At 35.3% G+C, this 139,962-nt stretch overlaps 9 protein-coding genes across 11 annotated transcripts; 4 read left to right on the forward strand and 5 right to left on the reverse strand.

Moving 5' to 3' along the window:
- Window positions 1–6,888: 6,888 nt before the first annotated feature.
- LOC100372523 (uncharacterized) lies at window positions 6,889–24,838 on the reverse strand. The gene is made up of 8 exons (XM_006817611.3): window positions 24,275–24,838; window positions 13,761–15,573; window positions 13,093–13,420; window positions 11,520–11,702; window positions 10,870–11,273; window positions 9,104–9,677; window positions 8,437–8,494; window positions 6,889–7,786 (listed from the first exon to the last, which is right to left on the reverse strand). The coding sequence occupies exons 1-8, from the start codon at window positions 24,579–24,581 to the stop codon at window positions 7,488–7,490; spliced, it is 3,966 nt and encodes a 1,321-aa protein (XP_006817674.3). The 5' UTR covers window positions 24,582–24,838; the 3' UTR covers window positions 6,889–7,487.
- A 2,719-nt stretch (window positions 24,839–27,557) lies between these two features.
- LOC100370711 (uncharacterized) lies at window positions 27,558–33,144 on the forward strand. The gene is made up of 3 exons (XM_002735615.4): window positions 27,558–27,700; window positions 28,640–28,703; window positions 32,496–33,144. The coding sequence occupies exons 2-3, from the start codon at window positions 28,644–28,646 to the stop codon at window positions 32,928–32,930; spliced, it is 495 nt and encodes a 164-aa protein (XP_002735661.1). The 5' UTR covers window positions 27,558–27,700; window positions 28,640–28,643; the 3' UTR covers window positions 32,931–33,144.
- A 4,461-nt stretch (window positions 33,145–37,605) lies between these two features.
- Window positions 37,606–46,415, reverse strand: LOC100372671 (Golgi to ER traffic protein 4 homolog). The gene is made up of 8 exons (XM_002735627.3): window positions 46,292–46,415; window positions 42,132–42,210; window positions 41,431–41,512; window positions 41,141–41,296; window positions 39,962–40,100; window positions 38,901–39,041; window positions 38,649–38,803; window positions 37,606–38,147 (listed from the first exon to the last, which is right to left on the reverse strand). Exons 1-8 carry the CDS (start codon window positions 46,405–46,407, stop codon window positions 38,077–38,079), a joined length of 939 nt encoding a protein of 312 aa, XP_002735673.1. The 5' UTR covers window positions 46,408–46,415; the 3' UTR covers window positions 37,606–38,076.
- A 193-nt stretch (window positions 46,416–46,608) lies between these two features.
- On the forward strand, window positions 46,609–55,874 carry LOC102803537 (diphthine methyltransferase-like). The gene is made up of 9 exons (XM_006817623.3): window positions 46,609–46,945; window positions 48,426–48,604; window positions 49,039–49,117; window positions 49,418–49,503; window positions 50,222–50,379; window positions 51,501–51,573; window positions 52,126–52,191; window positions 52,986–53,152; window positions 53,908–55,874. Exons 1-9 carry the CDS (start codon window positions 46,742–46,744, stop codon window positions 54,063–54,065), a joined length of 1,170 nt encoding a protein of 389 aa, XP_006817686.1. The 5' UTR covers window positions 46,609–46,741; the 3' UTR covers window positions 54,066–55,874.
- Window positions 55,875–56,177: 303 nt separating this feature from the next.
- On the reverse strand, window positions 56,178–103,085 carry LOC100372822 (protein flightless-1 homolog). Of its 2 annotated transcripts, XM_085502461.1 has the most exons (31): window positions 102,821–103,085; window positions 100,848–100,955; window positions 99,761–99,913; window positions 99,249–99,334; window positions 98,761–98,837; window positions 98,271–98,355; window positions 97,927–98,147; window positions 96,895–97,111; window positions 96,398–96,479; window positions 95,227–95,383; window positions 92,951–93,039; window positions 92,067–92,143; window positions 90,661–90,794; window positions 89,539–89,585; window positions 87,927–87,992; window positions 86,920–87,159; window positions 86,287–86,402; window positions 85,491–85,620; window positions 84,807–84,888; window positions 84,586–84,673; window positions 83,330–83,443; window positions 80,975–81,085; window positions 74,188–74,305; window positions 73,502–73,579; window positions 72,916–73,012; window positions 72,248–72,498; window positions 71,162–71,355; window positions 67,206–67,326; window positions 66,264–66,443; window positions 57,333–57,446; window positions 56,178–56,437 (listed from the first exon to the last, which is right to left on the reverse strand). In XM_085502461.1, exons 1-31 carry the CDS (start codon window positions 102,881–102,883, stop codon window positions 56,303–56,305), a joined length of 3,831 nt encoding a protein of 1,276 aa, XP_085358587.1. In that variant the 5' UTR covers window positions 102,884–103,085; the 3' UTR covers window positions 56,178–56,302. The 2 variants fall into 2 exon arrangements, with proteins under 2 accessions (XP_085358587.1, XP_085358588.1); XM_085502462.1 differs by lacking the exon at window positions 80,975–81,085.
- Window positions 103,086–105,883: 2,798 nt separating this feature from the next.
- Window positions 105,884–112,495, reverse strand: LOC100372974 (cytosolic Fe-S cluster assembly factor NUBP2 homolog). The gene is made up of 7 exons (XM_002735629.4): window positions 112,458–112,495; window positions 111,476–111,686; window positions 110,876–110,985; window positions 109,798–109,952; window positions 108,302–108,412; window positions 107,213–107,282; window positions 105,884–107,056 (listed from the first exon to the last, which is right to left on the reverse strand). The coding sequence occupies exons 1-7, from the start codon at window positions 112,474–112,476 to the stop codon at window positions 106,914–106,916; spliced, it is 819 nt and encodes a 272-aa protein (XP_002735675.3). The 5' UTR covers window positions 112,477–112,495; the 3' UTR covers window positions 105,884–106,913.
- A 2,135-nt stretch (window positions 112,496–114,630) lies between these two features.
- Window positions 114,631–117,714, reverse strand: LOC100370852 (small ribosomal subunit protein uS5). Of its 2 annotated transcripts, none has more exons than XM_006817613.3 (6): window positions 117,694–117,714; window positions 117,204–117,433; window positions 116,298–116,405; window positions 115,760–115,933; window positions 115,256–115,415; window positions 114,631–114,871 (listed from the first exon to the last, which is right to left on the reverse strand). In XM_006817613.3, the coding sequence occupies exons 2-6, from the start codon at window positions 117,429–117,431 to the stop codon at window positions 114,705–114,707; spliced, it is 837 nt and encodes a 278-aa protein (XP_006817676.1). In that variant the 5' UTR covers window positions 117,432–117,433; window positions 117,694–117,714; the 3' UTR covers window positions 114,631–114,704. The 2 variants fall into 2 exon arrangements, with proteins under 2 accessions (XP_006817676.1, XP_006817677.1); XM_006817614.2 differs by lacking the exon at window positions 117,694–117,714 and adding an exon at window positions 117,574–117,682.
- Window positions 117,715–117,941: 227 nt separating this feature from the next.
- LOC100373118 (uncharacterized) lies at window positions 117,942–119,231 on the forward strand. The gene has a single exon (XM_085502463.1). It carries the CDS (start codon window positions 117,998–118,000, stop codon window positions 118,931–118,933), a length of 936 nt encoding a protein of 311 aa, XP_085358589.1. The 5' UTR covers window positions 117,942–117,997; the 3' UTR covers window positions 118,934–119,231.
- Window positions 119,232–121,915: 2,684 nt separating this feature from the next.
- LOC100371005 (guanine nucleotide-binding protein subunit alpha-12-like) lies at window positions 121,916–138,695 on the forward strand. The gene is made up of 3 exons (XM_002735617.4): window positions 121,916–122,441; window positions 133,552–133,602; window positions 134,638–138,695. Exons 1-3 carry the CDS (start codon window positions 121,980–121,982, stop codon window positions 135,205–135,207), a joined length of 1,083 nt encoding a protein of 360 aa, XP_002735663.3. The 5' UTR covers window positions 121,916–121,979; the 3' UTR covers window positions 135,208–138,695.
- The last annotated feature ends 1,267 nt before the right edge of the window (window positions 138,696–139,962 follow it).

The raw sequence follows: 139,962 nt of genomic DNA on the forward strand, positions 1-139,962 counted from the left end.
AAAAACAAGCTATAAGCAAATATACATCAAAATGACAAGGCAACAAAATAAAATTAAAGATAATTATACAGTACAGATTTAAAACTATGTAAAGATGAAAAAATATCAATATTACATTTAAATGAAATGTCATTAATTAATGTCATACACCTTAAAAGTGATGAATGCTTCCTGCAGTTGACTGATCCACAGTCAGGTTTAAAAAATGGTTTGCGTCTCGGACACATATTTGGAACATAAAAGTAAATATTGACAAGAATAACAGAGCAGTCATAAGAAGAATTAATAATTTTTATTTAAAAAGAGAAGATCAAGAATAGTTCTCCTGTTAGATAAAAGAAGAATGTTAAAAAAAAGTTTGCAATAAATAGGGTAACATGAAATACTACAATGCACACGTAACTTTCTACATAAATATTTATATACAGAATGAGCTATCACGTGAAATTTAAGTCATAAGACACGAACACAACGGAATTGCTTCAACTCCAGAGTTCAACATGAGCACCGTTCAACATATTGTATTGGTTGATCGGCAGTAACATTAGTTATACAGATTTTGTTGAAAAAGGATGCCCTCTATATAGAATAGAAGTTCCAGCACTCGAAATTAGTCTATAGATAAATGAAAAGTCAAGAAATCTAAAATAGAAGTTGCGATTTCTAATATCTAGTATCATGAATTCGTGCAAGTACAAGTTTTACCTAGTAAACCGTCAAACACAGGCTGGATTGTATAAGTTCGAGCACATCAACCATATCGCCCTCAACGTACTATTTGAGTTCCCGTTCGTTTTCAGAGCCTACGTCGATTGTTTGTTTTTAAAAAAAAACAAATCCTGGCAATAAAAAAATGCCTTTCCCAACCCGTGAGCGGACGGTTACCCTCATTATATAACTTTTTTATGTGGGTTGTATTGATTTACAGTTTGTATTGTAAAAAAATAAATTATCCGGGCGTCTATCATTTTTTTAAATTGTCATTTGGCCTTACAATTGCGCCCTCATAGACACCAATGACGCATGTAGTTGGTTTTAAGTGGTTTTGATCGAAGCATCTTTACAATATATTCCTAAAATGTAGTTATAAACAGCTGAAATATTTGAGTCACAAGACTGCATGGCAGTCAAAAAATTTCCAGTTTCGCAGAATAAACGTCATACCTAGGGCTGGCTAACTGTTACACAACAATTACTGTAAGTTTGTTTATTACTAACCTAGCGGATTAAGATTACCGCCGAGATCTCGATTTGATCACATTCAATTCTCCTCCGTTATCACGTGACCACTGTTCACCTGCTTTTAATTGTTGGCTAAACTTGTTGTCCAATCAGACTCGAGGATTTGCAGTGCGTTATAAGCCGTATTCACTCATTTGGGAGAAAGTGAGAATCGTATAATTAGCATGCAACAATTTACGAATTAGTTTGTTATCATCAAAACAGTCATAATATGCAATTATAGTTAATTAATTATAAATTTAGACGGGTGCTACTAAAACGCAGAAGGAGTGGATGAACGAGATCCTAAATGTGACGCGTGACTATAAATGCATATATTTTCAACATGGATATGGGTGAAGGAGGGTGTTTTCAGTATATATGGGCGAGCGAGAATATTTTAATTACAAATATGGGCAAAGGGGAGTATTGTCAATATAAATATGCTTATATTTTCAATACGATTATGAGAAAATGGGAGTATTTGCAGTATAAATATGGGCGAAGGAGATGTATCATCAAATTGCCCAATTACTGCAAATTACACTTGCAAAACTGCTTACTGATTAGCTAAGTTGATTTCCAATCTAACGCGCCCGACTCGAATCACTTGCGACACGATCATTTTCAAAGCAGTGTTCAGTAAACCGAAAACACGTTCCACGGATTCGCCCACAGTCGATAGTTCCGACACTTTCCACGTCTCGATACTTGTCTGTGCGCCGAAGACTCAGGAGATGCCGCAGGTTTAACAAGTTTGAACTTTATGCGAGATACCGGAAAGTTTCGTAAGTTACTCTTTGGATAATTTGTTAACCTGTACAGAAAATAATATGAAACGGTTCTTGCTCATTATCGAAAGCTTAATTCTATTTGATTAGGAGTTGAATTGTCATTCATTAGGTGTTAGTCGCTTTAACTTTGGAGCGAGTGGACAATGGTCAACCCCAGTGGACAATGGTCAATCCCAGTGGACAATGGTCAATCCCAGGGTCAATCAGCTGGACACCGTATATCAGTGGTAGGTTCAAAATATTAAGTGTTCTTAACACATGGAAATCGGTTTAATATTTTTATTCGAAAATTACAATTTTAGACCTGAATTGAAAAGAGATTAACAATTTGAAATGAAAGTTTACAAGTGAGCTAAGGTGACACAACCCTATCGTTAATAGAGTCACCAGACATTTTGTCTTTATTGTACGTATCTTTAGTGAACTTGTTGCTGCAAACATAGACCTTAAAAAAACAAGACCTTAAAAAAGGTCTAAGCTGCAAATCAACTTGGCTAATCAGTAAATAGTTTTACGAGGTGACTTGTCCCAGTTTCACATGTGCTGACTGTAAACATTCGGTCACGGATTCCTACGGGTTTTGACTCTTCAAAAGCGATGCGGACGTAGCTAGTGTAAACAAAGCGCGCCAATGAAACAAATTGTGCTCCACTATCAAAACGAAGGAAAGGAATGCTCATCATTTCTGTAAAAAATACAATCCCGACCGTATTCTTCTTGCTTACGCGGTAGACAATTTAAGGCAACACATCCTATTAGGTTTCGCACTCAACTTCGAATTGAAAATACTCTCTTTCGCCCATACTGGTGTTGAACATATTCTCCTTCGTCAAAAATTGTACTCTATACGTCGCCCATAATTGTACTGAATATACTCTCCTTCCTTTGCCCAAAATTTTACTGAATACTGTCTTTTTCGCGAGCATATTTTTTTGCTAATGACTTCATTATAAATTCAAAATGGCGGCCAAACAACGTCTTTTTCTCCACATACACATTTGGTAAACAACACAGAACAAACTTGACAGTTTTTCTTTGTTTCTATGGAGATGATAACTGCGCATTTGTTTTGGCAGGCGACAGACAAGTATTGTGAAAACAGGAAATCAACAAAGACAATAGATATTCGCTAAATCAACATTTCGCTATTACGTCATTTTACCACAATTCTCTAAAATAGTAAGTCGCTTTTTCAACATGTTTTACAGTATTCTCTAATTCGCCTATAATTGTATCGTAAAAACTCTCCTTATATATTATAGTGAATATATGCTCAATAAATCTATTTCCTTCCCCAATAATTGTACATACATTTTTCACCGAAGTATTAATATACTTCCGCATTTTATAGTCACGCGTCCTATTTAAAAACACGTTCCTTCACTCTTTCGCTCTCCGTCGTTTAAGTAGCACCCCGTTTAGACTCTTCATTTGGTTTGGAAGACTGGACTGAAGACCTTGGTTGGAGATCACTGAGTTGAAAAAGGCACACGCTGTAACTGGCGTACGGTGGTCGCGTAGAACTCATTGCACAGCACGTAACATTGCCGATATAATGTATCATCTTAAAAAATTAAATGTTCGTTTTGCGAACGCATTTCAAAACGTGCATCGCGATGGCAACACTGCATGAGTCTAAATGATAAATTAAGGTTCTACAAATATTTGTAGAATGTAAATAATTTACAAAATTATGCCATAGTGCACATTCTCTCAGAATTGAGAGTGCTTGTTATGTGACCCCAAAGATAGATATTGTATACACTATACTTTGAATGCAGTAAAGGGGGAAAGCTTAGCTTAACATTCAATGTACAGTTATAAACAATGGACTTACAACAGGATATATTACAGTCGAACGAGGCGTCAGAAAGGGGGATCCCCTTTCACCGGCACTATTTATACTTGCACTGGAAATATTTCTTTTGTCGATAAGGTCAGATCCAGATGTTGAAGGAATACGGTTAGATAAAGATATAGATGTGAAATTTAGCATGCACTTTTAAATTCTGGAAACAAAGAAATCTTACTCTCATTGGAAAATCTCAAATTATTAAATCGCTAGCAATCTCCAAAATAATTTATCTTATGCGCATGACCAATACACCTGATACAATTTTTTCTCAAGTGAACACACTTTGTTTTATTTTTTTATGGGGCGGAACAGATAAAATCGCAAGGAACACGATGTTGTCGGATATAAAGAATGGAGGTCTTAATATCTCAGACGTATTTGTCTTGAGGAATTCATTTCGAATCCAAACAATTAAGAAATATTTGGACCCGACATTCCATCACCCATGGAAATATTTCTTCACACATATACTACAACCTGTAGGCAGCTCATTTCTATTTAACTGTGACTCCAGCATCGAATCTCTTCCTATAAATTTATCACAAAGAAGCTCTTACGGCATGGAGCAAACTTCTACACCTGACTGGAAATAACCAACGGTGGCATGGCATATATCAACGATCTTTTTACCAACGGTACGATAAAAACAGCAGCTGTATTTTGGGAAGCTTATAATTTATCAAGTGTTGATTACGTTCAAGTCCTGGGTATTATTCATTCTACCACCCCCACCGCCCTGGCTGAAGTACAGTCATACACGTACAGCCAATAGGAAACATTCACCATGTATTTATATTGACAAAAAGTTTGTTCTAATCAGTGTTGTTTCTAAATATACAATTACAGTAAACAACAATTTGGAAAATCGAAATACCAAAGGCCGACAAGCACTAACAAATTTATGAATGATTTTGATATTCCATTTTCAAGTTTGAGAAAGTTGTATATTTTACCATTTTATGTCACGATTGACACTAAATCACGAGAGTTTTAATTTAAAATTATACACAATATATTGTACTTTAATTCAGATCTCTTTTAATTTAATTCTCCACTGGTTGTATGCTTTTTGTAAAGCTGAAAATGAAACAATGTATCATTCATTTTATCATTGTATCTTCTCCCGTAATTTCTGAACAAAATTCTCGAGGTGGTTCCCAGAATGCATTCCAACAGATGGTCTCCCCTGTGTTCTGAATATAATACTTGGTTCAACGGAATTGTCCCAACTCACAAATCATCTTCTCATTCTTGGTAAAATACACTTGTATAAATGCAAACTAATCATTCCAAATTTTAATATTTACATAACCATGGTAAAATATATAAAAGAGATTGAGGAATATATTGCAACGAAGAATAGTAAACTTAAGATACATAACAAAAAGTGGACTATCATACAGGACAGACTCATATCTTGAAATCATATCTTGAGATTAAGCCTTCTGTAATGTAATGTATATTTTGTTTGTCCATGTCTGTTATATACATAAAAGTAAATGAATAATAAAAAAGGAACGGGAAATCTACTCAATTGACAAATTCAAAACTGTTTTTGTCATGGGACTGATTACAATTTGATATTTCTGATGTCTATAATTATAGTGACAGTGACACTGATAGATTTGTCTCTGATTTAAAAGACAGTGATCTTGTAGCTATAGGCAACTGATATTTATTTATTTGTCTTCTGTTTTTGCAGTGTCCTCGTGTTGTGTAAATAAATAAAGGGTATTTCATCGAGATTATTAACGTGAGGCCGCCCTAAACCAAATAACACGGTCATAACCGCATTCTTCGATTTGTCTACCCTGTTTTTCGGCCATGTTTACAATCAGATGAACATTTCTCCAATGTCAGATATACACGAACGCAAACTTGAACACGCTGCAAAAGATAGTTACATGTAATTGTTTGCAAAATAATCACGTTGTGTGATAAGTTAAACAATGACCGAGTTTGGTAGATTATGTATGTGTCAGTCATCGGAGCTTCGTCCCCTCGTTTTATGACGCAGAGTCTACTGAAATTGGGTAGAATTGGACATTATTATAAGGACAAGAGCGAATCACTGACTAGTGTCTTTGTTTAGACCCAGTGGGCATTGACGTCTAAGGACACTTGTCTCGGACTGTCATATTTCGCATTGAAGCATAAAAATGAACTGGATAATTCCCGCCCTTCTCCAGTCCTGGCACATCGAAGATATGATAGCAGATTGTTTTCCGCATCTGTATATGTTATGCTCTAGTAGCTCAGGGCCAATATGATGAAGTGATCGTTGTTGCCTATTGGGGTCTAAGTCTGAATAAATCTGAACGTTATATCAGAGAAAGAGTCCCTAGCAGACTACCATATAAGGAAAAAGAGTCGGTTAAACAATCGATATTAACGTCGATTTCCCTGGATTTAACATGTTCAAACCCACAATTTAATACTTATTCACAAACCAGAGATTCTGAATTAGATGTTTTGTAAGATGCAAATGACGAGATTTGGCGACATACTGCCAGACATTGTCCTAATTAAAGAACTGATCTAACTGATCCTCCAGCTCCTCTCTAGCTGCCCAGAGGAAATTGAAAATCTTATATGTTTTGCGAATAATACATTTGTGTACATATAACGGTTGTGATTGTATGCTTCCCGTGTAGTTGAGATGGCGTATATCTGATTGACTCAGTATGTGGTCAATTAACCGTGGAAGTAATGTGAAGGACTCCTGGGAATGGTATCTCAAACATTTTCCATTTTGCACAGAAACACGCCCTCAACAGTCAAGCAGCATCGCTTCTATTTGTTAGCCGACATGGTGGCGTGTTTATTAGCATTTAAATATGCACGCTTCATCCTGTTGACGTCTTAAAATGAAATGTTAATTTACATAATTTTTATTTGCATACATATGAGCAATGTGGTGTGATTAATTACATTAATTAAAGTACATGATGGGTGATAATAAACAGCATATACCTGTTTGCAAGATCACTATGGCAACAAAGTGACGGGGCCACATAATGATATATGTAAGTTGTTTATTGGTTTAGCATTACGTAACAATATACAGATTAGTAATTACATTTTTACATAGTTTTAAACAGAATAAATGCCGGTCGTGTTAGGATTTCTGTCTTCTTTCAACAAATAAACACACTATAAAAATATAGAGCTTAGTGGTTGCACATAGACTAATTACATGTGCCAACCTGTAAAAATGGATCACTGTACATCCTAGCAATCAGCTGAAAATATATAATATGATGACACAGACACATTATGCTGTTAAATACATACATATTGGTTAGTGTCGATTTAGTCCACGAACTAGCTGACGTAAACTAGGTCACAGTTAGCAAATTGCACTATTTTAAAATACTCTGCCCTGTCTGTATTTAGGTAACAGCTGATTCACTTACATAACATAGTTTTGATGAGATACACAAAGTGTATGGGGAAAACTAGATTGATTGCTAGCGAGGATTTATCGATAAAAGATTGCATAAGAAAAAAAAAAGTACGGCCAGCGTGTGTACATTTCGCAGGTAGTTTATTCAAAGCACCCCAAGCCCTGCTCGCTACAACCCCGACCCAGATCTGAACTACCATTGCTACAAGAATCATTCTGCCTCGGCGTCTATTTCCGCTGGATTTTCTTTTGCTTTAACGTCCTCGCTTAGATCATATCTGCCACATCGAACTAAATTTTCACAGAGAATATCGATTTTATACATTGAACGCGGCAAGTTGTTTCTCCACGATATCAACATGTCAAATATCTGATCCTCCATACTATTTGGGTTGTCACGTTTTATTCTTTGTATCTGCGGTTGTGAGTATCCAAGGTAACGAGCTAGTGACTCCCATTCATTGGTTAGTTCTCTTGACAAATCACGAATACCTTCTTCGCTAAGTGGACCTACAGAAAAATACAAATACACAGATTGCCAAAAGTTAATCTCTGTCTACATTGCCGCCCTCAACGTCAAGATATTTAAAATATTGAGTATCGAGGAGTAGCCGCGGTTGTGATATATACAAGTACTTGAACAAACCCTATACTATGCTAGAAAGACTAACATTACAATGCATGATAGATACTGTGAACGTTATAAAGTTTTACAAATGTACTATTTCTTAAATTTAAAATGACAAGTCGAGCAATTCAGCAGCATAACGAGTATGGGGAGTCTTCACCTGCGCATGCGCCATATGATGATAGCGTGTCATTGTTTACAAACACGCGCCTTAGCGTGTGTTGTTATCATAGCTTGGGACTCAATTCCCTCGCGTGCGCAGGTGATGGCTCTCCCGATTTAACATTAACGAGTTAGTACAACCGTTACGTCATTTAATCAGTAAACGCCAATTTGAATAAATTGATTGAAGGCATGTGAGCGCGACATGCGTGTAGACAATGTTGAGAACTGGAGTCAAGTATATTTCTTTATTTGAATAATAACTGAGGGCCTGTATTTACAAATATTTATAAAAGCTTTTATAAACTAAGATAGAAGTTTCACCGTGTGTCAGGAAATACAAAGGCTGAGAAATAAGAGTGAACTTTACCTTGTACTTTGACAGCCTGCTTGTATACCTGCTTCGGTTGAGGCGGCGGACGTTCAACCTACAAAATAAAATAATAATAAAAATAACAACAACAAACACACATCTGGCGTGTCATGACCATAAATGTATGGTTATCTAACTTTGTTTATGTGTACATTTTTAGTATTCAGTAACTATAGACACAACAAACCTATTCTCTTAATTTTCGTAAATTTTTCAGGTTTCTGTTGGCTGATGGGATACCATTGGAACTTTTTCAATTGATGTTTTTACGCACTGCGCTCTCGATTGACTGGTTGATTTCACCCGCCATTGAAAGTTATAAATATTTATAAATATGAGGGCAATGGTTTTGCTGCATCGTGAGAAAAGCTAATTAAATCACGTTTGTCGGGATTATTGCCATGTTTTCGCTACGAAAAATTATACCACTGTTACTTACGATGAACAATAAAGAACCTTGGAACAAAGACTATGTGCGTCCTGTCCTGTGAGTGTATATTTAGACTCTAAATGTAAGAGCGATGGCGGACAGTTCACACACCTATGCACATACCATTGTCTGCGGGTTTAAATAGTTTACAGATGGCTGGCCGCCCAAAAGTTATGAATATAATTTGCAAATTTTGCACAGCCCAATTCGTCGCACCAAAAAACGCAATTTTACCTTTGGAACAGATACAGGTAGTTCAGCAAGAAACGTCCACCCTTCATAGGGGTCCTTCTTCTTGTGTCCTTTAACGTTCTGTTGTTGATCTTCCTCCTCTTCTCCAATCTCTCCGTTCTCTACTGTTTCCGGTTCGTCGGGAGGGTGCGCACGTCCGTAAAACCTAGCGTGACCTTTATCGTGATCTGAGGCAAAGTTTCGGAATTGATCAATGGCCTCCAGGTAGAGCTCTAATCGGTTCACTTTTTCCGAATTATATATCAGTTTCAACTCTTTGTCTTCCGTTGGACGGAGGTTTCCATCAAACACTACCATGACCTGTTCGCCCTCAACCATTTCAATTTCAGGGCTTGGGTCAGGTGGACCTTCAAAGCCTTCGTTAATCATCTTGTCTTCAATATCATCTATTTTACTGTACGGCGATAGCTGTACCATGACGTGGCTTCTGTCTTCCACATGCTGGTGTACAATAATGCTGACTATCTTGACTTTGATCCAGTCCTCTACCATATTAGCCAAATGAACCATTGCACTATTTGAATCCGGTTTGGCAGAGGTGCGTATCAACACAACCCTATTGAGAAAGATGTTAGATATGTAAAATACTGTACTTGTTTGCCTGTTTTGTTCACTTTGTTACTGTGCTCTACTCACGTTATATACATATCCCTGATGTACACACTGTCGACACAATTTACCCGAATACACATCGCACTGGGTGAGGCAAAAGACCGCCCCCCCCCCACACACACACATAACACTGTGTGGGCAAAACAACGACAAATCACGCTGTGAAGAGCAAACAACCACACATAGCACTGCGTGGAACAAGCAGCCACAAATCACACTGTGCAGGGAAACACAACCACACAACACACTGTGTGGAGCAAACAGCCACAAATCACACTGTGTGGAGCCAAAAAATCAACACATCACACTGTGTGGGGGGAAACAGCCACAAATCACACTGGGGGGGGGTAAAAACCATAATCACACTGTGTGGAGCAAAAAATCGACACATCACACTGTGTGGGAGACAACGGGCACAAATCACACTGTGGGGGAAGGGGAATAAAAACCATAATCACACTGTGTGGAGCAAACAAACACAAATTACACTGTGTTGGGAAAGAAACACAACAAGCACTTAAGGAGAAAATAATCACATATCCCACAACCTCAACAACCACACATTACATAGTATGGAGAAAAATACCATAGTATTTTGACAAAGAAAACAAATATATTTACGAAGAGCGTAATAAGAACATTAGACCCAGGCATAGTGGAGGAAGAGGCACGCGATACACAGAATGTAGAAATCTGACAAGCAATACATGCAGTAAGCAGTATTACGAAAGTAGTTATAATCACTTGTTATTCCTTCTGATCTCGTGTTGCTTTCAAATTGTCCGATATTGTTGTTGTGTAAAATAAAACATTGCGTGATAGTTGTCATTCGTTTCGACAAATTTTCTGGCACATGCACAGCACAATAATTTTGTTTTAAAAGGAAAACACAATCACGTCACAGTATATAGTGAAAGCAAACTCGCAACACATTGCAGTTATGTGGAGGGAAAAACAGGTACATAGAAGTTTGAGATATCTGGCGTGCAGTGTGGAGAAAATCTACATATCATGTATAACAGACGCATAGTAAACGTATGGAGAAAGCAGACACACGGATCAGTACGGGCACTGTAAATAAAACACACGTAACAAATATTATCTATGTTTGAAATCCATTTTATACTTTTACTCACCTATGCACAGGACTGTTCAATTCGAATGATACAACATCATTTTTACAGTATGATAAACGTACACTCTTCATCTCATGCCAGGCTGTATTATTATTTCTGACTAAGACATGGAGTGTCTCCAACTCTTCTGCTATCTCAGCTTCATGGTGATGACTGACAGCCTGTGCAGCCGAAACACCTTTGCTTTTCAACGCCGATAAAGTGAACGCCGATGGTCGAAGATCTTTGTTGTCTCTCTTGGCCGGGTTTGGTGGTAATGGTAGATTGATTGTGATTGGTTTCTTGAATTCCTTTGGTGTTGGGGAATGGGTTATGCGTACTATTGGGCTTGATGCGGCCAATAACTCGCATTTCTCACGTCTCTTTTTCAACAAATTCACGGTGTTGTTGTCAAATGCATGGACCTTGAATGAATAGAGAAAAACTTTGTTGAGCATACCATGTACACTATATCATAGTAAAGCATTTGTCACACACAACCATGAAACAAAATGTTTTCATTCGTGGGCCAAACACGGAAATCAGAAATTCATACGTGAAGGCAGTAAGCTAGAGCATGGTTGTACTAGTTATAACTCCAGTATTGTATAATGAAATAATTACAAAAAGTCAAGAAGAATTGTTCTACCTAATATAAACTTAAAACTGACCTCCAAAGATATATCGTTTGGTCTACTTATACATCCGTGTGGATAGGTAACGAACACTCTTCTGTCACCTGATGACGCCAATGTGCCACCCTTTTTGTCGACCGTATGTCTGTCACGAAGTAAACGAGATATAACAACATATGTTGCAAATTCTTTCACTTTCATTTCAGCAAACATTTGTCCCTGTAGAATGAAATAATGATTATTAGTTGAGTTTACTGTAGCTGGATATAATTGATTGACGGTAGAGCTCTACACAAAGGTAAAAATATTGTCATTTTTCTATAGTTTTATGGGTTTGATATATCATGTTACAAGGATAAGAAATAAATGAAAAGGTAGGTCACCCCGTACTCAGTTCAAAGAAATCGATATTTAAAATACAGTGAATATAACATGTTTTGTCTAGGGCATTTCTACCATTGTTTCCTGTGGTGAGGATATATTTCAATTTCGCAATTTTTTTTTGCTCGGCGATATATAGTGGGGAAAAGATATATATTTTCTTACAAGTTGATTGTTGATGTTCAGAAGTTTAAACAAATATGTTTAGTAGGTTTTTAAAGAGGAAATGTGTTTTCATTGTAGTCTATGGAAACCGCTGCTAGAATGGCATTTAATTCTTATTATTTTACCGTTTTTCTCAACAATCAGATTGACAGTGAACCAACAAATTCACATACAATTGACTAAAACTAAAACGAATAATTGTAGACAGATTTTGACAACAAATATTACTACTGCTGCTGAATTCGCTAAAATATGTGCACATGAAAAAACGCGTGAGTAGCAGTGTTGCATAGATCCATAAATAATTCATATAATAAGTGATAATTGTAAGCTGTATTAATACATACTAATATAGCCAAGCACAACTACTATTAACTACTAATATAACAAGCTCCTTTTAGACCCAATGAATTCCTTGCTATTTTCAACCATAGATTCAATGTACGACACATATGCATGTCTTAGGTAATCAGGTTTTATATAAAAATGCTGCTAAACACGTAATATATAGTACAAACAAGTAGCTCTCGGCTGAGATAGCTCCGTAATTTCAATTAGAGAATTGTCATCACAAAATCAACAAATCTGAGAGAGGTCTACCAGATGTACCCATATGTATGATCTCAAAGCAATCGGACTTGCGGTTTTCAGCAAGAAGTCCGAAATATTACTTTTTACCAAAAATTACAAAAAATACTCATTAAAATTAGGGAATTGAAGTTATCATCACGAAATTGAACACTTGTGTGAGAAGTCCACCTATAGTACTTATATATATAATATCAAAATATAACTTTTTCTTTTTGAAAAGCCCCACCATAAATATCATCAAAATTCATCATTAACCTTATCAGTTGTTTGGCAATGAATAATCATTGGAAAATTGCAATGGGATTTAAATCTCTCCCGGACTCTAACTAATTGTCCAATCACGTAATCAACTCTTGCCCCATTATTACTGATACTGTTATTCACACTTCCAATCCCTTGGCTATAATATTACAGCCCTAACATAGATTTATTAAATAAATGTCAAAGGATATTGAAGCAAGATTTGTATTACCTTATAATTTTCAAAAACTCTCTCAATTGAAGTCGTTGAAATTACTTTCCAATCCCTGCCATTCTTGGTTGATTTGACAACGACCTCTCTGCCATGTATAGAGCGTGCCCGGCCAGCGTAAGGTATAGAAACCAGAGCTGGTTTGCTGAGTTTGATATCCTGGGGTTCAACACAGACAACAGCACTCAGTACATCCTCATTCTCTCCCATAGCTTTATGTGCCCATACATTCATTGGTTTGTAGCTGACACTTATACCATCAAATGTTCCAGGCGGTCCACGGACCAGACAATTAAGTTTGCTATCTTCTTCATCATCCAATGGAAACCTAATACGTGAGTGGAATAATCAAATAGATGTATAGTAAATGAACATGATCTGTCTCAAAAATTAATCTATAAATTTTGATTTAACATCTAGTTCCAGTTTACTATTTAGAACTACGCCATGTGCAATGCCAACACGTCTCTGAGGGCATATGCTGATAAAAAAGTTTTGAAGTAGATTTGGTCGTGCTTTCATATTCCGTCACGCTAAGTTTTGATTCGGGAAAAATCATTGCATTATCAGACAGCATGCATATCATGACCAGTAGAAGCAAGACCAGTTAAGACATAATCAAATAACAATCGACATTATAAATAAATTAATGATTTGTGTGTACTCACGGATTGATATCCCAGCTTTTTGGATCATTCCTTTGCACATCTTCAAGTGAATCCTCAGCTTCTCTGGCAGCTGCTTTACATTTTTGCATGTCTCTTTTAATTTCAGTTATATCTTTGTTCAGCTGCTTCTGCATTCCACGTATTCTGTCCATTGGCATATCTCCTCTCTTTGCATAATCTAATAATTTGGTGGCTGCTTTTTCCAAAGATTCAATTGATTGTTTCAAATCAGTTGAAAATTTCACTGCTTTTTGAATGCTATTACTTGCCATATTGGTTGCAAATCTAGATTCTTCAGTGTCTTTGCCACTTTCCTCTACTATTTTGCTTGTTGATTCTGCTGTGGCGTCTGTCTCCTCGGCAACCTGTTTTGCTTCTTCGGCAACATCTTTACCTTCACTTGCAGTTAATTCTGCAGCTTTAAGAATTTTTATTTTTTCCAGCACTTTCTTGGCATCATCAGCAATTTCTGTTGTCTTTTCTGAATCCTTCATTGCTTGTTCTAGTTTTTCTTTGGCAATATCCATTTTTGCTTTAACGTCATCCATGGCAATACTGACTTCTTCAGCCATTCCATCATCAACCTTGCTTGCACCTTCATCCACCACAGGTGCATCAGCATCTTTATCTTCTGGTTTCTCAACATCTGCATTGTCTTCCTCTTCTTTTGGCTTCTCTTCTTCATCTTTTGGCTCCTTCTCCCCTTCATCCTTTGGCTCCTCCTCTTCTGTGGATTTTTCTTCATCTTCACTTTTCTTGTCTTCCTCTGGTTTTTCATCATCAGCTTGCTTTTCCTCTTCACCAGCTTCCTCTTCTTTTTCTGGTTCAGCTTCTTCTCCATCAGGTTTCTCTGCTTCTTTTGGTTTATCTTGCAATCTCTTGTCTTTCAGTATTTCTGCTGCTTCCTCAACATCTTCCCCAGCCTTTTGGGCCTCCTCAGCAGACAACTGTGCTTTTTGTCCAGCCTCATTCAAAGCCTCAACTTGGGCCTTTATTTCATCAGACTCCTCATCACCTAATTCCTCAGCTACTTTTCCAGCATCTGTTGCTATTTCCGCTGCTAGTTTAGCTTGTCTTTTCACCTCTTTTGCATACTCTCTTGCTTCATCCACAACTTTTAATGCTTCATCCATGGCTCTTTTTTCTTTCAATTTACTTGTAACATATTTTGATGCAGTTCTACTCTTTTGAATCAAAGCATTTGCCACCTCTGCATGTTTTTGTGCATCTTCCGCATTTTCTTCCGTCTCTTGTGCTTTTTGTTTCACGTCTTCCAGTGTTGATTCCATGTCTTTTGATATTCTTTCTGTTTCTTCTGCAGTTGTTTCAGTAGTACTGATTGACTTGTTTGTCTCATCAATTGGTTCTTCAGTACTTTCAATATCTTTTCTTGCTTCTTCTAACTTAAGTTTTAGTTCTTCTTCAAAAGCTTGATCTTCCTCTGAGTATTTTATTGCTTCTTCGAGGGCTTTTTTGGCTTCCTCTAGTGCTTCACTAACCTCAGTCCCAAGCCGTTTAGCTTTTTCTGCAATGCTTTTAGTTTCCATCCCGATTTTTTCTTTTTCCTGTTTGCTTTCTTTTGCTTCCTTCTCTCTTTCAACTGATTTTCTAATGTTTTCTGCAGTTTTGATTTCACTAATTGCTTTTTCCAATTCTGATTCAGTCATCTTGGACCGTGAAGATGCTTTCTGTGCTACTTCTGATGTCTGAGTGGCAAGTTTCTCGGCTTCTTTAGCAAGTAAAACAAGTTCATCCAGCGCTTTTGATTGGTTCAGCAATCGCATCAACAATGAATCTTGGACCTTTTTCTGATCTGTGTATCAAAACAAAACCAAAAAGGAAATAAATCATTTAGGCGTTTTTTCACAATGTAAAACAATCAGTCATCAACACTGAATGAATGAGCATACAAAAAATAAGGTTAATAAAATGTCAAACAAATGTGCATGACAATACTTCCTACCTAGCACATGCATTAGCATAATGTAGTACAGAGCCTTATCAAAAACATACAATGTGTTGGACAGACAAAGCCATAAAACAGTGGGCAATGCTTACTAAAAATGTCAATATACTCAATATATTTCTGACAATTAAGCTTTCCAATCAAGGTGAAGTAAAATTACACAATTATATTTATTTTATACAATTTACCAGAAACATAGGTCTTGATTTTTATGAAACAAATATTAAGCTAATGAATAATCATTAATCTTATGAGATCAGTCAATGATGACGCAGTGTGTGAGTCACTGATAATGTCAGAATTTTTTTCAATAACCATTTCCCGAAGACACTGGGAGCCATTGATTGATAATATCATTTATCACCATGTGAAATACTAGTATGTTATGTATAGAGTTTGTTTATTAAACTGATATACGACAAGCTTGTAAGTATTATTTCCAGTGTCTCAAATACTAAATTGGTTGTGTGATGTCCACTTCACTATAAATTGTAATACTCAAAAGATGTTGCTAACATGAACAAATAATATATATATATAGTTAGTGATTGGAATACTGACTATACACATTGCTGAGACACGAAAATATATGCACTCTGTTTCTGTTTACAATTATAATATTGAGCAATAAACGTAGTTGCTAAGGGAAATATTGGCTCTCAGTTTATGAATATTATATAGGATAATAAACATAGCAGCTAAGGACACTCAATTTACCTTTATAATACTGGGTAGTAAACATGACAGTCAAGGACAATATATGCATTCAGCTAACGAATATAATACTGAGCAATAAACATAGTTTATAACCTTGGTTTATAAATATATATATATATATATATATATATATATATATATATATATATATATATATATATATATATATATATATATATATATATATATATATATATATATATATATATATATATATATATATATATATATTCACTCAGTTTACAATTCATTGAATACGTTCAACCTGTGGCTGATACTATTTTTAGCACGCAATGAGGCTTTGTTATAATGTAACTAGGCAACGGCAATTATATTTGCTAGTGAATCGTCTGATAAACAGCCTCGAATGCATAGTGAGAGATGTGATCTGTCAGGTTGTGTTCTATTCAACAAACGTGAGAAATAAGACGTAATATGTGTATTCTATGGACTAAAATATAACACATGCGAACAATGCCATGTCCTAATATAACCCTTAATTAAGTATGTTAGCAGTGGAACACCCCCTTCAGTTTCTGGAGAGGGAGTTATACTATCCAGTAAATGTACAATATTTTGTGTTGCTAGAGAAGGTTATATACATATATGATATATGTACTGTATTTTGCATTCCTGAAAATGGGAGAGTTATAAGAGGACAAGTACTGCACCATTTAGTGTTGTTGAAGATGGGGTTATACTGGGACACATAGTGCAGTACTTTGTGTTGTTGAAGATGGGGTTATACTGGGACACATAGTGTAGTACTTTGTGTTGTTGAAGATGGGGTTATACTGGGACACATAGTGTAGTACTTTGTGTTGTTGAAGATGGGGTTATACTGGGACACATAGTGTAGTACTTTGTGTTGTTGAAGATGGGGTTATACTGAGACACATAGTGCAGTACTTTGTGTTGTTGAAGATGAGGTTATACTGGGACAGATAGTGCAGTACTTTGTGTTGTTGAAGATAAGGTTATACTGGGACACGTAGTACAATACTTAAATTGTGTTGTTGAAGATGGGGTTATATTGGGACACGTAGTGCAGTACTTTGTGTTGTTGAAGATGTAGTTATACTGGGACACATAGTGCAGTACTTTGTTTTGTTGAAGAATGGGTTATAATGGGACACATGGTGTAGTACATTGTGTTGTTGAAGATGAGGTTATACTGGGACACATAGTGCAGTACTTTGTGTTGTTGAAGATGGGGTTATACTGAGACACATAGTGCAGTACTTTGTTTTGTTGAAGATGGGGTTATACTGGGACACTTGGTGCAGTACTTTGTGTTGTTGAAAATGAGGTTATACTGGGACACATAGTGCAGTATTTTGTGTTGTTGAAGATGGGGTTATACTGGGACACATAGTGCAGTACTTTGTGTTGCGAAAGATGGGGTTATACTGGGACACATAGTGCAGTACTTTGTTTTGTTGAAGATGGGGTTATACTGGGACACTTGGTGCAGTACTTTGTGTTGTTGAAAATGAGGTTATACTGGAACACATAGTGCAGTACGTTGTGTTGTTGAAGATGGGGTTATACTGGGACACATAGTGCAGTACTTTGTGTTGTGGAAGATGGGGTTATACTGGGACACATAGTGCAGTACTTTGTTTTGTTGAAGCTGGGGTTATACTGGGACACTTGGTGCAGTACTTTGTGTTGTTGAAAATGAGGTTATACTGTTACACATAGTGCAGTACTTTGTGTTGTTGAAAATGGGGTTATACTGGGACACATAGTGCAGTACTTTGTGTTGTTGAAGATGGGGTTATACTGGGACACATAGTGCAGTACTTTGTTTAGTTGAAGATGAGGTTGTACTGGGAAACGTAGTGCAGTACTTTGTGCTGTTGAAAATGAGGTTATACTGGGACACATAGTGCAGTACTTTGTGTTGTTGAAGATGGGGTTATACTGGGACACATAGTGCAGCACTTTGTGTTGTTGAAGATTGGGTTATAATGGGACACATATTGCAGTACTTTGTGTTGTTGAAGATGGGGTTATACTGGGACACATAGTGCAGTACATTGTGTTGTTGAAGATGAGGTTATACTGGGACACATAGTGCAGTACTTTGTGTTGTTGAAGATGGGGTTATACTGAGACACATAGTGCAGTACTTTGTTTTGTTGAAGATGGGGTTATACTGGGACACTTGGTGCAGTACTTTGTGTTGTTGAAAATGAGGTTATACTGGGACACATAGTGCAGTATTTTGTGTTGTTGAAGATGGGGTTATACTGGGACACATAGTGCAGTACTTTGTTTTGTTGAAAATGAGGTTATACTGGGACACATTGTGCAGTACTTTGTGTTGTTGAAGATGGGGTTATACTGGGACACTTGGTGCAGTACTTTGTGTTGTTGAAAATGAGGTTATACTGGAACACATAGTGCAGTATGTTGTGTTGTTGAAGATGGGGTTATACTGGGACACATAGTGCAGTACTTTGTGTTGTGGAAGATGGGGTTATACTGGGACACATAGTGCAGTACTTTGTTTTGTTGAAGCTGGGGTTATACTGGGACACTTGGTGCAGTACTTTGTGTTGTTGAAAATGAGGTTATACTGTTACACATAGTGCAGTACTTTGTGTTGTTGAAAATGGGGTTATACTGGGACACATAGTGCAGTACTTTGTGTTGTTGAAGATGGGGTTATACTGGGACACATAGTGCAGTACTTTGTTTAGTTGAAGATGAGGTTGTACTGGGAAACGTGGTGCAGTACTTTGTGCTGTGAAAATGAGGTTATACTGGGACACATAGTGCAGTACTTTGTGTTGTTGAAGATGGGGTTATACTGGGACACATAGTGCAGCACTTTGTGTTGTTGAAGATTGGGTTATAATGGGACACATATTGCAGTACTTTGTGTTGTTGAAGATGGGGTTATACTGGGACACATAGTGCAGTACTTTGTGTTGTTGAAGATGAGGTTATACTGGGACACATAGTGCAGTACTTTGTTTTGTTGAAGATGGGGTTGTACTGAGAATCATAGTGCAGTACTTTGTGTTGTTGAAAATGAGGTTATACTGGTACACATTGTGCAGTATGTTGTGTTGTTGAAAATGGGGTTATACTAGGACACATAGTGCAGTACTTTGTGTTGTTGAAGTTGGGGTTATACTGGGACACATAGTGCAGTACTTTGTGTTGTTGAAGATGAGGTTATACTGGGACACATTGTGCAGTACTTTGTGTTGTTGAAGATGGGGTTATACTGGGACACATAGTGCAGTACTTTGTTTTGTTGAAGATGGGGTTATACTGGGACACATAGTGCAGTACTTTGTGTTGTTGAAAATGAGGTTATACTGGGACACATAGTGCAGTACTTTGTTTTGTTGAAGATGGGGTTATACTGGGACACATAGTGCAGTACTTTGTGTTGTTGAAAATGAGGTTATACTGGGACACATAGTGCAGTACCCTGTTTTGTTGATGATGAGGGTTATACTGGGACACATGGTGCAGTACTTGTTGTTGTTGAAAATGGGGTTATACTGGGACACGTAGTGCAGTACTTTGTGTTGTTGAAGATGGGGTTATACTGGGACACATAGTGCAATATGTTTTGTTGAAGATGGGGTTATACTGGGACACATAGTGAAGTACTTTGTGTTGTTGAAAATGGGGTTATACTGGGACGCCAAGTGCAGTATTTTGTGTTGTTGAAAATGGGGTTATACTGGGACACATAGTGCAATACTTTGTTTTGTTGAAGGTGGGGTTATACTGGGACACATAGTGCAGTACTTTGTGTTGTTGAAAATGAGGTTATACTGGGACACATAGTGCAGTACCCTGTTTTGTTGATGATGAGGGTTATACTGGGACACATGGTGCAGTACTTGTTGTTGTTGAAAATGGGGTTATACTGGGACACGTAGTGCAGTACTTTGTGTTGTTGAAGATGGGGTTATACTGGGACACATAGTGCAATATGTTTTGTTGAAGATGGGGTTATACTGGGACACATAGTGAAGTACTTTGTGTTGTTGAAAATGGGGTTATACTGGGACGCCAAGTGCAGTATTTTGTGTTGTTGAAAATGGGGTTATACTAGAACACATAGTGCAGTACTTTGTGTTGTTGAAAATGAGGTTATACTGGGACACATAGTGCAGTACCCTGTTTTGTTGATGATGAGGGTTATACTGGGACACATGGTGCAGTACTTGTTGTTGTTGAAAATGGGGTTATACTGGGACACGTAGTGCAGTACTTTGTGTTGTTGAAGATGGGGTTATACTGGGACACATAGTGCAATATGTTTTGTTGAAGATGGGGTTATACTGGGACACATAGTGAAGTACTTTGTGTTGTTGAAAATGGGGTTATACTGGGACGCCAAGTGCAGTATTTTGTGTTGTTGAAAATGGGGTTATACTGGGACACATAGTGCAATACTTTGTTTTGTTGAAGGTGGGGTTATACTGGGACACATAGTGCAATACTTTGTTTTGTTGAAGATGGGGTTATACTGGGACACATAGTGAAGTACTTTGTGTTGTTGAAAATGGGGTTATACTAGAACACATAGTGCAGTACTTTGTGTTGTTGAAGATGGGGTTATACTGGGACACATAGTGCAGTACTTTGTGTTGTTGAAAATGAGGTTATACTGGGACACATTGTGCAGTACTTTGTGTTGTTGAAGATGGGGTTATACTGGGACACATAGTGCAGTACTTTGTGTTGTTGAAGATGGGGTTATACCGGGACACATAGTGCAGTACTTTGTGTTGTTGAAGATGGGGTTATACTGGGACACTTGGTGCAGTACTTTGTGTTGTTGAAGATGGGGTTATACTGGGACACTTGGTGCAGTACTTTGTGTTGTTGAAGATGGGGTTATACTGGGACACATAGTGCAGTCCTTTGTTTTGTTAAAGAAGGGGGTTATACTCGGACATATAGTTTAGTATTTTGGGTTGTTGAAGATGGGGTTATACTGGAAAACATTCTGCAGTATTTTGTGTTGTTGAAGATGGGGTTATATTGGGACACGTAGTGCAGTACTTTGTGTTGTTGAAGATGTAGTTATACTGGGACACATAGTGCAGTACTTTGTTTTGTTGAAGAATGGGTTATAATGGGATACATGGTGTAGTACATTGTGTTGTTGAAGATGAGGTTATACTGGGACACATAGTGCAGTACTTTGTGTTGTTGAAGATGGGGTTATACTGAGACACATAGTGCAGTACTTTGTTTTGTTGAAGATGGGGTTATACTGGGACACTTGGTGCAGTACTTTGTGTTGTTGAAATTGAGGTTATACTGGGACACATAGTGCAGTATTTTGTGTTGTTGAAGATGGGGTTATACTGGGACACATAGTGCAGTACTTTGTTTTGTTGAAGATGGGGTTATACTGGGACACTTGGTGCAGTACTTTGTGTTGTTGAAAATGAGGTTATACTGGAACACATAGTGCAGTATGTTGTGTTGTTGAAGATGGGGTTATACTGGGACACATAGTGCAGTACTTTGTGTTGTGGAAGATGGGGTTATACTGGGACACATAGTGCAGTACTTTGTTTTGTTGAAGCTGGGGTTATACTGGGACACTTGGTGCAGTACTTTGTGTTGTTGAAAATGAGGTTATACTGTTACACATAGTGCAGTACGTTGTGTTTTTGAAAATGGGGTTATACTGGGACACATAGTGCAGTACTTTGTGTTGTTGAAGATGGGGTTATACTGGGACACATAGTGCAGTACTTTGTTTAGTTGAAGATGAGGTTGTACTGGGAAACGTAGTGCAGTACTTTGTGCTGTTGAAAATGAGGTTATACTGGGACACATAGTGCAGTACTTTGTGTTGTTGAAGATGGGGTTATACTGGGACACATAGTGCAGCACTTTGTGTTGTTGAAGATTGGGTTATAATGGGACACATATCGCAGTACTTTGTGTTGTTGAAGATGGGGTTATACTGGGACACATAGTGCAGTACTTTGTGTTGTTGAAGATGGGGTTATACTGGGACACATAGTGCAGTACTTTGTTTTGTTGAAGATGGGGTTATACTAGAACACATAGTGCAGTACTTTGTGTTGTTGAAAATGAGGTTATACTGGGACACATAGTGCAGTACCCTGTTTTGTTGATGATGAGGGTTATACTGGGACACATGGTGCAGTACTTTGTGTTGTTGAAAATGGGGTTATACTGGGACACGTAGTGCAGTACTTTGTGTTGTTGAAGATGGGGTTATACTGGGACACATAGTGCAATATGTTTTGTTGAAGATGGGGTTATACTGGGACACATAGTGAAGTACTTTGTGTTGTTGAAAATGGGGTTATACTGGGACGCCTAGTGCAGTACTTTGTGTTGTTGAAAATGGGGTTATACTGGGACACATAGTGCAATACTTTGTTTTGTTGAAGGTGGGGTTATACTGGGACACATAGTGCAATACTTTGTTTTGTTGAAGATGGGGTTATACTGGGACACATAGTGAAGTACTTTGTGTTGTTGAAAATGGGGTTATACTAGAACACATAGTGCAGTACTTTGTGTTGTTGAAAATGAGGCTATACTGGAACACGTAGTGCAGTACTTTGTTTTGTTAAAGATGGGGGGTTATACTCGGACATTTATTGCATTAGTTTGTGTTGCTGAAGATGGGGGTTATACTAGGACAATTGGTTCAGTTGCTTGTGTTGCTGAAACCGGGAGTTATTTTTGGATAATCGGTGTAATAGTTTGTGTTGATGAATTTGAGGTTATATTAGAACCATTAATGCATTGTTTTGTGTTGCTAGAGCATTATACTATGTGTGTGTGTCTGTGATGTGCTGGATATGGGGTTATAAGACTGTTATTATAATGTTACGTTTATGATCGCATACTTGCATAAAATACAGAATTTGTTTACACTATGTGTTATGTGTGTAAGATGAGCCAATGTGCCATCTGGTGATGCAATTACACTTCAAACGGTGTCTACCATTCATCCAAACTGTAGATGTATTACCCTGACATTGCTGTGTATGCTTCACACCAACGGCTAAATTGAACGCACACTGGCAGAATGTCTGTTTATCCTATCTCGTATCCGCAAGCCATGATAAATACCGAGCGACGTAATATGTCTACGTTGCCAAGGGCGGAATGACCTCTGCAGTTGATGTCACAGAAACAGCATGACGGGAACATGGCGGTGTCATGGCGGAATTTGTATCTTATATTTAAAAAAAACAAACTATTCAATATTGCCATTGTACAGAGTGTTTTCCACTCATTTCAATTCAACATATAATAAAATGGCCCTACAGGTTATTGGCAATTTCATTGTTGCTGCAATTAACATTTTATAAAGTAGCTTATTTACATTGCCACAGACGGTCTTTATTGTCGGCCTCATTAATTCTCATCCGCTGTACACAAACACCGTAACTCCATGTGGCACAGAAACAAATTACTTAGTAACGATATGCGCGGGTAAAGTGATTAACCCCCGTATCCAAGGAGTGGTCTTTTATCGGTAGGAATTCTACTTATAAAAAAAATCGAAGATTATAGTTTAATCGGTCCGTTATAATGAATGGAACCTCGTGAGCATATCTCGCGATTTGAGAGGCGCAACCATATACGATTGTTTTAACAGACCCATACCGTGTGACGTGTACATTGTTTTAGGGTGTGTATAAACTGTCGCTGTCGCTATGTTGTTGAAGGGCTATTTATTATCCCCCTTGATGAGGTATTGTTAGTGGTAAATCAATGTTATGGTCGTGTGAATGTGGCGATGTATACGAGTGAATGACAGTCATGTATACTAGTACTATATACTTACCAGGAAGATCGGAATAGTCTACGGACTTCAATTTTTCCCGTATTGTACTCGTTGTTTTCAACATTCCTTCCATTAATTCTCGAATTCCCGGAGCCATGACCGCACACATTTGACTTACGGTTTCCAAGGCAGCGCGTGACTCTCCCACAGTTTGGTGTAGCTGATCATCGCTGTAGTCGTCGAGTATATCCTCGGCATCGGTGATTTTACTGCTTTCGTTAGCAAGCGACTGGGTATTTTTTGTCAGTTTTTTCGTACATGCCAGATTATCTGGTTTTGAATCGTCTTCGTCGAATAGATGCGACATTTTGGTGGATAAACTGTAAGAAAGGAAGCGCGGAGTCGCCCAGTAAACAGTTATGTACACTAGAATGCCTCTGTTGCACTCAACGAGTCGCCGTTGCTACAAACGAAAGCGGACTATTGAACAAAGCCATCTCCTATGTGATGTCAATATCTGCCGAGAGCGGATGACCCTTTTCTCCCATTGAAATCCACAGCTCTTTAAACTGCTTTGTCCAATCTCCTTGGCGAGGCTATCATTTGCATACTCAAACGTTAAATTATGCGGTGACCAATTTCTAACGCCCCTTTTGACCGAGTCAGTGGAACAGACAGAGTGGGTACTGCATTTGCCGAAGTGATTACGGCTCGTCACTGTACTGTCAGCCGTTGCGTTATGTCGGGCTTGAACTAGACGTTACTTGAAATCACCCAACAGACAGCGTACAGTTAGTAAATGGAAGGGGAATCGTAAGCAACTGTCGTAAATATACGTTTATGTACGCCAAACTAGACCACTGTCGGACTGCAATGTTGCTAAGCAACCGGGAAACTATAGAAAACATTACAGAGAACTCAAAGAAAAACACGGAGCTCTTGAATTGATGACGTCACTAGCGAGTGCATAAGATAGTACGAAAGTACGTGCTGGGCTTATTCCTTAGTCCTTGTAAGAGGTGTTTGTTCATAGTTGTGGAGGCTATTTAGACAAACAGTGTGCTATGGTATTTGTTTTACATGTGAATGCGTTCAGGGCCTTACTTGTATCATCTATATTGGGTCCTTTGTTGACAGAATGTCACCCCTAGCAAACGATGTCTACCCGATATAGTATCCACCTAAATATAACGACGATTATATCATTACAACATTTGCATATTGAATCGCGAGGAGAACATGAACATGTATGTGCGTATTTTAGAATAGAATAGAATAGAATAGAATAGAATAGAATAGAATAGAATAGAATAGAATAGAATAGAATAGAATAGAATAGAGATATAAGGCTAAAAATAAACAAATGAACAATATGTCTGCCAGTGTCTGTATGTACGTATTTCTGTTCTATTAATATGTCATTAAATAAATAACCATGCAGAAAGCATCATTTTAGGCCCTGTTGAACTGAACAACCAGTATCAACGATCTCATCTCATATAGAGGGCGGCCGGTCACAATCGTATACGACATGGTTCTCATGCGACCGTGACATGTGCAATTTCCGAAGGCCGCTGCGTGTTGGAATGTGTCTTTAAAAGCAATAAGGCTAGTTGGAGAATAGCGCCCTCAAGGCATTCGATACTGCTACAAATGAAAGTCAGCTTCTGAAGTTTTACTTCTGTCATAAGTACACTGTAGGTGCTAACTACACGTGCGGTTGTTTTCTTGCGGCCATTTCAGAGCAACGCTCAGTATTCGACGGACGATTTAAAGGCGAACGATTCGGCCTTGGGTGCTTGGGTGTTTAGATTGATTTTCACGAATAATATATTCTTGAGCGTGTTCAACAAAACTGTCACGGTGAAGCCAGATTTAACATGAACGGCTCTTTTAACTCACGTTGCGTCAAAAAGATTTAAAATTGTATTTTTTAATTCGCGCTTCATTTCGGTATGCACAATACCGTCATGGGCATTATTTTTATCCAGAGAATTGAGAAATAATTAAAAATGTGTTATAAAACTCGACATACAGTGATACGTGTTACAAAATTGTCATCCATATACAATACAAATAATATAAATATGCCGTGCTTGTATAAACCTATCCTATACTGCGACTAATATGTGAAGTATCTTTGATTCAAAATTCGAATTTCCGCTGCACGACGTACTTGAATGAGGGCGCTTTATATACCATATTGAAGTGTACGTTGCCGAGTGTTCCGGGTCGTCTAATATAGTGATTACACATTTAAGGGGATATTGCTGCAATAGTACTGGCTCAAGTGCGTTCGGGATACTTGAAACTACCTTTTTAATGAAACATGCATAACTAGATTCCCATAATGCATCTCACCTGTTACACTGTTACGTAGTCATTATGTGTTACCATGGAATTAGTGTTACTAGTATATGTGATCAGGAAGTCAACTTCATAATTCTCCACATAATTTTACGGTTAAACCATACTATAACGTCTGAGATGATTACATTTACTGTACAAGCGGTAAAAGCTAGTTTTGCTTGACTTTTTGCAGAAAATGTTCCTCCAGTTTATACATATCAAATAACACACCCTTTACGTTTTTGAGTGTTCTGGGTGTTATCAATACAAGTACGAATACCCTCAATTTGTTCCCTTTCACATACTGAACTAGTACACTGTAGAATACTTTTTTTTCGCTTGAAATTCATTTTCGCTATTTTCGCTGAAGGAATAATTCAGTGAAAATAAAATCCAGCAAATATACTTTTTTTCCTATATTTTACATTGAACTTGTCAAAAATTAGTGAAAATAAATTCCATACACAACACAGTTAAAATGTCTTCTCATGTTACGGGTTCAGAATAGGTCAAGGTTCAAGTATCTTCGGGGGCGGAGCTACGTCACAGACGTTCCACGTTGCTAAGACGCGCACCACTGTACCACGTGGAGCCGGTGAAAATTCGAGAAAACAACACAAACTCAACTTTGAAGCAATCCTGAACAACCAAATTCTCATATGTTACATACGTAGGGCTAATCTTGTTACACTGTTCAGGGGACTCTCAACAACCATCTCAAAGTACCGTTTTCTGCGAGTTTTTGGTCTTTGTTTTCACCGCGAGGGTTGCCAGGCGGTAGAAAATGCCCGTCCGCCCAAAAGAAAATGATGACTTGAGAGTGCTATAGTCCTGATCACCCTTTGACCTGTGACTGGTATGATTGGAGACTATTTTTATAATGCTATATTGAATGAAAGAAAAACGTAGATGTTATGGTTCAAGTGTCACAAAGAGGGCGTTTTCATGGGGCGTTATGCGTTGTTTCGTCGTAGAGGGCGCAATGCAACAATCTATTTATAGATTTCGACGACAGTGGGGATTTCCAGAGCGATGCATTTCGCGGAAATACCACGTAATCGTTTATTTCAGCGATTTCACTTTCAGCCGAAGTTGAACTGAACACACTGTGAAAACTCGGTTACGTCTCGGGATAAGGTAATGCTATTTGTATTAAGTGTTTGTGTGTATGTACTGTGTTAGCTTGCAATTTTAGCAATTTTATCCTAGGTTTTGCTGGAGTTCGTTTTTTTATTTAAATCGCCGGTAGGTTTGCTTCGTCTGTCGTCGTTGCGAAACAGTCATTTCACGACAGACGAGTCACTCTCAATTATACCGAAAGATGGGGTAGCCCATGGAACTACAAACCCCAGAGTCAGCTGGCGTGTGCGTCCGGGTGTAGATAGCCCCGAGTACAGTCCCCTCCATGAGTGGGGCCGAGTGATCAGCGGAAGAAGGCCAACCTACAGGACTGTACTCAGGGCTAGGGTGTAGAAAGAAACGTCACATCCCAGCTGACTATTCTGTGAATGTAGTCTCTTTACCACGAACTTCCACCTATGCACTGAAAATTAAGTGTTGAGCTGCCTCTTAACACGTTAATAGAGTTGAATATCACGAGTATTCTCACCAACATTGTGTAATTTGCACATTTTGTGTATTTCATGTTTTATAGTTTCTTTGCTAATACAGTAAATGGCACAAAACTGTGCGTTATAAATAAATAATTCAAAGTAGATGTTAGAATTCAAATTGACCAATTTGAAAGTAATATCCCGACATCTACTTAATATTTCTACTTAATATTAATGAGTTAGTTCAACATTTTCAAATCAACAAGTGCCTCATTTTGAATATGTGGGCGGTCACAGTTGCTATGTCACGTGAAGGCATGTGCGTGCATTATGGGTATGGGTGAAAAAAATGTTTAACCTCGATATATTTGAATGAAATCTGATGATCTGCTTTTACAAATTTTTATAAATACATTCATAAGTGAAGCTCTAGCTTTGTGCCTTTCATTGTATTAATGCAGGTGTATTTTAACGGTAGCAAAACTAATCTTTGTCGCTAAACGTGTTGTTCTTTCCTCTGTAGAATCATGGGAGCCGAACAAAGCAAAGGCAGTACAGGTGAATCAGATTATCCCATAGAGCATGAGGTGAGCAGTACATATATAGCTAAATGAAATATACAGAGAATATTTAAAGGGCGGTAGTTGTCGCACCACGCATGCATGCGCAAGATATATGGGTCTCACATAAACAAAGATGGCTACTTTGATTGTTGCACAGATCAATGAGTACAAACTGAGACGTTACCAAGCTTTAATTAGGTATTTTTAGGTGATTAAAAGGTGTTGAAGGAGTCGTACAGAGTACGTCACATCCAGGTCAAACCTCATACTTGTGATTTCCATTAGAAGAGCGCATTGGACTGTGGGAAAAATCAATGCTCATCAACACAAATGTTGCACATGCGCAGGGCAACGACTGCTGCCCTTTAATGAGTTAACCGTGATATTAAATTTATTACATGTTGAATATATTTGATATCATATGGGTCAGGAATTTGATCATCAGAATTGTTATTTATGTGGATTATTAATTCCATTCATTTTTTTTTATTGAAGAACATTTTGGGTATGCTGAAAACTGTGGGTAATGTTGGCTTGTTTCAATTGCCAATATCACATTGATTAATGGTTTTTTAATTTGATTTCTGACACCTCTGTTGTGGCAAATTTGTTCAAATACATACTGCGTGTAGTTGATCCTGTGATGATGCTACTCCCTTCAACTTAAAGGGGAACTAAATAGAGTCTATTTTGGTGTTTGTATTTATCAAGTTATGTATATTGATTATAAATTTGAAAAAAAAATTAAAAAAAATGATTATCTTCAGAGTTATGATGATTTAAATATGAGAAACCATAAACCTGCGAAGGACTTCCAATTGTGCCATCTTGCCATAAAAAACGCCCTCATGAGGTATAAACAGGTAAGGTAACAAAGCATGATGACGAAATAGTATCTGATTAAATATAAGCAACTTAGGGAGCCATAGTTGGCTGGACTGGTGAATTGACTTCTAGTTTAGGTTGTTTCGACTTTTACGTTAATGTTATTTACAAGCATATCAACATACAAACATTATGGATGTGCGATTGATCGAGACAGGCATTATGTTTTGTTTTTTGTCTAACTGTCTAATAAATGCTGTTTCCAGTACTGCATTGTGCGGCGTGCAAATTATTCAAAGTATAGATGCTGGAGTATGCAATCTTGAGTTCGTAGGGTGGTGGTGGAAACATTTTCGTCCATGTATTCACGGGGCTGCACTGGCAAATCATGGGACAAGCGTCACAGGAACACCAAGCAGATTGTAATTTGAAATAAAACTATCATCCCAACAAGGGGCATCGTCGACGATATACTCTCATCACTCACACTGGACTGATCTGAATTTTCCACCATGAGGTTTTTCAGCACAATTTGACCTGGAACAACTTCCTTTGACATAACAGGTCATGTCATTTATTAACCAATCAAAATGATGTGTCGTAATGATGAAATTTTCCGATTATTGACGATGATTTTTTAACGCAATGCGGAAGTGAATTGCCGCAATGTTAAAATGCGATCTGTAGCACTGATTGCAACGAAAAACGATGATTTTTTCCTTAAAAACTGGCGATTCGCAATTTCCGAAATATAAATGACGGTTAATAGTAACCGTGGGTAAACTGAGTGTGGAGTAAGAATTTTAACACCTTTCTCGGTCGCCAACATGTCTCATCGTTCAAACCCTAGGCCTTTCATGATAGTCTCAAAGTAAACCATGCTCAATAACCAGGTACACGACTTAACGATCACATTTTTGGCTTTTCGAAAGCTACTACTCAAAGAAATAGGGATTACTCCAGAATTGCAACATCGGGGTTCATCCTGAGTAAATGACAGAATAGAAAGGGTGCGAACCACGTTGTGTACGTTCGCCATGCACTCTGAAATTAATGCCAGTTTTCTCATAAAACTAAAATCATGAACCAAACTACCATGCCAATCACGATTATTTTGAAATGAAACACACCTTTTACACGCATATTATAATCGTGAATGCTCTCAACTCGATAAATATCAAGTAAAAATATAGGGATGGGCTTCATACTTGAGAGGGACTTACGATCGGGGAAGTACGGTACTTTAACGCAATTGGGCTTTCACTCTCAGCATACTGTGGTTCAAACGCATGAGGCTCTAACCCAAATTTTAAAAAGCACATTGTGCATATAAAAGTTGAGTTTATACTAATAGTACACAATGTTTGGCAGCATGAACGGCTATGTACAGTGGCGTATACGAATGCGATCAGATACTAAAACGTCATAGCTTTGAAAAGTACCCGGATGTTAAATATGTTCGTTCGTTATTTATTCCCCTCCATGAATGGCCTCCATGGTGTTTAATTGCAAGCACTTCAAATGCCTATCCAAGCTACAGTTATAATTAAAACAAAATTAAACCACTGCAATAGTATTTCGAATACAGTTTAGAATATACACAACTATAAATTAAGGCCGCATTTAGGTTCGCTTTAAAGGGTGGTGGTCATTGCATTGCGCCGTGTCATATTCGATATGTGTTCAATAGCGCTGTATACAACATGTGCAAAATATGTTGTTGATAAAAAAATTGATCACATTTCACAGCGACCATCTTTTAAACTATTTTGAAGCAATGCAGAAATACGTTGTTATGTTGGCATCTACATGTACTAGTCTTTTTGGGGTCAATGCACTTGATTGTGTGGGGTATGCATATGTCAGTCTTCAAGAGCTCTTTGTCCTGCTAAAGCTTGGACCCTCCTGACCCCATAAGTTTTTTGTTGAACATTACCATATTTGCTGTATGTGTAAGTGCAGAAGCGTCATTAGAAGTGCATGTGAACTAATAGTTGCATGTATTGTATACTTGATTACCGGTAATAAAATATTTCATCCAGCGAATACAGTATATGTTTGTTTCATGCAATATACATTATTATATGAAGTAATATATGCCCATTATGATGCAGTAACTGTTCACTGGTCAGGACTATACTGTAAAATACTTTATTTTCGCTTGGAATTAATTTTCGCTGAAGGGATGATTCAGTGAAAATAAAATCCAGCGAATATACCTTTTTTCTATATTTTACATTACATTTTACTTGTCAAAAATCAGTGAAAATAAATTCTATACAAAACACCCAAAATTTCTTTTCAGCAAAAATTAATTCCAGCTGAAATAAAGTACAGTACATGTATTTCTGAAAATCAGAATATCAAATTTAGTCGAAAATCACAAAATATTCATTTTATCTGTGATAAAATTAGTTCCTTGTATCGAAAACTTTGTCTCAGTTGTAGATTGGTTTTGATACGAGTTCTAATATCGTTGCAATTTCTGAAAACATTTACAGAGTTTCCAATGAGAAATTTGTCCATTGTAATGAATGGTAATTTTTACCCACAATGCAATATACATACAATGTATACCCAATAATGTTAAAGTTGATTTTACTCATACATGCACATCTAATTACATTTATTGAGCAGCATCTCCTCAATTATGTGGCAAGATATGATTAAATAATGTCAAAACGATATACTGTAAAAGGCACACCCCTAATAGAAGTGACACCCATTCTTTTTGAACAATTGAGAACAAAAAATTCATTATTTTTTATATGCGCAGATGCTCTCATAGAAGCCACATCTCCTCAATTAATGCAGATTTTACAGTCATAACAATTATATTCTTATATATCTATTTTTTCTTTTCCGGTCCTAAGGCTAGTTATAATTTTTTTTTTAATCTGAGATTATATCAATATACCATGCTTTCAATATTTGCTTCAAATCATTTTCAATACACAGCTTCTCTAAAGCTTTCTCTGACCTTGTTTGTAGCATACATGTGATGAAATCAACAAAAGATCCATTGGTAAATTTATCATCAAATGCTGTGGACATGAAGGAATAGTGGATGAACAGGACAATAGATTGAGACCCCTTCTACAAGGGGCTATTACGCACTTGGATAAAGAAAAAGAGCATGTTTGGAAGAATGCGGAATTAACGTTTTACGACAAGTACGCCAACTGTTTCATCATGAAAGCTGGAGAAGGTCAGAACAAATTCTTGGTACATCTGGATGGTAAAGATGAAATTGAGGTAATTTGTACAGAAAGAGAACCAAGCCGAGTTGGTAAATTCTTCTCGGAAAGTTGGCTGAATCCTTATAAATGGGTTCCTCGTAGTCAAGATCCAGCACTGCCGCCTAACGATAATAAATCTTCAGCTTCATCCAAGTCAGCCACGAACAAGGAAGGTACAAATGTATGAAATTAGTAATATTTCCAGAGAGCAATATATATATATATATCATACAAATTAAAATGATTGCTTTCCATCATATAAAAAGCATCATAATTGTAGTCTAATTTTTGGTCAATTGATTGAACACACAACAATAGTTTCAATGAGTATGAACTGATTTGCATATTGATGAAGGAATGCCTGTTATGTTGCTGCGAAATAAACGTTTTATTTATACTTACGATGACATGTTCTCATACACTAAGTTTCACTTAGACATGAATGGTTTTCACGGAAATTTTAAAACATTTGCTCCGTTAGTAGCAATAAGTAAGAAAAAAACAATGAAAAGCTAATGTTTATCTACATGTAAACTGATTTTTGTTACAAAGCAAAAAAACTGTTATTTTATTAAAAGTAGGTGGTCACTTTGCACTTAGTTAATTGACAGAGGCATGTCAATGGTCAACTTATGTGATGTTTTAGCAATCCAGAATACATGTTATTTTTGTTTGTTTTTTGGACTTGTATTTAGATTTGCATATAATAGATCAAATATGGTGTTAAACATTTACCGGTATCCTTGAATTACATTCAAATCAGCAGAAGAATTTTCATTGGCTAGCATTTTGGTGAAACCTGTCACCCATAAGTCTCCGCATCTTTCCCTCAATCATACATGAACCATAGATAGACCCAACCAAATTGTATTCAATGCTTCAAACAGATTGTTTGTAGATATCCATTTTAAAAATAACAAGTAGCATTACCACTACAGTTGCGAACCACACCACATATGAATTGTAAAACACATTCATTTTCCGATAGCAGAGAAATTGTCGCAATGAGTTAAAGGACACACTGACCATTGCGGAAGTCTAAATAGCTTTGTGATTAGTAAAATTATTTAAATTTTAAGAATCATTTGAAATTTTAGCGAAGGTTTGAAAATGTTCCTATGCCTAAGTGAAACTCAGTGTAGTACAAGTCATAACACATTTTTATAATCCTTTTTTTTTTTAAGTTTTTAAAAATATTTTTGTACATTTCCTGGTTTGACAACTGACTAACCAAGTTTTATTATGGCCAAGTTTAAATATAAAATCAAGTATTTATTAGAAATAAACATGTCAACCTTACAATTATGTGTAAACTTTGTTAATCCATCAGTTCCTAATTTTAAGATGAGCTAGTTGAAAGGGTATGCATGTAATGCTCCTTAAAAATCGAGATGTAAATTTTTTTTTTTTTTAAATATTTTTGTGCCAGGCGACAGTTCTAGACATTGAATGTCACCGTTGTCTCTCCTGACTTTTTTTTCGTATGTGCAAATTGCAAGAGATGTAAAGTTTGCTGCAACTGGAAGTAGTGTTCATGCCACATGTGAAATTAGCATTGTAATTAATTCAAAATGGAACTTATTCTGTCACAGATGTAATAAAATATATTTCAATACCTCATGTATATTGTTTTAATTAATAATACTCGTTCAGATGAGACTGGGACTACACCAACTCATTCTCAGCCTGGTTACCATCTTTTTTATCTGCAATTTACTCAGCTAGGATTGTCCTTATAATCTGTGTGTGTATATGTCTGTGTTGTCTACATGTTTCATTCAAACTTGGCAGGCAGGTCACACCTTCACTTTATTCAGGTGGTAAAATCTGAATAAATTCGTGGCCCACAATTACTGTTTTTTCATTGCCAAGAAATTTGAATGGGAATGGCTTTTTCAACTTTTCAGTGCTAGTCTAAATTGTTATTTACACTTGACTTTAATTGGTTAAAACAGCAGGTATAAATAAATCAACTGCTGACTAGATGACATGGCTTTTTGTCAATGATTGGTAAATTTCTGCGAAGATCACAACAGATCATGAAATTGTATTGATCAGTTTTATTTACCAGCTATGTACATAGATCACCCGTTCACAAATTTCTATTCCGATCATAAAACCATGCATTACTTAACCACTACTGATGTCATCATTCATTGAGTTTTAATAACCAGATAACCATACTACTGGGGTACCAGAGTACACCTGGCCTCTTGTGGACATTACCGGTATCATTGCACAATATTTCAAAATTTAGTTCAGCAAATGTTCTAGTCCATTAAGTGTTAAACTCCAACAAATAAAGTACATTCCTGAAGTTGATTCTAAGGCAAGTATTGTCAGCTTCAGTACATAGCCTTTTCAGCCAACCAGCTTGTTTGCATGTAAAAAAAATGTTGGCAACATATGGGATTAGCTTTGCCTTACTGTGTCTTGTAATTGGCCTATATGTGTGTTGGTATAACTCTAAATGTAAACGTATCATGAATTATTTTGTAATCACAGACGATAATCGTGATAAATCGGTGTCCAAGGAAAAGCATTCCTGTATGCAAGTGACACAGGACATTCTAGATTAGTGCACACACTAAGATTGTGATTTCTCTTGAGGTTTTAGCTGCAGAACAGATACATGCGATAGTAGAATATTACAATTTGTAACTTACTGTAGAATACTTTATTTTCGCTATTTTCACTGAATGGGTGATTCCGTGAAAACAAGTCATTGAAAATGACACAGTTCTCGTTAAATTTTTGAAAGTTCTCTTTGTCATATTAAAGCGGAGGGGTTGTTGCGAGCGTGTCCTTGAAACTTGAGTTCCAAGTGGCGTATACAACAGATTGTTTATTTACATCAAAACACATGTTCCGTGTAGTAGTAATATGGCCAAAAATAAAACAGCCGTTATTCGGCCATCTTTGATCTGATTATGAAACACACTGATATGTATGATGTATGTGCCAATACCAATGAAAATGGTACATAAATTGTGGAAATATAGAAGTAAGGCCAAAAAGTCAGAAGGCTGTCAATCGGCCATCCTTGACCAAATTTTGAAACAAATTGTCATGGACATGCATCCTAACATGTATAAAGTACATGTATGTGCCAAATTTGAATGAAAACTGACAAAGCACGTCCAAGATACTGCATAAAAAACAAGATGCCTGCCAGTCTACTATTTTTGATCCAATTGCAAAATGAATCGTCATGAACATGTATCCTACGGTAACATGTACCGGTATATTCTATGTACCAAGTTTGAATGACAACTGACAAAGCATGTGCAAAATACAACATTTTCAAAAAACAAGATGGCTGCCAGTCGGCCATTTTGAATCGAATCGCTAAACCACTGCATGTGCATATGTCCCACATAATGTACTAGGCACATGCAAAGAATGAACAGAATCGGTCCAAGGGATTCTGAGATGCGACTCCGGACAGATTGACGCAGGGACGGACGGACGGACAGACACAGGAACTCACGGACGGTCGGGACATGTATCCTAACATGTATAATCTATGTACTAAATTTGAATGAAAACTGACAAAGCATGTCCAAAATACAACATTTTCAAAAAACAAGATGGCTGCCAGTCGGCCATCTTTGATCCAATTGTGAAATAAATCGTCATGCACATGTATAATCTATGTACCAAGTTTGAATGACGGACGGACGCACAGAGACCGAATTACAAGTCCGAATGGGGACTAATAAAATCCAGTGAATATACTTTTTTTTTCTATATGTCACATTAAACTCATCAATAATCAGTGAAAATAAATTTCATACTAGCCTTCTCAGTATTCCACAGTATATCAGATTTATTATTATATTATATATTAAACTTGTACAACCATCAACTCAGAATGTATGAAAATCATGTTTGATAAATCTGATTTAATGGGTCTCTCGACTGATACCCTCTTTTTATTTGAACCACAATTTCTCATTTTCGGAAGAGAATTCATCAGTTTTTTGAATCACACGATTTTCATTTATCCTCAGGCCAACATGATAGGAATAGTTAGGAATAACATTTTGCAGTTTTATAAGCTCTGAAGCAGAAATGTTGTAAATCTGAACAAAATGTACCTGGTACCCTACCTGTGAGAATATACACACACGCATGCATACACATGTCTACATAGTGATGACATACCATTAACATGTTAAATTATATTTGATTAAATTTAGATATAGTTTGATTAAAAATGCAATTCTGCATTTTAATTGGAGTTCAGTTAAATAAAAAAGAAAAAAATGTGAGGCTTGTCACTTGATAGGTCTGTTATTGAATGAAAGCCGTCACAATGCTGATTCCACCCACACACACACACAAATAACACACCAATAAACGTTAAGATGAAAAATGTTTAATTATACAATGTCATCAACCATATCATTAATTTAATCTGATATACATATATATGTATGGCAAGTCTGCAAAGCTAAAAAACAAACTAAAATCACACTAAACTGCAAAAGCTAACAAATTACCAAGGAGTGATAACTTGGTTGTCATCCAGTCACAATAAGGCCCATGTAGGGGATTATGGTTGATTCTAACCTTGTCACCCAAATACACCGAGGTCATCAATCTGCATTCTTAGGTCAGTAATATAGTTGAACCAACTCTGATTATGAATATGCAAAATAATAATAAATTATGAATTCTATATGGTAACAAAATTCCGAGATGAGAGTGCTATTGACATTGCAATGTGAAAATACTTTAATCCAATTCAAGTGGTAGATTCCAAGATGAGAGTGCTATCGACATTGCAATGTGAAAATACTTTAATCCAATTCAAGTGGTAGATTCCGAGATGAGAGTGCTATCGACATTGCAATGTGAAAGTACTTTAATCCAATTCAAGTGGTAGATTCCGAGATGAGAGTGCTATCGACATTGCAATGTGAAAGTACTTTAATCCAATTCAAGTGGTAGATTCCGAGATGAGAGTGCTATCGACATTGCAATGTGAAAGTACTTTAATCCAATTCAAGTGGTAGATTCCGAGATGATAGTGCTATCGACATTGCAATGTGAAAGTACTTTAATCCAATTCAAGTGGTAGATTCCGAGATGATAGTGCTATCAACATTGCAATGTGAAAGTACTTTAATCCAATTCAAGTGGTAGATTCCGAGATGATAGTGCTATCGACATTGCAATGTGAAAGTACTTTTAATAATCCAATTCAAGTGGTAGATTTCGAGATGATAGTGCTATCGACATTGCAATGTGAAAGTACTTTTAATAATCCAATTCAAGTGGTAGATTCTGAGATGAGATTGATATTAAAATTGCAATGTTAAAGTATTTTAATCCAAATCAAGTGGTTGATTCACTTCCACGTCTTCATCTTCTGTAAATAGACTTTGGAGAATATTACCTGTAAAAGAATAAGTCACAAATTGAAAGAGTGAGTTCCGGACTAATATCGAAAAGTCGCAAATGTTCAAGATCATGTGCAAGGAAACACTAAACACACATTAATACTGTAAAATGACAAATTTTCACTGGGTTTAAATTTCGCTGTTTAACCATTTCAGGCATATTCAGTGGGTTTTAAATTCACGGTTTTATCATTTATATAATGTGTCCTATGCTAAATTTTACATACTCACTGGGTTTTAATTTTCTGCATTTTCCAGTCAAGGAAATAAGCAAAATCAAAACCCAGTGAATAATTAAGCCTTTTACAGTACATCTAGACCCTTCTTCGAAACCAATATGATGCTGTGTAGTACTCATTGTTTCTATAAATCGCCACCATTTCAATGAATTTACTTGCTAATAGAGGTTTATATTAGTGCTAAAGCTATGACATTATGAAAACCTCTAATTTTGATAGTGGTGATATATAAGAAGAGTTTGTGTATATTTAACATACCAAATACACCTCCTGGCTGCATAGACTCTTCGGCCAATGGGGGCATTCCAAAAAACAAATGCCCAATGCGACTCAGATAATCAACATAACTTGGATCTCTTTTGATTGCTGGTTCGTATTTGTCACATAATACTGAAAATATAGTTGTTTTTCCACTAAAAAACAAAACAGAGAGACTTGAATAGGCCTGGTTCCCTGATAAAATTATTTGCAAATCATTAAGACTGTTAGACATCAGGATCATTAACTTACCCTGGAAGTGCTAAAAGTAAAAACCAAATGAAGTTCAACAATGGTTGCATGAATGGCGGACTCTCTTGTATATCAGGATGTTTTTCTGTGTATGTATAAAATACAACTGAAGCTGTCTCCTCATTTTTCAAACATAGATACCTACAAGAGATTGGACATTTTGTAAACACAATGCTGTTGTAACAAAAATACTGTAAACCCATTAATTATTCACTGGTTTTGAATTTGTTATTTTCACTGATAAGTAAAATTCACTAAAATAAATCAATGTGAACATGTAAAATAACAATAGACCTCATTGTTTCCCTGCCAAGTTCTCAAACTTAAAACCCAATGAAATTGCTCAATACATCAAAATAGTGAAATTAAATGTCAGTGAAAATAAATGGGTTTTTATTTATAATTTTGAAAATAACATACACAGTGCTTAGTTGGTAATCTTTGTCTGAAATAACTATTCAAAATAGTTAAACGTTTCCGCAATGGTCCTTTTTTGGTAAAATATAATGTTGCTGTGGGAATGGCACCAATCAATTTTGTGGGAAGTTTTCACAAATGTTTGCTAACTTTAAACATTGATCTTAGCTACATATATTATTAACATATTCTTGATATTCTTTAAACATTATTTTCATTTTTAAAACCAAAAATTGACTAATATATTGGTCAATATTGAGCCAATTATTTTACCGTCTACCAGAACAACTAACATCAGGTCTTGGTTGTGTAAACATCCCGTGTCATTACAATAATACCTATGTTCGACCAAAGATTTCATTTGCAATTGCTCAATTAGAGCATTGTTGAATTGTTGTGTACTACTATATTATTGGGCAGGTTCAATATTATTATTTTATTATTATTTAATAAAGAAAAAGATTTCATTTAGCGAAATATTCACCTGTCAAGAATAGTTTACATTCTAGTTACAAGGACTGAGATTCAAAACTAGTCGATAATAAGTTGTTTAAGTTAATATGAAATATGTTTCCCTCAATCCATAACAAGGCAAGGTAGGAATAGAACGGTATACAACGTCATAAAAGGTAACTTCTACTCACTGTAATACTATCTGTGCAACAAACATATCATATTCACTGCGTAAACCTTGTCTTAAAGAGTATTCAATTAACATGGTTGCACAGGATTGACCATCGAATGAATGGAGAAAATGATATCTGGCTTCGTAGTATGATTTCTCTAAAATGAAACATAATAAAGCAAATTAAAAAAGGATTTATCACCAGAGAACACTTAACAGCATAGAAATCTGGTGTTACGTGTAGTCTACTATCATAAACATAGATAATAAACACAATTATCGTATTTGCTCTATTAGTAGCACTTACGTAAATGACAGAAATGTGTTCATGGTCAAAATCAGTGAGCCCTCTGTGCTGATCCAACTAGTTATGCACATTCCCAGGCTCCTCTTTGACTCAATAGAAAAGAATTTTAGAAACGATATAGTCGTGAAAACGAAAGAAATCATTTTTTTTTGCACATTTTTGCAGTTGACGACTCCTCTGTTTTAGTGATCCAGTATACTGTAAAAGCAATTTAGAGTAATTATTAAATTAAACAAAAAAGCCAAACTATCGGTCCACTTTTATTACACAGTTAAATTTTTTGATTTGAACAAGTGAGTTAAGATAGAATGCTACTTGTGAGTTTTTTTTTTTACATGTACACGCATTTTAAAGCATATAACAGTTGATAATATAAATTGACATTTTATCAACAGTTTACAAAAACCATGATAAAAACCCACAAAAATTTGTAATACTTCTAGACATCAAAAAGTAGTTTGTAAGACACTATATATACATGTATATCTTTTCCCACCCACATGGCACAGAGAAATATTGTGAGATTTTGACGATGGTTAAATGCCCTAAAAAAGAGTGGACTGTTATTTTCACTGTATTTCATGTATTTTCACATGTATACCCCATATTTTTAATTAATTTTCTTCATCCTTGCAACATATATCAATATGTAAAAATAAAACAATAACAATATTTTTACTCTTGTGTAGCGTTCTACTTTAAAGGAGATGCATCTCAGATATGGGGAAAAACTTTGTCTTGAAGCCTCATGTGAAGCTCTTGAGTTTTCTTGGAGAGTTCCATTTTGGAGGTGGGTAATTGGAGGGGGAAGGGAAGAGGGAAGGGGAGGGGGACAAAGACAATGGGCAATATTGCAGGCTTTTAATTTTAATCAGATTGTGTCTCTCTTACCTTTCCAGAGAATTAACGCTAACAGTGTATGAAGCTCGGGATGACCTGATTTATGCGAAGGGTCATTTTTACAAGACCACTTCAATGCTGCATTTTTATAAAGTGGTCTTTCTGTTGAGTCCGGACCTAGTTGTGTGAACAGACTGGAAACTTTATCTGAACAAGACACACACAAAAAAACACAAATTATTTTCAATGCAAAACATAGAACATATTTGCTTATATTTGGTAATGTCAGACAAAATGACAATATTCTAGCATGAGATTTATTGTTAATTATTATTATTTACCTAAGTTATCTGCAGCAGGTGCTGTATTACTAGTATTGAGGACTTCTATCAATAACATACATAAATCAGTACCACTGCCATGCTATAAGAGATATTAAAACACATATACATAATGCACAGTCTGGATGCTTTATTGCACTATACTGTAAATTTCTTTATTTTTGCTTGGGAATTAATTTTCGCTATTTTCAATGAAGGAATGATTCAGTGAAAATAAAATTCAGCGAATATACCTTTTATTCTTATATTTTACATTCAACCAGTCAAAAATCAGTGAAAATAAATTCCATACAAAACACCTAAAAAGTATTTTTGGTGAAAATTAATTCCAGCTAAAATAAAGTACATGTGCCCAGCTGGCCTTGCTTGGATGTGGCATTGCATTTATGTTAATTATAAAATCAGCAATTTTTTACAATCTCGTTTCACATGACAGCATTTAAAAGAACCAAACCATCATTAGTTACAAATACAGATCCAGCAGAAATTCAATGTGAACCGTGTGAACATACATAAACATGGATAACAAATTTCACTAGATCTAGGACCAGTTTTCTTACAGTGTAATTCACACAATGCAATGTCAATCATTCCCCATCAACAGATAAAATATTGAACCAGCAAGTATTATTTTTGTATCACACAAATCACAATTATGCACTTGTTTGATGGATTCGTAATAATAAATTATTGTTGTTTACCTGGTTATGTGTTAACAACACATTTGCACCTGAATAAATCAGTTCTATTGCTTCAGCATGTTTTTTTTGTGCCATGTATCTAAAATAAAGCAAAATATCATTCACTGAAAATAGGTAACTAAGAGTTGGATTACATCAAACAATAACATCTGTTGTGTATTGAAAAAAAAAGTTAGACAAAAAAAACGGGTTTGGGATGATTTTGGGGTTTAATTTTTAATTTTATTTTATTTTTGTATTGAGATTATTCAATACCACAAAAAGATATATGCTTTCGAACACATATTGTCGGCCCCATGTATTTTTGCATTGACTTGACCAGATAAGGGATAGAGGTTGTATTGGATCGACAAAACAAACGTAAAGTGTATGACGCACTCACCCGACCGGTACCGGTACATGAATTGCAAAAACTCACTACATTACATGTAACTTGTGTAAGTTATCAAGTTTAAGAAATAACTCAACTTTGAACATGATCAGTCAAGGCATGTCATGTCATGTCAGAGATGTGTCAGACATCAAGGTCCCACTACGATATGTCTGAACAAAATATGTCTATACAAAGACACAAAATATGTCTATACAAAGACACAAAATATGGTCATAAATCAAAAAATACAGAATTCTCATATGGGCTAAACACGATTGAAAAAACAAACCAATTCACATATCTAGGGGTAACATTTAATACAAATGGGGCAATGAACATGACCATTGAAAGATTGGTAGATAAAGCAAAAAAAGCTGATGCAGCAATCAAACCAGTATTAACATCAAACAAGTTAAACATGCTTTTACAATTGAAATTATTTGAGGGCATCCAGACACCAATTTTAACTTATGCTGCAGAAATTTGGGGAATCAATAGCAGACCAGAGTACTGGGACAAAACGTGTAAAGAAAAACACCATTTAATGTTCTGTAGACGATTATTAAATGTTAATAACAGAACAAGTAACATTGGTAGTAGAATGGAAATTGGACGACTACCATTACTAGCAAAAATACAACTGAATGCAATTATATACTACCAAAATATTATTAAGAATGACCCAATCAGTCTAGTATATGATGCAATAAAAGATCAACAACAAAACAAATATAATGACACATGGTTAATGAATCTGCATAAAATACAACAGCTGTATGATATTAAGAATTTAAAAACAATTAAAAAAGACCAGTTTAAACAAAAAGTGAATGAATATTACAATTATAAATGGAACCAAGATAATCAAAGACCAGATTCAAAACTAAGAACTTATACATTACTGAAGAAAAATATAAATACTGAATCATACATTAAAACCCTTGATAATAAAGAAAACATTGGTCTATTAGCAAAATTGAGACTAAGTGCCCATAAACTAAACATCGAGATGGGAAGGCACAAAAGACCAAAAATAAAAACAGAAGACAGAAAATGTACTAAATGCAACCTACTTGAGGATGAAATTCATTACATCACAAAATGTGAACTTTACACAGATGAAAGAGAGTTGTTATATTCACATTTTTCAAAGAAAATTAACAATTTTCAACACTGTACAAACAAAGAAAAATTCATTCATATATTGAATACAAACAACAAATATTTACTAACAGAGCTTATCAAATTTATAAAAACAGCAAATACCATTAGAGAAAACCACCTAATGGGTCATTGATATTTTTTTTTTTTTTACATTATTTCATGTAACTGTATTGTAGTAGATTTTAGATATCTAACTTGTTATGTTTATTTTAACACCTTTATTACATTTCATAAACCAAAATAGATATGTAATTCATTCTATAAGGTTGTAATAAAGAATTATCTTATCTTATCTTATCTTATACATGAATTGCAAAAATACTTGAATGGCTATGTGTGGCCATCTTGAATTCGATTGCAAGTTTTAATGTGATCAATGTAGACACGTCTGGGATACAGGTATAAACATACACACATGGCGGTCCTCATTTTTATTTATGCAGGCAATGATTGGAAGCAAAAACCTTTTTTTTAAAGTATATGAACAATATAAATCATGAAATTTCAATTATTATTTTAGTTACATGTAGTTCAAGAGACAACCAACCAAGATATTCCAGGTAAGGATATATGTATCTGAGATGGCTGTTCAAAACGTTTGGAAAATGTAATCACTTGCACAAGATACATGTACAAGGATAAGTCATTAGTACCAAAAGTAGTTTCAATATAAACTACATGTACCGTATATTCATAAGATTCATAAGTTGATGCTATGCAAGTGTGTGATTTGTTATGCAAATAGACTTGTTTGGTTCCTAAAGTCCCCTGGTTGCTTAGCTACTCTGGCATGAACATACAAGCATGTACCGGTATATTCAACACACAAAAAGCTGATGCAAACAGGCTCACTGACTACAGGTTGTAAAACGAATCAATCCCCCTTTTATTGTCAGCATGTTCCGTAACAAGGCCAACCATAGAACACACTGGGAACTCAAATTTTGTCTATTAAAGACATCGCACTAATTGCAAATAATCACTAAATTATAAAACAAACCGACATTTGTAAAAATTCTTCTGTGAAAAAATTCATTTCAGGTAGGTGGTTTCGCTTGGCTTGCCCAAATTTTCGGCTTCACTACATGATTTTGTGTGTGAACACATAGCTAAATATTTAAGACTAAAATAAATAAGTCACGCATGGGTGCCCTAATTTTAATCTCCAAGTTAGGCTTGGCTAACTACAGTATGAACAAGCGGAAAATTAGGTAATCACCACTCTCCTCGACTAAATATGCAAATTAGTTTCAGGGCCTTTGTTGTGCAGCCTAAAAATCTTTACACAATTGTAACAATGATGACTGTGAGGGAGTTGATTAGACTGCAGGGGGAAAAAATTATTGATTGCTACCTGGGTATATGAAAGAAAGGCTTCTGGTCAACTCAACCTCAGTCAACTCGACCCCTATATTAATGTAGATATTGGCAGTATGTTCCACTACTCACAATGCTGTGAAATTTTAATTAACATTATCGATCCAGCCAAGACTGAGTAAGAAAAAGCAAAAAAAAAAAATTCACTCTTAGTGCCCACGAACCTGCATCTATACCTTAAGATATCCTCTATGCGCTATGGTTAATGGCTAGTACATTGTTGATTTCACTAACTTATGTACACTAAAGCAAGCAAACCAACATTGGGTGGATAAGTGTATCAATAAGTAGTTTCATGCCACTTACTTTACTTGACTAAACAATGGTGGCGCCAGAGATTTGTTACTTTGTTTCTAATATCTATTTGGTCGTGGGCGGCTTTTTTTAGTCCTAATTTTGCGAGCAGTGTAGTATCTTATGTATGTTATTTCATCGCTGAATAGAGATCCATTGACAATAGATCTGCTTCATATCTATTCTGGAAAACCTTCAAATGTTTTTGTGGGACAGTGCACAGGAGTCGGTGAAATTTCACCGACACCGACATATGGAAAATACCTACACTTATATGGGGGTCGAGTTGACTTGGGGTCGAGTTGACCTGCTACCTGGAAGAAATACCAAATTCAAGAAAGTTGTATGCCCTTATTTCATAACTCTTTGATGATATCATAGACCCTAGCCAAAGGTCCATGATAACAATATATTCTGTGATTCTACAGAATATATATAACATAATAAATCAATAGTTCTGGCCAATTGCCAAATTGTTTGTGAATGACCCATATAGCCATATTGGAGAAGACGAATCTTTTCGACATAGTAAAGGAGCCACAGTTAAGCAAACTATCGTTCATAGATTCTAATCCCGAAACCAATATAACACTATTGCGAGTTTTACAGTGTGCGGGGGTAGAAGTCCACAGCCTGGGAACAATCAATTCCGGCTGCCATATACATGTATGATGTCGTAGCCGTTGATATTCGAGCTCCACTATATTTAATTTACAAAAAAAAAAACGTAAACACGTGCATTAACACAGTTTCTTGCTTTTTAATTATGTTTTTGTGACAAAAAAATAAAATACAATTGGTACAATGGATATCGTGTTGGGCACAGATTGACGATGATGAACTCGCCGTAGGTTGTAAAATATAGGTCGTAAATTATATCATGATCGCCAGAGGCGGGGAAAAACAGTTTCCTGCGTAATTAAATTATTTAACAACATGCAGTGTAATCTACCTGAAATATAGCGTTCTGTACATTTGATGAGCTTCATAATAACTTCCTGCTTCGACACTTGCTTTCAGTTTCTTTAGAACTCTCTCAACGCCGCCTCTGTTGCGATTAGCCGCCATCTTGGAAGTAATTGGTGCATTGCTAGACTGCACATACGCCTGCAAATATTCGAGTAAATGTATATTGATATACATATATTTCATGGTTATATTTAATTAAATATAATTATTAAAATTGCGTGTATTGTATGTGTATAATTTATGACGATTATTAACAGAATTTAAGCATGTAGAAAAATATGGTTGAGGTCATATCCGTGACCTCAGCTTCCGGAAGTAGATTACACGTGTTTCTCGATTCTACTGTGTTTTATTTTTCTAATATAATTTTTTGGACCAATTTATTTCTATTTTAAGCACTTTAAGTTTGTAAAATCTGTTTGTAAAGTGGTTAATGTCTACGCCTGGAAAAAACGCGTCGGCGGAGTTCGATGACAAGATCGAAACCGAAAGTGACGTAAATGTATTGTGCAAAATAGACAGTGAGTACAGCGCAGACGCCGTGGAATGGTGTCCAATCGATGGTTTTACAAATACTCTGGTTTGCGGTACGTACCAGTTACAAGATCCTGAAAATAAAGTTAATAAAGAAGAAGAGGTAATTACGCTTTAAGAAAAATTCAACTTGAAAAAAAAAATGAGCTCAAATGGCTGCAGTATAAAAGAAAATTCTTCACAACATAATGTATCTGTACCTCTATATTTATATATACTAATACCGTTCGCATATACACTGCCAAATCATCCAACCCCCCCCCCCCAAATGTCTATTGGCTAAGTCCATAGGTAATGCCCATTACCCATGATTCCCTGTGTTTTTCTAGTGATCATGTTACACAGAAAATAACACATCTCTGGTTAAAGAAAAATATGGGAATTCCCTTTGAATGTAGATATTTAAAAATAAATATAATAAAGTTTGATCCCAGGTGACAAATATGCAACAAATAATTAAACAACATTGATAAATCAATAAATAATCAGACGTTGTCATAAGAACAGTGATAAATGAAAAAAAAAATACTCCTGCCCCATACACTATATAATTTAATGTAAATTACAGTTTTCAAGATAACTGGAAAATTTGTGAGTAATTAGATTCAGAACCTTTAATTAAACATAATTTAGCAATTGAAAAAGAAAAATAAAATAGAAAAAATTTAATTTATTTAAAGTGGGAGTTATCACCAGCGCATGCGTCAGATGGCCATAGCATGTCATTGTTTATAAATAATTTCCGCATGTGCGCAGGTGATTTTAGACATAATTCTTTCATTTTAAGAAATGAACATTCTCTTGATTTGTAATCTTGACTTTTTTATCTGCAATTATAATATTTATTTATGTAAATTTATGTATAAACCAAAACAAAAAAGTTGTATTTCTAAAGATGCAATAATCACTAAAGATATTGCTATTAGTTGATTTATTGCTGTGCAATGTGCATGTCAAATTAATTAAAATTAATTATTGTAATTTGTATACAAGTAGTTTAGGAAACAGTTACAAAATTTGAAACTCGATGTCTGTAACTCGAACAATTCAGCATCTTAATTTCCATTCAGATTCAAATATTTAATAATGTTTGGTTCAAGAGCTCAAAATTGTCTATGCCCATAATGTATGCACAAAAGAAAAAAACATGCATTCCTGTATCTTGGCGAATCTGGCTGCCACCTTATTCCAAGCATGTGCTGATTAGATGATATTATGTTGAACTACCTCATTAAAGACTGGTAGTCGTCGCGCAGTGTGTGTTCAAATTTCAAATCAAACAATTTATTTTACATGCATTGTATATGTTAGAATTCACAATGATGTTACAATAGTATTTCTGGATTGGTCAATTTGAAGCCATTTTGAAGCCAATTATATTTATAAAAACTTTTATAATGTCCCCAAGTTTCTGCTTTACACTGTTTTCACATTATTTATTCTGTAATTTAATAATGCATTTTCACTTTTGTTCAAAATTATGACACCTGTATTTAAAGTGTAATCTCAGTAACCATACAGTATATAACAGGGACTATGGCATTTATATGGATTCATTGTAATATGCGTTTTTCCACACACAGATTGATACGCCGGAAGAAAATCTTGAATTTCAGAAAGCTGCAAAAACAAGAAAGGGAAGGTTATTGGGTTATAGGTTGACTGAGGATAATGACGCTGCTGATTCAGCTCAACACCAAGATGACAGTATTTTGAATGAAGTCTACAGAGAAGAGTGTGATGCCATTTTGGATTTGAAATGGTAACAAGGATTTGTTTGTCTTGTTTTGTCTGTGAGTCTCACATTCTATTACATGGAAAATGGTACAAAGTGCAGACTGTGAGCTTTGATACTTGTAACACACTCCCTCTATCACAGGACTGTGCTAGTAATAAGAATTATGTTTGTAACCTTCAACTTTTTCATAGAATAAAACCCCAGGATATTTTGTGGCTAGATCTTCTGGGATATAAAGTCCAACCCACAATGAAGATTTTGAGTCAAAACTTGTTATGCAGAGAGGACTTTAAATGGTGGATAAGTACCTGCAAATGAAGTGCATCATCTGACATAAAATCTGCCACCCCTTTAGACCATTTATGCAATTGTATCTATATTGGAGGTGCACTTCTAATAGAACAAATACTGTAGCTGTTGGAACACTTTCATTTACTGTGTCAATTTTTATGATTTAGGTGTCATAATGTTCTGGATGGTACACCAGTTCTCGCTGTGGTGACTGCAAGTGCTGACATTGTCCTTTATAAACTTAAGGTAGAGTTTTCAATTTCCTAATGTGATTAATCTGTGCACATGTAGTTTGTACTCTCCCAATGTGTGCTGAAGACAGTTAGAGACAGTCTGAATTCATTCTGAGTGTACGTGTCTGATATATAAATTGCCAATGGAACATGGTATGTACAGTAAATAATTTATAGAGCATATCTTTGGGATGTTTCAGTTTTAATTGGTGCCGCAAATCCTGTCTGATTTTAATTTGAATAACGCAGCAGTTCATTACCATATTTAATTCCTATATATAATGAAATGTTTTTATTTACTCCCAAAAAACAGGATGAGATAGAACAAAGTGATAGATTTAAAATAGGAGAAAACAGACTTGCCTTATCCTTGGATTGGTCAACTGGTAAATACAGCAGGTAACAAAATCACTGAAGCAGTTCAACAGTTGAGAGCGCACTGTCCATTATACTAAATCATGATGATATGTTGCATTTAATAAAATATACCCGGTAGATGTGTTACCTGTATTATATAGGAAGGAAATATTTTCGTCCTCTTTGTTGTTTTCTCCATACTAATTTGTTTCCCTTGTGATTACACTAACACAATTATAATCTGATCATATTTAAATGTGGGTATTATATTAATTAAAATAAGTTTGTTATGTCCTATATTCGGTTATTGCTGTACACTACTTTTATGGAAGAACCGTGATCATGATACAAAGTCCCAATTATAGACAGTATGCATTTCTCATTTTGTTTGTATTTATTTAATTATTTGTTCGGTGCTTATTCAGTTATCCTTATTCATTATTCAATGCCTTAGCATTGGCAACATTAAAAGTGTTAATTTTAATATGGTGTATTTCGATAATTCACAGAATAGTCCTATTTATATTCTTTCCTTCAAAAGATTGGAACAAAAATAGCTACATTTTTTTAAGTAAAAACTGAAAATTGACTCAAATTTTGTCTGTTGGCTCTCATGATAATAGGGTTCATTTCCATATTGAAGAATATAAGTAAAAAGTGCAGACAAATTTGGGCAACAAAGTCTAGTAGTAAAAATGTTATAAGTGTTAGTTATGGTATATTTCTATAATTTACATTCGCCATGTTTTCCTATTCACAGTGGCAATCCTAACATAGTAGTAAGTGATTCAGCTGGTGAAGTGACACTATGTAACTACACTGACTCAGGTGTTACATCTATATTGCAATGGTCAGCTCATCAATATGAAGCATGGATAGCGGCATTTGATTATTGGCAGCCATGCGTAGTGTATTCAGGTATATATAACAGATATAGTGAGATTGTCATGTTCCATAATGCCATGGTTCGCTCCGTGTATGATGTAACAGTTATTGTTAATTTTAACTATGAAAGCTAATAATAATACACAAAAATTATAAAATTACAAACATATTTTGGCTGGAGAATGATTTGCAATTTTATGCTGTTTTGGTTTTTAGTCCCCGTTCGGACACAGTCAGAAAACGGGGACTTATGTTTTGACCTCTGTGCGTCCGTCTGTGCGTCCATCCGGACCTGTATCTTAGAAATGCCTGGACCAATCACAATCAAACTTCACACATACATCATACATGATAGTATACATATGCACGTCAATTTGTTTCATGATCTGATTCAAGATGGCCGAATGGTGACCATTTTTGTGCTAAAATCATCAAAAACAAGCATTTCTCTGCTGTTTACAGATGGATTTTGTTCACACTTGGTATATACATTAGACATTATGGGACCTTGATGCAAATAATTTTGTTTTTCGGATAAGATTCAAAATGGCCAACTGGCGGTCATTTTGACTTGCTTTCACTGATTATGTTCAAATTTTAAATATTCATTATACATCACGTCATAGATAGACAGATATATTGGTTTGACGATCCTATTCAAAATGGCCAAATGGTGGCCATTTTTGTGCTAAAAAATCATCAAATATCAAGCATTTATGGATGGATTTCGTTCAAACTTGGTACATATGTTAGATATTACAGGTTCCTGATGCACATCATTTATTTTTCAGATCGGATTCGAAATGGCTGTCTGGCGGCCATTTTGTTGTAATGATTGGGCTTCTAGAGCCATATCTCTTAAATGCTTTGACTGATTATATTCAAATTTTATAAATTCGTTATACATCATGTTATATATATACATGTATTCAAAATGGTTGATTTTGAATGTTGTTCCAGTACTTTTTTGACGATCAGATACAAATGTCAATCATTTTAATGTTAAAAAATCATATTCCTGACATAGTTATATTCCAGCTATATTACTATAAATCTAAAACTAAAACAAAACTATATATCTTAAATATGATAACTAACGGGGACTGTGCCATGCATGGCTTGTTTCTCATACATCTGTGTGTTTCATCTTCTAGGTGGTGACGATTGTAAACTAAAATGTTGGGATACAAGAACAGCATGTGATGCAGCTGTTCTAGTCAGTAAAAGGTACTCATTGTACACTTTGTGTTCAGTATTTCATGAATACTGCATCATGTTCAGAATAGTTGTTTTTGCATAACTAATGAGGTCACATAACAGATCATGTTTCGATAAAATCACAACCAATATTTGTGATCTTATTTTTATGCCTGAGTTATATCATGTATGCATAATTAATTAGGTCATGTGACCTTTAGTGGTCCTCTGTCAGTTTGTTAGACATATTGATGAAAGTTGTCTTCATTTCTATTTAATTTATGCACATCTGACCTCATTAATATACATTAATATGACTACAGTCAAACTCGTATAAAGATGGCTGTGCTACCACCAATTGAATACAGCCATCAATAGTTAGAGAAGTTAAATAGGTATGTCCTTAGTGATTAGAACTATAGCAATAGCAAACTTTTCACTAGCAAATGTTGTTTTCTTTTGTCAGGTGTTGACCTCCCAACAAAAATTGAATGTTGAATGTCTTCCTGTTCAGTTGTCGTTTCAATAATTTATCTATGCTATTTTTTGCTATGTTCATTTCAAACTTGTGGTCCCTTCTAGGCATGAAATGGGAGTATGCAGTATCCATAGCAACAGATGCAGGGAGAATATCTTATCAACAGGAAGGTAAAATACATCAAATAAAAAAGTATAAAGATTTACAGATAAAGAAGATAAAGCAAACCCTGGTGAATGCACCATATCTAGTGACATTGATACAATTGTGTCAAGCTTTGTTGGAGGTTTGATTTCATTGCATCTACAGCTAAGTGACAATCTTGATACTTGAGAACTTCCATGAGTGTAATTGGTACAGAACAGTGTTCTTAGATCAGCTCAGATTTACGAGTGAGATCTATTATTTACAACCGGCAATCGTTATCTCTGTGCAATACACTTTTTCTTGATTTAATGCATGCTATTTCGTATACTGCCACATTCTATAGCTAAGTAGGTCTGAGCTATCTATGTTTGTAGTTAGACGGGTTACCATGTATGTTACCATAGGAATGCAAATTCTTTCTATTCAAAGGATTCATTGCTAGCAACCAAACTAGTTAGAAATAGAAACCATGTTGTAGACAGTGTTGTGCATCACTTCCTCTATACCAGGCTAATATACAATGAGTTCATGTTAGTCCCTGCTTGTATCGCACTGGTACATGCATTCCACACACTTGTGTTGCGTTTTTGATATGTGTGTGCGTGTGTGAAATATAGCAGTATACAAATTATTATTAAGTAATAATGGTATCGCTAGCAGTAATTAGTGCAAGTGGTACCGAGGGCAAAACTCATTAGAAAAGTGCTTTGGATTGTGTGAAATGCAATGTTTATCAACACAGATGTCGCGCATGAGCAGCGCAACAACTACTGTACCAACCTTTAAAGATGACACCTGGAATCGCTACTTTTTTCAGCTATGATGAACACATACTGTTATGGGATACCCGTCAAATGAGACATCCAATGTCAAGTACACTTATTGGGGGTGGTGTATGGAGATTAAAATGGCACCCAGTGAATGGAGTCTGGTTATTGGCTGCATGTATGCATAATGGTTATCACATACTGGATTGTAATGATGGTAAGTCATGTATTGAAATGTTTATACTAAATATTAACCTTCATTGTTAGAGATTTCCTGGTGACCCCTACTTATTTAATTAAAAAGTACTTGCACTTCTACTTCCTCTTCACATATTTCGGATCAACGCTGTCTTGAATCATCCATTTTTAAATTGTTATGCTTGATGGTTGTAAACCTATAGTTATGGCATGGTAGTTCAATTCAATTCAAAATATGCTTAAGTTTCATTACAAACCTCAAACAGTGTTTGAAACTATGGATTATCATTTTATGACAACGTTTAATGATTAATTAAGCATTTATATGTACGTCCCATCTGGTTTATTATACTTGAGTAACTGTAAATGAACAAGAAAAAAGAATAAACAAGCACACTTATTTTACTCAACTTTTGCTTACTTACTTTTTAGTTATTCATTATTAACTTTATTACATTTTAAACGCTAAATTAGAAATGTCAAATTTTCTACACAGTTGTAATATTTTCATGATTCAGTGTACAACAAATGCAATTTTTGGTTTATGTGCACAGAAGAAAAATACAGAAATACACCCGCTATGGCTTGACTCACTTGCATACTTTGACTATAGAGGGCGCTACATCCAGTTGTAGGTTTTGGCAAGCTGAACTCTGAGACATGAGTGACAGTTCTCATATGACAAAAACCAAGATTAGGCAATCTTTTTCTGTTGATTATAATGCCCTATACATGTGCAGATTGATTGTGACTCTAGGTTTATTTTTTTGCCAGATTCCAACGTATCAATAATGAAGTCCTACCATGGTCACAACTCATTAGCATATGGCGTTGACTGGTATCAAAAAGTCGGCTCATCATCGTATCCCAATAATATTGTATCATCTTGCTCATTTTATGATCATTCACTCCAAGTATGGGGATGGAATTAAAACAACGAATGTGTATACAAGAGATATTTTGATTTGAATATCACCATTTGTATGCTGGCCACGTTTTCTTGGAACAGCCTTGCGGCTAACCACTGTTGTTCAGATCATCTCACTTGAGATAGCTATAAGAAAAAAACTTTGAGGACCGTGCATTCTGGGTGATGTAAGGAACAGATGTACCGTTATATTGATTCACTTTCTTCCATCAAATGTGTTGATTCAAAAAAATGAAAAAACCTGCCTGGGCACAAGGCTGTACATAACATTGGTTTAGAGATACTTGCAATAGTTGGGTCTCAGGTGGCAATTGAACACACCTAACTTGTCTATAGTTTACTAACACCATGAATTTCTATTCACACTCCTGTGTTACCGGGTATGCTAATTTTATGACCCCCCCCCCATTAGTGGGGAAACTGTGCAAATGTTAGTAAAGACTCAGATCCCAGCAGCATTTATGAATGAAGTAATCAAATTCTGTTTTATGTGAAAAGTACTTCAACCTGGATATACAATGCAATTTCTAAGGACTTCAAGATCATACTACAGACTTAGAGCAACAGTCTTATTTCTCTATCATTTTTTTATTTCAGTGTATAAAAAAAAATTAAAATATAGCCATAAAACAGAATAACTTTAAAAAGTATAATTATAGTAGAAATATAACATTCCATATTACATAATGTATACATTTCAAGCACTATTAAATCTATAAATATTGCATGTGGACATTACTGCTGTACTTGTACATTATTAATAGTTGTGGCAAAAACGCAGTAATTTCTAAAAATGTTGGAACATATTCCCTGTGACAGGTTATTTGAAAGTGTAGGGAGGATTGAAATATCTTGGGGTAACTGATCTAATTTTTGAATAAACTTAAAAAGAATATAAATCGTCAGGTTATGTTACTTCTAACACACAACTCCAATATTCAGACTTAAAAACCTGTACTTTCAATTCACCACATTGTATTACAGATTAGGTTTATCTGGTCAGTTAGTTATCAATGGCTTATTCTTCGGTTAAATACTTGCTGTATATAAACAACATTCAAAAATCGCCTCAATTAAAAAAAAGTTTTGCTTCTCGTCTTGGAGAAAAATGATCAGTTTTAATTTTTTTGTTTGTATTAAGACTATTTAATACCACAAGATGTATGTTCAAAATTCATCATTTATTTCTTTTGTTCTATCTATTTGAGTTGTAAGTTTGAAACTGACATGCATAAGACGAGAAGCAAGACCTTTTCTTTTAGCCATAGACAAACTATCTTTACTCAAGTCTTTACATATATGTACATGTAAATATCAAATTTCAATAATGTAAACGAGACAAATCTAGTTACAAGATATTGTCCTTGCTTTCATGATGTAATACATGTGTTTGTAGTTGATTTACTATTTACCATGTGATCTTGCATAATGTGTGAAAGACATTGTTCAAACTTTTGCTACAAAAATCAAATGATTGTCTTTTGAACTTGAATTTCCCTTTTTCTATAGTTCAATGTCAAACAAAGAGAAATACGCCTTTGAGATTTCTTTACGACATCAAAATTGCTCAACATCAAATGTGTATTTAAGTGACGCTTTGTCCTGTTTTACCTTCATTTTCACCATAATGCATCCTCACAGTGAACAGAAAATGGTCTAATAGTGTACTATATTCATAATGCATGTGCTTTAAATGACAAAGACGACACGCAAGTCATGTAATAACTGCATTTTTTTGTTAGAGTATTTCTATCAGAGTACATACAGAACATATGCTTGGATATGATAATGAATAAATTATTAATAATCATCAGTATTATAAGTTTCTGCTAACAATAAATAATTCAGTGTACATAAATTGGCAACATACCATGTGAAAGATGGACAATTGTTAGCTGACAATGTGAAAGATACGTAAATATTGATATTAATAAGTAGACTCGGCCATTGACTAGTTAATATTTAATATTATTTTTGAATGGAAAACCAAAATAAAATACTACTGTAACACTAAAATATAATTGGGGAAGTATATGGAACCAATAAGTAACCCCCCCCCCCCCTCTTCCGAAAAATACAGATCAGCCTGAAACAGTGCAGTGCATTTTTTCCTTCATTTTTATAATATTCCATTGTCATCCCCATCCATCTAATAAAGGTATGAAAAGCAACTTTCAAACTTAAGTGCACGCTGATCTTTTTTTCCCCGTCTAATGCATGGTGAACACTACAAACTTTTATTTATTTTGGTGCTTGACGATAAAGTCCCCATCCATGGAAGCATCGAACAAATTTCCAGGATTCCTTACTTTTCCGGACCATAAATAACTTGCGTGGATGATCAGGATCTTTGTTCCTCAAATGCTGGATATAAACCTGGAAGATAGATAAATTATTCAGCCTTGATAGTAAGTGAAAACAAGATATGGAATTGGTGTAGATCAAAGATGGTGTACCCAGTTATTTTGAATCTTATGCTGGTAAATAATTATTTTAAAAATTTTCCAAACTCCAAACCATTCCTATAAACTTAACCAAAACTTGTACACTATACAAACCCTAACCCCCAACACTGTACAATCCTAAAGTACTGTGTCTAGTGCACTTGTGTCTAGTGCAATTAAAATGGAATTCCTATAACACACACTTGTACTACTAGCACACTAATGCCAAATATATTGACAGTCACAATGCGTGATAAATATGGAATATTTGAAAAAAAAAATGCACATTGATAGAGCGATCTCAAAATAGTGTACTAGAATTTAGTTGACTCTAAATACATTTACTTCTCACATAGACACAACTATTGAATGCTATCATGTATTGACCTCAGAGACTGGGATATACTTAGCGCATGTGTGGGCATCAGAAAACTGAATCAGGTGTTTCTGGTAAAACAAGAACTATCAGTAGCTTGCAGACTAATGGTTGGAAATTGACAATTGCACAGACTGAACAGCAGTCATTTAGAAGGTTGATATGACATGCATGTGCAATTTCGAAATAATTATAATCAAATTTTACTCAGTTTGTCAAAAAACTAGACAGGTTTCATACTTGTAAATTTTAGCATTTCCATCAAATCAAAATTTGCATGTGGTAGGCAAAATATTGCAATTTATGTATTTTCACACTTCATAGTGCCTGGAAACGTGAACATAACTTCCTACTTTGTTCGGTAAATTTGTTTGAAGCAACCATTTTGGAGTTGACATTCAGTCAGTCTGTTACACAGCAGCTGCAAATCTATAAGTATAAAGAGACTAACCTGAGCACTCTTGAAAGCTAACTTAATTTCAATATCACTACCAGTAGGTCCCACCCACAGAAATACTTCTTTACCAGTGTCCAGTATCATGATATCATCATCAGCTAAATCGTCCTGCAATAGAAATCCGAGTATCGCAATTTACTTCACAAAAATAAATATTACAAGTCATTGTCAATGACACGTCCCCGTTCCGTTCATATTTGAGTGACATATACATTCAAAGCAGATCATGACCGAAATGCACCTGCATATGTACAACACATTGTTCTAAATCTGAACAAAATCCATCCATGCATGACTGAGATCAGGTTCCGGAATTGTGAAAATATGTGATTTTGATGCATTTTCAGCCTTAAAATGGCCATCATTCAGCTATTGTTAAGCGGATCATGAAACAAATGCACATATCTATTTGTGACACGATGTACCATGTGTGTGTGAAGTTTGAACTTGATCAATCCAGACATGTCTTGGATACGGATCCAGAACTGAATTTATTAAAACAAAATGGCCGCCAGTCGGCCATTTCGAACTTGATTCGAAAAAAAAAAAAAGACGTGCATCAAGGTTCTATTATGTTTAATGTATGTACCAAATTTGAACAAAATCCGTCCATGCATAACTGAGATCCGGGTTCGGAATGGTGAAAATGTGCGATTTCAATGCATTTTCGACCTTAAAGAGGCCGCCATTTGGCTATCGTTAATGAAATCATGAAACAAATGCACATACATATTTGTGACATGATGTACCTTGTGTGTGTGAAGTTTGAACTTGATCAATCCAGACATGTCTCGGATACGGATCCAGAACCGAATTCTTTAAAAGAAAATGGCCGCCAGTCGGCCATTTCGAACTTGATCCGAAAAAAAAAATAACGTGCATCAAGGTCCTATTATGTTTAATGTATGTACCAAATTTGACTGAAATCCGTCCATGTATAACTGAGATCCGGGTCCGGAATGGTGAAAATGTGCGATTTCAATGCATTTTCGGCCTTAAAGCGGCCGCCATTTGGCTATCGTTAATGAGTTCATGAAACAAATGCACATACATACTTGTGACATGATGTACCTTGTGTGTGTGAAGTTTGAACTCGATCAATCCAAGCATGTCTCAGATACGGATCCAGAATTGAATTTTTTAAAACAAAATGGCCGCCAGTCGGCCATTTCAAACCCGATCCAAAAAAAAAAAATGACGTGCATCAAGGTCCTATTATGTTTAATGTATGTACCAAATTTGAACGAAATCCGTCCATGCATAACTGAGATCCGGGTCCGGAATGGTGAAAATGTGTGATTTTGATGCATTTTCGGCCTTAAAATGGCCGCTATTCGGCTATCGTTAATCGGATCATGAAAAAAATGCATGTGCATATTTCCCATATAATGTGTGATGTATGAGTGAAGTTTGAACTTAATCGGTCCATGCATGTTCGAGATACAGGTGATCACGGACGCACGGACGCACACAGGGCAAAACATAAGTCCCCGTTTTCGGACTACGTCCGAACGGGGACTAAAAATTGTTCAAAAAAGTAATTGGTGTAATCTTTCATTACCATGTGGAAAATCAAACTTCCACCACTGCCGAATAAATAAACTAGTCAAGCTGGGGGGAATTTTATTGTCCTTATGATAATTCATTTTTCTTCTAAAGCTTGATCAGATGCAAAATAATAATGACTGTTCTATTCTGTGAACAGGTCAGATCAAAAAGCTGCCAGGTCTCATTGGTTGGCAACTTACAATTAACACTACTCATCAGCATACCAGTAATTACCACTTCAAAAACAAGATTGTAACTATAGAGGATGTGGCAGGATAGAGCAGTTATGGAAATATGGTGTCAATGCCAGATATTCATTCTCAAAATACAACAAATTCTTAAAAGAATTATCCTATAAAAAACAAGTCATTGAAAATGACACAGTCCCCGTTAAATTAAGTTCTCTTTGTGCTCATCATATTAAAGCGGAGGGGTTGTCACGAGCGTGTCCTTGAAACTTGAGTTCCAAGTGGCATATAAAACAGATTGTTTATTTACATCAAAACACATGTTCCGTGTAGTAGTAATATGGCCAAAAATAAAAACAGCCGTTATTCGGCCATCTTTGATCTGATTATGAAACACACTGATATGTATGATGTATGTGCCAAATACAAATGAAAATGGTACACAAATTGTGGAAATATAGTAGTAGGGCCAAAATGTCAGATGGCTGTCAATCGGCCATCCTTGACCAGATTTTAAAACAAATTGTCATGTATAAAGTACATGTATGTGCCAAATTTTAATGAAAACTGACAGAGCACGTCAAAGATACCGCATAAAAAAACATAGTTGAACTCTGGTGACCTTGCCCTTTGTTATATAATATAATTCCCTTTAACATATTTTGTTTCAATATAAATATGCATTGTCATAATTAATTTTGAATACAAACAAGTTTTGGGGTTGAACCAACAGTGGGGAATCAGTCTACCAAATGTCCTTAAAAGATGTAAATATGTTACAAAAACATTGGTGCCTTATTTGTTTAATTATTTTAAGGGACATAATTTTCAGCTTTATTCAAAGTAATTCAGATATTTTAGTATAAAAACAAATGCCTCATCGCAACACAAAAAAAGTGCTGCATTTAGACGTGAATAAATTCATAAAACATGCAAGATAACAGAAAATCTTAGCTGGCTTTTATCCAAGTATTTTGTACAGGTGTCTGTCAAAAATTAATGATTCACTGAGACAAATATGAACTGCCTCATTGTGTGACTACTGTATTATATGAAAAGTAAAAAAAAAAAAAAAACACCCATTATGAATAGCTATCATGTTGCAAGCTCTGCTTTGTATGCAAATCAACTTAAGGTAGAGATGCAGTTTATTTGGCTTGCTTTTTAATTGAGTAATTAGACAATGAAGATGGTATTATATATCCAGCATGTTATATATTTTCTGAAAGCTTATTATACAAACTTTGTAAAACTTGTCTTTATTTTAAATATCCAGAATGCGTTTTTGATTTTGGGTCAAAAATATGCTTTTTTGGACAAAAGTGGTTTAAAAAAAAATAGCTCAAAAACTTCAAGTCCGTTTGTGGGTAAAATTACATCACTGGATACCTTGGTATACTACTAATTCAAATGCGTCCACTCATCTCTCTAACGGCTTTCAAAGTCGCACAGCATGACCTCAAAGTTCACTCTTTTCTATTTTTGCATAATTTATATATCCTTGTTAATTGCGGACTTGTTATTTTTGTTCCACTCGCCGTAATAAACTGTCCGGACGCATTTTGAAGAGGGAACACCTTGTCAATAATGTGTGAAAATTTCGAGGCAAATGGCCAAAGCGTCTATCAGCTATTTTAATTTAAAACCCAAGAATTCACCAAAAATAGAAGACGAGAAAAAGGCTAATTTGCATATTTGCGCGTTAAACCTGGAATTACTGCTTTGTCATACTTTGTCATACTTTCTAGACTATTGAAATCGAAAGTTAACGTATAGACATAGACATTTTATGTAAAATTGTTGGACCAGAACAACTGCTCTTGAATATATAAATCAGAAACACGTCATTCATACCAGTGTTTTGATGGGGTCGGTAAAAACACGTGTCAATGCCCAGTAAACATAACGTCATCTCATGAATTATTAAACAGGGGGCGGTCCTAGGAAGGTGACTTTTTATCACAATCAAAACATCATGGCTTCTCTTCGATGTATTTTCAATAAAAAATCTACGAGTATTTCAGAGCCTATGGTTTACCGTGAAGAGTACAAAGTGGGATATTAAATTAATTATCCTTGATGATTTTTATGTAGTATTTAGAACCAACTCCAGGAAGCGAACGCACAATAATGAATAATCGCGTAATCCTAGAATCGAAACGCGAGGCACAGAAGTTTTGTTCAGCGTTTCCAATCCCATTTTCCCACTGCAACATATTTGTTAAAAAAAATATTTGAATTCTGTTCGTTTTTTAAGGAGGCAATTTTTTATTTTTTCCGATTTTGGTAACGCCTTATTCAGGGATTTTCTAAGACAGTCGCAGACAATCAGCGCACGGATGTACGTACTAGTACAAAACATGCTGTTGTACTACCGGCGACGGTCGCTGCAAGGAGAGAGCTCCAGCTCCAGCTCCTAACGTAAAAGTTTTAAAATTTTGACCGGTTTTAAATAATTAAGTGTTGGAAATCTGACATGTTTTAAGAGTGCAAAATTAAGGTGCATTTTCGAGCGGTCGATTTTCTCTGAATAGAAATCAGCAAATGAAAAAATAGGAGTGCTAAACAGTGTGCACGTTAGTTAAAAAAAATGGAATGTCCGTCAAATTGACGTAAACTTCCCTATTTTTCACGGAAAAAGCAAAGGTCGTGGCCGAGTTGCAAGCTAAAAAACTCAAAAATCAAAACAAAATCATCAATCAGTAAGTATTATGACAAGGAAAACAAAACATCAGACGCGGAGAAGCGGTCAGCGTGTCAAAAGAGTTGTTAATGTATCAAGTTACCTATCTCTGTGATTTATTTTTCATTGAAATTATTTGCTTGTTTTCAATTAATTTTAGCGTACCTCTGCAATTTATTTTAGCATTGTCAGTTGTTTGCTTCATTGAATTAAACGGAGTTCGTCCGGTTGCAAACAAAGCTGTCTTGCACCACCTAGCACCTAGCATTGGACAAAAGATACACGAAAGTTTGTATCTCCCCGACCCAGTGCAATATATCCGGTTAGAATCAAAGCTCACGTATCCCTTATTCGAGAGACCAGATTCTGACGTAAATTCGGAATGGGATTTTGAAAAAAATAAAATAGGACTTTTAAGGTGTATTTTGGCGTCATGTTCGGACATTTCAATCATTATAGAGTCTAAGTTTTACCGTAGTCATTGACGCCTATTCAAGAGTATAATGTTTATTGGGACTAGCGTGAATGAGTAAGCTTCGTTTTGACAATGAGCTGTTATCACTGTAAACAATGTTAAATTATTCTTCACATGCTCAGTTTATTTTTTGAGAACAATTATTTAAAAATAAAAACTCTCAGTCAATCAGAAACTCGGATTCACGCCTTCAGGAAAAGTCACGTTTGGACGCTCACATCGATTTTGTTTTTCGTTCGGCGGGCTGATGCCTTCAGTGTAGCTTTTGCCTCTTCCGACATAGAAATCATCTGAATCTTCTTTCTACCTCTCTTTCTTTTCACACCACGCATAATGTAATGATAAAAATTAGGAAAAAACGCTGAGGAAATATAATGTTTGGTTTGCTAGCGAGCGATAACTGATTCGAGAATAATTGCACATGCGCGTGAATTGAATGAACTATGACCCGTACAATCTCGATATGCATATTGTCAATCAAAGGTCCTGTTATTTGCTTACTCATGCAAATTAGGCAATTGGACATAAACATTGCCACGTGCGAGTGTTTTTTTATTTTTAACCAGAAAATAAACAGCAATTTTAATGGTGTTCCAATAAGAATTCATTGGTCAAATTTTCACAGAATGTTCTTTAGATAAAAATCTATATAAAAAACGAAAAAAACTATTTTTGATTGAACTTCACAAATAAACTGCATCTCTACCTTAAATAGTTAGTTGGTGTCCAGTGGAGGGAGAAGTCAACAGTACTGTTGTCTCCTGAAAATCTATATCTTCAAACACTGCAATCTTTGAAGTGCGTTTTTAAACCAGTATTATAAAAACTCTATCATTCTGTTCTAATAGCTGAAACATATTCCTGTGAGTTTTCATTTGTCGAATGAACTGTTTGTCAATTACAGAATACATATATTTTAGAACAATTTTCTTTTTAAAATGTGGATGAAATGTTTTGCTTTTTATGTATTTTTTATGTATTGTTTTTGATTTGATAACTTTGAACTAAACAGATTTTCTATTAGCTTCAGATCTTGATCAAAGTTTGGCACCCAGTTCATAGGAGTGCTTATATTGATTTTCTGACATCTTTGTTTCTATAAAGATTTTATTGGTAGGTTTGCAAATGTGTATCAGACTGTGCAATCTCTCCATGAGTTGGTTTTGAAACCCAGTATGGGATTCTGAGATACATTACCAAGGATATTATTACAAGATAAATCATTTGCTTCATTGAACACATACAACAATGCATATTTCCACTGAGATCAGTGACCTTTGATGTGTATCACCAGTGATCAGTCAAGTAGAAACAGTCAAAATATTTTATCAGATTTTCTCAATTTTTGCATGATATTTTCATACAGGACATCTGTTGTTCAAACTCAGGGAAGACTTTATACTGATGAATAAGGTGACCAAGTTTGATGAAGTTTGGAATAGAATTAGTAAAGTTATTATGCACACAATAACAATTATTAACAACAACAACGATGACAACGACAACAACAACGCCGGACAAAATTTTTCCCTTAATATATCTTTCCCTTCCATCTTTGATGGTACGGGCAAGGGAACAAAACAACTTGAGATTGTAAAATTTTACTGGCCAACAAATCTGCCCGACACTGGCAGGACATACTGACCATGAACAAAGTAAGATCCATTCCAGAATGGCATTCTAGCTTTAACAAACGATTTTTAAAAACATACTTCAAGGCTGAAGTTGATTTGCATACAAAGCAGAGCTTGCAACATGATAGTTACCCTGAGAGGGCGCTTTTTACTTTTCAAATAATATTGTCATGGTACAATGAATATAATGAGACAGTTCATATTTGTCTCAGTAAATCATTAGTTTTTAACAGAGATACCTGTACAAAATCCAACTAAGATTTTCTGTTATCTTGCATGTTGTACAATTCAATACATGTCTAAATGCAGCACTTTTTTTCTGAGTTGAGGCATTTGTTTTTATTCTAAAATATCTGAATTAATTATCTGAAATAATATTAATACAGAAGTACAATTGATGTTTAATTATTACTGATTTGATGTATTGAGATGGAAATCACTACTATAAATACTTTTATTTTATTTTCTGTCTTTTGTATTCTAATTAAGTACAAAGTGGGGATATCCCTTAACATTTTATTTCTTTGAAGTGTGTTTTCAACTTAGTATTATACAAATGTAAAATTACATCCTAATAGCTGAGGCAAATTGCTGCGAATTTTGATTCTCAAAATTTATATAATTCAACAAAGAAACGTTTTTTTGTTTTTTTTCAAATGAACTGTATGTCAAATACAGAATACATATTTTTGAGTATAATTTTCCTCTCAAAATGTGGATGAGACTAAACAGACATAATTTTCTATCGGCTTCAGATCTTGACCAAAAGTTTGGCACCCACTTCATAGGAGTGCTTATATTGATTATCTGACATCTTGTTTTCTGTTAAGATTTTATTGGTAGGTTTGCAAATCTGTATCAGACTGTGCAACAACTCTCTCCATGAGTTTGCATTGAAATCCAGTCTAGCATATGTATACATTACCAAGGATATTATTACAAGATAAATGATTTGCTTCATTGAACACATACAGCAATGCACATTCACACTGGGATCAGTGACCTTTGAATGTGTATCACGAGTGATCAGTCAAGTAGAAAATATTTTATCAGATTTTCTCAATTTTTGCGTGATATTTTCATACAGGACATCTGTTCTTCATACCCAGGGAAGACTTTATACTCATGAATAAGGTGACCAAGTTTGATAAAGTTTGGAATAGAATTAGTAAAGTTATTGTGCACACAATAACATTATTAACGACGACAGAAATTTTTCCCTTAATATACCTTTCCCTTCCATCTTTGATGTTACGGGCAAGGTAAAAAAAAAAATGCCTGCCAGTCGACCATCTTTGATCCAATTGCGATAATGATCGTCATGAACATGTATCCTAACATGTATAATCTATGTACCAAGTTTGAATGACAACTGACAAAGCATGTCCAAAATACAACATTTTCAAAAAACAAGATGGCTGTCAGTCTGCCATTTTGAATCAAATTGCTAAACCACTGCATGTGCATATGTCCCACATAAGGTACTAGGCACATGCAAAGAATGAACGGAATCGGTCCACAGGATTCTGAAATATGACTCTTGCACAGATTGAGGGACGGACGGACTGACAGACTCAGGAATTGAGGGACTGACAGACTCAGGAACTCACGGACGGTCGGGGACATGTATTCTAACATGTATGATCTATGTACTAAATTTGAATGAAAACTGACAATGCATGTTCAAAATACAACATTTTCAAAAAACAAGATGGCTGCCAGTTGGCCATCTTTGATCCAATTGTAAAATAAATCGTAATGGACATGTATCCTAACATGTTTAATCTATGTACCAAGTTTGAATGAAAACTGATAAAGCATGTCCAAAATACAACATTTTCAAAAAACAAGATGGCTGCCAGTCGGCCATTTTGAATGGAATCGCTAAACCACTGCATGTGCATATGTTCCACATAAAGTACTAGGCACATGCAAAGAATGAACGGAATCGGTCCAAGGGATTCTGAGATATGACTCCGGACGGACGCATAGACGCACGGACGGAGGAAAACCGAATTATAAGTCCCCGTTTTCGGACTTCATCCGAAAGGGGACTAATAAAATTGCCATGGCTAGGCCAGTTTTTAAAATAATTTCATCTGCCAGAAAACTTATTATTTCTAGCACCATTGAATTATGGAAAGCTTGTCTGTGTTGATCGTGATTAGGTATAGTTTGGGAGAGATAATACCCTATTTGCTCAATTAGCATGCACTTGCGTAAATTCTAGAGATGTTTTCAACATAAATAATATTTTGATGATCCAGTATACAACAATAAATGTAGTTTTGGGGTTATACGTGTTTCTATTGGAGGTGCACTTCTCATAGAGCAAATATGATAATTATCATATAATTTAGTTCATGGATAATAAAAAAAAAGTACTTAAACTTGTACCTGACAGAAATCAGCACATTTTTCAGACACTGTAAAGAATCCTTTTTCATTGGAGCATCTGAATAGTCTCGCACATCTCATATAATCAGCTTCAGTATCGTATGATTTCTTACCGCCGATGCCAACCCAGAAAAAATTCTCAGGTTCTTCACCTTCCTCAATCATCTGAACACTGAATGTCTAAAAAAAAAAAAAAGTATTCAGTCAATTCCTTGTTTTTTTTCCCCACAAAAATTTTAGTGCAATCTTTTGAAAATTTTTGTGTATTTTCCATAATGTAAATTGACACAACTTTCAAGAAAGAAAAAGTTATGGTTTATTCCGTGACAGGTGGCAAAAGTTGACTTTAGCATTCAATGGGGTAAGGTCCGAGGGTGGGGGTTGTCCCAAATTCACCACTTCTGTCTGAAAAGGGGTCCATATTTCCCAAAGAGCTTGAGTGATCCAACAATCAGGAGAATGAAGCTGATTTCTTCTTTCTGTAACTTCATTTTGATTGTCAATGTCTATCCCCGGGAGTCCACCTGCTTTTCCCTTGGTACCATATATGCTTACTGTCTGGAAAGGGGTGTCAAATATCCACAATTTGTCTGAAAAGGGGTGGGCATTTTGAGTTTATGTCTGTCTGATAAGGGGTAGGGGTTTCAAACAACTAGCTACACACTCCTGTCAGTATTTTTTCCAAGTACCCCCCCCCCCAGGAAGGGGGTAAGGTAGCAGCCACATAACCAGCACTCATGATGGAAAATTTGAGTCAATACTAGATTTTTGAATATAGTGTTTGCCAATCATGCAAAATGATCACAGTGAAAATACATTTTAAGTACAACAAGCTGTTACAGACTGGTTGGTATAAATGTATAATTTACCAACACGATGGCCGCCAGTCAGCCACTATATTTGCTCAGAGACTAATAAATTAGATAATACAAGCACAGTTACCCCAAACAAGTCTCTGGAAATTTCTTCTGCTAATTTTGCTTCCTCAGGGTCAGCCTTGCTACCGATCCATACATACACTATGCCATTTTCTTGGTTATCAAACGGTACTTTCAGCATGTAACTGAAATCAATCAAATGTCCAGTTATTACGAGGTGTATCATACTTTGGCTAATATCTGCTTTCTGCAAAGCAGGCACAAAAAGTGTAAGAATATAACACAGACTCCAATATAGGTTTTTAACAATATTTTGGGGAATTATATTTTCAGTTTCCACCGTAAATGACGATAATTATTCATTAATCAAAGAAAGCTTAGAAAGAACTCCCATGTGCTGAGAGTATTGGAGACACATTAAATATAATTCGAAATTACTTAGCTGAAAACTAATTATGCAAATCAGAAAATTAATATGACCAGATTTGAGTGTAAAACTAATGAGGTCTGCGCAATGTAACAGAAAATCTATGTCTCCAAGTTTAATTGAAATGTGATTAGAACCAAAAAATTATGAATTATTATGCTTATTAGGGAATTAATATGAACAGATTTTTACCCCAAACTAATTAGGTTTGTACATTGTCCTAGAGCATCTTTGTACTAAGTTTCATTGAAATGGAATAATTAGCACCGTGAAAACTCCAAAATTTCGACCCCTCTAAAAATTTGACCGCCTATTTATTTGCCGGGTTTCGGTGTTTTATTTACCTCCAAATTTTCGACTCCACTAAAAATTGCCGACTCATTCTTATTCGAAAATTGCGACCAGTTTTAGTTTTCCCCCAAACGAAAAAAAAAACCGATGTGAGCGTTCAAACGGGACCTTTCTCAAAGGCATGAATCCGGGTTTCTGATTGACTGAGAGATTTTTATTTTATTGGTAACGAAAATATATTCTAAATAAACGAAGTTTCAAATAAAAACGAACACAAAAATCTCGGCATGCTGCGTTTCTGAATTGTTGATTATTACTGTACTCAGTAGTGATTATAATAATGTACACAAAATAAATTTGTTGAATGGTTATGAAATACAAATAAAAGTCAACTTAGTTTCATCGTAAGTGAATGATTCCGGTCTCGTATAAACGTTTGATGCTGTAGGATATCCGCCATGTTCTCTTAGGTCAAATAGGTCAAATCGCTAATTAACCAATCAAAAAGCTGGATGTTGCGAAAACGGCATGATTTTTTTTAAATAAAAAAATTAGTTGTTTTTAAAAAATAAACTGGTCATCTGAAGAATAATTTAACATTGTTCACAGTGATAACAGCTCATTCTCGAAAGGAAGCTTACCCGCTCACGCTAGTCACGATAAAAATCATACTCGTGTACTCTTGAATAGACAGACGTCAATGACTACGGTAAAACTTAGACTCTATTTTAGCCGGCAGGATTGATTGAAATGTCCGAAAAATGACGCCAAAATACACCTTAAAAGTCCCATTTTATTTTCTTAAATCCCATTATATTTTTTAATCCAAGGGCGAATTTACGGCAGAATTTGGTCCCTCAAATCACCGGTACGGTGCTCAAATAAGGGACACGTGAGCTTTGATTCTAACCGGATACATTGCACTGGGTCGGGGAGATCGTTTGCTAAACTTCCATGTATCTTTTGTCCAATGGGTACCTGTACTTCGAACATTCGCAAGTTTTCCTAGGTAGTGCGAGACAGCTTTGTCTTTTGACCTATTAGTTTTGTGCTGACCTCTTCTCCGCGTCTTGATGTTTTGTTTTGCTTGTCATAATACTCACTGATTGATGACTTTGTTTAGATTTTGAGTTACAACTTGGCCACGACCTTTGCTTTTACCGTGAAACATGAGGAAGTTTACGTCAATTGACGGACATTGCATTTTTTAAAAACTAATGAAGCACACTGTCTATCATCCCCATTTTTTTTTGCTGATTTCTATTCTGAAAAATTCGACTGTCCGAAAATGCACCTTAATTTTGACTCTAAAAACACGTCACATTTCTAACACAAATTATTTAAAACCAGTCGAAATTTTGGAGTTTTTACGGTACTTTAGATATCAGTGTGAAAGATTAAAATTGGTTAATTATGCAAATTAGGTAATTAATATGTACAGATTTTAACCCACAATTATTCAGGTCTGTCTATTGTCCTACAGCATCCATGTACATTCATTGATATGTGATGTATAGTACCTGAGATATCAGTGTGAAAGTTGGTTAATTATGCAAATTAGGTGATTAATATGCACAAATATTTACCGGAAACTAATTGGGTCTGCATAATTCTAGATTCATTGAAATATGATGATTAGTACTTTAGATATCAGTAGAAAAGCTGAAAATTAATTATGCAAATTAGGTAATTAATATGCACAATTATTTACCCTAAAACTAATCAGGTCTCTGCATAGTCCTAAAGGATCTATGTACCAAGTTTCATTGAAATGCGATGATTAGTACTTGAGATACCCGTGGAAAAGCTGAAAATTAACTAATTATGCAAATTAGGTGATTAATATGCACAAATATTTATCGAAAACAATCAATCTCTGCATAGTCCTTGAGTATGTAAGTACCAAGTTTCATTGAAATGTAATGCTAACTACTTATATCAAATGCTGAAAATTAATTAATTATGCAAATTAGGTAATTAATACGTACTGATATTACCATAAAAACTATCAGGTCTGTGCAGTGTCGTATGACATCTATGTACCAAGTTTCATTGAAATGTGATGATTAGTACTTGAGATATCAGTGGAAAAACCGAAAATTGACTAATCATTATGCAAATTAGGTAATTAGTATCCACGGATTATTACCAAAAACTAATCAAAACCTAGCATTAGTTCAGAGCATCTATGTACAAAGTTTCATCAAAATCCAATGAGTGGTTGTTTAGATATCAGTGGAACAGTCATGGAACCACTAAAAAATAGCTAATTATCATGCAAATTAGGTAATTAATATGCACGGATTTTTACCAAAAATTAATCAAATCTGCGCATATGTTCAGAGCATCTATGTACCAAGTTTCATCAAAATCCAATGAGTGGTTCTTTAGATATCAGTGGAACAGTCATAGAACAGCTAAAAATTAGCTAATTATCATGCAAATTAGGTAATTAACGAGCATGGATTTTTACCAAAACCTAATCAAATCTGCGCATTGGCCCAGAGCATCTATGCACCAAGTTTCATCAAAAACCGATGTATGGTTCTTGAGATAGCAGTGGAACAGTCGGACACACATACACACATACACACACACATACACACATACACACATACACACATACACACATACACACATACACACATACACACATACACACATACACACATACAGACACACTAACTGCAAAGACTCCCATTTTGTGCTTCGCACATGGGAGTCAAAAACAGAAAATAATGAACAAATCTGAAAAGAGAGGCCTAGCCAATATATAAGTAAGAAGTATGAAAGCATTCGGTCTGGCAGTTTATACTTGCACACATTTTGCAGGTTTCATCAATTCATCAACAGAGGGCGCTGTGCAATGGCGAAATACCGTAAAATATTTTTGCTTGGAATAAATTGATTCAGTGGGAAAAAAAATCAAGCGAATATACCTTTTATTCTATATTTTACATTCAACTCATCAAAAATCAGTGAAAATAAATTCCATACAAAACACCCAAAACGCCTTTTCAGCAAAAATGAATTTCAGTGAAAATAAATTATTTCACAGTAATTGGAAAAAATACGGCTTGAGTAATTTTTTTGATGATACACACACTGACCAAAAACATTTTAGATACTTTCATTAAGCAGGCAAATCTGATTCAGATCTCTCCATATCAAAGCATGTAGTTTCCATGAAAATATCTTACTAACTTTTTACAAAAAATGATAAAAATTTAATTTAATTTACAGCACATCAAACTTTTTTTAAAAAATCTTAAATTGCAAAAGGTAGTAATATTACAACATACCAGAATTCAGAGTTTAGTAATTTAGCCGATGGATTGATTTGAATACATCTTGTACATATAGCGGTACCATTGGATCTGATGTGGTACAATTCAGGCATCAATTCCATACCAGGTGGTTTAGGAGCATTACGTTTACCAAGACAGATTGTAAACTTCCTCTTGAAATGAGACATAAATTTCAAATTCTCTTGTTGCTGTAATAGAAATAATGTTTCTAATTGAAAAACAATTCAACTGATGAAAGCAATATGGAGGTGTGACTTTCACGTTTTAAATCAGTGCATAGTTACATAAACATCATTGTAGACATCTTCGCTAGCCAAAGTCTAAGTTTATTCGGCCAAGCCTCTAAACAGACCTTGGCAGAACGCCCATCAAATATGCGTATTCTAACAGTAGTAAGTTGCGGCTAATCATTGTCCAATCAGTTTGCGTATTACAAATCCCTCTTTGGCGGCGCCCATGAATCGTGATATTTCTGATGATAAAATTGCGAAAGTTTTCGGTGTTGGTGCCCTCAAGCCTCATCAGGTACAGGCAATCGACGCAGTTTTGTGCGGGAAGGATGTCTTCATAGCGACAAAAACAGGGAGTGGAATTTTGTTTTATAATTTGGTACGTCCAAGCTGATTGGGCACCTTGTTTTGAGGCACTCCCAATCAGATCTCACTGCTTAAGATACGCAATTAGCCTATGCGATCCCGCACGGTATCGTGTAGAGGCCTATAGGTCGACAAAGGACCGTGCCATTCGGATGATGCATTGTGGAGGGAAACAAATAACTATGTTTAGATCTTTTTACTGAGTAGTGGACTCATCAACTCCAGTTATACGATAAGTCTGTGAATTAGACTGTTTCTTTAATGAATTGAAATGAACTGAACTGAACTGAACTAATCTAATAGAGGTCCAACTAAGGTACACAAGGTCATCGAAAACCGGACAATCATCTATACTACAAGCTCCACCTGTCATTTTTGATGACAGTATACCTAATAAACAGATTAAATATAAATAAACAAACAAAATAAGTAACTTCTACTCTGTTTAGACTAGCACGCACAGGGGAAAACATTTTGACGATACCTGACACAGTCTCACAACTTCTAATTTATCACCGAAGAGATTTTCAAACTTCTTCTGTAAACTGAATGTAAACGTCAGCCATCCCATTTTACTGGCGTCTCTTCCTTGCCAGAAATACACGGTATACTGAAATTCATCTTCTGAAGTGTCATCTTCTTCCTCATCAATAATATCTTCTTGACCATCTTCCAGCTCCTTGGGTACCCAGTAACGACACAGGAATACGTAGCAATCGGCACTGTAGAAAAACCCTAAAACCAACATCAAAAAATACGTAAGGTATGCAAGATTCATAACAATGTGTGGTGACAGGGAGTGAAGATTTCATTCTGTACAACAAAGAGAATCACATATCTTTTTGGATGTTTGTTAGTAAAATAGGATCATTTGAAATGAGCCAAGTTATCACTTTGATTTTGTGAGATACTAATTTTTACGAATTTCGTTACAAACATTGTTAAAAAAATCTCTGACATGCAATGGCAGCACCTTTCGTGGAATTTATACTTTTACGAATGTCATCCAAAAGTGAAAAATTCTAACAGTGAAGATTAAGCAGTTTGCATCACGTATACTGTGAATGTATAAGAGCACAGTCTAAGATGAACATGAATATTTTATTTTTTTACATCATGTTTGAACACATTGTGTACTGCTAGTAAACTCACCATTTTCTTCCTCTGGTAATCTTACAAATTTCTTTCCTTCTAAAACAAATGATTCCATACCATCTAAGTCATCATTCCATTCATCCATCAATTGCTCCTGAAAAGATCAGCAAGAGCATGTATCATAGTAATATTAAAAATACTTAACTTAGGTATGTAGTAGGACTTATTGTAAACTTTTTTAATTTCTGAGAGGTGATTGTTAGTGAGTCAGTTAAATAAAAACGCTTGTAACAATGAACATTTTATTCAGACATACAAGACAATCACAGTGACTTTCACGAATTTCATCCTCATGAATAACTTAAATTAGCAAATCACAAAAAAACACAGTGGGGAAAAATTTAATGATTTTAAAGGGACATAAGCTAAAGCGTTGTTGTTTATTTTTTTAATCAATGATGACATGTACCGGGGGGTATTCACCTAAAAACAAAATGGCTACTCATCAGCAATCTTTGATACACGTTGGAAACAAATTCGATCAATACACTGGAAATGAACCAATCTTTTGTACAACTACCGGTACTAACTAAGATTGACTAATGTTAAAATGCTTAATAACATAAGAGATTTGGCTACTCACAGCTTCAGCATTGGACATTGCTGGCTGTCTTGGCATGAATAGTGCAGACAAATCAGTCTTGACTTCAGGTTTGCTTTCCTATAACACAATACAAAGTTATTATAAATGTATTACAAATAACTTGATGACACACAATATAGTTTTTCTATAATAGCAACTATGTGTTGGTTCAAAGTGTACATACACCAAACATATAATTAAGTAGTACATGTGTAATTAATTATGACGCGATAAGTTCCTGTACATATCCATTGCAATATTATATAGGAACACTGAATTGTGTGCTATGACATTTACATCATTTGTCAAGGAATGCAGAGGCAATAGTTTACGAAATATCCTAGGTATCCATCCAAGCATGTTCAAGGTCAGATGCATTAATACTTGAAACTTGAATAAACTCTATGTATGTACCGGTAGTAAACTTACCATTCAGCATCAGCTCTGAGTGTGAACAACTTTTATATATCAGTAGTTGCTCATTCGTATGATGTTATGCTAACATGATTGATATGATGCCAATACAACAAAGATGTGACATGAATTATATGCCAAGCAACAAATGAAATGAAAGCACAACTGTACATTAGCTTCGACTGTGTGTACCCATGCTGCTCGCCCTCATCTCTAGAAGGATAAGGTGACTGCAATATCAAACTCAAAAAAGGCAGTCAGATTGTACTTACCAGACCTTTGATCTTAGTTTGTTGTTTGTTGATTACAGATTGGGCAGTGCGGGTGAAGTCAACAGCAATAACATCATCCCAGTTAGCAAATTTAGACTTGAATACTTGTGATTCAGTTCTGTAAGAAGTAAATAAGTCATAGCAGAAACATTGTTGGTGTAGCTATGTAGTCATCCCATGTGTTGGTGTAACTGTGTAGTCATCCCATGTGTTGGTGTAACTGAGTAGTCATCTCATGTGTTGGTGTAACTGTGTAGTCATCTCATGTGTTGGTGTAACTGTGTAGTCATCCCATGTGTTGGTGTAACTGTGTAGTCATCCCATTTGTTGGTGTAACTGTGTAGTCATCCCATGTGTTGGTGTAGCTGTGTAGTCATCACATGTGTTGGTGTAACTGTAGTCATCCCATGTGTTGGTGTAACTGTGTAGTCATCCCATGTGTTGGTGTAGCTGTGTAGTCATCCCATGTGTTGGTGTAACTGTGTAGTCATCCCATGTGTTGGTGTAACTGTGTAGTCATCCCATGTGTTGGTGTAACTGTGTAGTCATCCCATGTGTTGGTGTAACTGTGTAGTCATCCCATTTGTTGGTGTAACTGTGTAGTCATCCCATGTGTTGGTGTAGCTGTGTAGTCATCACATGTGTTGGTGTAACTGTAGTCATCCCATGTGTTGGTGTAACTGTGTAGTCATCCCATGTGTTGGTGTAGCTGTGTAGTCATCCCATGTGTTGGTGTAACTGTGTAGTCATCCCATGTGTTGGTGTAACTGTGTAGTCATCCCATGTGTTGGTGTAACTGTGTAGTCATCCCATGTGTTGGTGTAGCTGTGTAGTCATCCCATGTGTTGGTGTAACTGTGTAGTCATCCCATGTGTTGGTGTAACTGTGTAGTCATCCCATGTGTTGGTGTAACTGTGTAGTCATCCCATGTGTTGGTGTAGCTGTGTAGTCATCCCATGTGTTGGTGTAACTGTGTAGTCATCCCATGTGTTGGTGTAACTGTGTAGTCATCACATGTGTTGGTGTAACTGTGTAGTCATCCCATGTGTTGGTGTAGCTGTGTAGTCATCCCATGTGTTGGTGTAACTGTGTAGTCATCCCATTTGTTGGTGTAACTGTGTAGTCATCCCATGTGTTGGTGTAACTGTGTAGTCATCCCATGTGTTGGTGTAACTGTGTAGTCATCCCATGTGTTGGTGTAGCTGTGTAGTCATCACATGTGTTGGTGTAACTATGTAGTCATCCCATGTGTTGGTGTAACTGTGTAGGCATCCCATGTGTTGGTGTAACTGTGTAGTCATCCCATGTGTTGGTGTAGCTGTGTAGTCATCACATGTGTTGGTGTAGCTGTGTAGTCATCACATGTGTTGGTGTAACTGTGTAGTCATCCCATGTGTTGGTGTAACTGTGTAGTCATCCCATTTGTTGGTGTAACTGTGTAGTCATCCCATGTGTTGGTGTAGCTGTGTAGTCATCACATGTGTTGGTGTAACTGTAGTCATCCCATGTGTTGGTGTAACTGTGTAGTCATCCCATGTGTTGGTGTAGCTGTGTAGTCATCCCATGTGTTGGTGTAACTGTGTAGTCATCCCATGTGTTGGTGTAACTGTGTAGTCATCCCATGTGTTGGTGTAACTGTGTAGTCATCCCATGTGTTGGTGTAGCTGTGTAGTCATCCCATGTGTTGGTGTAACTGTGTAGTCATCCCATGTGTTGGTGTAACTGTGTAGTCATCCCATGTGTTGGTGTAACTGTGTAGTCATCCCATGTGTTGGTGTAGCTGTGTAGTCATCCCATGTGTTGGTGTAACTGTGTAGTCATCCCATTTGTTGGTGTAACTGTGTAGTCATCCCATGTGTTGGTGTAACTGTGTAGTCATCCCATGTGTTGGTGTAACTGTGTAGTCATCCCATGTGTTGGTGTAACTGTGTAGTCATCCCATGTGTTGGTGTAGCTGTGTAGTCATCACATGTGTTGGTGTAACTATGTAGTCATCCCATGTGTTGGTGTAGCTGTGTAGTCATCCCATGTGTTGGTGTAACTATGTAGTCATCCCATGTGTTGGTGTAACTGTGTAGTCATCCCATGTGTTGGTGTAACTGTGTAGTCATCCCATGTGTTGGTGTAACTGTGTAGTCATCCCATGTGTTGGTGTAACTGTGTAGTCATCCCATGTGTTGGTGTAGCTGTGTAGTCATCCCATGTGTTGGTGTAGCTGTGTAGTCATCCCATGTGTTGGTGTAACTGTGTAGTCATCCCATGTGTTGGTGTAACTGTGTAGTCATCACATGTGTTGGTGTAACTGTGTAGTCATCCCATGTGTTGGTGTAGCTGTGTAGTCATCCCATGTGTTGGTGTAACTGTGTAGTCATCCCATGTGTTGGTGTAACTGTGTAGTCATCACATGTGTTGGTGTAACTGTGTAGTCATCCCATGTGTTGGTGTAACTGTGTAGTCATCCCATGTGTTGGTGTAACTGTGTAGTCATCCCATGTGTTGGTGTAACTGTGTAGTCATCCCATGTGTTGGTGTAACTGTGTAGTCATCACATGTGTTGGTGTAGGTGTGTAGTCATCCCATGTGTTGGTGTAACTGTGTAGTCATCCCATGTGTTGGTGTAGCTGTATAGTCATCACATGTGTTGGTGTAACTGTGTAGTCATCCCATGTGTTGGTGTAGCTGTGTAGTCATCCCATGTGTTGGTGTAACTGTGTAGTCATCCCATGTGTTGGTGTAACTGTGTAGTCATCCCATGTGTTGGTGTAGCTGTGTAGTCATCCCATGTGTTGGTGTAACTGTGTAGTCATCCCATTTGTTGGTGTAACTGTGTAGTCATCCCATGTGTTGGTGTAACTATGTAGTCATCTCATGTGTTGGTGTAACTGTGTAGTCATCCCATGTGTTGGTGTAGCTGTGTAGTCATCACATGTGTTGGTGTAACTATGTAGTCATCCCATGTGTTGGTGTAGCTGTGTAGTCATCCCATGTGTTGGTGTAACTATGTAGTCATCCCATGTGTTGGTGTAACTGTGTAGTCATCCCATGTGTTGGTGTAGCTGTGTAGTCATCCCATGTGTTGGTGTAGCTGTGTAGTCATCCCATGTGTTGGTGTAACTGTGTAGTCATCCCATGTGTTGGTGTAACTGTGTAGTCATCACATGTGTTGGTGTAACTGTGTAGTCATCCCATGTGTTGGTGTAGCTGTGTAGTCATCCCATGTGTTGGTGTAACTGTGTAGTCATCCCATGTGTTGGTGTAACTGTGTAGTCATCCCATGTGTTGGTGTAACTGTGTAGTCATCCCATGTGTTGGTGTAACTGTGTAGTCATCCCATGTGTTGGTGTAGCTGTGTAATCATCACATGTGTTGGTGTAACTATGTAGTCATCCCATGTGTTGGTGTAACTGTGTAGTCATCCCATGTGTTGGTGTAGGTGTGTAGTCATCCCATGTGTTGGTGTAACTGTGTAGTCATCCCATGTGTTGGTGTAACTGTGTAGTCATCCCATGTGTTGGTGTAGGTGTGTAGTCATCCCATGTGTTGGTGTAACTGTGTAGTCATCCCATGTGTTGGTGTAGCTGTATAGTCATCACATGTGTTGGTGTAACTGTGTAGTCATCCCATGTGTTGGTGTAACTGTGTAGTCATCCCATGTGTTGGTGTAACTGTGTAGTCATCCCATGTGTTGGTGTAGCTGTGTAATCATCACATGTGTTGGTGTAACTATGTAGTCATCCCATGTGTTGGTGTAGCTGTGTAGTCATCTCATGTGTTGGTGTAACTGTGTAGTCATCACATGTGTTGGTGTAACTGTGTAGTCATCCCATGTGTTGGTGTAACTGTGTAGTCATCCCACGTGTTGGTGTAACTGTGTAGTCATCCCATTTGTTGGTGTAACTGTGTAGTCATCCCATGTGTTGGTGTAACTGTGTAGTCATCCCATGTGTTGGTGTAACTGTGTAGTCATCCCATGTGTTGGTGTAACTGTGTAGTCATCCCATGTGTTGGTGTAGCTGTGTAGTCATCCCATGTGGTGGTGTAGCTGTGTAGTCATCCCATGTGGTGGTGTGACTGTGTAGTCATCCCATGTGTTGGTGTAACTGTGTAGTCATCCCATGTGTTGGTGTAACTGTGTAGTCATCCCATGTGGTGGTGTGACTGTGTAGTCATCCCATGTGTTGGTGTAACTGTGTAGTCATCCCATGTGGTGGTGTGACTGTGTAGTCATCCCATGTGGTGGTGTAGCTGTGTAGTCATCCCATGTGGTGGTGTGACTGTGTAGTCATCCCATGTGTTGGTGTAACTGTGTAGTCATCACATGTGTTGGTGTAACTGTGTAGTCATCCCATGTGTTGGTGTAGCTGTGTAGTCATCCCATGTGGTGGTGTAACTGTGTAGTCATCCCATGTGGTGGTGTAACTGTGTAGTCATCCCATGTGGTGGTGTGACTGTGTAGTCATCCCATGTGGTGGTGTAACTGTGTAGTCATCCCATGTGGTGGTGTGACTGTGTGGTCATCCCATGTGTTGGTGTAACTGTGTAGTCATCCCATGTGTTGGTGTAACTGTGTAGTCATCCCATGTGGTGGTGTGACTGTGTAGTCATCCCATGTGTTGGTGTAACTGTGTTGTCATCCCAAGTGATGAATTTTAATTAATAATTATTGATCTAATGCTATTAATGATACACTTATTATTCAAACATTTAGCACAAAGTTTGTTAATTTATCACTACCGTACTGTATAAAACACAAGATTTTAGTCAGATTGTACTACCCACATTACATTTGTTGACTTCGTCACAAACTACCTAGACAGTAAACGCAAGTAAATCACTAATAAATGAAATGAATTTTATCAAATGTTGTAATGTGTTAATAAATGGTAAAGGCATTTCAAGCGAAGGTCATAAGGCCCGAAAGACTGCCGCTACGCCAGCACTCATCACTGTAGAAAAAGGTAGAATGACGTCATGAAATTGCTAACCAATCGCAAGTAATACAGTGTGCGGTCTAACAAGTGTGAATAGAAAGCGACGCAGCACAATAATTATTTAAAAACCCACCCATTAAATTGATCTTTCCCTGCAGACAAGTTCTACGTATATGCAAATTTTATTACATCATCCAGATGTATGCAAATTTTACTACATCTGGGCTTGCAGCCCTTGCTTGAAATTCCTCTGCATCAGAATTTTTTACGAGCAATCAAAAAATTACCCGCCACTTCTATAGACTTGTATTTGAGTTTTAGAATGCCATAAAGTCAATGAGTCCTACATAGGATTTTCAGTTTGTCAATTGAAGATATATAGATTTTAGCAGTCTTCTTACACAACTAATAAGATGTCTCTTTATTTCATTTGTGTTACTGCTCCCAAGTGAACATCTAACATTGAGCAAATTACATGCTTCCAGAGTCACTTTTGAGAGCAGTATTCAAACAACAGTTTGTGACATGATTTATTGTAGTGAAGAAAATAATAATAATGCAAATGACAAGGTTACGAAAAATTGAAATGGATTCGAAAAAGTTTTGTTGACAATACTAGTGAAAAATTAGAAAAACTTAAAAGCACTCAACTTGTTTACATTTAAACAATGACAATTACTCGTATCCTACAGCATTTACCTTTTCACCACCAGACTTTCTTGCCTAAATTTGTCTGCACATTTTTTTTACATTCTTCAATATTTCTGGAAATGAACCCTAATTTTGGAGCCAACAGACAAAATTTGATTCAATTTTCAGTTTGTACTAAAAAAAATTGGCAATCTTCTGAAACAAAGTGCAGACTATAAACAGGACTATTTTGTGATGAAAAGAAGCAACTGGTGGTGAAAAGGTTAATTTCAACTCTGTGCCCAGTTCAGACTGGAAAAATGGGAATATGCATGCAATTGAAGAACATAACTACCGGTAAAATTAGCTTGGCTACCCCAAATTTTTTTGTCAGAAACAGCCAATCATAAAGTATAATTTAACAAAATTTCTCAAATGGTATTAGCTGTGACCATCCTTAAGAAGAATGTCTGATAAACAACAGGTTATAACATTTTAATTAACACATTATCAGATGATCAAGGCATATGTATGCCACCATTTTAAATCAGCAACAAATATGGTAATATGGTGACAGGGTTTGGATCGTCTTTCTGCTGTTTCTCACTGCCATATCTGTTTACTGGAGATGCATGTTTTACTATATTGGGCTCTTTTTAATTTTCAATGACACCTGAATATGCTAAATTAAAATCCAGTTAAAATTCAAATTTATAACAATAGAATATATATTAATTCCTTCACAAACCAGTGAATTTAAAACCAATGATCAGTGAATATTTTCTTATTTACATTATTTTAAATTCATATTTCAAACCAGGCTATAGAATTTGTTCTGCATCATGATCAATTTATTTTGTTGTCATTACATGCACAGAGTCAATAACAATAAGTGTTGTTCCTTGTCATGACTTCTACAGGTTTGTTTTATACAATCACAAGAAATGTCTTGTGCATTCAAGTCAAGTTTGCATGATTTTTAGTATGAATTGATCTATTACATTAAAAGGGGTTAATCTGACAAAACAAATGACGAGATAGCAAGCATCCAAAGCACTTTTCTAGTTACCTATTTTACATCATGACCTATAGTGGTTAGTATTTCTCCATCTCCATGCCTTTTGTTGTCCTATTTTAATTATGATTGTTAGTTTTCTATGCCATGCACAGATTGAACAGGCCACTGTATTAAATCACAAAAATTAGGTCATTCTCAACTGTCTTACCCCATTCCCTTAATCACCATCTTGATCACTTGCTCTGCTGTACGTGTGTAATCCACATACAGAACATCATCCCAGTTTTCAAACTTGGATTTGAAAAGCTGACTTTCATGTCTTGGAAGTAATAAGGTACACACGCAAGAAAATAAGACAACAGAAAAGAAAAACTTATGACATAGTCCCTGTATGCTTTCATTATAAATTTATATAGGGATACCGGTATATGTCTAAAATCATGTGTGCAGTTGAGGCTATACTTGTACTGTATCTACTGATAGTGAATAAAATCAGTTGAGGATTTCTAGATACCATGTATCAACAAACACTCTTGGTAAAAAAGTGTGAAATTAAGGCCAGAAACTGAGACTTTCTCAAAGTTTGGCAAGAATTGGTATTATTCTCAACACTTCATTAGCGAGAATACAAATTCACACAAATTCATCGGGATCAGAATTTGTTTTAAAAAATTGTTGGACTGCAAAGTCTTTGGTCAGTCACCAATGAAATGACGAAAATTTATATTTGGCCAATAAAATGGTAAAAAATTTCAATTTACACTTATGAAGCAATAGGACTTTGGATTCTCACCATTGAATGGAGAGAATAGAAGAATTCTCAACGATATTGTTGAGAATAATATAAAGTCTTGCCAAACTGCACAAAAGTGTAGGTTTCTCATTCAATCTCACTTCACCTATAGTTAAAAAAAAAAGCCTAAAGATCTAGTTCCAGAATGGACTGACTGACTTTGTGAATTTTCACAAGTTACCACTGACTTAAAAATAACCCATGATAGGAATGGATATGTACTCGTGCTGAACACAATCAGTCCAGATCAATATTTTTGAAAAACAAAAATGTGTGGTTCTTTTTTTAGTCAGTTCAGTATGACAGAATTATGTTCGTCAATATCCAATGATGTGCTTAGTTTTAAGAAATCTATCTACATGTATGTATAACAATGAACCAACTACAGAACAGTATAAATGTTTGTTCCAACCAAATATCACATTCTATATTCAAAGTTTTATTGAAATCAGTCTATGCACGTTTGGGAAATAAAGACTAGATAGATTGATAAACAGGGCACAATACACATAAAGTCTGAAATCAGGAACTAATAAAAGGCATGGAGAAGGAAGTACTCAGAAGCAAGAAAGAGAAGAAAGTTTTGTTATTTCAATTTAGCTCTGCTGCATAATGTTAATATGCAAAATGGAGAGTGTAATAATTTGTTTTTTTCATTATCAAAATTAGCATGGTATATTTTCCCGCAGCAAAGAAAACACACAGCACCTCCTTCATACATGCTTATTAAAGATGATCAATATACAGTTTCATTTTCGAGTTGTGAGCATTTACTTGCAGTAAGGAACAGTTTAATGTTCAGTCTCTCCCCAATGTTGAAATAAAAATGGACTACAATGTTTAAGGATGGTGGTCATCGCTCCACGCATGTGACAGATTGTAGATAACAGTTACACAATACAATGATCACACATTTCTAGAAAATTGAACTGTTGTGCAATGGTACCAAGGTTTATATAGGTGAAATGAAGGCCTTTTTTTTGATTTCCTTTGAAGAGCAATACAAATTTGGACAGCAACACTGATAAATTTGAGTCATGCAATAATTTGTAACGTTTAATAAGTATGATTCAAAAGTAACCATCCTGGTCTGTAGCATCGGCATCATAGTTTCAAGAGGTCAAATACAATTTTAGACTACGACATGTTCCTGAAAACAAGAAACCAATGATGGTGCTCAAAGACCAAGCTCTTTCCCAATGATGTCAATAGTGATTTTTCAAAAATAAAGCCATCAACATCCAGCTAAAAAATGTTGATGTTTAATTATGATGTCGCCATCCTGATAGAAGATGACATATTGTTGATGGTGCTGCTGACGAAGGCATCATATGGTAAAACCTATTTTGTTTGAACATGCTATTATCTATTGAACAAGGAGAGGTTGTCACCAACATAATATCCTGATCAAAAATTGTAATTACAATTGTGTATGTTTTTTTTTTTTTGTTCAGTATTTTATGTTAAAACTCAGATATTTTACTTGTGCAAAATTTAGAGCAAACATTCACATTTTGTAAAATATTGGACCATACAGACAGTTTAAGATATTGCTCTTACTTTTTGATCAAAAGGTTTGACAATTTTTATCAGTACCTGACAATGGCACTCAAAAACTATAAAATGTAAATACATTTCAAAGAAATTAACCTGGTATTCCAACTCCCTTCAAAAAAGATGAGACTTTAAATTAAAATGTGATGATCCCAAAAAAACACATTTATTCTAACATTTGAAAACAAACATTGAAAGAAGTCAACTGAAACATACCCTTCAAGATTACGTGTAACCATGGCAACATCTGGTCTTGGAATAACATTGCATATTTCTTGTGACAGTTTTAAAGCTGCTGCTCTAACCAGTCGACTTGATTTACGACCAATCCTAGAGATTGAAACAACAAATAAGTGGTACATGTTGCAGATCATTTTTTTCAAAAAGCCAGGAACAAAGGCTTCAAGAAAATATATAATTTGTTTTTACTTTTTGGAGCATGATAACTGTACCGCATCCCAAGAGGCTTTGTCAGTCCATGAAGGGCAATAGGTAATTGTCCATTCAATGCAAAATCTTGCGTATTATGTGAAAGGTGTAGACTGAATGAACGTCTGCAGCAAAACTCAAATGATTTGATTTTAAATTTTCTTTTTTTTTATATAGGGGAATATTGTGTTGAGGTATCCATACATCATTAAATGTGTAAACCTAAAATACTTCTGTGTTCATTGTATCGTATGCGATGATGATTTCACGCACAACATGCTGAACTGAAAATGGTAGGTAGGTTTGTGAAAACCTACACTGCACTCAAAATGAAACATGTGGAAAGGTTATAACACAATATCATATTTTTTTAGCAAAAATAACATTATATGTTTTTACCTTGTTCTGGTAGTGACAGGTCAAATATATATGCAACTTTAAATACCAAAATGGACTACTACAAAATTTCAAGGTTTCTCAAAACCACAAAATTCGCAAACATTTCTCAATTGTAAAATTAAAACATATGTATATATGAAACATATATATATATGAAATAGCTGCATAGTTTATGGTGGTTTCTGTACTGCTGCTTATACGAAATTTGGAGGGTTCAAAAGTTCTAGATGGTAAGAGGTAAGGGGAGCACGAAATGAAAAACCTACACACAACAATTAAGTTGTTTATTTTTTTCAGGAAAATAAATTCAACTATAGATGATTACAGTAATTGTAAAGTCACCATTTGTGACTTGTGCAACACTTAAACCAGGGCACAGCGCTTTCATCATGCCATGCACCACCTTACCCTGGGAAGCAGATCCTCTGGCAACCATAAAATTATGATTGACCAGGGATCATATGTGGCCACAGTTGTCAACTGTGACCTGTCTGATAGTAATTTTGGCCCCAAGGAAGTCATAGAATACTCCATTTTAACTTAGGGAGAACCCTATCTCCCCTACTTGGTGGCTCTGCTGAATTGCAGTGCTCCCTCTTGCAGTTTTTTTCTAGAAAAACCCCTGCTTAAAATATAATTCTTACCAGACAAATACATCAGAGTGACAATCTAGTATGTAAACATTCTTGGTATTCAATAAATCTTGAGTTAACCTCTGTCTTGGTAAATCAACTAAAATAACAATATTCCATAATGTTAAAAAAACTTTCATGTTGTGTTCCTAATAACAGATGTACAATATGTATATACTCATGATTGATTGTAGGCTTGCATATATAACATCTATAATGGAAGTTAGAATTACCTTGTGGAAGTTCCAAATATCCCATACCTAAGCCAACTTTGTACAACTTGGGACGTGCAGGTACAAAATCTTCAACCCATGGCTGAACAGAAAGTTATGTGTTAGTTACAATGAATCTCAAACTCTTTAAAGTTATAAAACTGCATGTGCTCTATGTGTTTTCGTAAAGGTATGTCTAATGGTCTGAATTGAATAAACCTAGTGGATGGATGCTTCTATTACTAGGCATTTTAAGACTTTGGACTTACAATCAATACAATGTTAGTTCAAATCTTGTTGGTTCATAATGTTCTATTCTTAGGCAAAGCACTTTACTCCTGTGCTCCTCTCTACCAAATGATAACCAGGTAGGGAAGGGACTGTTATGTGTGTACTTAGCTGATGTGCCTCCCCGCACTGGCAGCCATTTTGTAAAAGCAGATTGTAACTGTACAGGGGGTCCTATACTGTAAAATACTTTATATTCGCTTGGAATTATTTTTGCTGAAGGAATGATTCAGTGAAAATAAAATCCAGCGAATACACTTTTTTTCTTATATTTTCCAGTCAACTCGTCAAAAATCAGTGAGAATAAATTCCATACAAAACACTGAGACTGGTTACAAACCTAATTCAGATAAGAGAAATCAAAATGGAACATAGTCAAAATTTCATTTTTTCTCTGTCTACTTTTATCTGACATACCTTAACTTCAAACCACTCCGGTTTACCACTCAGGAGTTCCCAAAACCGTTCAATTTCATCATTTTGTAACATTGCAATGATCTCAGACTGATTCTTTCTTTCATTCTTGTTGATCTTTTCAGACATTAACCTGAATAAACAAGTCATTAATATTCATCAATTTATTCCTTGAACGCCAAAGTCAATTTATGTAACTTCTCACAAAATAAACTCACATCTTTCTTTCCATACATTTTTGCAAGAATATTAAACAAGAACTGTAGTCAATTGAGGCTTGCATCCATTTGGTACAAGATTAACAAATCATCCAAAAATACAACAAAAAAAGCGATTCATAAAAATGTTGGATATTATGGCACTGAGATAAAAACTTTAGTAAAGTAAAGTTTTCACAAATTAACTGATAAAAATCTGCCTGCCACTTACCACAACATTGGATAAAATATAATTGTCTTAACTACATGTACCCAAAAATTATACTTGAAGAACATTTTAAACAGGACACAACCAATAAACTAGTTCTTAAATGTTGAAATTATGGGATTGTTTTGTTTTGCAATTTGCATAAATTAAGACCACCAAATTCACATAACAGTGCCACAACCTTAATAAAGCTTCAAGAAACAACTCTGAGTGCAACTTTAACAAAATAAAACCCACACATTTTTTGTTTTATTCTTTCCAAAATCAAGACCTGTATGTAATCAATAAGAAATTGCGAACATTTGGTCCACTATTAGAAAAAATAATTAATAAGAAGAGCAAAATATTGCAACACCATTTTGGTGGCACATACCTTGCTTTTGACTTTGTTAGTGATTTACATTGGCTTCCATACCACAGGTACATTTTCATTCCACAGTCCAGTATATACACAAACTTAGGATCCAGTGAGAAAACCTCAACAGGTACCTGAATTAAACACAAATACATTAAACATGGCTGCACACTTAGGTTTGTCAACCACTGTTATGAAATTGTTATCTGCCTGTCCTCAACATGGAAAAAAGATTGTGTTCAGACTTGAAGAAATCATAATAGCATATTTGTTCTTAGGCACAGACTTTTATTTTAATTTTAAAACTGTCACAAATTTATCCTATTATTTCAATTGTTCCTGAAAACTGAACTGTTCTCCAATTGTGTTTCTAGAATTCAGATAATGAAAGCTTTGACACACACATTTTAAATGATGAGCACAATGATCAAAAACATTTTCATTTTCAAGCAAAATAAAAAGTGAGAATGTACACGCGAGTACATTACAATGTGAACAGAACTAGTAAAGATTTTTGTACTTTTTAAAATTTCGCATTCAGAAACTTTTGCTTGTGTAGAGGGGGGGGGGGGGGGTCAGCCTTAATGACCGTTGGCCCATATGCTACTGAAAGTGCAAATGAGGTAATACAATGTAAATACATGTACTTACTGGTTCAAGATGTAAATTCTGTGTACCAGATACTCTGTATAATCTCGTAGGGTACTCTATGTCCTCTACAGTATAGAATCCACTGGAGGTTCCACCTTCGATATACGCTATACCATTATCAAATAAATCTAAAAACTCTTCGCTTTCGTCTCCCATCTCTTCACGTACTGTGCGACTTTCGGCTCCAAGCATGTTACGCAGATTAACAGCGTGGATTGCGGCACAGGCTTTCTTGTCAAGCTGTGAGTGAATATAAAGACCATGAAATTCACAGAAGCAGAGCTTAGGTGGTTGCTAGGATACCATGCGCAAAACAATACAGCTCATGACATACTTCAAAACCATTTATATTTTTATTATTTTGGTATTTTTTTATATTGGGTTTCAAGTTTACAAAATTGCCAGGGAAACTATTAAAAATAAAAGCTCTTATTTTATTAATTTACATGATAATGTGGATTCCAATTATCAACATAAATAGCGAAATTTAAATGAATGCAATTAAAGTAAGTGTGCATAAGATGACATTGATAACCAGGAATATATAGCATAGTTTTAATTAGATGTTTTACTACACCAGCTTCACTTTTTCAAATAACTTGGTTGATTTTGTACAGCAGGTGCCCAAGTCTTAAAGTTTTCAAAATGCATGAAATAAGACAATTATTATATTATAGTAAATTCAACTGTGAAGCGGAATAAAAAGTTTTTTTAAGGCATCTGGGTATTTGTATATACATCATATGGAGATATCTCAGAGGAACAACAAAGATGTGTACTCAAATATTGAAAAAATGAGACAAATAATATCATCAACACAATTAACCCACTTTCTGTTGTGAGTGTGCACTCAACTTGTACATATAGCAGCCACAGAACTTCAAACTATTGTTCAATACACACACAAAAAAATGATCTAATACCATCCATAACATATTTCACAAACCACACATTGCAATTACATATAAGAATAGACGCACACATAGTGGAGATAAAAATGTACTTACAGTGGATGTTTCTCCAATCCAGAAATAAATATGATAGTCTAAACAACCAGCTTCATCAATAAATGACTGCAACAGAGCAAAACAGTGTAGTAGGAAAAATATTCAAGCTTTATCCACCTTCTCCAATATTTAATAAATCATCATTACACACTGCTGACTCTAATCTGAAGCACATCAATTCATGGTGCAAGGCAAGTAAGCTCACAAGCACAATTTGACTTTCAATGATAAATTTACTCGTATCAGAACTAATCATGTTCAATGTTCTTTGGTATGATTTGCTTATGCTGTTGAAAAATGATAAACTACATGTAGGTCTGAGTGTCTGTTAGATGAGATATCAACTATTTACCATGGTTATTAGTGTTCCAAAATATTTTTACCAATATCATTTACCGTGGTAGTTTATTTGGTTGTTGCCATGGCCGTGATTTTTTTTGAGAGAAGCCCCATATAGCAACAAGCAAATGACTACAATGTATTACCGGATTCTGCCGTAAATTCGCCCATCCGAAAAATCGCCCTGGGCGGTTTCACGGCTGGTGGGCCCTTATTTGGGGTTCAAATTTCAAAAAATTTTCATCAAATATTTTTAGGGAGGCTTATATTTTCATTGAAAAATCCACCTATGCCGATATTCAACACCGGCAGTTGGACCACCCAAAACGAAAGAAACTATTGCAGAAGCTAATCTAAAATTGTATACATTTTTTTCTAGCTGGATTAAAAAGTAGACCGCGCATCTTTCTCTAAAAAAATCACATTAACGAACCTCGTGTGCCAAATACAATTGTTTGTTTTTTACATTTTATTAGTAACAAAAGTATATTCTAAATAAAAGAAGTTTCAAATAACAACGAACGCAACTGCATTGCTTAGTAGCAAATGATCGTGGTATTGCAATCCGGTCATGCTGCGTTTTACAATTGTTGATTATTACCTAGTAATAATTATAATAACGTGCAAAAAATAAATTGGTTGAATCGTTATAAAATGCAAATAAATTTCAACTTATTTCATCGTAAGCGAATGATTTTGATCGCATTTTCAACACTCAATGCTGTAGAAATGAATATCCGCCATGTTTGACCTGAAATGGTGTTCTTTGACCTGGCAGGTCAAATCAATAATTAACCAATGAAAACGATGGATGATGCCAACGTGTTCAAATTACCATAGAACATTTAAATATGTTAATGTTATTGAACTCAGCGCGAAAGAGATTTGCCGATGTTGTTGTACGATCTTTTGGCTTGGATTTCGATTGGAAACGGCATGATTTGTTTTTAAATAAAAAAAATAGTTGTTTTCAAAAAGATAAACTGAGCATTTGAAGAATAATTTAACATTGTTTACAGTGATAACAGCTCATTGTCGAAACGAAGCTAACTCATTCACGCTAGTCATAATAAACATCAATACTCTTGAATAAGCATCAATGACTACAGCGAAACTTTTAGGCATCATAAAAGATTAAAATAACACCTTAAAAAACTGCCGAAAAATCGCCCTGGGCGGTTTCTTGGTCCCATTTTAAACCCGAACTGCCGTTTAACGGCCCTGGGCGAATTTAAGGCAGAATCCGGTACAATGTACTATAAACAATACTCACATTTAGTACAATGTAGCAGTCAGCCTCATAAAACTTGCCATACAAAGCTGTGTAGGATAAAAAAGAAATTAAAGATTAACTTGTTACTCCATACTAAATTAGAAAATGATACTACATGTACAAGCAGAAAATTGAACAAACAAACACATATAACATGATGCAATAGAAGATGAATGTTATAGAATATAAGTTATGTAATTACCACAGTCAGGATCTATATGGGTTTCCAGGATGACAAGCAGAAGTGGAAAAAAAGATTGACAAGTTAGACATTTACATCTGCAGTATTTTGAACACACAGAAAAATGCATGAAAACGTACAATATTTGGCACAAAGATTTTAGCACAAACAAGGGGTTAGAAAAAAACACACAATAACATCAAGGAATGTAGCATGCTAACAAGACAGAAATAACAACATAATTAAAGACAGATACAAAGATGACAACAGCATGCTGTTAGCATGTATCAAAGAAAGGTTACGCTGTTACTCAGATTTAACCTCAGTAACATGCGGTAGTTATTATAAACATCATACTAGTTATGAAGATTCCTGCATATCCATGCTAATAAACATTTTACACATTAATTAATTAATTAATTACAAAACACCAATAGGCTTCGTAGTACCAACTTGGAAAGCAAACTTGAATGTCTTCAGTCGTTCAAGGGAAATACATAACTGTAAACAACTTTTATTTCGCGAGAGACAACGATCTTACAAATTTCAGTGGAAATCTCAAAATTTTGCAGCAGAGAGAATTCCCACAGAGTGTCAGTGACTTTAACAAATTTTGTCTTCATGAATACCATGAAATCATCAAAGCGTGAAAATGTCTAGCAGCCAAAATTAAACATATATCGATAGTACCAACTGTACTACCTTATATTGATAGGCCTAGGTCAATTTAAATTGTGGTGTGGTAAGGCGACTGTGACAAGAAATAATCAAGTAACTACAGTCAATTGAGTAGAACAATAGTTGGCAGATAATGCTTAATATACATCCTTAGAGTGCATGACTGGACCCAAATATTCCAGTGAAAAAAGTGGACATGGACATGAAAAAATAAATTATCGAGATAAGTAATACAATGTACGACCATCTTGCCAGTATCTTACCTTCATCAACTTGGATAGGAAGAAAGTTTTCAATCTGCCAGACTGTTATACCCGGTAATGTACCCGTGTCATCAGTAAAGAAATCACTGTAATCCAACTGTGGTTTTGCCAAAGATGCCAACCAACTCTTGGGTCTACAAAAAAAAGTGGTTGTCATGGTTACTTAACATAGAACTAATGAAACCATACAATGCCCAAAGGACATTTTAATCTCAACTATAACTTTGCTGAGGCGTTCTATTGACTTGTACTAGATCCCAAGAAAGCTTGTGGCTTTTTTATTTTTAAGCTATACAGTTATAACTTACTTGTTAATTTAAATAGAATATGTTAGAGAATAAATAAAGGGTGGTATTCGTCGTGCCACAAATGCACAAGATATATGGGTCTTATATAAACAGAGATGGCGATTTTTGACTGCAGATAAATGAGTACAAACTGAGATGTTACCAAGCTTTAATTAGATATTTTTTTAGACGATTGGAAGGTATCGAAGGACTCAACGGCAATAATCAGTGCAAGTCGTTCCCAGATCAAACCTCATACTTGTGATTTCCATTAGAAGAGTGCAATGGATTGTGGGAAAATCAATGTTTATCAAAACAAATGTTGCACATGTGCAGTGTGACGACCATGGACCTTTAATCACATTATGGTTATATATAGATGTAATTTGTGAACTACATTGCTATAGCTTGAAAACATGTGAAGTCCTCAGAAACCATGTAACATATCTGAGAAATGGTTGCTGATATCAGGTCTTCAATGTTTCATAAGTAAAATAACTGCTACTTGCTGTTGGCCAAATTTGAGAAAGATTACATTACAAGACACATAAATGGCATAGTCCCTGTTGTAAAATATAGTAAACAAGTCATTGACAATGACATAGACCTTGTTTGAATGAAATTGGGCAATACATGTCTGGGAAATAGTTTATGACATTTTTTTGTGTGTTTGGTGGAAAAAAAATGGCCACCAGTCCGTCAAAGGTCATTGAAGCAAAAACCAATCAACAAGGCAATATATCCATTATTTTTTGTCTTTGTACATACTTTCAATGTTCACAGCATGTTCATTTAAATAAAATCACAAAACAAACTGACATTCATCAGTAACCCACCAAGAGAGATGGCAATGCAATCATTTATTGAAATTGGTTCAAGCATGTTTAAATAAACTGTTGATGACTTGCTCAAGTTTGCGAGATGACAAGTTCAAGAGAGATCAAGTTTGATTGAAATTGGCACATACATCAATGATGATGAACTAAGGGTTGAATGTATGGACAAACAGACGAGACCTAAGAAAACTAAAATGCAATGCTGTCCATAGAAATTGCACAATAGATCAAGTAGTGTATGGCAATGGTTCCATGGAAAATAAAATTAAAGTTGGATACTTACTTAATAGCTTTCTGCTCTTCATCTTGATCCATATCAAATCCCTCTTTATTCTTACCTTCCGCCAAATCATGCATTCCCTATATAAGAGTAAACAAGAATTTATAATATAAGAGTATGTAACTCTCTCTCATAACCATGATATACCATTTTTCTATGTGCTAACTATGGAAAGATTTGATTGTGGAAACATAAATGACTCACTTTGATGTAAAAACATGAACCACATGTATACTATTATTACAATCACATCTTCAACAGAAATTGTACAATGGATCATTAATACTGTAAATGCTTTAATTATTCACTGGGTTTCAATTTTGCTATTTTCACTGATTAGTAAAATCTGCTAAATTAAATCTACATAAACATGTAAAATAACAATAAAACTCATTTTTTCTTTGACGAAATTAAAACACAGTGAATAAGCTCAAAAAAACAAAATAGTGAAATTAATTGTCAGTGAAAATAAATTGTTTTACAGTATGCTGGTGTATACAACTTATTTTGACACACTTTCATTGTGCATGTGCTACTCAGAGTATATATTAATAAATAATATAAGATTATTACAAGAATACCTCAAAGTATGCTTGAAGACAGTACAGCTGTAGTATCGACCGACGCACAGCGGAGGTCAATGTGCGGCGTACTGTCTGAGTTACAGCACGCTGTAACTTATGGCATTACGATGACAAATGTATAATAATGTTTTTATCCATTCTGTATTTTCTGCTGAAAATATGGTTGAATACATGCCTCACTTACGAAGAGAACTGCCAGACCATGGGGTTCTGTCATATCAGTACATGTGATCTGACTTGGGCCCTTATGAGGATAACTTGTGTGATCTGGTCTGGGTATTTCAATTTGTTTTATTATTTTACCTTAAGAACTTTAGCCTGTTCCTGATCAGCACTCTCACTATATTCACGTCTGCGCCTCAGGCGTAATTTACGGGCTATATGATCTTTAACTGTAGATGGAAACATTGATGTGAATTTAATTATACAATGTATCCCTGACAAGAGATATTGTAGACATCAGTGATATCAGTGGTAGAGGCAGACAGTCAGTTCCTGAATTAAGTACCGTTGAGAATACGTAATACCCCCCCCCCTCCCTAAAAAAATCATGATTTTCTGAGTTGAGGACCCTGGGCGCTAACACGGTCGAGTATGGTATGTACATGTTACATTAGAAATTACACATCAGTACAGCACATTCCTACATGAATGGGGCAATTACAAAAATTTTACCAACTACAAATTCAAGTTCAAATATAGCTGCAAGCAGCGATTACTGGCTTTCGATGCTATGCCTGAGTTAGCGCTGAATTGCGTTCATGCAACAGAGTTATGACATTACACTTCTGTAATATCTAGGGTAATGGAGACATGTACTGTGATCCGTTTACTATATACTGTAGGCAAATTGATCACAATGTATGTTGATCTAGTCACAGCATGGTGAACTGATTACACTATATAAATTATATGACCATAAATGGTCATTGAACATGTTAGCAATTTATCTTGTTCAATGCCTTTAATAAAGCATTGTCTCCACGTTTGTACTTGCAATAGTGCCTGAGATATTAGTAATATGCACATTTAATGAGTTCTATGACCATATATGGTCATTGAACATTATAGCCATTTCTTTTTTGAAATGCCTTCAATATGGCGTTATTTTCATATCTCTAACTTCAATAGTGATCAAGATATTATAGATATGCATATTTAATGAGTTCTATGACCATATATAGTCATTGAACATTTTAGCCATTTCTTATTTCCAATGCCTTCAATATAGCATTGGTTCCATGTTTGTACTTGAGATAGTGCCTAAGATATTAGGGATATGCATATTTAATGAGTTATATGACCATATATGGTCAACAAATAGTTTGGTCAATTCTCTTGTCCATTGTCTTCAATATAACGTTAGTTCCACGTTTTGTACAAGGAATAGTACTTGAGATATTAGAGACTTGCATATTTAATGAGGTCACATGACCATATATGGTCATTTAATGTGTTAGTCACATCTCTTATCCCATAGCTTCAATATTGCACTGGTTGCATGGGCCTATCTGTGACAGTGCTTAAGATATTTAAAACAGAATGTACAGGGCCCTCCCCCTTTCCCTTGATGCTTTGCATGATAAAATAAAAAAATGTGAAAAAACATTCTAAAATCATTTTCTAAAAAACGGCTCGTTGCCTCGAGAAGCCGTTTGGAAAAATAAATACTATGGCACTTAATCTTTCAAAATATATGCAGGGTTAGTGAATTAGTAAAAAAATGTGCAAATGAGATGCAAAACAAAATTTCTGAAAATTCTAGTAAAAAAAGTCACGTGACCGCTAAAGTTTTTATTTATGGAATTTGTAGCCCTTGTCCCACTGCTGCTATCATAAAAAATTGGGAGCACTCAGACCCTTAGAAAGGTGCGCAATATGGCATTGAAAATTTCGCCTTTAATCCAAGATGGCGGCCGAATGACGTCACATATCGAAAATCGGAAACTTTGACGTTTTAGAGAATTGCCTATAGATTATCTCTGTAAAGCATCAGGTCAAGTGGGTAACCCGTCTTCGAGAAGAAGAGTTTTAAAAAACGGCAGAATAAGAATAATAAACATCACAATAACAAAAGTCTTTCGATGCTGAAATGCATCGAAAGCCTAACAAGTCATGACATGACGAAGTACGCATTGGTTCCATTGGTAAACAAAACTGATTTTGAAATCAGGATACGACACAAATGACATGATGTATAATGTAATCAGTCAATGTATGTCAGAGACATGGCTCTAGAACAGCATTTGTATTCGGCTATTTTGAAAATGACATTATGGTCACGATATATAGTACATGTTCAATGTGTGTAACTAGAAGGACACAATACCTGTTCATGTACATGTATAACCAATTTTAACATTAAAATGGCAACCATTCGGCCATCTGCAATCAGATAATGAATTTTCACTGGGAGACACTGAGGCAGCCCAAGCTGTTCAAGGTCTTGTACAAAACAAGCTCCTCAAAAAGGTGCAATTGTTATTTATTGGTTTTGATAACAGTCTTAATATTTGCCACATTACATTAAACTGAATATCTGAATTGGCTATTGTTTAAAAAAAAAAAAGATTACTTACCAGGTGCTTGTGCTGATGCTACAGGAGTTGCCCCAGCCAGCCTTAATTGGGTGTTCAAAGAGAAATCAATGTTATAATACTCAGGACCGCTGCCTTTGGCTTGTTCTACTGGTTTAGGTGGCATCACCATACCATTATTGTCTCGAACATCAAGTAACTGTAATTAATTAATATTAATTAATGTAATTAATTAACTGTAATGGCAATGATTAATCTCAGCAGATATATATTTGTAGAGCTCTTGAGATTAAAGTGCCACAGTAGCGTAAACAAACATGCATTGTATACGTAGCATGGGACCCATCTCATGAAAATGATGTTTTAAATATTCATAAGACTAACTAAATATGGGGATTCAGGCCTGAGTGCAGAAGCAAATTTTCTCCTTGATTGAGGAAACACAAATCCATGTTCAGACTGTTCATATCTATTTTGACACAATTTTACTTTCCAAAACAAACACTGACATTGACACTCCTCGTGCTGAGCGTATTGGAGGCATATTAAAAATAAAAAAAATAAGATAAGCCTTTTAAACAAGAAGCTTGGCAACTAATAGTTGTCTGCTATTCGAGATGCACAATGTGAAAACAATGCGATTCACATTATTGAAGTTTAAAATACTAACAGAAAATAAATGTGTAGATCTGTGGTTTGTAGTCTAATAGTAAGTTTAATTTAAATCTGATTGTTTGAGATACTGGCTAATAATAATTAAATAATCAATATACTTGTTTTTCAACATTGAACTTATCATGTCTGTAGATTAGCCCAGAGCATTTATGAACCAAATTTCCAAATGTGATGATTATGCATATTATGCAAATTATGCAATTAGTATGCTTGAATTTCAATTAAAGAATATTCAGGTCTTTAGCATTGTTCCAAGGCTTTTGATTTTTCAGATATAGGTGGAAAATTGGACAATTAGTATGCATATTATGCAACCGAAAACTAATTAGGTGTGTATTAGGTTTTACATCTGTGGTTTTCTGTCTAATTTATTCAAGAGCACCTCTAATTTAAATCTAATTATCAGAAATGTGCTAATAATAATAAGATAATCAATATGCATGTTTTTCAACATGTACCAAGTTTTATTGAAATAGGATTAGTACTTATCCAATAATATACAAAAATAACACATTTAAAAGTATCATTGTTCACTTACATCTAACTGTGCAAAGTGAATAGACTCTGGTAAGGTCACCAATCTGTTACCATTTAACACCAACTTCTTTAATTTACCACACCTGTAATAACAATATAGCATAGAGATGAACAATCTGGGAGTGAACCGCTCAAAGTGATTGCACCACCAGTTTCTTCTTTTGATCACAAGTTCACAAAACAGTCCTGTTTCCTTCAGAAGATTGGATCATAAATAGCCAAATCTTTTGAGTAAAAACTGAAAATTGACTCAAATTTTGTCTGCTGGCTCCAAAATTAGGGTTCATTTCTAGAAATATTGAAGAATAGACAAACTTATTTAAAATGGCTGCCAGTCAGCCATATTTGATCTAACCATGAAACAAAATAATGTATATTTATATCAGTATTGGTAAAAACGCACAAAACTAGAACAGAGACTGACCCTTTCTAACTGTTCAGCAAGAATTAACATTATTCTTACCAATTACCTTTGAAAATATAGCATTGTAGACTTACCTACATAGGCTTTCTGGGATCATTTCTAATTTATTGTTAGCTGCCATGAAGTGTTCTAAATCATAGAGTTTACCAATACCAGAGGGTATACCATCAAAATCCAACATATTACAATTTAAAAACAATCTTTTCAATGAAGTACATTTGCAGATGGCATTGGGCAATGACGCCAGCTTGTTCCGTGATAAGTTCAAAGTTTCCAAGTTTGTCCAGTTATCTGTAGGCAAATAGAATAGTGTTGATCATTGCGGAAAATGAAAAAATTCATCATGTATGAACCTTCCTATAATAATGTATCATCCATTAAAATCAATTGGATGTGTGCTTCATTATTGATGACACAGTCCCTGTTAGTGATTTTGTCAACATGATGCACCCACCATCAAGATGTATTATCCAATTCAATTGGATGTGTGCTTCATTATTGATGACACAGTCCCTGTTAGTGATTATGTCAACATGATTCACCCACCATCAAGATGTATCATTCAAATCCATTGGATGCCTGCTTCATTATTGATGACATAGTCCCTGTTAGTGATTTTGTCAACAAGATTCACCAACCTAGCAGTGACATACTAAATTATGATTTCATTGATTACTCACTCATCAGCTAGTGAATTTATTGCATTGTCTTAAAGAATGAAGTGGTCATACTTCAGATGCTATGGCAACTATTAAAAACAATGTTCAGAAAATGAGCATAGTTAGCAGTATGCTATTTATCAGCCAATCACAGTCCCTCGCTGTTGATCGTAGGAATGAGTGCTTAGCAGTAATTCTGGACTCTAATAGATTAATTTTTACTACTGATCCAATGGAAATTATAATCTGGTACCAAACTAAAATCTACCTTTGGAGTACTGATGACTATATATATTCATTGGTCATTCAAATTCATAATGTTTTTGAGCGACAACTTGTTGACAGACAGAAGCAAGTTGCAACATTTCTGCAACAAACACATGGATAGCCTCAATGATTACAGAGTAATTTTGAAGACAACTTTATGATTTATTATAGACAACTTACCACACAGAGTTGAGATTTCTGTTATACTGTTATTACTCAGGTTGATTCGTTTCAAAGACTTAATTTGATAAAAAGCTTCTGGAACCCTGGAAAGCTCATTATAAGACAGATCCACGTCTGATAAATTTACTAGCATGTCCAGTTGCGGCGGTATGTTGTTGAAATTTCGCTGAGTATTTCGTAAATGTAATGTTGTTAGCTGGACTAAAGATGTCAATTGTCTGTGAAAGAATCAAAACAAATGAATGTACAAGCTGTCATTAGACTGTACAGTGATTAAAAAATTACTAGTGTATAGATCGAGCATATAGATCAAGATAGACACAAATGAAAGTTTCAAATACCTCAATTGAGCGTGTTCGAGTGGGTTATTATTCAAGATTAAAACTTGCAAGTTCGATAATCTTCTCATCTGGGGCGGCAGTAACCCTATAATGGCGAATAAAAATTCTTAGTTAAACAAATATACTGCTATAAATCTTATTGTCCAACCCCAAGAAATCAACGAAAAACAATAAATACCCGGTAACGTAGCCCAAATGAGAAAAATACACTGAAAAATGTGCAACATGAATGTGAAAGTATTACCAAATTACATTAAAGCTGCACTGTATAAAGGCAAACACAATTTCAAAATACAGTTTTGAATACAACAAATATGGTAATCTACAGTTGAACAATGTACACAACAGCATTGAAAGAATGCACATAACAGTATTGGAACAATGCTCACTAGTGTAGAAACTAAAATCGGAAAATTTTTTAATGTACCATTTCCATGTGCCCTTAGTACAGCTATCAATTTAACAATCGTTGGCAAGTTAAATACATTACCTATATGATTATCACTTAGATCAAGGTGCATCAAATCATTTACATTGATAAACAGCTGATTAGAAATGTTTTCAATCCTGTAAAATACAAAGACATAAACCACGGCTCTGAGTGAACAGACAATATTTCAGTATGCAAATCCCACTCCATACAGTGTATCTGGTCGAAATGCTCTGCTAAACGGCTCTTTTCGATAATCCAAATGTACTTAGTAGTTTATTGTTCTGTTGTTTACAATCAAAGATATTTATAAATACAATTTAGATGTGTGTCTTCAAAATGACTGACAATAACTTTTTTTTTTCAAATCAAAGTGTTAATACAAACTTTTAATAGCAATACGTATTTTCAAACATCTCAGTTTTTTGTACAGTCCAATAACAGAATTCGGTAAATATGGTCCATATTGAGATGTCCAAGTTTTGATGTCCAACTATCACAAGCCATCGTTTAGAAAGTAGTGAATCAAGTTAATTCAATGGACTCACCTATTATGACTGAGATTCAGTACCAGCAATGACTTGGCCTTTTCCAAATTATCAGGGACAGCATACAGATTATTATGACTGAAGTCCTATGAAAAATGAAGTAGAAGATGAGTATCACCTCATGATGTCATGTAAAAGATATATCCCCGAAAGAAATAGCAAAAACCAAAATCCAAAACTTTAAAAATTTGCCGCTAAAGACTCAATTCATAGCCTTGCTAAACAACAGTGGCCTAACACTCCCCGTAGCAAGGTACCTAAAGAAGTGTTTTGAAATATAATACACATGGTAAGTACACCTACATCTCCAGGAGTATCTCAGGTTCTCAGTATTATCAACATAAAAACATATATCTACATGGGTATCTCTGGCTCTCAGTAATACTGAGGTGAACACCTATATCTACATGGGTATCTCTGGCTCTCAGTAATACTGAGGTGAACACCTATATCTACATGGGTTGCGATAGTTGTCCTGCCCATAGCACATGTAAGTATAATAGTCAACATACCACAGTTGTTAAGTCTTGTAATTCAAATATATCATTTGGTATGCCGCCATTGGTTAGCCTATTATGTCGGCAATTTATTGTTCTCAGACAACTTAGAGTAGACAAATCACCATGAATTTGATTCAAATTATTTCTGACCAGGGATAAATGTTCCTGAAAAAATAAAAATATATATGTCAGAAAATTAAGACACACTATAACTCTACTCACAGTCAAGTAGTCTGAGGTACATACAAACTATTTCACTCATCTATTCATGAAATATATCTCCAACAGAAATGCACATACACCAAAATTGTGTTTCCAGTAACCCAACCTCCAGTAAGTACAGGAGCACCCTGTACCGGTAACACAACAATTGCAAAATAAATTGTTATACCAGGTTTTGTTTTGTTTTTAAATTTAAGAGGGAGCACATTTTTGTTACCCTTGGTAACATTGTATTATTTGATATAACTGATCATAATCTACTGACTGTTCCAAGTTTGGTATTAGGCCGCCAGCCTGGGGTATGAGGGCGCTGTGCCCGTCTGGAAGAACCCTTGTATACCTACAAACCCTATTCTTGTTTTCAATATTACTCAAAACACATTACTATTTGCTATATTAGAAGCACATCTTCGCTGAAAAGACTTTTTTGGTGTTTTGTATGGAATTCATTTTTACCTGATTTGTGACAAGTTGAATGCAAAATACAGGGAAAAAGTTATATTCACTGGATTTTATTTTCAATGAATCATAACAGTACTTTAAATTGTGTAAATATTGCTTAATTAGGCCAGTCCTTGAACAACTGGACTGTGATTTGACCATGGAAACACCTCTGTAATTTACATACTGTAGAATACTTTATTTTCGCTTGGAATTTATTTTCGCTATTTTCGCTGAAGGGATGATTCCGTGAAAATAAAATCCAGTGAATATACTTTTTTTCCTATATTTCACATTAAACTCATCAAAAATCAGTAAAAATAAATTCCATACAATACTCCCAAAAAGCCTTTTCAGCGAGAATTAATTCCAGCCTAAATAAAGTATTTCACAGTAATTCTAATAAAGGAAATAAAACATATGATTGCTACTTTACCAGTTTAGAAAGGCTTGACAGTTCTTCTGGCAGTAACTGTATTCCAGCTTTATTTAATTTCAACCACCTTAAACTACTCATATCAGCAACATGCGCAGGAAAGATTTCCTACAATAGATTCATAACAGTTTTTGTCTTAGTTTGTACTACCGGGTATATGTATTTCACTTATAAAACTGCTATGCCATTATGGTTAGCATGACAGCACCAGTGACATTGTGTTCCTGCACTGATGAGATTACTCAAATGCAAACTACCAGGTCGTTCTTTTTGAAAATGACCTGGGAGCTAAAAATGGCTCTTGTGGACACAGTATAATAATTTTATTAACACTTACACATTCCCCGGCAATGGTTACAAAAGTTTAAAAAGGAATAAAAGGTTACAAAACAGAAAATAGATAAGAAAAAAAAACAAAAAAACAATCTAAGCTAATACATTACAGATAATAGCTAGTATAAAATTATGATACTACGATAGATAGAAAACAAAATGCAAAACTCAAATAGTGAGAGAAGGTTGTCACTGGGGTTGCTGTCTTATTTCAAAACACTTCTTTAGGTACCTTGCTACGGGGAGTGTTAGGCCACTGTTGTTTAGCAAGGCTATGAATTGAGTCTTTAGCGGCAAATTTTTAAAGTTTTGGATTTTGGTTTTTGCTATTTCTTTCGGGGATATATCTTTTACATGACATCATGAGGTGATACTCATCTTCTACTTCATTTTTATCACAAAGGTTGCATAATCTATTAGCAAGGGGTATTCCTTTGTGTCTGCCAGTCTCAATTTTCAAGTTATGGTCACTGAGGCGTATTTAGTTAAATTTTCACGCATATCAATGTTTTTCAGGGTAACAAGGTATGTTTTGAAAACAAAATTGTTTTTTAATTCTCTGTATGTTCTTAATTTATTTTTTTCATTTTGTTTTGATCGATTGTCATTATGTAATTCACTTTTCCAAGTTGATATGAATGATGTTTGTATATTTTTGTTGATTTGTCCTAATTCCTTTGCAGTTAGAGTTTCATCGCTGTCGATCAGGTAAGAATGGTTGATGTTATTTAAAAGGGAATCTATATTGGTGTACCATTTACTGTTAATTTCTTTATTTTCTTGGAAAGCTAGTTTTAGTAATGGATTTGACGAGTTCTTTATACGATTAAAATATTTTATCATTTGTTTTTCGATAAAAGTCTCCAACAGTAACATGAGTGATTAGAAAAGAATATTTCAAAGCATTCAAATGCACTCAGAATACAACGACCACAGCGCTTTACCTTGTCTTGAACAATTTTTCCCGACCATGTTGGCCTTTAGATGTAATATTAAGACCTTGTTCCTTGCTATTTGAGTAACAAAGCGACATGTCTCGGGGGGGGGGTGCAAATGTCTAGCGTAATATCACAATAAATAAGTGACGTACTGATTGTCAACATCCTGCAGGTGCAAACTCAAACTCTTAATTATTCTATTGAAGGTAATATTCAAAGAAAGAAGACAGGTTTGCAGCAAATTTGTTTCGATTTTCTCGTGCTCTACAGTTTAGTAACAAATTTGTAGGTTGCAAATGTCAACTTTTTTGAGGGGCAACCCCCAAACTACTCACACCCGAACTAAAATTGTCTTAAAGGGGCACCTTCCAGTTACGCCTAATCTCACAACAAATTTACTTTCTGGATTAAAATAACAATGGATAACAAAAGATAGATTAACATTGTAAACAACATAAACAATAGTGTCCCATGATTCTTTGATGCAATCCATGGTATTGAGCGGTTCCCCTTTAATTAATACACAGAACTTTGACGTCTCCTTTGGACCTCAAACGAATGAGGGCCGCGGCCGATCCGCAGCCATATCAAACCAGTCTCCACGTAACGCTCGCGGTCAATTATATCCATCTATAACGATTCATCTCGACAATAAAAAAGTATTTATACAAAGTTGTATCAAATACAAAGGGTGTACTTTACCTGGAAATCGTTTCTGCTGAAATCAATTCCACGGACAAACGGCAAGACTCCAGTGGCCGCCATCTTGTAAAGGGGGAAAAGATATTACGGATTTCTAGTGTCCAGAATGTTAGATTAGAGCTTGAGAGGCCACTTCAAACACTGTGAATTAAAATACCACGAAGTAGTAAAGCGTATTAGTCTGAAGAGTGTCTCTATTCCACCCGCGTCCAAACACAAAATTACAGATAACTGTATATACTCAGCCACTTCCGTAAATATCCATTTCAATTTCGGTGGAGTGCGCCCTCTAGAGGCATTTCGTTCAAATTCCAAGCAAACTTGTTTGTTTAGGAATAAATAAATAAACGCTGCTCGGACTGATAAGTATGATATATTGAAGATAATATTTGGTAATCGTAGTCCTAAATAACTATTAAAAATAGCTAGACGTTTCGAGCAATGGCTCTTTATCGATAGCATAGAAGCAAGTGTGATAACGTACAGGTAGAACATAGGAACGTAAGAACGCGCATGAACTATAAGTTAGAATCACAAAAAATTCCACAATAGAACAAATAACGCGCCTTAGGTAGTGAGCTCAACAAATGAGTTGAATTGTTTGTTAATACCATGGGGTTCTTTAGTTCCAAGGCGGAATATAGTTTCCTCCTCGACACGCCTGAGCTGATTTTCGTTGCCATTGACAACACATACACCAGAAATAGACATATCTGTAATATTATGTCCACTAGAATTAAAATGAAGTGAAACCGGATAATAACGATTTTTCTGTCTAGTTTGCCGTAGATGCTCAGCAAACCGATCACCCAGTCGACGAACTGTAGAACCAATATAAAGTTTCCCGCATCTAATACATGAAATGCAATATACAACATTCATAGTGATACAACTGAACGGATATTTGACCTCAACATCTCCCTTGGGACCAAATATACGATTAGTGTCTGTAATAAAAGGACAAGTATTACACCTAGGACGATTACACGGGAGGGATTGTATTTCAGGTGGAAATTAATATTATATATCGTTTGAGTTATTTTTTATTGGTTTATAATACACAAATAACAATAAGAGGATGTGTAACTACATATATACAAACACAAAAATTTAAAATATATGAGAAAAAAAAAAATTAAAAATGAATAGACGAGACACCATTAAAACAGTTACAGCACTGGTACGTTTCGAGGGGAGGGGCAACTGCATCAATTTACTGCAAAACTTAGGTTGACATCTATTATTCGGATTTTTCTGGGATTTTCCAGCTGATGGGGGAATTATGATGTAATAACATCCCCAAATCTCCAGATGTAAAATTACATTACAACTAAAATTACATTACAACTGGTTATTTGAAACGTTAGTTTTTATTTCGCAGTACATCTATTGATTTTCCATCCAACAATTGTTCTAATTTTCCTGATGATATTGATTCATTCTTATCTGGGTGGTGTTACAATCAATAATACTGGGTATATAATTATATTGACAAATGACGTGAATGAAACTAGTGTCCATCTGCGAGTTGGCCTAGACCATTTATCAGCTGTATTGTTTCACATTAATTGGTCACAAATAGGAAGAATTTCTAGGTTGTGTGTCTACCATTTTTTAATTTTGACACAGTGATTGTAGAGTCAGAATTTACTCAACAGGTCCCTCAGTTTTATACTTTTGATATCAACTAGTTATTATTCCAGTCTGAATATTTTTGAAACCTCTATGTTCTCAGTTTATTTTTTTCTGATTTTATTTTTAATTTTTACCATGAATACCATTTTGTCTGAACACATTCAAGGACTATTCAGTATATTCCAGGACTGTACCGCTACTAACCCTGTTTGCTAATCTTATTATTTTTTTTTAGTTATAAATTACAGACTTCTCATCCGCACTCGCGATACTTGACAGAGACTTGACATCTTGGTCAATTGTTGTACTGTACGTGATATATAATATACCAGTAGTCCATGTTCATTGCCTCATTATTCAATTGTTTTAGAAACATGCATGTATTCTTAACGATATAGCAAAATTTATTATTGGAGTTAACATAATAGCAGTTACTGGGAAGCGTCCATGCAGTGTCATACAGTTATCTTAATAGCTCCATGGTAGGATCCATTGCTCTAGTTGTACGTTTATTGCTATTATTCCACATGTTTTTTTTGTCTTGTACTGAGATGTACTTGTATGCAGAGTGTAACCAACACTGTCTTAGCCACTTAAGCATAAATAACTAGTAATATCTGAAGTTGATGAGAAGATAGAGTTGTTTGAATCCAATGAGTTATTGCGGATTTCAATGGAGGTTCCTACCAAATATAATCATTAGAAGGGTATTTTTAATGTCACATGGCTGCATTGAATTATTAATGAAAAGAATACTGCTTGTAGTTATATAAATTTACCTCTTTTCAGTGTATGGGCAAAGCAGCTGATTACTGAATCCTTTTAATTTATGATTTTCGACATGATGTAAGTCAATAAGAGTAACCCATTCAAACTTGTTTTGCTACTGGTGCCTATTTTAACCCTGTAAATGTCCGGTCACTGGTAGCATAGTGGTTGTCGCTCCAGACTCATAATCGGTAGACCCAAGTTCAAATCCTACCTTAGGCTGAACATCAAAGGGTCAACCCCTACCCTGGGTGAGTGTGCCACAGACTCAATGGGAAGGCCAATTCCACTAGCCGAGATTCATTCACTAACGAATGCGACTTTGGGGGAACCTTTGTTAAGGTCCGCAGGTGCTTGTGTTCGACCGAGCCTGGTTGACGCCAGGATAGCACATTAAAATTGCCATTTGACAGAGAGATGGCCACACAGCCCTGTCATGTAGCCCCAAACATGAATATGACTTCTGTGGCAAAATGCACTATGTACATACAAAAAAAAAAATCAGAAGAGACAACGGTGACATTCAATGTCCAGAACTGTCACCTGGCACAAAAATATTTTAAAAAAAAATTAAACCCTGTAAATGTAAACCTAACATAATACGAACATAACTATGCTTTACAAACAAGTATATTTGTATGATCAATTTTCTCCGTACAGTTTTCAATAAATTTTCATACATTTATTTACATTCACATATTTTAACAATACAACAACTCTGGCACAAGTGTGCTTCTTTATTGGCGTGCAAATATTAGATCCATTTTAGATAGCTTCAACATTCACTGTCTATCATAACACAGTGTTTCTCCTAAAAATAACATCAGTATCAGATATTTTGCAAAATATCCAATTCCGATGGTTATAAAATAAAAGCTGCCATAACCAAATTCTTATCTCGGTGAAAATGACCAGTTAGTATAAGATCGAAAAAAAAATGTTTACTCCATTTTATTTCTTGATATTTTTCACTAAAACAAAAATAAAATATGATAGGCTGAAATACTGTGAACCATTTAATTTTTTTGAGAAAAAACATTTTTGTGAGTTTGTGAAAATCACAGAATTTTGAAGCAGTCAATTTCTCTGCTGTTTTAGGATTTCTAAATGCCATCAAATCATGAAATTGAGAAAATTTCTACCAGCAGAAATGCGTCTTTGCCAGACAGGGGACATTTATTTGGCCGTTGCCTCACCTTTTATTCCCACTATAAACCTGTATTTACTCGCAATGAAATCAAACACAACAGTGCATGTTCTGGTATGTTTCCATGGTAATTGGGAAACAAAGTCAAGTGTTGTGACACATTTCCATGGGGAATCAAATGCCAAGTTGCATGTTTATGTCAGTTGAGCTATATGACAAGATATAAGACACAAGGTCTATTGGTTTAAATTAAAAATTGATGCAAGCTGTCGTACAAAAACACTTATTGATGGATTCAACTCCTTGATGTGCCCAATCAAATATTTCAAATATTACAGAATTTCCGTAGAAACGACGAAGCACTGAGAATTGGACGATGGCAAAAAAAAACGAAATCCAGCTTTATGAATATAAATAACGCAATACCAGTAACACAACATGTCCTAAATGTGATGTCCAACACCAATCAGCTCAGTGCGTGGTTTAAACAGAGCACAGACATGTACAGTACATATATATTATACTTTAATGTGAAAAACACAGTTATGTGGTGTCCATGGTAGATTCTAAAGAACTATTACAATATGAAGTTATTTTTTGAACAATAACATCTACTGCTTGTGGTCTTACATCAGTAGCACCATCCTCCATAGACTTTGTTAATAATGGATCCAATGGAATCGAACCTGAAGACGAAGAATAATAACTGCTTAGATTTTACTGAAGCCCATAGGTATTCTGTATAAGATATAATGTTCCATTCAACTCTTACGGGTGCCCCCAAGGATAAACTGAATGCATGAACATACCATACTGTCATGCAAGACCACATGAATACCTACCTAAATATGGTACCTCCATTTGTTTTGCTAGAGCTTCCCCACCTCCTTTGGAAAATATATTGGTACATTCCTAAGAATACAACAAATAATTATTATGTAAAGTTCATGTTTTGTGTCAAACAGAACAAGAAATCTTATGTTTGAAATATCTCTGCTGTCTTGGGAGTCAATAACTGACAAAATAAAACACAGCATGTGCTAGTAAACAGTTGTGGTTGAAATAACCAAGAGATACTGCCTGGTGATTCTACTGTATACTGTTGCTATGGATATGGTGCTTGTTGCTAAGGACACCCTGACTTCCCAAACAATGTTGGCCATATCAAATGTGTAGCAGATAACTATATTAATATTAGTTTGTTTAGAATAATATTTATGCATATTAATAAGGTCACATGAACCATCCCCACTAAGTATGCACACCCAGCAGGTTGTAATCAAGTTTTTTTTTCAAAATACTCATTTAAATTAAAGAATTGTCATTCACATAGAAAGAATAATTTCATTAAAGTTATTTTCATAAAATAAAAACTGTACCCAAGGCATATCAAATCAATTGGCTTTATAGTACCGGTAGTAGGTAGTTTGCATGAAAAAAAGACAACAAGCAGCCTCTCGGCTGAGATAGCTCCGCTGTTAGCAATGCACATTTCAATTAAAGAACAGAAGATATCATTAGAAAATGAACAATATGCATAGTATCAATGCAATGGGACTTGCTGTTTTCAACAAGAATTCAAAAATATAATTTTTAACCATAAATGATTGTGGTTTTTAACAAGAAGAAAATATCACTTTTTACCAAAAATCACAAAAATATTCATCAAAATTAGAGAATTGAAGATATCATCATGAAATGAACAAATCTGAGAGAGGTCTACCCAAGGTACATATACACCAAGTATCAAAGCATTCAGGCTTGTAGTTTTCAAGAAGAAGTCGAAAAAGTAAAACATTGACACGGACGACGGACACCGCACGGCGGACGACGACGGACGACGCTGGACAATCACTCATATGATAAGCTCCGCTTGACAAAGTCGACAGCGGAGCTAAAAAATGAACAGATGACATAAGATGACATGTTACCTGGCAAGTAGGACAAACAAATCCACTCATGTTTTCCACAATACCTATTACTGGTATTTTTGTTTTCTTACAAAACGTGACTTCTCTTCTCACATCATTAACAGAGACACCCTGAAAAAGAAATCAATATTAAAAACAAAAATGAATCAAAGATAACAAGTCATTGTAATCACAATACTGATAGTTTCTGTGTTATATTTGGCTAAATTGATATCTGATAACATGTAAATAGAATTGGAGGGAAAGTGCAAATATAACATGAAAGTAACTTCTTTTTTTATTTTTTTTTTTATTTATTTATTTATTGTTATTTCACAAAATAATAAAATACAAGAGACACACAAATAATGGGGAAAAAAACAAAAAAATATGTTCACAATAGCTGATCTAATAAACTCCAAAATAATCTGAAAGACTTTGATTTTACATTGTATATCCTTATTTTGTACATATCTATTTTCTTTTGGTATGCTAAATAATTACATAAATTTACAAAAGATGGCTTTACATTCTTGTACCTACAATTGAGAATATATTTTTTCAACAGCAGTAAAAGGTAATTTAAACAAAGAATGTAGTCTGAATTTAAATTAGAATCATGTACATTTAATCCCAAGATGACCGAAATATTACAATTATTGGCAAGGGTCAATTCATGAAGTATCTTTAACTCATATACAAAATGTAACATACAAAAATGTTGACCAATAGCATCACAGGATGCAGTGGATGTCCAATAGCGAAAATTGTCCAAGATGAAAAAATTGTTCTTGCAGATTGTCGCATACGACTTATTTACCACTTCCGTGTCACTGAGAATGTTCTAGAACCATACTGTGTCTGGGTGGAATATTCTATATTTTTTAGGAAATGGTTGAATAGGTAATAGAACACTGTAGGAGGCAATAGAAGGTAATGGAACATTCTAGAAATTTGTAGTAAGTTCCAGACTCATTATGTATGCTGATGTAATGGTCTATTTATAGACAGTGGGGGTATATATAGGGATATATAGAGTTGTTCAGCACTGAGTTCAGATTGGAGATCTCGTTGAATTGTATTGGAGTTTAAGTATCTAGTTATTGGAGTAGTGGAGTTTTACCGCGTTATTGTACTTGATGTTTGCAGAGTATAATAATACCAGTACCAGTTGAAACCTCATCTGTTGGCTCCGTGTTCGTATGTTATCATCGCCGCCAGGGAAGTCTTTCTGTTACTGTTGCCATTTTGGTATTTGAACCATCACACCTGTACTATACCAATTACGGTAATATTACGTTGCGTGTGACACAGATTAGAATTATTAGAAATGTACAGTAGGTTTCCCTTGCGATTTTGTAAACATATTGCATTGCATTTTAATTTCTTCAATTTACATGAGATCTTCATGGCATAACGTACATTCTTGGATATCCTCTTTTTATAGAAGGTGACATTATGTTCCATTGTCCATATTCAAGTGTACCAGTAACTTAGTTTAATTACTGTGGACCCACCTGTGGAGTTGTCACCAATACAGCACCATCTGGATTATACTGTCTGATATTTTCTACTATACTTATATGTTCATCTGAAGTACCAGGAGGTGTGTCTATCACAAGATAATCCAACTCATCCCAATGTACATCACATAAAAACTGTTTTATCATTGCTGACAAAATAAAACATGAATGCAGTAATTAGCATGTAAATGTATGTATGCTTTATAAGGCCTTTTTAGAGAGACCAGCATGAACAGTTAAAACCAAGAAACTTTCGCATGGGTACTGCCTTGCAGGAAATGTAGAGGGCATTCAGTCGACCAAAGAAAAAAACTGATAATCAAGACATTATCGGTAAAGGGCATGAATCATGGGAATGAGGGTGAGTCTGACCACGGTAAATGAATCTATATATCAAGGTACAGACTAACTTGCCAACCCAGTATGGCACAGAATAACCTGAAGGAAAATAATTTCTAAACAGCCTTCAGATGTGGCTGCTAGCGCAGACTTAACCCAGAGGATGTCTTGAATTGATAGGCAGTGAGTCAGCCTGAAACTCTATTCACAAAATCAGTGCTGATCATGTGTCAAGTAGAATTGTTGGGAGCCTCGAAGGGAAAGCCTGCTGAATAGACAAGTCAGATTACTCTTTCCATACATGTAAGCATGTAGGCTATGACATTTATTGCATCATAGCGTTTCAGACATACGTATGCAGATTTATTTTACTTTTGTGAAATGAGAGAAAAGCATGTTTGTATTCAAGCACACCAAAGTAGTAGGATAAATAGTATAATTTGTATACATGAATACAGGACATCCAAGTATCATACAACAATCAACTAAACATTGATATGTTAGTAATGATCCATTCATGTGTAAATCATCTTCATTTCAGACCACGTCATTCCAGCATTGTAAACATATGTCTGTTTTCATATGCTGAAATTCAAATGACCAAAGTTAATCAGCCGTCTAAGTTTCACCAAGGAATATAGAAATGTGTGATGACATAGTCTACAATATGCTTCATGAAATTCTTCTCCCCATATAAATGGAACAATTTATGATAATGAAGTTAAGGTATTACCATTTTTCTTGGGTCCTCTCCATACCACAGCGTCATCTTTATTATGCAATAAAAAACCAATTGACATAATGGATAATCTCTGATTATTATCTGCATATACTGGTAGCCATCTACAATAAAATATTCATAATCCAGTCAGTAAAGGGCAGTGGAATATACTAGTAGTAGCAAGTTCTTGAGTGTTTCTGGTCACAAACAGAATGCGAAAAACTTACTGCATTTGTTCTATTAATACTGTATCTTTAATAAAAAACACACATTAATCAAAAATTAAAGTTATTGGAGTGATTGTATTGAATCATTGAAATACACCTTATTATGACCATAGGTACATTGATATAAGCACATGTTCCACTAACATCTAAATATGGTATGCAAATCTTCTATAAACACAATTATATTGACACCTTCGTACTGGCAATATAAATTTGTTGAAGTGCCGAAGATGTGTTTTTATTTATTAAGAAATAAATAAAATATATAAATGAATACTGAACCACTTATTAAAAAAAATAACTATTGTAGCAAAGTCATCAAGCCAAGATCATGAGTTATTATTTATAATATACCATGTAATATTGATGTACAGATGGCACTCACCCTTGCGGACACTGATGTATATCTTTTCCATCTACATTCAACATTTTCGGTATGCTAGGTCCACAAAGATCTACATCCAATATACCAACTTTATATCCAAGTGATACCAGAGACAGTGATATCTGTGTTGTGACAGTGCTTTTGCCAACACCACCTTTTCCTGATAGCACCAAAATAATATGTTTTACACCTCGTAAGTTATCACTGTTATCTGCAAGTAATAGGAGTTAAAAAAAAAAAACATGACAAATAAACATTTTCACTTTTACCATCCTTCCCATTAAAGTTGTTAATGGTCCAACCTTTAAGTTATTTTTGTTTTAATTTTATCTTTTACAACTTTTTTTGTTTCATTTTTTTTTTGCAAAATGTTACGGAACTGGGGAAGATGTGAGTTCACCCCAACCGCTAACCTTAACTATACCCTCCCCCAAGCCCTAAAAATGTACATGTCCCCTCTAGATAGATATAGACATCCTTAGGAGCGACACGTACAATTAAATTTGGAAGCGCTGGAGGGTAGGGGTTAGGCGTGAGGGTGCAAAAGGAATTGTTTCAGGGGCGTACCATTCTAAGTTAACAAATCTGAGAGGGGCGTAATTAGAAAAATAGTTTACACAACAAACAATTCTAAAACAATTACTGCAGGGATCATTAGAATAACAAAAGTCAGCAAATTCATCATGGAATCAAAAAGTAATCACAAAACTAAACTAAACATGTTTTGCACTGTTTTTTTTTTTTCTGCTACCGTCCCTCCCAGAGTTGTTAATGTTTCACCCCTAATTTTGGGTGGAATATCAAGTAAAATCACAAACCATTTACATCTCCCCTAATGAACTAAAATTGAGTTGTTAACATACAAATGGTTGTAACGACCGAATGTAATCAAAAACCGAAAATAATCACTACAAATCCCGCAAATGTCCTACTGTGCTTAGTTTGGCCAACCATAGACAGTTTTAGTTTCATTCGCACTTACTTCCCATGGAGGCAGCCATCTTGGAAATATTAGTGAGAGGGCCATCACTGGTAGTATATGTACTTGCTTTCGTTTTTATAGTTATAATACCCCGGTACATGCAATTTCAACGGGCGTCTGCACACTTGTATTTAGGCGAAAATGAGATAAAAATAAAATTTTATTGCAGCGTAATTTCTCGCGCCCGTCGACCTGTAAGTGCAAAGTGCGACTTGTAAGTGCAAAGAATTGCTAAAAAAAAACTTATTTTTATCTTCATTTTTTTCCGCATAACAAACCCAAGTTCCATTTTCGTGGGAGTATCATGATCAAAGTACCGAAAAAAAAAAAGAATTAATTTTATTTTTTTCCGCCCTCCTCAAAAAAATTGCCTTATAAAAACTTGAGAAACAAGGAATAAAAAAAGTCTGGTCTCATAAGTAGACTGTAAACTGTACACTTGTATTCATATGTAGATTGTAAACCACACTTGTATTCATATGTCGATTGTAAACCACACACTTGTATTCATATGGAGATTGTAAACCACACACTTGTATTCATATGGAGATTGTAAACCACACTTGCATTCATATGGAGATTGTAAACTACACACTTGTATTCATATGGAGATTATAAACCACACACTTGTATTCATATGGAGATTGCAAACCACACACTTGTATTCATATGGAGATTGTAAACCACACTTGCATTCATATGGAGATTGTAAACCACACACTTGTATTCATATGGAAATTATTAACCACACACCTGTATTCATATTCAAGTGCAATCCCATACGTTTATTACTGCGGGAAAACCCTCATTTTAAGAGTCTTTGTATCAGTCCAAATTAACCGAGCAAAATGGCAACTTAAAATCAAAGTGGAGCTTCTTAACCAATCAAGATTCATTGTCAGGCTTTTTATACAGTTTTATAATCAAACTCGTGTTCGTAGTATATTAAGTTCCAGAAAGGTTTACATCATACAGGCTTCCATCTTGAATTTTGAATGTGAATGTTCCAGCAAAGCACCCCACTATCACTTTGGAGTATTTTGTTAGGACTATGTGCCCTCACAGTTCAGAATCAGTTAATCAACAGCCAATGAGATTGCTTCTTTCATCAACGTGCGTGCTATCAACACAAAGCTGTGCTGACTTAGATGTCAAGGCAATACAGTGAAGATATCGGGACATCATACAACTCTGAGTCAGACAATACTTTTCAAGCTATACTTAATTCAAAGTCTGATGGGTTCGCTGTTAGTCGCACTGTTAGTGGTAATCATGTAATACTCCACCGGCCTTGTGACCAAGCGTGTTGAGTATTATGGAGCAGGTGTTATACCTCAGAGCTCATGTTGCAGCAACACATATCGGCAAAAATGAAGCCAAAGATCAAGACTTCAGAAATGCATTGCAACACTTTCTATTGGTCAATAAACTTTCTATTGTGCAGCCATGTGACATACATGGTTATGAACTGAGTTACCACACACAGTTGACGCGGGAGGAATGTCCGAATGGAACACTGCGCAGGCAGGCAATCACAAGCTTCATAGACTAGATCACTTTATGGATTAGCGGCAGAAGTAAACTACTTTGTACGATAGCTAGATTCTTATCTGAATGTGCTTGGCACAAATCGTTGAATAGTTGGAGCCCAATGTCAGTCAATCAATGCAGGCTGCATGAATGGCAAGTAAATTGACAGGGAGGCAGGATTGTTGACAATACTCTGAATTTGACAAGATTATATTATAGGTGGTTTGGAATACCAGAATACAAGTTGGATAAAGCACGTCTTCTAATTTAGAAGTTACAGCACTCTTAGAGTACCATCCATTTGATGCAGTGCAGATGTCCTCCATTTGCGATACTTTAATATGTTATGCAACTAAAGCCTAAAAATAGTGTTCACATTTATACCAAGGCAGTTAACTACAATTGGTCAGTACTATCTCCAGGTGCCTTTGACACTCAAGTCAAATAATGAACTTGTGTTAAGCATGGCTCCACTCCACTTGTGTATTATCCTATACCAGTAATCTCCAGATCTAGGTACACTAGGATTTATACTAATCTCATTTTATAAAAGGCAGTTTACTATCATACCAAACATACCGGTACCCCACAATTGCACAAGGTACACATTCAAAAACATTTCTCACAAACAAGCCAAAACAAATAGTTTTTAGTATTTATTCAAGAAGCCAAACACCATGGTGGTGTATTCAGTAATGATAACTTGACATTAAAGGCTTAGAATGATTTCTGTTCAGGTCGAGGTGCTACTGGATGCGCAGTGTGCGCCTTGGCCAGATAGTCGGTATATTCCTGGTAGGGTGACTTGCTGAAGACTGTTTCTTTCCACATATCAGGTGTCAAGTAGCTATAGGTTCTTGAGATTGCCTCGAATGTTGCTTTGGCTGAGAAAAAAAAAGGAGTTGATCACAATTCAGCATATAAGCTCTACAAGTATCACATGCACTTTCGTATACTTGACCAGATAATGGTTTAATGATGTTTATCTATTTTTGTTCTATTTTGATGTAAAAGTATATAATGATTGCAATTTGTGTGTGTTTCTATCAAGACACATTTTTAATGGAAAAAATAAGATACAGTTTAATGCTAAATTCCCATTAACCACAGTTTGTATTAAAATGTTGTAACTTCAAAAATTAGTTCAAAACCTCAAAGTGAGTTTGTACTTAGTTTGTAACAATGTAAGTCCATTACTCAGATTAATTACTCGCCAGTACGATCGATCGACTATCTAACAAATAACATTCTTCTTGATAAATACTTACCAAAGTTACCAAGGGTAGCGGTTTGTCCAGTTGCTTGTGTATAACAATCATCGATACCAGCCATGGTAAGTAATTTCTTTGGAACAGGAGCACTGACAATACCAGTTCCTCTTGGTGCAGGAATCAGACGAACCAATACACTACCACATTTACCTGTAACCTGAATGAGATGCACCGATTGTGATTACAAAATGTTTAACATTGATTCCCAAGGTGGTAAATGTGAAGATAAAGCTTTGACGTTGGAGACCACTAGCATTTGTGTAGAAAGAGTGGGTTCGCTCCGCTCCCTTCATAACCGGTAAATATAATTGTGAATGACAATTATATTTTTAGGATTTGAAGTTTGCATCAATGTTATCGGTTTAGACTGTAGAACTAAATAAATTGCCCAAACATCGAGTGAGCATGATTTTTGCATGCTATCACTGTACCAGCCACTGGCAGAATGATTTCAGCAGAAAAAAAATGTTTTGATTAATTAAAGAGTAATTCGGAACTCACCTTGCAAGGTACAGTATGTGGTTTACCGATCTTATTACCCCAATAACCACGACGTACTGGAATAACAGACAACTTGGCAATGATGATGGCACCACGAATAGCAGTTGCTACTTCTTTGGAGCATTTCACACCCAATCCAATGTGACCATTGAAATCACCAATAGCAACAAAAGCCTACAATTCAGAGAATAATCATTAATTTTACTTTCCAATAAACTGCATTAATCATGACTAACAAGTACCTTGGATATTTAGCACAACAGTAATTTTCATCAGTCAGGTTTATATGAACAGACAGACATGTGAAAACATTTTCACAAGTAATACCATAATAGCATACTATCTGACTAGATTGTGAATTTTTCTAAGTAAAAATTAGTATAATAAATATAAAGGCAACATACAGTTCGAACAAGCAAGTTTTGAAAGTTATCGTTGAGTTCTGAAGTCTTTCAGCAAACAGAAAGATCCAAGTACCACTGAAGTATTTTTCGAGTTAGAAATAGGAAATAAAATGTACTTTAAAATGCAGCCTTACCTTGAATCTGGTACGTTGTCCAGCACGGGTTTGTTTCTGTACTGGCATAATTTTTAAGACTTCATCTTTCAGAGCAGTCCCAAGGAAAAAGTCAATGATTTCATGTTCCTAGAATCAAAGAATAAAAACAAAATTGAACAACTAGCCAGACACTCTGGAAATAAGTATACCTCCATTGTATAGGAGACCAGAGAATAACTGAGGTTGACACCTGATATCACTTATACATATAGCGGTTGATAAGAGTGATGTCATAGGCATATACTAGTAATATCCTTAAAATAATACAGCCATGAATAAATGATATCAGGGGATAACTGCTTCATCACCCATCAAAACTTGAAATTTTACAAATGATATGCTAATTAGGCACAATGTTAAAGCACATCAGTGGACACTCGCATTTGTAACATCTTTAATCGGCAGACTCCTAACAAGCTTTCCCCAGTTATCATTGCACCATCTTAATTGTTATCTGGTCCGAATTTCTCATTGTCTTGGTAACAACTGATGAAGTGGTTAGTTGTTCTACATCACCATTTTGAACATTACAGTGGGCAATTATTTAAATGTTTTATACCCTCAAACCATGCAAAACAGTAGTACTTTGTATTCCAGTTGTATAATTTTGTTGAAAAGAGTTCCTTAGGGCCCCCATACCCACAACCCCAACCTTGTCCCTCCCATTATATTTTTATTTTAAATTCTTCAGAACACCTAAAGTTAGTGTTTAGGTTTGGACACACACAAGCGTTATGATCGATATTTCGAATTACAAGTGAGGTTAATAGTCATGTGATAAATAAATGTATCCATTCATAATCTCTTTATCATGACACATTCGAATGGCAACACAAATGCCGACTTTTCAAAGTAGCTACAATTTTACTGTGGATAAATGGGTACCTTGATTGGCAATGAAAACAGGTAAATCTCTTCCAAAGATTTGATCTTAAGATCTTTTACAAGTCTTCCCAACTTTGTAACAGGAACCCATTCCTTATCTTCTGGCTTTCCACGACCACGACCCCGGCCACGGCCTCTTCCGCGACCACGACCTCTACCGCGTCCTCCAAATCCGCCACGAAATCCACCTCTACCACGGTCAGAGCTGGCTGGAGCTTCGTCCGCCATTGCTGAAATTGGAATTAGTGTAATATAATTCGTACAACATAATCCTGAACACGTGAATACAAATCAATCAGATTGACTACTCGTTTATGCAGTTGGTTATTTTACCAAATGTTAGGGGTTTTAAGGCAACAAACCAACCTACACGATTGAAAGGAGTTATATTCTTGAAATAATCGACCTAAAAAAAGACGCAAATAGAAAACTACAATGGATGGTGATGGATTTCTTCAGACGATTCATGAAAACATGTCCTCCATCTTACCTGATAAATTTACTATATTGAAAGCGAGGTTCGTATATTATATCTCATTTCCGGTAAACAGCGCCCTCGGTCACACGCGGTTGCTGGGATATTCATATGGTTTTTGAAGTAAACAACATTCTATTGCATAATTTTGAATAATAACTGACGATTAATTTGGCACATTTAGCCCTCAAAAAATAAGTGAAAATAAAATAGTCCCGAATATATAGTCCCTGTGTGCATTATGACTCTTGATGTCTTGACCTGTGATGATGGATGGGATAGTATTTTGATAAGGGCGTGGCAGTGCGAGCAGAACAACATGTCCAAGTTTATTCAAGTTCATCCCTGCAAAGAAACCACTCAACTGTGCTACTTAGTCGGTGCAGTGGGTCTTGGTGTACTAATCGGTTGGGGTGTCCCCAGAAGTCTGTCTGCAATGATGAAGAAATACAGACTACGCCACGTCCCCCAACACGATCATGACATACGTCGGGTTGGTATAACCGGTAGTGCTGGCTGCATTGGGACGGTTTTACGAGAGATGTTACCAAATTACGACGGCCGCTTAGAGTACGTACACTTCACCATGACAGATAACGATATTGATGGATCTATCGGCGTTGACCTTAGCCAACCCGATCAAGTAAAGGAGAAATTCAAAGGATTGGACTGCGTGGTACATCTGGCTGCTGTCAGCAATGCAAGTGCATCATGGGAAGATGTAGTGAAACATAACGTACATGCAACCTACAATGTGTTACAAGAGTGTGTCCATAGCAACGTGAAAAAAATAATATTTGCCAGCAGTAACCATGTCATGAACGGGCACGTTATTGGTGATTACAGTATTCCGGAGAGCATTAACTCAAACGCAGCAGAAAAGAAATTTACAGAAACAGACATGACACTGGCGGATTCCTTATACGGTGTTAGCAAGATTACTGGAGAAGAGCTTTGCAAACACTTCGCAGCTCGTTATGGTCTTGAAGTGATCTGCTTCCGTATTGGTTGGGTTCGTTTTGATGACGATCCATCGACACTGCGGGATATGCCCCAGAGTGATTATATTCGCGTGGTATATTTAAGTCAAATAGATTGCTCTGGAGCTTTCTATAAAGCTATTATTACAAAACCAGAAAAGAAATTCACTTCTTTGAATCTGCTCTCAGACAACACAAAAGGCGTGTACAACTTGGACGCAATACAACAAGTTCTTGGCTTAAAGCTTAAGGGGAATTCTGAGAATTTTTATTGATTTCCTAACTTTGTTATTTAACATGCATTATAATATAGATTGTTACACCGATTGGTAAGAACGCGATCACGTGGCGGTGAATAAAACTCCTTACTGTCGATCTATAACGAAAATATAGTTGCGGTACTGTAGCATTTGAATAAATCATAGAAGTTTTAAAAAATCTTTGGGCCAAAGGCACTGTCGACACCTTGAATCTACAAAAATCAAGGGATTTCTTTATTGGGGAGCTGTATTGTTTATCAAAACTCAAAATAGAAACAAATAAATGTCTAGTTCTAATAATTCTAACGTATAATGTGTTTATTTATTAAGTATAACGAAATATATAATTACCCCGGAGTCGGTAAATATTCCATTATATTCATGAATTGTTGACACCGACTGCACTTGAACTCTTCATTAATTAGCTGTACATTTACTTCGTTTAATACTTTTTTTTTATTATTACATGTTCAACATTTTCTGGTGTTGATTGTAATACATCTATTACCATAGAATTTATGTAAGCCCAGATGCAGACCCTCCATATGCCAAGTTTCGTACTGCCGCTTCTGTCGGTTTCCCTTATGAACAGCGCCCTCAGAGATGGTGAAAGAAAGGGTTATTATTGCGCATCAAAGTTTGTTTTTCGGGTATCATTGAATTTGCATATACAAGTAATAGTATCAATGTTATAAAAAATTATATATATATATTTTTTAATAATTAAGGAGGTTGAGCCGACATTATATGTCATGTTCGCCCCATGCTTTCATTATTATGAGATCATGCCATAATAATACCGAAAGTGACATAGGATGAAAAGCCATATATTATTGATATGAATATTAATATTGTGAAGACATATTTTAAAAAATTACATGATTTAGTGAGTTTCCAAGTAGTTTCCATTATGTACAATGGGATGTTATCTCCCACAATGCATTGCACATACATGGAGTAACATGCTCACTCATGGCAGTTGAGCAAAATTTGATACAAACTGCATTAAGGTAGAAGCCTACTCATAAATCAAAATACCCAACAATTATTATTTTGCAATAAATTGCACTCCAAGGCAATACAAAGAGAGTCACGCCCAACAGCCTAAATAGTTGTATTTTAGTGGCTAGTTTTTACCAAAGGTTCCTATGGCAGAATCTTATGCCTTATCTCAAATTGTAAACTGGTGATATAGGCTGATCATAAATCATAAATTGTTAATGGTGGGATATTTTTTTGTTGTCCTGAATTATTTCAAAAATCTGGAAGTGTCAAAAAATGCAATTTTTCTTCAAAAGTATATTGTGTTCAGTCTAAGGAATTGTTCTAAAAATATCGATTTATGAGAAATATTAGGACAAGTTTTTCAAAAAACGTCACTGTGACACGCAATAAAATAATGCAGTGTCATGGTATAATAGGACACAGCAATAGGTAATGAATCGTACACAATAAACCAATGAACATTCTCATTCCATTTATCATGACCAAGTTTTCAAAAAATATGGGCAGGCTTCTAAATACTTAAAATAAATGAAAAAACAAACAAAGTAGGATCTTATTTCCATATAGTTATGTTTGATTTAAGCACCGAAAAAAGTGTCATTTTATTATAACCCAGAGCTTTGTATAACCGTAACGACATAACCAATCATCCAGTCCTTTGTTATTATTAGCTGTAATTCAACACGGTAAAGAGCAAATTGCAATATTCCATAACAGGAAGGAGACGTACGAACGTCAAAAACACTCTTATTTGAGTATATTATTACTATTATCAGATGTTTGATTTGACTTGTATACAGTCTCTTGTTTGTTTGTCTTTTGTTTCCGTTTTTTGGGCGATTTTTTCAATAAAATTATGAGTGTAGTAAATTGTGATAGCCGGGTTACCGCGAAATCCGGTTATTCCGCCTGGCTTTAATAATATATTTTATTACGTTGAAAATTAAAATAAAATAAAAAGACAAGCAAGAAACTGGTTGCAAATCTAATGCTTCGGCAACAAATTCTGAAATATTGGAGCACTGGAGATATCCTTCCCAAAGGTCGTGGCGTTCAAGGCCACTTTATTTTAGGTACATTTAAATTAGTTTTTAGAATTTGGTTTAATGGGAATTTCTCGAGAATTGTGCAAAATCGAAAGTCCTCATGATGCTATCAGGGGTCAGCAAATGTTTTTTTTTTTTATATTTCGTACAAAGTGGCAACTTTGGAATTGTTGTGGGTGAAGATAAAATGTATGAATGTGTGAAAAAAAATCCCCGACCTAGATTCAAATCGTTGACCCCTTAACCTAGATAGCCATAGATTTAATTCAATTATCGACTTTTGTTTTGGTTTTGTTTTCGTTTTAGTTTTCGCGTAAACATAAAACTAAAAGAATACAATAGGCCCTGGATAATACATAACAAACCAATAAACATTGTCATTCGATTGATGACCAACTTTAAATATTGCCTCACATACTTATTTCATCTTGATGTCGCCATTTGGAAAGATAAATCTCTTAACACAATATGTCACCTGTATATGTCGGCATGGATATACTACACTTATGATTTAGTTAACTGAATTGTTTCCAAGTTGTTGTTTGAATGTGCCCCAAAAAAACTGTTGGTGACTGAATTAGTTATTTTTTTTTGGGTTGTCATTTGAATCGCAATTTTGTGTTTGTTTTGAAGTGGCAGAGGTCGCAAGTGTGGAGTTTAATAATTTGTATTTTATTTGTTTAATGTACTTTACAGGCGGCTCTTAACGCTATGAAAAAGTCAGTTTCCATGGAAACAAGTGTAGGTGCCGTATTTGCTCTTTTTCATTTATTTGAATTTTTACGAGTTTAATAATAGTCATGTCTATAAATTATTATTACACTTCGATGTTTTGTATTTTGCCTGTGATTCTGAGAATTAAAAAAATTGAAAATAACAAACTCATAAACTCTTGGATTTCGCAAAATATTATTTAAAACGGATATCTGCGCTGATGACACTGCGAAACTCTTGATGAGGCCCACTTCCGGTTGGTGACGTCATGGGCGTGGTATCGATACAGTTCCATCATGGCGGACCAAGTGTTCACATGTTGTATGTCACCTCAAGAAATAGAAAAACGACAACAGAGCCAACGTATTGACCGTGCCCTTGCCAAGGAAAAAGCGCACCACCGTAGACTAGTGAAAATATTACTCCTGGGCGCTGGCGAAAGTGGAAAGAGTACATTCCTTAAACAGATGCGAATAATACATGGGCTAGACTTCACCAAGGAGGATCTCGAAGAATATCGGAGTGTAATTTACAGCAACATTGTGAAAGGCTCAAAAGTACTTGTAGATGCCCGAGACAAACTGCGTATACCGTGGGGTGAGGCAGAAAACGAGAAACATGGCGATAAAATAATGTCGTACGAAAGTAGTATTAAACTGAATACCGTCTTATTCGCCGATTATGTGGAGAGCGTGAAAGCGCTGTGGGCAGATAAAGGAATCCAGGACGCTTTTGATCGAAGGAACGAGTTTCAGTTGGTAAGTATAAATAATGGCTGTCGTTCACGACACTCCTAAAAATATCACAGACAGCACTCGGTATTTGGTTGAGACGTGTCCTTGGCGATGCCACACGTCAACAACCCGATAACAACGTGAACATTTTCAACTAAACATGTCCTAGCTGTCTCTAAGGCTAAGAGGGGTGATTGTCATATCTTTACCGTACACAAGACTTTGTTTACGTACATCATTAGCATAAATGCAGAGTATTTATAAATAAATAACTATTAAAGACGTTGGAGACTGTATATTTCCCGGATTTAATATGTAGAAACGACGAGGAAGTACAAGATATACATTTTTACGTAAAGGTCATGGGTCACCGAGATTTCATGCAAGTTGCAGTTCTTTTTATAGAACTTAAATTTCCAAAATAAGGGGAAGACAATTAATTTGAATAATTTTAAAACATATATAATCGGGCTTAAAAAAGGTTTTCTATTTTGTTTTGTTTTTAATTATTTTGTTTTTCAAGGCGTCTGTTCCTAACATTAAATGTAGCCGTGTGTTTTTTTTAATTAAAATTGCAAGTACGGTACTGAACATCTACTGTGAATTTTGCGACAGTAACCATATTCCATGTTTATTAAAACAATTTCACATGTACATAGCATATTAATGCGCTATCCCAGCATTTTGTAAATGCGGTCATGGAACAAGCACCTGTAGACCTTAACGAAGGTTTGCCGGAGTCACATCCATGAGTGAATGAATCTCTGTCTGTCACTTTTGTGGCACACTGAATTACCCAGCATGGCGTTGACCCATTTTTATAGTTCAACTCTAGTAGCATTTGAACATGGGTGTGTGTACCCATCATCAGTACAACCACTGTGCTGCCAATGATCCCATATGATGTCTCATCCCGTGCTATCTATGGTCAAGGAGATTATAATTTTTGGAGTCGTGCTGCATACATAACAGTTATTTCAGTCATTTTCTCGATAAGTTTGCCTCATTATCTCCAAAGATATAACCAAACACAAACTAATGAAGCGGTATTGTTTCTAGTTTTAGTGCAGAATGAGCGATGCTTCACATTAAGACTAGTGCAACCTCTGATATCATATTATAATACTGTGCGCTGCTCGTTATTGAAATGTTGCGTTCTCATTGGTCGAATGGTACCACGTGCAGCCATGTTATCAGATGATAAACAGGCTATGTTTGGGTCAATGTTTCCACAAACATGCGAAAAATATTTTGCGCGACTCTTATATAAACATTCATTGTTGTCCTACAATTATTTGTTTAGACTAAGATATCTTAGGCATTTTCATCTGAAAATTTACCTATGTGCTGTTGTTTGCTTGTCGTTAGCCCGTGAACTTCTAAGCGTAACTGAAATACAAGCGTCATTGAGGAGCTAACCACTGTGTTCATTACTTTCTTTTCAGGCTAGGACGGTGATGTTCACTTAAATAATGGGCTTGAACATATCTTGCACATTACTGCACATATCACCATTCTTGCCCTGTTATCATCCATTTTTATATTACCGTTCGCTTCCCATCATTTAAACCCTACATTCTCATTGGTTGATCAGCGCCATGTGCAGCCCTGTTATTAAATGATAATGAGGCAGTACTTTAGGTCTTTGTGTACATTTAGGTGTTCGTATGCAAAGGATGACGATTAGTGATTGGCTTAATGTTATCCCAACGAATCGTTTGGCTATGAAAGTTTTGTATTTTTTCTCTGATTTGAAGAAAACTGAGAAAACCTGTTTCTCAACTTGTCTCAAGCCATATACAAGATGGCTGCCCCCATATAGTAAATTACATAAAACCCCTATCTTCCTACTCAATATTTGATTAGCCAGTGGAATCACAGATTCTTTTTTTTTCTGCTGCAGGTAAAAATTAATTATTAAATGTAGAAGCTAAAACAAATAAAAAGTCAGAATATTTTAGCCATGTTTGCTTTTGTGATGTCAGATTTAACTATACATCTTCAGTGAGATCAATAATCATAAATCCAAAATAAGCTGTGTTCGTAGCAAAGAGTACAATCCTTGATTACTTTATAAAATTAGTAAACATACATACTTCACCTGTTTTGGTATAGGAATAGTAAAAGAGCTGATCGAACAGATTTCAAAAATTCTGTGTTGAATCTTCTTCTTTTTAAATGTGATTATGCTACTCTATACTGTGATTAGACCCCGTGATTGCTGCCAACAGGGACTTGTTAAGAGGGAGGGAGGGAACTTGTTACATGTTCTGCTTTGCTTTGCATACAATGTAGTTGTTGTCATAGCATGATTAACAATACAGGAGCATATTAATAATAATTCCCCATTTAGAGATTTAAGTTTTCAGTTGTGTCCATCTAACGTCAATCAATTTTCGGATATGCGTGGAACCATTTTGTTCAAGGTTCAAAGACAGGGAATTGACGTTGAATTTTGGTGTCCACCGATCTGATGCATATCGCACTAGAATTGTTGGGAGTTTGTTCGGATTGTGGAAAGTAGGTGGAAGCAACGACATTCCTGTTATTGTTATATATTTTACAGACAAATTAAACCATTTCATTTATATCTACATGCATTTTACTAAACTGTTATCAATGAAACTTGGGAGCATTGTGGTAATAAACTGGCTCTAAAATTGTGTAATCGGCAAACAGTTTCTGCTGCTAGTTCCTTGATCCGAATGTCTTACATGTGATTCTATTGCATTCAAAGAAGTTCTACTCAAAACTAATAGAAACCTGGAAATGCACATGATATTCCAAACTCCATAAACACATTTTATTAGTCTTATTATGTGTTAGTTACTGCTGTTCCAAAGACTTATGTGTTTGAAAGGAACTTATTTTGTTGAAATAAGTTTCTAGTTCCATGTATAAGGTGGCAGTGTGGTATTTAAGCCAAAATCTGCTTATCATTACACACACAGCTCAAAATAAGTCTGCTAGTGCTACCAATTTTGAAATCTGGTAGTTCTATAGTAATACAGGCTTAATAGGCGTGTACAACCAGTCATAAAGTGTCAATATAAATAAATTTTATTTTGCTCGGTTTGTGTTGGACAGCCTTAAACAAAATTCTAGTAGTCCAGTCAGGCTACTAATTTTGAAAAATGGTAGCCTCAAGACAGGTTTGGTGGCCTTATGTTACTGTGAATTCTGAGCCCTGACACACAGGTGATCGATTCAGATAGAACATGTCAGTTTAAGACACACTGCGGAACCTAACGTTATATAATGGATACGTTTTTTTTCTTTCAATGAAAATTAAATTTCCTGGTGGCCATTTGCTAATGCATTGGTGGGTCAATTTTATTCAAACTTATGAACAGCTTACTAACGGAAATTTCTGTTTTTGTTTTAAAAATCTCAAACGAGCAGCCATTTTATTGTATATTTGAATCGACGTTGCACTTTAACCAATTTCAAGAGAAACTAAAAGAACTTAACCCTGTGAGGGCCAATGTCAATTTTTGTTACTATTCAGAAATTTGAAACCCACATAAGTTTTTGATAATTTTTCCAAAATTTTGATCCAGACTTATAGCCAATATAAAATTATGTCATTTTGTCTAAAATTATCAAAATAAACATAGAAAAATGCATAAAGCATGCAAAATATTGCACCAAATGTTTCCAAGAAAAATTATGGCATGCAAAGGATTACCAGTATTCACACATTATTTGTAAGAAATTTGAGATCTTGAGACTATAGTTTTAGTCGTACCTAAATCAAGTAATCTAACATTTGACCTCAATCTACTAGATGTTTGACTGTACTGTTTTTATTTTCATTTCAGCTTGGCATGTAGCATATGGTTGCTGTGTTCGGTGGTGGTATGCATGCACATGTGTGCGTGTGTGCGCAGGGGGAAGGGGTTACTATAAGCTAATTGACTAATAAGCTCTAATAACTGCCAGTCAATAAAGCCATCTTTTTTGTTTGTTTCCACGATGATTTTAGGGTTTTGGTTATAGTTCACAATTGAAGGTTACTTTCTGAAGGTAATTTGCTTTCAAAACAAGTGTTCTCCCCACACAGTACCAACGTGCTTGAACTTTCAAGAACACAACTGAAGATAGTGTTATGCTAATTACATCTATTGTAAGGAAAATCATATAAAATTGAGTCTACATGCTGGTTAGAACAAGAAAACTCGTAGTAGCTGCTAATATGTAATTTAAGTAAATAGCACCAATTTACACGGCAAGGTGTAAAGTTCATTTAGTAAACAATTGTGCTGTATGTGTGACTTGAACCAACGATTACACACCCATACCGCCTAGCTGCACATCACTGCACATCTTTCCCTCGGCCACCAAGCATCCCCAAAATAGAGTACGTGCAATTACCATGAAATCCATCCATGCCGATCCAAGATGCACAGCAAGCCAGATATGATGCATACAGAACATGTTTTACATTGATTTAACGTACTATTGAGGGCCAATGATATGCTTGTATATAACGTATATACCAGGGTAATACATTGCCACGTATTCTGTGTTATTTACTAGATTCACATCTTAAACATGTTGTCTTCTGTACGTGTGTGCCGAACGTGCTAGTTTTTGATATTAAAAATATCATTTTTTTTTCATTTTGCTTATATTTGTGTAGTTTACCTGTATAGTTTGGGTAATATTGTTCATGTATGTGTGAACTTACCCAGTACAAAATACTCATTTGTTGATTACGTTATTTGGCTTTTTATATTTTATATTTCCCCCCCCCCAACCCCCCATCTCCTCAATTACGAGGTGTTATGGGAGGTAATGAATGAAACATGTACGGTACATTTCAATTGCTCACAGAAGTGTCTTGTGCACATTTATTACTACCTTATACTAAAATATGTTTAGATATTTAGAGTACTACCAAATTCCCACTTCCGGTATGGTTAGACTTAAAATACACCACGAATATTCAGTTTTGAGATGGTGCTCTATGATTCAGTCAGTGATCACAACCGAGTGCAAAGGTCACACATTCCTGTGTTGCACTATAAAGTGTGTGTATATGTCTATTGTATGAAGACAAATAATAGTATTGTCACCTTGAGTAAAATTAAATTGAGTAAATATTCATTCAGTCATGCGTTTGATTCAAACCTACACCACAAGACATTGAGGATGATACATACATGCTCACCATATTTCTTAACCATTGGTCATAAAGATGATCAATTTTTGTCATGGACATGATGGCGCACATAGACAAAACATGAAATATCATCAATCTGTATTATTACTACGTATAACTGTTATATACAAGTTTGTTGACATCGAATACAAAATCTGGGTGGCCTAATTAATAAAAATCTGAAAATGAACCTGGGTTTATATTTATAGCTGACTTTGAAAAGGCATTTGATAAGCTAAGTTGGGAGTTTATAATTCGAAGTCTAATTTTTTTCAATTTTGGTTCCTCATTCATTTCTTGGGTAAAGGTTATATATAATAGTATTTATAGTCGTATTATTAATTTTGGTAATATTTCAGATACATTTCACCTTTTTCAAGGCGTTCGGCAAGGGTGTCCGTTATCGCCATATTTATTTGTCATTGGCGTAGAACTACTGTAAAATCTGTATTAGAAACCGCGGCTTCTATTAAAATGGTACAATGCAATAGAGGGGATGCGGCTTCTATTAGAGCATCTACACATATTCGGGTGAGGAGTTGTGTCAATATTAAAGGTTTATTCATAGGACCAATAGAAAACAAAGTGTCACAATACGCAGACGACACAAATTTTCCAATAGAAGCTAGTTATGATTCGTTTATTGCTTTATTCAATATCCTTGAAGAATTTTCTAAGATCTCTGGTTTATCGCCTAATTATGATAAATGTAAGGTGTTGCGCATTGGTTCTTTAAAAAATACAGACTTTCATATTGACACTCCGTATCCCTTAGTATGGATTGATGGTGCTGTCGATGTTCTTGGTATTCATATTCCTGTTGATTTATCTCAATTGACCTATGTAAATTTTAACTATCGCATTGAAAAGGCGAGGAAGATACTGCAACCATGGTACGGAAAGGGTCTGACTGTATTTGGAAAAATTACAATTATAAAATCTTTGATAATTTCTCAGTTCACCCATCTTTTTATGTCTCTACCATCTCCTGGTGATGCGTTCTTTAAGAAATATGAAAATATTCTTTTCCCGTTTATTTGGGGTGGTAGGAGAGACTTTGTTAAACGAAATGTACTGTACAAGTCATATGAGAAGGGTGGTGTTAAACTTACTAATTTAAGAGCATTCAATAAAGCTTTGAAAGCAGCTTGGATTCCGCGTATTTACCATAATGATATTTCCTTTTGTAGTAAAATATTTAAATACTTTCTCTCCGACTTTGGTGGTGCCCTGGTTTACTTCGCTAAGCTGGGTAAACCAGACCTATTTAAGTTCGACCTTTTTCGATCAAGTTTTTTAAAAGATATAATTTCAGCATGGTTGCAGTATAATTATACGAGTGCAAGTAACATAGAAAATATACTTCAAGAACTAATATGGAATAATTCTAATATTCGGATTGACAACACGACTGTTGCTTGGAAACGTTTTATACAACACGGTATAATATTTATTAATGATCTTTTGAATGCAGACTGTACTTTTTACACGTTTCAAGAATTGGTATCAAACTACGGGAATGTATGTACTCAATTTGAATATCGACAGTTATTATCAGCAATTCCATCTATTTGGAAGCGCAGTATTGTTGAATCTAACATGTCAAAACTAATGGTCTGTATGCCAAACATGCATAACAATATCTGGCTGTCAGGAACTAAGGTTAATAAAAATATTTACCTTTGGTATTGCCATGAGGAATTTCCTGATTTAACCCCCTCAGTTATACAGCAATATTGGCTGGACATTTTGAACACCCCTTTACCTTGGAAAAATATTTATCTTGCTCCCTTTTCTATTACTACCGATGCCAAATTACGCTATTTTCAATATAAAATTAATATGAAAATATTGCCTTCAAACAGGTTGTTGTGCTTGTGGGGCTTAATTGATTCCCCCCTGTGTTCTTTTTGTGGAGAAGTTGAGGAAGACTATTTTCATTTATTTTGGGACTGTAGATATGTATTTGTATTTTGGACATCAGTCAATGAATGTTTTTTTTTCATTACAGGTGATACTTTGACGTTAAGGGCAGTAACATGTATTTTGGGGGATGTATACAATGCTAGACCATTACATAATACTATGTTATTATTGACACGCTATTATATATTTAAATGTAAAATTGTTGGGACAAAACCAGACATTGGTGGTTTTAGATCATATATCAAATTAATTTATCATACAGAGAAGAAAGTCGCAATTATAGAAAACAGACAGGGAAGTCACAATAAAAAATGGGGAGAATTCATTAATTATTTTGAAGCATAAGTCTGTATTTGTGTAGTAACCTGTAATGTATTTGTGTATTGTATCTTTGTTTTGTTAAGCATATCAATAAAAAAAAAATCTGAATAATTATTTGCATACTGGGAAGAAAGCAGTATTTTCCAGTACATGTATAAGCAATAGAATGTGAAGTGAAAGATACTCGAATGTTATTTTTAAAAAGGCGTGTAACTCTTCCACACCCTCATCTTTTGTATTTTTCAATAGAGCATAGATCAGGCCACCATGTCATGGGTGATTGGAGAGTTGTCACTTGTTAGATTTTTATAGATCTGTGTACAGTTACATTCACTCATAATTTAATGCATTGCCTGCTGACATGCCCACTGATTTTGGTAAGCATTCAGCAGGCAACGTGTTAGAAATCTGTGACCTGGGATTTTTTTTTTTTTATCAGACATCAAAGATGATAATGCAGTTTCATCAAAGATTCTTGAATTTGCTGATCCTTGGTGTACAATTGGTCGTTGCTGTACATAGTCTTATGCAATATAACAGCTAATGGACTAAATTTTACGTTTATTGCAGAGTTAATTCTCACTTAAAATGAGGGAGTTGTAACCTGCACATGCGACAGACAGCCACAATGTGTTCTTGATTACAAACAAGTCTCTACCTTTGCATTTTTAGTATGCGTTGTTATCGTCAGTTAGGACTCCATTCCCATGTGTGCGCCGAGGATGACCACACTGCTTTAACTCAAATCACCTGCACATGCATCAAATGGCCATAGTGTGTCATTCTTTACAAGCATCTACCCAAGAGCCTTTGCGTTCTTAGCGTGTGTTGTTATCGTCGCTTGGGACTCAATTCCCGTACGTGCACAGGTGACAACCCTCTCGCTTTAATATTAATGGAACAATATAGGATCTACATATTTGAAGAATAAAACAAAAGGACATTGAACCTAATTATAGTATGTCAATTTGAATAGTTTGCTGTGTGGATGGGGCAAACATGAGCGAACTTGTGCATGTCTGCTTCAAACCCATCAATGTACATCGCTCAAAACGTTGCTAAAACTGGTGTGCACCTTTTAATTCGGACAGTTTGTGACAGTATGCACTGCCAGTACTGTAAACTAAGTTAATTTCGCAAGTGAAACATTTTTGCAAATTTTGCAAGTCAATGAAAACCATGAAATTTTGTATCAGTGAAAATGTTTCTAGGGTCCTACGACGTAGTGTAAGCGACTTTCACAAAGTTTAGTCTTTACAAATACCATGAAATCATCAACAGTTTTGCGATATACAGCATACATTTATTGTTTTGTAGTGAATGATATCACAGGGGTAGACAATAACTTTGGAGTTCATTTATCTTCCAACAATTCAGATTTAATTTAAACTTTGATTGTGGAAAAACAGAAAATATTGAATTAACTGTACAATGTAACTGCGCAAACAACAAAAATGAAACTCAATTGATCAAGCTTCATCTAGTTGTAAATTGACAGATTTTGCAACCAGGTTTGCAGATTGATTTTCTTTGAATGTCCTTCCGTACAGTCTATGGTGTGAGGAAATAATGGACATCAAATAATTGATTAATATAGTTCTGCAAATAACGAGAACACCAAGACGTATTTTTAAATGTTTTTAGTTCCATTATGTATGTATTGTTTTAAAGCATCTTTCCAAGGTCATTCATGTTCTGACAGGGTGAGTGTGTCCTCCATTTCACCAGCTTTTGTATATTTTGACTTGTCTGGTGCTGGACCTTCTGTGCAAACTATCAAGAAATCAAGAGCATATTGAGTATATCCTGAAATAATTTCTTCCTAAGCTTTGTTATTATCGTATTTGCTTTATTAGATTCGCACATCTAACAGATAAGCACATTAATTTTATCCTGGATCATTAAAATATAACTGATTTTGACCATAGACTTACAGTTATCATTTTCGTATGTGAATGTGCTACTATTAGTGCATATAGAACATTCTGAAATTTCTTTTGCTGTCCAGTGTTCTCTGCAAACTAAATTAATAAATAGTTATGAGAATACTTAGTAGTTAGGCTTCCCAAAGTCACTCATGTCATTTACATATGTGAGTATACCAGCAATATTTTTTGTTGTTGTTTTATCAGGATTTAAGGAAAAATTCAGCATATCAATTTAATGACAATTTCAAAAAAAATAATATAAAATTGAGCGATTTTAGAAAAAAAAAAGGCCAGAAACATTTTAGAGGTATAATATAATTTACCTACCAGTATATCAATATAAACAATAAATACTAAATTAGATCAAAACAAATTTTTAACTATTATTCATCGTTCTTTCCATTTGCATGAAAACAAAGCTAACGTTAATGAGGTGCTTGTATGAATGCTTGTACGAATGCTTGTACGAGTTGGCATGCTTGGCATTAGTGAGATACTAGTAAGCAAATTTTGAGCTGTGCAGTATGGCCAATGCTGGCTGGCTGAATGTGACCTGAAAATGAAAAGTGTGTTTTCCAAACAAAAATAATATAATAAAATCAGTGGGGTTAGTACAAGGTAATATTTTGACTACATACAAATAATGGACAACAATCTAGAACAGATAGGAGCTCTTGGTACTTTAAAGCTAGCATTCAAAACTGACGCATAATTAAATTGCACAGGGTAATCTGGCTAAACATGTCTCATCTTTGTAACATGGGTAAATACTACAAAGAACAAGTTGAAATTATTGATGGCTATGATACTTGCTGTAGATTTTTAATTTTATAGAAAAAAGTCAAAACCAGTCAATTATCAGCTTGGAAGTTGAGTTACACCAGAACTGTACTGTACATTACTGAGATGAATCAGATGTCTTGACTCTCATCAATTATACAAACAGCAAACCAACCCTATAGACAAACATTAAAAAAAACTGTTACCAATTTTTTCCCATTATTTGTAGTTGGACCAGAATCCACAATATTTGTCATATAAACATTGAGTATTGTTTGTATAAATCTTGCAAATTTTGTTATGAAATTACAACTGTTGATTATTGAAATATTGATTTTTAATTGGAAACAATATTTACGTGTAAAAAAACGACTAATTGTTTTTTGTCGTGTCCACATTTTTAATTTTTGCATAAATTTCTTTTCATGCAATGAATCTGTGAATGCATTCAGGTTATCGTGGATGAATTATTTTGGTGACTAAATCTATACAGAGATCATTTTGCTGATCAGAGTTTTCATTTGTTTTTGCTAATTCTTTCTTTATTTGCCAAAGTACATTAATAATTTATAAATACAAAACAAAATCAAAAATACAATGAAAGTAAATATAATAAATATAACTTTATACAAGAAAGTGTAAGTGTAAAATGTAAATATGAAATAACAGGAAAGTAGAAATTAACACAAGTTGTGCTAGTCAAGTCTACTGCCCAATATAGAAATGAATAATACACAATCAAATGTAATTGACAGTAAGCAAATGAAATTTGTAAACACATTCACAATATTTGCTTCCCCAATGGTTGACTCCAGGGCATGCAGAATTTTAACTTCTAATGTTAAGGACATCATGCATCAATGGGTGTATGTGTGAGTTTGTGTACATTTAGTCCACATTTGGGGCACTATATATACATAAGGCAGTCTGTCAATGTTCATAAACTCAACTACATATACTATGTTGACATACATGTAGATCATCAAGCCCTGACTTTGTCTTATTTTTCTTACAGGGCGATTCTGTCAAATACTTCCTTGATGAAACTGATCGTGTTGGCAAGAAGGTAAATTAATGTCTTTTGTCATTTTTCCTTCTTCTTAGTTAAATACGATACTGCATGAAAAAAATACCATTGTTGCTTGGTGTTTCGCTAACCATTCACCATTTTCGTGTGGAAATTCTGGTCCCAGTGTCAACATTTTTTAAATCTAGACTAAAAACTTATCGCTTCGAGCATTGTAAGATGAATATCAGGCATAATACCAATGAAATTGATGTATGAAAAAAAAAATCTCATGTACTGCATGGTAGAACAAGAATATCTTTATACCTCAGTATCCTTATTTATTTATTATATATATTTTTTATGACTTATTTGAACCATGAATTGTTCATAGAAGACCTTCATCATTTAAAAACATGTGATCGTCAATTAGAAAACAAACATTTTCTTATGCATGGCAAACTTCATCAATTGACAAAATGTGTGCGATTCAAACTGACGCTGGTGATAACTAGAGGCAAAACTTTTGTTCTGTTTAAGAATACATGTTACTCATTAATATAAATTACCTGAACATATTTCAATTTGTTGCATGAATGCAATCATTCTACTTTTTGCAAAGTAGCGAAAATCGTTAATGATTAGTTAAGAAAAACACTATTATAGAAATATTGACCTTGACCAAGTTTGATATTCAGATTTGTAGGCCCAAGGGAGCATTTTTGCAGCAAAGCCCCCTCATTGGTCGGCAGCCACTCTAAGTTACATAACGACAACAGCACAGAATTTGATATGGATAAAACAGATTTGCTCATTTTTGACAACCCAATTTTCTAATTTTAGTCAATATATAAAAATATAAAAAAAAAAGCTAGAAAACTTTTGTCTTGGTGCATTTGGTAGATCTCTATCGATTGCATGCAAATTGCTTTCACACTGCATCTCAAACAGTGGATCTATTTCAGTTGACATGCTTTTTTTTTCGGTATAAAATGGTGACCCACAAAAATGGTTGAATTTTTATGACAACATACTCGGTCTCTGTTTTCCTATCTCTGTTATATATTTATCATTGAGTGAACATCTCTTTTTCAGGATTACTTGCCAACCAAGTTGGATGTCCTACACTCTCGCAAGGCCACGAAAGGAATTGTAGAGCACAACATGGATATCAGAGGAATACCGTTCAAGTTTGTAGACGTCGGTGGTCAGCGATCGCAAAGGCAAAAATGGTTCATGTGTTTTGAAGGAGTCACTTCAATCTTGTTTCTGGTTTCGTCAAGTGAGTTTGATCAGGTCTTGATGGAGGACAGGGTGACAAACCGACTGGTGGAATCGTGTAATATCTTTGAAACAATCGTGAATAACAAATCATTCTGCGAGGTTTCGATCATCTTGTTCCTTAACAAAACAGACTTGCTAGAGAGCAAAGTGAAGCATGTGAGCATATTGGACTATTTCCCCGCCTTCCAAGGAGACCCTCACGGTCTCACCGATGTTCAAAACTTTATTCTAAATATGTTTGACTCAAGGAGAAGAGAGCGCACTAAGCCGTTGTTTCATCATTTTACAACTGCAATAGACACTGAGAATATTAAATTTGTATTTCAAGCTGTTAAGGACACTATTCTGCAAGATAATTTGAAGTCGCTTATGCTTCAGTGATTGTTTTTTTTTTATCCACTGATAGACTTTGTAATCGTGTGAAACAAGTTGGATGTTCACATTTGTAAAACCCATGCGTCGAAAGAATGTGACTAGACTGGACATTAATTATTGACAACTTTCATCACATGGCTGAGATGTACTGTAGAATACTTCATTTTCGCTTGGATTTTATTTTCGTTATTTTCGTGAATAGAATGATTCAGCGAATATACTTTTTTTCCTATATTTCACATTAAACTCATCAAAAATCAGTGAAAATAAATTTTAAGCAAAACGTCCAAAATGCCTTTTCAGCGAAAATTAATTCCAGCGAAAATAAAGTATTCCACAGTATTTCAGTTTTTAAATGAGTTTTGTTTTACATAAGCGCTAACTCCATTAGACATGTTGATCCAATTTTCTTATCAATATTTTTAATATGTATAGATTATGAACAAACAACATTTTCATAAAATAACCTGAAAATTAAGTTACATTTTTCACCAATAACACTAAAACTCGTCAGAGTTACCTCAATGAATTTTACTAATATATGACTGAGTTTCTTCTACCATTGTGGTGGTGGTGGTGGTGGTGGGGGGGGTGTCTGTGCCACTGGTGTACGGGATAAGTTTACCATGGTGCATGTGTCATGGATTTCAAGTTTACATTCAGATTTAGCTTGTGAATCCAGATGCGGGGGAGTCGTCACCTGCGCATGCATCAGTTGGCCATAGCGTGTCATTGTTTACCCATAAGCCTTTGCATTTTTAGCGTGTGTTGAGATCGTTGCTCGGAATTCAATTCCCGCGCGTGTACAGGTGAAGGTGAATACCCTCTCGCTTTAAAATGTAGCCTGGGGTATTGAGTGTCTTTCATTGTTTTCAATTTGACCTGAGAGGCTTCCATTGGTTCAGATGTGAACTTGGAACATTTAGCAGCTTTCATTGTTTTCAATTTGACCTGAGAGGCTTCCATTGGTTCAGATGTGAACTTGGAACATTTAGCAGCTTTCATTGTTTTCAATTTGACCTGAGAGGCTTCCATTGGTTCAGATGTGAACTTGGAACATTTAGCAGCTTTCATTGTTTTCAATTTGATCCGAGAAGCTTCCATTGGTTCAGATGTGAACTTGGAACATTTAGCAGCTTTCATTGTTTTCAATTTGATCCGAGAAGCTTCCATTGGTTCAGATGTGAACTTGGAACATTTAGCAGCTTTCATTGTTTTCAATTTGACCTGAGAGGCTTCCATTGGTTCAGATGTGAACTTGGAACATTTAGCAGCTTTCATTGTTTTCAATTTGATCCGAGAAGCTTCCATTGGTTCAGATGTGAACTTGGAACATTTGGCTTTCATTGTTTTAAATGTGGACTGGAAGGCATTGAATAGTTTCATTTGTTGAAGTGTGACACAGGAGCATTGAGTGGCTTCTATTGTGACATTGGGGGCTTTCATTGGTTTAAATTGAACCTGACATTTGTAAATAGGTGGTTTCTTTATTGATCCCTGCTCTGCAGTACTGTATGAAAATAGGGCCCTGGGATTTGGGTTGTATGTGTGTATGTGTTAATCTATCTATCCAATGTCACTTCTGTGATGTGCCTGGACCAATTTTGGTCAAAGTTGGAATATTGACACAACATAATGTTACACATATGATTTAACCAATTGGCAACAAACTCTGTCTTCCAAGAACAATGAAATGTCAATGGGTTGTCAAAAATTCCTCAGACATACCTGGATTAATTTCATTCGAACTTGGCGTCAACATCACACATTATGGGTTACTGATGCACATCATTTCGTTTCATTATTGGATTTGAGATGGCTGACCGTTAATATTTTTTTCCTCATTTCTCTTTCGATCAATTCCTGGTGATCCTAATTCTGTTGTGTGATTGTAATTGCGAGATTCCATTTCTAAAAAAAAAAAATCATGTCCTCCACTGCTTGCGCAAGATGAATCAATTGCATATACAGATGTTTTTACTGCAATTTAAGTTTTCCCTTTTTTTACTGTGTGACAGCTTTCACTTACAGCTGTATTGAAGTGACATCATAGTTCAATGGCACTAACATTTTTACAGGGACTTTTAACATTTTTAATAACATGTATGTGTGTGGTTCCATACTATTTCCCAGACAAATTTGCATTTATGAAAATTAAGATAATTTATTTATGGCTCAGGGTGACAATATTTGCTCATTTTTAGCCTAGCCAAAATAAGTTGCATTTCAACAAATAATTGAAGGGCGGTGGTCGTTGGGCAGCGTTCTGTTCGGTATGGGGCTCATAGCATATACAGCTTGTGCAAAATAAATTATGTGTACACAAAATTCTAACACGCTCAGTATGACGACCACTGTCCTTTAATATTTCAGAATAACTAGAGTGAGAAATCAACACTTTAATTTAATTATTAAAAAAACACTGGACTATAGTACTTTTAAACAGTCAAGATTGAGATATACCATGTATTGATGTTAAAATAATGTGGGATACTTAGATGATGTATAGCACACGGTTAAATCAGCATTAAAATAATCAAATATTACTTTTGTTAAAAAGCAGGGTTATTTTTATTTGTTCATTTTTATGTTTTAACTTTTAAGTAACCAACAAATCTGAAATTTTCATAGTGATTACCAATCTTGTGTCAGGCCTGCTTAATACAGAATACGTAATTTGAGGCTTTGTCTGGTAAATTGTGTGCAATCGCACATATATCATTATTTTGTAAATGGCTTCCAAAATAACAGCTTTCCAAGGCGTTTTAACACTTTGATCAATTATGATTAACACTGTTTGTATTGAGATTTAATTGTTGCAGATTATTTAAAGATGGGCAGTTTAAAAAGTATTCTCAGGTTGCAATCTGAGTTTATTTGCCAAGTCCTGAAGAATCTGGAAAAGATAAATATTACATAATGGAAACAAGATATTGGCACTAATACAGCTTGTAAAATTAGAGACTTTTTAGACTGCACTTTCACACGGTCTCCCCAACGAAATAAAAAATTTATAATTCTTTACTTAAAGAGTTCATTCAAGTGTACAAAATGTATGCGAGTACTTTATTTATCAAATTTTGGTCGTTGTATGAAATATAGTGGCAATCAAGCTTTGAATGGAGAAATTTCTTAAATTTTTTTTTTTTTTAAATATAAAGCAAATTGTATTGTAATTTTTTGCTGAGATTTTTACAAGTAGATTTTTAGAGGTGGATTTTTCCCATTGATAATATGAAGGTAGTTTGTATACTTGTATTACTATATCTTGCTCATTCTGTAGTGTGGATTATTGTACATGTAACATTATATATCACTCATTCACACTGGCATGATCGTTGTACATTATCCATATTGCTTCAATATTGTGATCTGTTTGGGTATTTTTGGTACTCTATTTGTAAAAAAAAAAAAAAGCTTGTAATAAAGTACCAAGTCAATCCGATGCTGACAATTGTTAACAAAAAATAACATAAAGAAATTATTTAAGCCTTGCTTGTCTATTGAATTCTTACTTGTGGTGAGTTAACACTATTCCGACTCTCCTAGAAAATAGTTTTTTGGCAGCTGCACTGTTATATGAATTAGCTAATTTGCATACTAGTTGTCCAATTTTTTAGATTCAGTGTGTACAAAGCACGAATGGGGAGATATTGTCTGTTGCATGAAATCTAAAAAATTACACTAAAGTCTAATTTGGTACATATTCAATTTAGCCACAATGTTTAACACGCACATTTGCGCAGATATCAGTATGATATTATACAAATGTTCACCCCAACAGAGTTTGAAATGCAGTTTAGTGATGCAAAGATCTTATTTCAACGAAGGCTCAGTCGTAGAATGTTTTACGGAAAAGGCAGATTATATTGTCAATCAGCCGATACTTGATTGTGTGTTGGAAGTGTGAACTGCGTACAGTTCTTTCTTTGTCGTCCATGTATATCATATGAAACAGAGCCCCCACAGAAAACTGGACAGTTGATTATGTGACTGCAAATTATGTACCCCGGTAGTTCCTATTGATCTACTATTCACATCTTCATGTTGCTGTATGTAGCTCAGAGCATGGCTAGTAAAAACAGAGTTTAACAATGCAGGGGCCATTTTTGCGTGACCCTTTCTTTGTATAACATGTACAAGCTGAACATGTACCTTTAAATAGAACTGGTATTGGGTAAGTGGAAATTGTTCTTTTTTTTTAATGACGCGGCCTGGATGTTATGAACTATGGCGAAATAATGTACGTACAAACAAAAGTGAAATGGCAAAATAGAGGGAAATTTGACAAGCTGGCATCTAAAATCAAAATAATCTAATAGAAAATGAAAATGTGTGCATTTGTTCTTTTTGTGTGTGCGTGTGCATGCGTGCATACAGCCACCATTTGCAGACACCCCACTGGAGTTGTATTTCACAAAATGATTTAACAGTAGAGTACTCTGAATCAGACAACTTTCATTTTCTAATGGCTAAAGGAGCTCCACAGGCTGTTCTGATTGTAGCAGGGCAGACCTTTGCCTCAGTCCATGACTACGGGTAGTTAGTAAATATGTTAGCATCAGAATTCTCACACTTACTATTTTGCATCAATATAGTTACATCAGTCACAATTGATTGTTAGTGTGCAGGCAATTCTGTCAAGTTTTAATTGAATCTGGTCAGGGTAACAGATTAGCCTGACAAGGTTGCACGAGTTGCGGTGCTCCAAACCCAACACACGCCTGACAAAATGATGTAGTTTTTCACCCAACCCCGACG

This window comes from Saccoglossus kowalevskii, chromosome 8 (assembly GCF_978046115.1).
Source record: "Saccoglossus kowalevskii chromosome 8, keSacKowa6.1, whole genome shotgun sequence".
Lineage (NCBI taxonomy): Eukaryota > Metazoa > Hemichordata > Enteropneusta > Harrimaniidae > Saccoglossus > Saccoglossus kowalevskii.

What these genes read in the sequence shown, in the direction of transcription:
- LOC100372523 (XM_006817611.3), bottom strand. Translation starts at nt 24,581, where the DNA reads ATGTCGCATCTATTCGACGAAGACGATTCAAAACCAGATAATCTGGCA. An exon ending in AGACTATTCCGATCTTCCTG is followed by an intron (nt 15,574 to 24,274) that starts GTAAGTATATAG and finishes TTTGATACACAG; the next exon opens with ATCAGAAAAAGGTCCAAGAT. An exon ending in TTGAACAGTCCTGTGCATAG is followed by an intron (nt 9,678 to 10,869) that starts GTGAGTAAAAGT and finishes CTTTCTCAATAG; the next exon opens with GGTTGTGTTGATACGCACCT.
- LOC100370711 (XM_002735615.4), top strand. Translation starts at nt 28,644, where the DNA reads ATGGGAGCCGAACAAAGCAAAGGCAGTACAGGTGAATCAGATTATCCC. An exon ending in ATTATCCCATAGAGCATGAG is followed by an intron (nt 28,704 to 32,495) that starts GTGAGCAGTACA and finishes CCTTGTTTGTAG; the next exon opens with CATACATGTGATGAAATCAA.
- LOC100372671 (XM_002735627.3), bottom strand. Translation starts at nt 46,407, where the DNA reads ATGGCGGCTAATCGCAACAGAGGCGGCGTTGAGAGAGTTCTAAAGAAA. An exon ending in TACAGAACGCTATATTTCAG is followed by an intron (nt 42,211 to 46,291) that starts GTAGATTACACT and finishes GCTTTATTTTAG; the next exon opens with ATACATGGCACAAAAAAAAC. An exon ending in ACCTGCTGCAGATAACTTAG is followed by an intron (nt 41,297 to 41,430) that starts GTAAATAATAAT and finishes TGTCTTGTTCAG; the next exon opens with ATAAAGTTTCCAGTCTGTTC.
- LOC102803537 (XM_006817623.3), top strand. Translation starts at nt 46,742, where the DNA reads ATGTCTACGCCTGGAAAAAACGCGTCGGCGGAGTTCGATGACAAGATC. An exon ending in GCCATTTTGGATTTGAAATG is followed by an intron (nt 48,605 to 49,038) that starts GTAACAAGGATT and finishes TTTATGATTTAG; the next exon opens with GTGTCATAATGTTCTGGATG. An exon ending in GCCATGCGTAGTGTATTCAG is followed by an intron (nt 50,380 to 51,500) that starts GTATATATAACA and finishes TTCATCTTCTAG; the next exon opens with GTGGTGACGATTGTAAACTA.
- LOC100372822 (XM_085502461.1), bottom strand. Translation starts at nt 102,883, where the DNA reads ATGGCGGCCACTGGAGTCTTGCCGTTTGTCCGTGGAATTGATTTCAGC. An exon ending in GAAGAGCAGAAAGCTATTAA is followed by an intron (nt 90,795 to 92,066) that starts GTAAGTATCCAA and finishes TTTTTTTTGTAG; the next exon opens with ACCCAAGAGTTGGTTGGCAT. An exon ending in GTTACACGTAATCTTGAAGG is followed by an intron (nt 81,086 to 83,329) that starts GTATGTTTCAGT and finishes ATTACTTCCAAG; the next exon opens with ACATGAAAGTCAGCTTTTCA.
- LOC100372974 (XM_002735629.4), bottom strand. An exon ending in ATACATCAGTGTCCGCAAGG is followed by an intron (nt 110,986 to 111,475) that starts GTGAGTGCCATC and finishes ATTTTATTGTAG; the next exon opens with ATGGCTACCAGTATATGCAG. An exon ending in GAGAGGACCCAAGAAAAATG is followed by an intron (nt 109,953 to 110,875) that starts GTAATACCTTAA and finishes TTATTTTGTCAG; the next exon opens with CAATGATAAAACAGTTTTTA.
- LOC100370852 (XM_006817613.3), bottom strand. Translation starts at nt 117,431, where the DNA reads ATGGCGGACGAAGCTCCAGCCAGCTCTGACCGTGGTAGAGGTGGATTT. An exon ending in GACAACGTACCAGATTCAAG is followed by an intron (nt 115,934 to 116,297) that starts GTAAGGCTGCAT and finishes TCTGAATTGTAG; the next exon opens with GCTTTTGTTGCTATTGGTGA. An exon ending in CGCTACCCTTGGTAACTTTG is followed by an intron (nt 114,872 to 115,255) that starts GTAAGTATTTAT and finishes TTTTTTTCTCAG; the next exon opens with CCAAAGCAACATTCGAGGCA.
- LOC100373118 (XM_085502463.1), top strand. Translation starts at nt 117,998, where the DNA reads ATGTCCAAGTTTATTCAAGTTCATCCCTGCAAAGAAACCACTCAACTG.
- LOC100371005 (XM_002735617.4), top strand. Translation starts at nt 121,980, where the DNA reads ATGGCGGACCAAGTGTTCACATGTTGTATGTCACCTCAAGAAATAGAA. An exon ending in GAAGGAACGAGTTTCAGTTG is followed by an intron (nt 122,442 to 133,551) that starts GTAAGTATAAAT and finishes TTTTTCTTACAG; the next exon opens with GGCGATTCTGTCAAATACTT. An exon ending in CTGATCGTGTTGGCAAGAAG is followed by an intron (nt 133,603 to 134,637) that starts GTAAATTAATGT and finishes TCTCTTTTTCAG; the next exon opens with GATTACTTGCCAACCAAGTT.